This window comes from Saccopteryx leptura, chromosome 1, assembly GCF_036850995.1.
Source record: "Saccopteryx leptura isolate mSacLep1 chromosome 1, mSacLep1_pri_phased_curated, whole genome shotgun sequence".
Classification (NCBI taxonomy): domain Eukaryota; kingdom Metazoa; phylum Chordata; class Mammalia; order Chiroptera; family Emballonuridae; genus Saccopteryx; species Saccopteryx leptura.
In genome coordinates, this window is record NC_089503.1 from 168,774,062 (window position 1) to 168,918,240 (window position 144,179).

Genomic DNA, 144,179 nt, shown 5'->3' on the forward strand with positions numbered 1-144,179 from the left:
TCTCACCTTCCAGAACCAAAGTGGATTACAATTTAATTTAGGAACAATCATCTTGAAAAACAAAGTTTGGACTAAACTAAGAATCACCAAAGAAACCACACTGAGACTGGTAGGAAAGGTGAAGACATAGAAAGGGCTGCCCCACTCCCAGGTGCTAGAGGTAGTCCATAGGGTCTCTCACGGTGGGGTGGGTTGCCCGGAGAGCTGTGAGTCCTCAGCCACAGGACCAGAACCCCAGCCTGGAGCCCCAGAGACTAGAGGAGGCATACAGACAGTACTTAGCTGAAAGAAGAACCAGGTTACTGTTTGTGAGAGGGAGACAGAACTCTTAGACCCAGGCACCATCTTAAAGGGAGCGTGCAGAAAACCTCATTCACAGCCACTCACCCCGGGGCTCTGGGAGTGGGGAGTACTGAGAGGACTGGAGTTGTGAGAGTAGACTGTAGTCTCAAGGGCACAGGGAGAGACTCTGGGTACAGCCACACTGACCCCTGTACTGGGTTACTCCCCAAATCTAAAGTGGCCATTTTTCCTGGGAGAACAAATGCCTTCAAAAGGAAGCAATTATCCCACCCACCAGAGGCTCTCCTGCTCCAGTCAGTGCAAAGAGTTGCTTAGAAGCATGGAGTGCATCAGAGACACAGATATTGAGCGCTGAGGTCTGGGCTACAATGCCCCCCCAACTGCTGAGTACCCTCTGTAGGGAAGGAGGGCCTGGTTGTGGCAGCTGTGGTGGCGCTAGGCTGCATGGTGAGGGGAGTGGAGCCTGGTGAGGCAGCCTGCACAGCAGTGGCAGGGGCAGAACCCAGTGGCCTGCAAGGCAGCAGCAAGGGGTGGAGCCCAGAAAGGCATTGCCTGTGCCTGCAGGGGGAGGAAACTGGCAAGGAGTCCCATGCGCCTGCAGGGGGAGGAGCCACATGGCCTGGGTGGCACAGGTTGGGGCAGAGCCTGGAGAGGCGAGGAGTTCCCTGCACCTATGGGGGTGGAGCCCAGCAAGGCATCCTGCACACCCATGGGGCAGCCCGAGTTGCGGCCTGTGAGCCCATGCACCTGGCAGTGCTGGTGCCCAAGTACTGAAGGAGGTGATGTCAGCGGGGGCCTGGCAGAAAGACCAAACCTTGGGAATAGAGAGGCCACAGACACTGGCCAAGAGTAGATAAAAGCCAGCCTAGAAGTGCAGCTGATATTTACACTGGCATCAGGGCTTAGCAGAGGAAGCCACAAATTCTGGATTGCCTTAGCTCCAAGAAGGTTGCTAAAGGCCAGTCATAAGCAGTAACATCCACTGGTCGGTACCACGTTCCAGCCAGAAAGGTCCAGGGCTGGTACATCCAGCAGACAGATAAGGGTAGCATCAGCTCAGGACCTAACAACCCTAGTTATACTGGTATCTTTTTTTTAATTATTTATTCATTTTAAAGAGGAGAGAGGGGGAGAGACAGAGAGAGAGACAGAGAGAGAGTAGAGAGAGACAGGGGGGAGGAGCTGGAAGCACCAACTCCCATATGTGCCTTGACCAGGCAAGCCCAGGGTTTCGAACTGGTGACCTCAGCATTTCCAGGTCGACGCTTTATCCACTGCGCCACCACAGGTCAGGCTATAGTGGTATCTTAAGGCAGGGCTCCTCACACAGGATCCAGCTAAGGCATAGAAAACACTGACACAAATAGCAAAAAGAGCAGTAGCAGCAGATAAGTAGACCACAGTGGATTACAAAAACTGCTGAAGCCAACCCAAGAAAATCTAGAAACCACACAACTGAAAGCTGGAGACAGACAATACCAACCCTATACTCAGCTAGCTACACAAACAGCACATCCAAAACTACAGTCTATACAGAGACAAAAAGGGAAGACAGAGATATGTAATTCAAATGAATCAACAAGAGAAATCCCCAGAAAAAGAACTGAATGAGATGGAAATATCCAAGACATCAGATGCAGAGTTTAGAATAATGATTGTTAGGATGCTTAAGGATCTTAGAGCAACAATAGATAGACATAATGAGCACCTAAATAAAGAGATAAAAAGCATCAAAAAGTACATTGAAATCATAAAAAAGAATCAGAGAGAAATGACAAACACAATATCAGAAATGAAGACTACAGAAGAAAGAATTAAAAGCAAGTTGGATGAAGCAGAGGATCTAATCAGCAACTTAGAGGACAAGATAAGCCAAAGCACAGAAGCAGAACAGCAAAAAGAAAAGAGGATCAAAAAGTCTGAGGAAATTCTAAGAGAGCTCTGTGACAACATGAAAAGAAACAATACCACATAATAGGGCTTCCTGAAGGAGAAGAAAAAGAACAAGGGATAGAGAACTTGATTGAAGAAATCATAGCTGAAAACTTCCCTAAATTAAAAAGGAAAAAGTCACAAAAGTTCAAGAAGCACAGAGAATCCCATAAAAGAGGAACCCAAAGAGACATACACCAAGATACATCATAATTAAAATACCAAAGCTAACAGATAAAGAAAGAATACTAAAAGCTGCAAGAGAAAAGCAGTCAATCACCTACAAAGGAGCTACCATAAGAATGACATCTAACTTTTCAACAGAAATACTTGAGGCCAGAGGGAATAGCAAAAAATATTCAAAGTAATGCAAAACAAGAGCCTACAACCAAAACTTTTTATCCAGCAAGGCTAACATTTAAAATTGAAGGAGAAATAAAAAGCTTCCAAGACAAAAACAAAAAACTCAAGAAATTTACTACAACAAAACCAATGCTGCAAGAAATGAAGGGGCCTGTTGTAAACAGAACAAAGAAAAAAATCTAGTAAAAGAGGAATGTAGATTTAAAGAATAAAATGGCAATAGAAAACTACATATTAATAATAACTTTAAATGTAAATGAATTAAATGCTACAATCAAAAGACATAGGGTAGCCACATGAATAACAAAACAGGACCCGTACATATGCTGTTTACAAGAGACCCATCTCAAAACAAAAGATACACATAGACTGAAAGTAAAGGGATGAAAAAAATATTTCATGCACATGGAAATGAAAAAAAAAAGCTAGAGTAGAAATACTACTAACTGACAAAATAGGCTTTAAAACAAAGGCATGGATAAATGAAGTTACTGCATAATGATAAAGGAAGCAATACAACAGGAATATATAACCATTATAAATACCTATGCACCTAATATAGGAGGACCTAAATATATAAAGCAGACTTTGATGGACATAAAGGGCAAGATCAACAGCAATAGTATAATAGTAGGGGATTTTAATACCCCACTAACATCAATGGATAGATACTCAAGAAAGAAAGTTAACAAAGAAACAGCAGTCTTAAAGGACAAACTAGATCAACTAGATTTAATAGATATCTTCAGAACCTTTCACCCTAAAACAGCAGGATATACATTCTTTTCAAGTGCTCATGATATATTCTCTAGGATAGACCACATGTTAGGACACAAAACGAGTCTCAATAAATTTAAGAAGATTGAAATCATATCAAGCATCTTCTCTGATCACAATGGCATGAAACTATAAATCAACCACAATAGAAAAACTGAAAAACATTCAAACGCTTGGAAACTAAATAGCAAGTTATTAAATAATGAATGGGTTAACAATGAGATCAAGAAAGAAATTAAAATTTTCTTTGAAAAAAATGAAAATGAACATACAACAACTCAAAATTTATAAGACACAGCAAAAGCACTACTTGGAGGGATGTTCATAGCATTACAGGAATACCTTAAGAAGCAAGAAAAAGCTCAAATAAACAAATTAACCCTGCATCTAAAAGAACTAGAAAAAGAACAACAAGTAAAGCCCAGAGGAAGTAGAAGGAAGAATATAATAAAGATCAGAGCAGAAATAAATGACATAGAGGCAAATATATATATATTTTAAGATCAATGAAACCAAGATCTGGTTCTTTGAAAAGGTAAACAAGATCGATGAACCATTAACCAGACTCACCAAGAAAAAAAGAGAGAGGACACTAATAAATAAAATTAGAAATGAGAGTGGAGAAGTAACAACTGACACAGCAGAAATACAAAAAATGGTAAGAAAATACTATTTAGAAATGTATGCCAAAAATTAGACAACCTAGGTGAAAAGGACAAATTCCTCAAAACATACAATCTTTCAAAAATCAATCTGGAAGATTCAGAAAACCTAAACAGACCAATTACAACAAATGAGATTGAAAGTTATCAAAAAACTCCCAACAAACAAAAGTCCTAGGCCAGATGGCTTCACGGGAGAATTCTAGCAAATATTCAAGGAAGAACTAACTCCCATCCTTCTCAAGTTATTTCAAAAAATTCAAGAGGAGGGAAGACTTCCAAGCTTCTTTTACAAGGCAAGCGTAATCCTCATTCCAAAACCAGGCAAAGACAACACAAAGAAAGAAAACTATAAGCCAATATCCCTGATGAATTTAGATGCTAAAATTCTAAACAAAATCTTAGCTAACTGGACCCAGCAATATATGAAAAAAATCATACATCATGATAAAGTGGGATTTATTCTGGGGAGGCAAGGCTGGTACAATACTTGCAAATCAATCAATGTGATTCATCACCTAAACAAAAGGAAGGAGAAAAATCACATGATAATATCAATACATGCAGAAAAAGCATTTGATAAAATCTAGTTTCCATTTATGATCAAAACTCTCAGCAAAGTGGGAATACAGGAAACATACCTCAACATGATAAAGGCCATCAATGACAAACCCACAGCCAACATCATACTCAATGGGCAAAAATTAAAAGCAATCCTCTTAAGATCATGAACAAGGCAGGGGTGCCCCCTTTCACCACTCTTATTCAACATTGTTCTGGAAGTCCTAGCCACAGCAATCAGACAAGAAGAAGAAATAAAAGGCATCCAAATTGGAAAAGAAGAAGTAAAACTATCATTTTTTGCTGATGATATGATACTGTACATAGAAAAACCCAAAGTTGCAGTAAAAAAACTACTGGGCCTGATAAACGAATTCAGCAAGGTGGCAGGATATAAAATTAATATTTAGAAATCAGAGGCACTTTTATACACTAACAATGAACTGTCAGAAAGAGAAATTAAGGAAACAATCCACTTTACTATTACAAATAATAATAATAAAGTACCTAGGAGTAAATTTAACCAAGGAGGTTAAAGACTTGTACTTGGAAAATTATAAAACATTGATAAAAGAAATCAAGGAAGACACAAACAAGTGGAAGCATATACTGTGTTCATGGATGGGAAGAATAAACATCATTAAAATGTCTATATTACCCAAAGGAATTTATAAATTCAATGCAATTCCTATTAAAATACCTTTAACATACTTCAAAGATATAGAACAAATATTCCAAAAATTTATATGGAACCAATAAAGAACACGAATAGCCTCAGCAGTCTTGAAAAAGAAGAATAAAGTGGGTGGTATCACACTTCCTAATATCAAGTTATACTACAAGGGCATTGTACTCAAAACAACCTGGTATTGGCATAAGAACAGGCATATAGATCAATGGAACAGAACAGAGAACCCAGAAATAAACCCAAACCTTTATGGACAATTGATATTTGACAAAGGAGGTAAGAGCATACAATTGAGTAAAGACAGCCTCTTTAACAAGTGGTGTTGGGAAAACTGGACAACTACCTTCAAAAAAATGAAACTAGACCACCAACTTACACCATTCACAAAAATAAACTCAGAATGGATAAAAGACTTAAATATAAGTCAGGAAACCATAAGCATCTTAGAAGAAAACATAGGCAGTAATCTCTCCAACATCTCTCACAGCAATATATTTACTGATTTATCTCCATGAGCAAGTGAAATAAAGAACAGGATAAACAAATGGGACTATATCAAACTAAAAAGCTTCTGCACAGCTAAAGACAATAAGAACAAAATGAAAAGACAAACCCCACAATGGGAGAACATATTCGACAATATGTCTTATAAGGGGTTAATAACCAAAATTTATAAAGAACTTGTAAAACTCAACACCAGGAAGATAAACAATCCAATCAAAAAATGGGCAAAAGAAATGAATAGACAATTGTCCAAAGAGGACATACAGATGGAGAATAGACAGATGAAAAAATGTTCTACATCACTAATCATTAGAGAAATGCAAATTAATACCACAACGAGATATCACCTCACACCAGTCAGAATGGTGCTCATTAACAAAACAACACATAATAAATACTGGTGAGGATGTGGGGAAAAGGGAACCCTCTTGCACTGCTGGTGGGAATGCAGACTGGTGCAGCCACTCTGGAAACAGTATGGAAATTCCTCAAAAAATTAAAAATTGAACTGCCTTTTGACCCAGCCATCCCACTTTTAGAAATATATTCTAAGAATACCAAACCACTGATTCAAAAGCAGAAATGCATCCCCCAGTTTATTGCAGCATTGTTTACAATAGCCAAGCAAGATCTGGAATCAGACCAAGTGTCCATCAGTGGATGAGTGGATTACAAAACAGTGGTACATAAACACAATGGAATAATACGCAACAGTGAAAAAGAAGGAAATTTTTCCTTTTGTGACTACATGAATGGACCTGGAAACTATTATGTTTTTTGTGTTTTTTTTTTGTTGTTGTTGTTGTTGTTGTTGTTTTTTCTTTTTTTAGGTTTTCAAATATATTGGTTTATTGTTGTTTATAATAGTCTTTTTTTTTTAATAAATTTTTATTAATGGTAATGGGATGACATTAATAAATCAGGGTACATATATTCAAAGAAAACATGTCTAGGTTATTTTGTCATTAAATTATGTTGCATACCCCTCGCCCAAAGTCAGATTGTCCTTCGCCACCCTCTATCTAGTTCTCTGTGCCCCTCCCCCTCCCCCTAACTCTCCCCCTGTCCTCCCTCCCCCCACCCCTGGTAACCACCACACTCTTGTCCATGTCTCTTAGTCTCATTTTTATGTTCCACCAATGTATGGAATCATGTAGTTCTTGTTTTTTTCTGATTTACTTATTTCACTCCTTATAATGTTATCAAGATCCCACCATTTTGCTGTAAATGATCTGATGTCATCATTTCTTATGGCTGAGTAGTATTCCATAGTGTATATGTGCCACATCTTCTTTATCCAGTCTTCTATTGAAGGGCTTTTTGGTTGTTTCCATGTCTTGGCCACTGTGAACAGTGCTGCAATGGACATGGGGCTACATGTGTCTTCACGTATCAATGCGAAACTATTATGTTAAGTGAAATAAGCCAGGCAGAGAACAAAAAATATCATATGACCTCATTCATTTGAGGAATCTAATGAACAATATGAACTGAGGAGCAGAACAGAGGCAGGTGGGATGAAAGGGACAGGAGGAAAAGCAGACAGAGGGAAAGGGGATAGAGGATGGGGTCAGATAAGGGAAAGAGATTGGTAAAATTATATATACAAATAATACAGCGTTATAGAGAAGAGGAAGACAAATCCTGGAGGGAAAGGGGAAAGGCATTGGGAGGAGGGGGGCAAGGGAGATGTTGAGGGGAATACAAGGGTGGGGGGATGTATTCGGTGGGACACTTGAATCTATGTAAACACAATAAATTAAAATCAATGAAAAAAATCAACTGTAACTTTATATTCTGTTATTTTATAGAGTAATTTTTTTCAAACTCAAATATTAATTTCTGAATATGTAAACCCAGAACAGTATTTGTAATTTATAATAATGTCTGGTTTGATTTTGGGTATCCCACTTACTAGAAGTTATTTTGTGATGTTACTTAGTCTTTCTATGTGTAACGAATATGAAAATAATTTCCACATCATAGCATTTAGGCACAAATTTAATAGGTAATATTTTGAAGTACGCAAATGCTATCACAATGACTGATGCATAGTAATTGCTCAATAAATGTTAACAAACATTGCTATAATTTATCTAAATGCATGAAACAGAATATATGTTCTTTCTAGACCCATCTGTTTCTAGTACTCCAGACTCTAAACTGCCTTTGGAACTGTTTTTATATCTCCATTATTTACTCTATTACTATTTAAATTTAATTTTTGGATAGATGATATGTTTATATTTTTGAAAAATCAACAATATCACAGGGCTATAGAATAATACATCTCTCTGTTTTACTAATTGGCTCTATTAAATTCTTATCTTATTGTATAGGTCATCAACCTTTCATATATTTTATCAATATAATTTTAATATATAATATTACAAACATTTTTCACAGCCTTTCACTAACACAGTGGTGACATAAAATACATATAGTATTTCTGCCTTGCTAAAATTTTAATCTGTCTAGTATTTAATTGTATTAGTGCAGAAAACGCTATTTCACAATTACTTTACTAATGGACATTTGCCTTGTTTCCAAAATTTACTTTTGAAATTACAAACAACCCTGTAACAAACAACTACTTCCTATGTCATTTTGAACTCTGTAAACAAATCTGTGAAATAAATTCTTGAAGAGTAGTGGATAAAAAATTGTGTGCAATTGAAACTTTTAAAATTATGTATACACAGCTCTTTATTGACCATTTAATTCACAAACTAATCAAATGAAGGAGTGTGTCCATATTCCATATCATGCCCATACCTGTTTCCACTACCTTTCCACCTAGGCAATGATTGTTCTCCTTGTCATTAGTGTAGACCAGTTTCATTTCTTTGTACCTGAATGGTGTTGCCCAGGATGTATTACTATTTCTGAATTTTTTCATCCACTATATGTGTACAGGATTCCTTCATATGGTTATGTGAATCTGTGGTTTCTGCATATTTGTTGCTGAATAACATTCCAACAAAAAGGCAATGTGTGTGTGTGCCTGTGCACATACACATGTGTGTGTGCTTATACATTTGCACATTCTGCTATTGACAGAATTGTGTTATTTCTAATTTGGGGGTGTTATATATAAAGGCAAGAGTTAGTATTGTACAGACATTTTTAGGGTGAAATGTTTTCATTTCTCTTAGATTAAATCCTAGGAATGGAACTGCTGAGTCATAGGGCATGTATATGTTTCAACTAAATGAGAAACTTGCTAGTTTACTAAAATGAATTCCTGTTGGGTAGTCTCAAAAATGCCCCATCCCTAAAGATATCAAGCCCTAATCCACAGAATTGCCTTACTTGAATAACATGTCTTTGCCAATATATATTAAAATTTTTTGAATTTGGGAGATTATGCTGGATTATTGAAGTGGGCCCTGAGTGCAATGATAAGCATCCTTGTAAGACAGAGGCAAATGGGAACTTGACACATGCTCAGAGGAGTCGGTGATGTGAACCTTGAGCAGAGGGTTGCCACAAGTCAAAGGCGAGCCAGATTGAATTGCTATCTACAAGAACAAAAGCTAGTGTATGCATTGTATTTAGATATAGACCTTTTCTTTATCTCTGACCCACACTTTTCTAGAAATTATTTTAAATGGTGTTACATTTTATAACATGCATATAGATCTTATGAAAAAATACCGTCTATCATTTAGAGATGTGGAAATGGCCTTGAAAGAGTTCAAAGCATTTTCCAAGGTTACTCTATACCAACTCTAAGTATCACTTAAAACCGGTTATGATATTTTACATGGCCTTACCTTGTGCTACATTCTACTAATTTTAAGAAATTGAGTCATCTTTATTTTTCACTGAAATAGAGGTACTGTGAATAGAATTCCTGTTTAATGACAGTTTGTGATAGACACTATTCCTTTGGCATCCACATAAATCTTAAACCAAATAAAGTGGAAAAGAAAAACAAAAAACCCAACACTTCAAATCACAGCAATACATCTGCTATCGGATAATGTTAACTGCTCCATTTGTATTTCTATTTTGAAAATGAATGTCTTTCTAAGACGTTTTGTCTTTTATTTCAGATTTGGAGAAAGACTATTTATTTTCATCTATTTACAGTAGACAATTTATTTTAAGAATCATTTCTGGGAAGATCATTGCAATTCTAATTAAATAGCTTGTCAGGAAAGCGTCTGCCTTAACAGGTCTGTTGTCACCATGCTATCAGCCAGATGGGAGACTGACATGCTAATATGTCCGTCCTACGAGTTAACCACCGCCACATTTCTTACTTTGTTTGCAATTTCAAGAGATTACAAAGCTGTCCTAGGAGCATCTTATCTGGAAAAATAATGACAATATACTTGAATTAACAGAAACCTAAAAAAATAAATAACGGAATTTAAGGATGATTACAAGTTAAACCAAGTTCTGATTAAAAGGTCAAGGCTTTTTAAAGATGGTAATCAACAGTTCTGGTGTTAATATTTTCTAATGTATTCCATCAGCCTCCTTATTATTTTAAGGTAACTTACATAATACTCAATTCTTACTTTCTAAAGAGCTTGACTTATTCTCTAATCATCTTTTCCCTTTATAAGGAACCAATGAACATTGTACAGGTCCAATATAAAACATTCTTGTGTTTTTTTACCTCCATCCCAAACCACTTGTAGGTCATATAAAACAAAGAAACAAAGCCATGTGTACAACAGAAATATCAGTGCTGCTAAATGTGGCTCATAATTTTGCTATAGCTACACCCTCAGATTGCCATAATCAATGTGCAGCATCCTGGAACAGCAGTTTCCTCTCTGAGTGTGCCTGCAAAGTGGAATGTAAATCTACTCTAGCAGCGTGATTGAGATCCCATGAGAAAGAAGAGGGGCTGAACTGAAGATATCCCAAATCTATGCCCCCCAAATGTAACTAGCAGAGTTTTTACCCCATTTTTGTAAAATTTCTTCTAAACCAAAGGAAACATCAGGAATGGGGTGTAACGTGACTCCCAGCATGCACCCACAAGCGATTTCTATGATGCCAAATTCTGAAAGGTGCTGTCTTTCTCTTCTGTGTTCTGCCAACCTCCAGTGACAATGGCTTTCAGGTTTTGTGTTTGAGCTGTCCCAGACATCCCCTCATTCTCCTAATTAGTCCACAAGCACACAGCCAGACACAGATGTGGGAGTGTGGCTTATTCATACAAGGTTAGTGTGATCTAGTTTATAGACCCACCACTATAGTGGAACATCTGCTTATGTCCATCTTTTTTATGGCACCTGTCTGGGACATGACCTCAAGAGGCTAACTTGATAGAAAATGCAATTTTGGTTTTCCAGGTTTGCACTATTGTCTTAGGTCTGAGTCACATACTGTTGGGTCATATTTTTTGTTGGCCAATAGATTTGCCCTGAGTTCTTCCTAGCTATTACTAGATTTCTTCTGCCACATGAACTTTACAGGGATACCTCAGATAGCACTTTAATCCAAGAGTGTTTGATATACCAGTGCATTATCTGGGAACATCTGTATGTCTTTGATCAATGTATATAAAAATATATAAAATTGGGCCTGGCCAGTTGGCTCAGCGGTAGATCATCCACCTGTCATGTGGAAATCCTGAGTTTGATTCCTGGTCAGGGCACACAGGAGAAGTGACCATCTGCTTCTTCATCCCTCCCCCTTCTCTCTCTTTCACTCTCTCTCTTTCTTTCACTCTCTCTCTCCCTCCCTATCCCGCAGCCATGGCTTGAATAGTTTGTGCAAAAAGTTGGCCTTGATGCTGAGGATGGCTCCCAGGTGCTAAAGTAGCTCGGTTGCCGAGCAACAGAACAGCACCTCCAGATGGGCAGAGCATGACTCGGTAGGGGGCTTGCTGGGTGGATCCTGGTCAGGGAGCTTGTGGGAGTCTGTCTCTCTGCCTCCCCGCTCCTCACTTAATAAAATATATATACATATTTATAATTCATATTTACATTACTTTGGACTAGGGTCTTCAGGACAACTGATCGGCATTTCACCAATGATAAAATCTAACAAGTTACTCTTTCACTTTGACAGTGATCACAATGTTTATAGTCATTCTCCTTTGCCTTTAACTGCTCAGAAGTGAAGGCATAATTGTGATGCCAGCACTCAGCAGTTCCCAGGGTGACAGAGTGGTGGCATACAAGTGACCCCAGGATACAAAGCACACATTCTTTTGACTGCCTTCTATCATTACTAAGACTTTAATTCTGGGATAGACTCTGCCAAATGATAATTAGTAAACTAGTACTTGAATTTTTGAAATATTAACTTGATAGGCGTGTTGTTGCTAATGTTGGCAATTTAATATCTTTAATTATTTAAACTACTGCTGTTGATGATGTTTAAGACATTTTTGCATTTCTAAAGATATTGGTTAATGTACTGAATATGTTTTAATTTATTCCATTACTGTCTTTAAGGAAACATTTTTTTAATTTAAATTGATTTCAACAAAAAATGGTTATATTGAATATAGAGATGATTTATGCTTTGCAACTGTATGTATGGATTATAGTCTTCTGCCTTTGACTATATATCAGAATATAAGCACATCCTTCATCTTCAAATAGTCACCAACAAAATTGTACACCATCTAAATCTGAAGTAGCATGTCTAATAATTGATGTTCTTTGAATACTGTTATATACATTTTAAATAAGGAAGGAAAAACTAATAGAAATGCTAAGGATAATTTTTGACATGAGAGAGGAATTTTTCCTACCACTCACGAAGCTATGGAAATACCTTATTTATTTATTTTTAGTTACTTTAGGAAACTATATGCTTAATGAGTGAGATATGTGAATCTGGTAAAACAGTTTGGAAGCGATTGCTTTTCTCTGGCTGGATAGAAAAAAATACATATGAAGAAGCAAAACTGGGAAATGATCATACAACTTTTAGAAACTAAGATTGTGAAAGTTTTATTGTGTGTATAGAGGGTGGACAGAGTAGAATTGTCTAAAAATATGAGGGAAGTTTATCACAAGCACATGCTATTTAGATGGTGAGATGGACAATATTAAGCAAAAAGTATAAATACTGGTCATAAGAAATTAATTTAGTGTATATAAAATGGCATATTCTGCACAGAATTATAAAAAAATCAAAATATTTTTAATGAATTTCCTACAATTTTGACAAGAAACAATTCTTAAATAGAGGATATCAAACAATAAAAACCTAATTGTTTATAAGGGTTATATCATATGAGAATATATATACAATTGAGGTCTGTGGAATATTCCCATCAGAAGTAAAACTGTTCTAGCTGGCAGAGAAAACTCTCCACTATTATATTCAATATTTGTAAGTTGTTGAAATGACAAAAGATAAATCTATATTGTACAACTTGAATTAATAATGGAGAAACTATTTTGGGCACTGATATGAAGACTTAACATGAACAAATACATTCTTATTTACTCAGCTTATGAATTATGACAACCATGCAGTGTGATAATTTTATGAAACTCAAATGATGCCCCATACTGTATGTTTAACTTGCTAGAAAATATTTTTACTAAATTGCATTTAAGGATGAAATAGACCTAGAAACAGTTTAAATTATGGATTTTTAAGGTTATACGAAGCATTAAAATATAGAGTAACCTTTTATACAGATGGAATAAAGTCTCAGTCTGCCTTCTCTGCACCTGTCCTTCAGGTTGTTTATACTTGATAGTTTAAGCAGACAGTAAGTGCAGAACAGAAATTTCATACGGCACAACCAACAAATATGCGTGAACATTCAACTCCATAACTAAAATTCCATTACTTATCTACTTAATTTTATTATAATGAATATGCTCTTTTTTTTCTTTCTGTGGACACAGACATGGATTAAAACTCTAGCTTGTGTAGCATTTTTAGCAGACTGAACAAAATGAAAATGTCACCTTTTCTTTTAGGTGAAAGTATTTTGCCTTTTCCTAGAATAAAATACTGTATACAGTTTAACATTAGCTTTAAATAGAAAAATTCTCTGTTAATCTGAAAGTTCACCAAAATGTTAAGTTGCAAACTATTACTAACTAAACTGCAAATGTACTACACGATATCTAAGGACATATCCTCAGCCAAAGACAATAATTATATTTCCTTTTTTATCTTGAGGATTATTTGGTAAAGAAAAAAAAATATATATTTTTTAATTTTTCTGAAGCCGGAAACAGGGAGGCAGCCAGAACGACTCCCGCATGCGCCCAACAGGGACCCACCCAGCACGCCCACCAGGGGGCGATGCTCTGCCCATCCTGGGCGTCGCTCTGCTGCAATCAGCGCCAACCCAGCGCCTGAGGCAGAGGCCACAGAGCCATCCCCAGCGCCCCGGCCATCCCCGACCCAATGGAGCCTCGGCTGCGGGAGGGGAAGAGAGAGACAGAGAGGAAGGAGAGGGGGAGGGGTGGAGAAACAGATGGGCGCTTCTCCTGTGTGCCCTGGCTGGGAATCGAACCTGGAACTTCCGCACGCCAGGCCGGCGCTCCACCACCGAGCCAACCGGCCAGGGCCAAGAAAATATTTTTTATACAAAACAAAACTAAAAAAAATTATTACATGATATATGACATCTGTTTTCTATCATGGTATGGATAGAAGGCTATTTTAAGCAATAAACTCAATATTTAGCCCATCATAATAAGTCTTTTTTTTTTTTTTTTTAAAAAAAGGAGAATATATGAATGCCATTGTTAGTTAAGAGAAACAATTATGTCATGTTTTTTAAAAGAAACACCATAGCAAATAATTTTCTTGACCAAAAAATAAATATCTATTTTTGGTCAAGAAAAGATACACAACTTAAGATGGACTTACAACAGATACTTGACATGATAAATCATGAAAGAGAGAAATGACACGTGCTAATATTTGTATAACTTACACATATACACTTCTATCATAAACTGAGTAAAAATGACTTTTTAAATGAAGGGACTATAGAAAGATATAATAAATAATGCATCTACTTTTTTCTCTACCATACCCTTGATGAGAAGAAACAGGAGAAAGTTAATTCAGTAGATCAAAAACCACCAATGTAAGATAATCTGAAGTTTATATATATTATTAAAACATAACACTAGAGAGTTCTTATTAATGGTTTACATTTTCAAAACGCATGTTCTCATAACAATGTAAAATAAATTAAATTGGAGAGCTTACATGATTTTAATTTGATTAATTCAGATAAGCTGGATATTTAATTCAAAAGTTCATTTTCAGCCTAGGGAGATGTGAACTATTTTTTTCCCCTTAATAGACCACAGAGAAAGTTTTTCATTCACTGGGAAAGTCTATGAATACAAACAAGTATTAAAACTAATGCTTAGACAAGTGATTGGCAAGAGTTCAGCAAGTTCAGCAACATTCTTTCGCTTTGTATTCCAGATGTACTGCTGGTAGAATAAATTAGTTTCAAACCTTTGAATTTTTGCCCTTGTCCTTTGAATAAGGAGTAATTGTAATATTTGTGTGTTATTTTGTCTGCTAAGTGTGAGCCAGAGCAATTAGGCACATTCTTTGAAAAACTGGCTCAGTCCAGGTTTCTGTTTATTAATTTGGGGATCTTTAAATGAGGATGAGGGAACAGAAGAAATTGGTGTTTGAAATAAGATAATTTCACCTAAATATTTTTATTGAAGAGGGGGGGGAGAGAGAGAGAGAGAGAGAGAGAGAGAGATCTGTTGTTCCACTTATTACTGCATTCATATTCATTGGTTGATTCTTGCATGTGCCCTGACCGGGGATTGAACCCACCACCTTAGTGCATCTGGATGAGGCTCCAACCAACTGAGCTACCCGGCCAGGGCCTGAAATAAGATAATTTTATAAACTAAATGAAAGATTAGTTATTGCATGTTCATTAAAAATTCCAATTGCTTAAGTTTGAGAATATAATAACAACTAACACTGAACTAAAAATTGTGATTTTATCTCTATCATCCTGAAGAAACCATAAAGACATCTATCATTGTACTCATGTTGCTGAAATTGAAATTGTTATCTTGATTGTTGCTCTCCATATAACATGAGCTAATTAAACCCAGGTGGTAGGTCACATTTATATTTTTATTGGCAATATATTCATGGTGTACATAATAATTGTAATTAATAATGTTTGTTGTCCAAATAAGTAAGAAAATAAAGAAGGTATGAAGATTATGAAGATGACAAAGAACTAGGAAAAGGAAAAATACTTTTTATACTTTAAAGTACAGTGAATGTTGTCAGAGCTCTTGTATGCTTTAGTCTAGACTAATCAATCATTTCAGATATGAGTGTCAGAAGTTAATTTTAATTCTTTCGCTAATGTTTACATCTACCTAAAGGAAAACACAATTATATTTTTAGGGAGGAGAAGAGAAAATATACAAAATTCAAAAGGTACCTCAAGGATAACTCATTCGGACAACTTTGCGTGAGAAATCACTTAACGCAGTGGTCTCCAACCTATTTTGGGCCACGGACTGGTTTAAAGTCAGAAAATATTTTCACAGACCGGCCTTTAGGGTGGGACGGATAAATGTATCACGTGACCGAGACAAGCATCAAGAGTGAGTCCTAGATGGACAGAGCGAATCTGGTCATTTTTTTAAAAATAAAACATCGTCCAGACTTAAATATAAATAAAACGGAAATAATGTAAGTTATTTATTCTTTCTCTGCAGACCGGTACCAAATGGCCCACGGACTGGTACCGGTCCACGGCCCGGGGGTTGGGGACCACTGACTTAATGTGTTTATATTCATATATTGCTTTTTCAATCCATCTTATATTGAGAAAGCTAAGCCAAACCCCAGGAAATATGTTAGTAGTTGGATTTATGGGTTTGTTTTCCTGGTTTAACATCAAAGTGATTCCCCAAAGTGAAACTTTCTTATCTTGTATAATAGCTATTTTATATTGAGAATGAATGACTGTGTAACTAAGGCAGAATGATCACAGTTGGAGGAATGCCTGGGTGAAGACAGGTGCCATGATGTTTCTTTGGCAGTGCAGGAAAATTCGCATTTGACATGTTCATGGAAATGACACTAATTGAAGTATTCTCTTCATTTATCCATATTTGCCTGTTGTATAATTTCACGTGTTGATGAATGATCGGCCAATGTCAACAGTGAAGAAAGATTATTAGCATATATATGAATTGAGCTGAAGCTAATTATGTTGAAATACATAACTCAAGATATTTTAATATCAATATATCCAGAGTATCATATAAAATGAAGAAAAATCTCCAGATAAAGGTGCACATTTCTATAGATATTGACTTCAAGTAGGAGTATGACACACCCTTCAGGTCCATCTATCAACATCTTGTATGATCCAACCAAATCTTGAACCCAGGGCAATGCAGGAGTACTCCTTCACCTTCCCACCCTTTTTACAATGGCAACGAGGGCGAGTCTGCAATGACCATGTGGGTTGTCTCCTCAACAAGCATTTTTAACTGCTCTTTCTTTTTGGAAAACTTTTAAAGATTGTGAAATACAGCTACACATATGTACACAAGTCCTAACTGCCGATTGTGAAAACCAGTCAGCTAGTTAAGTCCTGCATCTCCCTATCACGTGTTTAATATTGGGAATTTATTTTGATCTAAACACACCTGAGTTAAAAGACCATGACCACATTGCAAGGTATATAAATATTGAATCACTATACTGTACAACTGAAACTAATAAAATATGTATGCCAACTATACTTAAATTAAAAAAATAATGAGTTCATGGCTAACTTGATAAGACGGTGTTCTTGGTTAGCAGGCTTAATTGTCCAAGATTTTAGTAAAGAAAAACTACACATATCAACACAAAGGAAACAAAGCTCACTAAGTGGATAAAAGAAACAAATAATTAAAGCCAAAACCAACTACTGCAAATGAAGATTGATTTAAATTTCCAAGGAGATACATTGTCAATGTCAGAAACTACCCTGAATTGCCAAAGCAGCCTTTCAGTTAAAATATAAGAGCTTCTTAGAGTGGATTCCTCCTTTATCATGGACACACTCCTTTTCGAAGATTCAGTTAAACACTCAGAGATGTGAGTTTGATGATCATCTGTTCTAATGAACACTGAGTTTTCACCTTGGGCTCCAATCTCTTTCTATTACTTCAAAGGCCATCTGAACTCTTTCCTCTGATAACATAAGACTCTCATTCTCATTTCATTCCTTACATCATCAGGAAGTACTACATCATCATACTACATAAATCAATGGCAATCACACTTTTCTTTTACCCTATTTTATCTTTTCTTCATAGAATATTAGTGACAATATTTCCACACCTAAAGGTAAGCTTTATGAGATCAGAATAATTCTCTCATTAAGAAGTATCACAGTGCTATTTATTTCTCCCCATGGAAATAAAATTTTTAAGCAGAAATACTAATACATGTGAATTGGCTATAATTATAAAATTGTATGTAACTGGTAAAGAATCTGAAGAAATAAAATATTGATCAGAAAGAATTTTAGTTAGATGACTTGCTTAAACAAAACAATCATACCTTGCAGGGCAATAATTGAAGACCTATTTTCTTTACTATTTTTTTTTTATAATGAAGAACAAAATGATAAAAGTACTGTGATGGAGTACTTCAATTTTACAAAAACTAAATAAATAAATAAAAGCAGGTCTACTATTAAAGAAAAAGAAAATGGCTACAAGAAAACAAGTTTGATGCAATTTATCATGAAGACACAGATGAATACTGGGAAGAGTGTGGTAGAATGGACTTCAAAAGAATAAGGTAAGATTTTTTTCTAATGGATTAATCACATTTACTTGATATTCTTGAATAAACTGTTAAGTTCACTTTATGTCACCCAGCAGTTCTTGATTACTTATGTAAGTGTAAGTCTACACCAGCACATAAACTCAAAGTTTAATGTGATCATAGGAACTGTGCTAATAATGGATGCACAGTGTGTGAGGGAAACACATCTCATGATGAATAATGGAGCAGAGATAATCAATCACTCAAGCAGTGAAGAGTGTTTGTTTGGCGAAGACCCTCAGTCCTCAGCCTTCATCGTTTAGGCATGGAGAATCATAAGCTGATTCATTTAGATATTCTAATGAATGTGTACACACAAATATTTGACTATTATTTTGTGCTAGGCACAATGATCAGTGAAGAAAGGGTCTACAATTTTCATTGGCATTCCAGTTGAGTGAGTGAAAAAGAAAACAATTAGGTTATTACTCAAGTATTTCTTAGGGCCTTTCTTAGATGCTAACCACCAATGCTGTACCAATATATTTCTGACAAATTGAGAAGGAGATGTGTTCATTTCAGTAAGCATTTTAAAATCTGCTTCCCACATGCATTATTTAAATTGTGAACCCACTGAAACCACCTTTAAGAGGCCATTCCTGGTGACATTTTTATATTCTTTGGAGAATAAGATGAAAGGAGCAAAAAATTAAAGGTATCTCAAGAAGAGTTAATGAATAAATTTCATAAAAAAAGAATAAAACTGCATTGTTACATGTGCTTTTTTTCCAACTTATTTGTGGAAATGGTGATAGACAAGTTATTTTCACCCTCTTTGTGTTGGATATTAATGTGGGCGTTTACTGGAAGCTTTCAGATAGTTTTTCATTTTTTTTATTATTATTATTAATTTTGAGAGAGGAGAGAGAGAGAGAAGGGGGAGGAAGGAGCAGGAAGCATCAACTCCCATATGTGCCTTGACCAGGCAAGCCCAGGGTTTTGAACCGGCGACCTCAGCGTTTCCAGGTCGACACTTTATCCACTGCGCCACCACAGGTCAGGCATTTTTCATTTTTATTGTTAAGCACAGAGAGTGTCTGACGAGATCTCTGAACACAAACTCAATGCACGCATTTAAAAATTATTTTTGATTATTTCATACTTATTAAGTTCTTGTAATATACAAATTTAATTCAGAATGTATTTACTATGTAAAATAGAATTGCTATACTACAAAATGGTATTGAAAGCGTGTAATTTTCCCTTAATCATGTTATGAATCAGTTATGTTTGTGTTACTTAATTGTTCTTATTAGCATAAAGGCATATTCTAGAGTATTTTATCTGAAAAGTTCTATGCTCTGAAGAAGCAAGCTTAGGAATGAAGTTAGGGAAACCTTCATCTCTAATTATATTAATTAGAAAATAAAATTAAAGGAACAAAAAATTAAAATAATAATATAAAATACAGAATCAATATTAGACATATCTACTATATTAACAAATGAGGGTGGGTGTCAGCTAACTTCATATATTTAGAGAAAAACAACTACCTGATTTAATAACAAGATAAAATATGACTTTAAGGTATATAAAGGAGAGCTCTAAAATAAAGCGATTTATTAAGATTAAGAAAAGGGATTCAGTAAAATTGAAGAAAAGAAGTCAACAAAAATTAGTTATGAGGGTTCCCATTCTTCCCTAGCAGAGAACTCTAAACGCCACTGGAAATTATTAAACAATATACACTAATATAATTCTTTAAAATGCCAAAGGATCAAATTCAGCATGAAGTTCTGCTGTACATAAATTAGCACCAACATTTACCATTAAAACATTCACAGAACATGGAGAAAATAGATATACACAACAAAGTCATTTATTAAATTAACTTCTGAAAAAATAAGAATTTCAGATATTGAAACCTCATAATTCCTACTATTGCAACATGGAGGTAAAAATAAGGTATACTTCTTCTGAGCTTACAGGCATTGGCTAAAGTTGGTTTGCAGTTGTTCGTATGGAAAAAGACAGGCAGGTTATAATTACTACAGCAGTTTTATTAACTGTTTTTGCATATTCACAACTGTAAACCTACTTTTGCTTACTCTATAGTTATTTCATATGGCAGGAAACAGACCACTACGTTGCTAAACATTATTTAATGGGATTTAATCACAAGTAATCAAATCTGTCTCACCTCCTAGCCCCACCGCAAAATCCCTTTTATTCCTCAATAAAAAATGCATTCTAAATAATAACCTTTTTCATTCCTAAATCATAATTCCCAGGGTTATTGTGACAAAAGTTTGCATTTAAGAAGATTACATTTTAATTGCCAAAAAGAAAAAAAAAAGTAGGCTACAAACTAGAAAATATCATATATAACATAAAATCAATCATAAGTCTTTGGTTTCCTGTTTTGGGGTCTCAGAAACATGATGAAGGCAACATTTCTTAAATGAAAGTTTGGAAAAATGCACTTTAGAAAGTTTGGATACTGCCCTGGCCGGTTGGCTCAGCGGTAGAGCGTCGGCCTAGCGTGCGGAGGACCCGGGTTCGATTCCCGGCCAGGGCACACAGGAGAAGCGCCCATTTGCTTCTCCACCCCTCCACCGCGCTTTCCTCTCTGTCTCTCTCTTCCCCTCCCGCAGCCAAGGCTTCATTGGAGCAAAGATGGCCCGGGCGCTGGGGATGGCTCTGTGGCCTCTGCCTCAGGCACTAGAGTGGCTCTGGTCGCAACATGGCGACGCCCAGGATGGGCAGAGCATCGCCCCCTGGTGGGCGTGCCGGGTGGATCCCGGTCGGGCACATGCGGGAGTCTGTCTGACTGTCTCTCCCTGTTTCCAGCTTCAGAAAAATGAAAAAAAAACACAAAACAAAAAAAAAAAAAAAAGAAAGTTTGGATACTTATCACAAAGTAATCATGGAATGCAAAAGATTATATGGTTCGTGTTAGATAAATGAATGCTGGGCAAACCATGGGATTAAAATACAATTATACTTTGGTATGTGATTCATAATGAAAGTTTACCAAACTATACAGTGTTATGTTAATATAAGGTTATAGTCAAGGCCATTAAGTTCCTTAACAAATATCTCTCAAAGGATAATCAAAAGAATTCCTATATATTTACATAAACATTTGTATTTCAGGAAACAATTTGTAGCTTAATCCATTATTATTTATCTCTACCTCATTTATAATTAATATTTGTTAACTTTGCAACAACAAAGATTTAATCTCTTCTTTTTCTCACATATTATGCTTATATCATCTCTATGACTGTTAACAATAACCAATGCATACTAGAAGGGAAAGAGAGGGAAGGGGAGGGAAGGGGAGGGGAGAGAAGGGGAGGGAAGGGAAGGGAAGGGAAGGGAAGGGAAGGGAAGGGAAGGGAAGGGAAGGGAAGGGAAGGGAAGAGAAGGGAAGGGAAGGGAAGGGAAGGGAAAGGAAGGGAAGGGAAGGGAAGGGAGTTAGGATAACCCAGTATTTAGTTTTCACACCTTGTCTTGAACTTTGTCTTGCTAAGCACGTAGTTATTTTGAATAATGTCTGTGTGACATGGATTTCTTACTGCTTACTATTCACATTATTAATTTCTGAATGCTATTTTAGACTGAAGCTCACCATTTTTGTGACATATTTAGTATGATTGCTGGCCTATGTCAAAGTCAGTTCTTTCAAGATAAATGGCATGTTTTCTATTAATGAGAAAATTCTTCCTGGGGTTATGTTATGCACTATGGATTGCTGTTAGGTGATTATTTTCTGTGGTGGTGTTTATATTACATCAATGCAAACAAGATTATGTCTTCTATTTTAGCACCTGCTTTAAATGATTGACTCATTAAACTTTCCAACAACAAGTACCACCAGATCTTTTTTTTGTTGTTGATCTTGATAACATTTTCAAATATTTTGTTGTTAATGAAATCATCTATTACTTATGCAATCTTATTTCAAAACATATTTAAGGTTACAAAGTAGAAAATAAATTCAACATAACATATATAATTTTATAAATTTTAAAGATTGTTATTTTATTCACTATATTTTAAAATTTTTTAAACAAATAAACTATTAAATCAAATTCTACAAACCAGATAACATAATGATGTTATTTACCATTTTTAGTTTTATTTTATAAAAAATTAAGATGTATTAAATGCCTTAATCCAAAGCATCAGTAAAAGTTTCAAAATCGGTAGAAATATAAGGCTTTGATATTTCATTAAGTATTTACATGTATTTTCAGCTATGTATCAACATACCTGGAGGGTAATATTAATGACTGAATAATTTATAATGGTTGTAATAATAATGTACAAGCATAAATTTTACTATATTTATAAAATTAGACTTGTTAAATAATTTTAAAAGCATACATTAAGGCTTTGCCGAATTAATGATCATTAAAAGATCTTTAATTTTAAATAGCGTATTTTTTGCTCTGTAAGACACACCTAGGATTTTAAGGAGTAAAATAAGAAAAAAAAAATGTTGAACCAAGTGGTGTGTTAAAATATTTAATAAAATACGGTATTTTTCACTCCACTTTTTGGGGAAAAAAAGCGTGTCTTATGGAGCAAAAAATACGGTAATTTTTGTATTCATCGCAGTTTGCTTTTTTTTAATTTCCCAAAGGGCAAAGATTTTTCTTCTTTGCTAATAATGTTTTTGATAATCATTCCTACATTTCTTTAGTAATTGATAAATTTGCTGATTGTTTTTGAGGAGTAGCATCTCTTCCATATCTAGTTTTTTATACTCCATCCATCCGTTGCCAAAATGTCTTCAGAAGTGACACTGCCACCAAATCTTCATTCCCTCAATGATATTTATTTCCCCATCTGCACAATTTTACAGATTAAAATACTTGGGGACTAATCTGCATCTGATAACTTGATTATATAAAAGGGTAAAGGCCCCCAAGTGGGAGAAATGTTCATAATGATAATAATAAGAAATAAAAAGGTGGACAACTGTGGCTGTTTGCCTTTAAGACCAACTAAAAGAGTTTAAGTAATTAGAGAGTTCTCTGAACGCTATGTAATTTTACTATGGAATGTGTGGTACTAGTTGTCTCACTATAATGCTTATCTCACTATCTTTGTATTAGCAATTCCGTCTTGTTCAGGTCAGTTCTGTACCAATATTCTCATCAGAATTTATCATTGGTCAGTTGGATTTCCTTTCTGTAATGTTTAGATTTTCTGTTCTGTTTTCTTTACTTGTTTTCTCAAAACTTCAGTCTGCATATTTTTCTTAGTTTTCCTCCAGTTTACAAATTCTCTCTTTAGCTTTGTCTAAAACGTGTTTAACACCATCCCTTGACTCCCTCCATTGTTACTGTGTCAGTTTCAGAATGTTTATTTGGATCTTCTGTAAAGACCCAAATTATCTACTAGAATTTTTTATATTCTTTTGTTGTTCTAAATATAGTAAATGCAGTTATTTTCAAGTCTATTCTCCTCCTGGTTTATTATTATCATCTATTTCTTTGCTTGAATTTATTTCATCTTGCCTATATCTGCATATGCTTGTTTTTATGTTTGTTTTTCTATTTAATTGATGACATTGTATAAAAAAAAGAAACTTGAGATAACTTAAGCCTAGTAGGATTATGTCCCATTTCTTCAAAGATGCTGTTGAGGAGGGAGAAAGCTTGCAGGAATGACTGAGTCAGTCAGTTTAAGAAAATGACTAACCACAGTTTTACAGCCCGCTTATTAGCTTCCTGAAATAACTTGCAACACCAGCAAGAAAAACAGGATTTGTAAATAGTTAAGACAAATGGTCTGAAACTCCCCTCATGCTCCCTCCTATCCTGAACACGAGGGTTATATATGCTTACAGACAAAGGAAAGACGCACCCTGTGCATGAACACTGTAAAGGTGTATAAGATGTAAGAAAACTGACTATGGGGAGCTCATGATTTGATGCCTATCAGGTCACATTGCACCACTGGCAAATAAACCCCTTCCTTCAGCAAGTTGTCTGAGCATCTGCTGTCCTCCCAGAGTCACTTCCTTAGTTCCTGCAACAATGTAAGATTGTTCCAACATTTCCTCAATTTGATTAGGAATTTATATATTTTGAATTTAGTTTTCAGTCCATGTAAGAGCTGGTCTTTTTATTTATTATTTTCTTTGATCTAGGTATTTAATTTTTTTCTACACCATTTTAAAAATATCTAAATCTAAGCAGACAATTTCAACCAAAGTCTGATCATGGCCCACTACTCTTTCTTTGATGCTCTGTTGTAACTCAGTGGTCATGAAAAATGGTAGGATGTTTTTTTTACTATTTCTTTCATTATCTAGAAGAGGTGCACAACTCTTCTCCTTTTATGTATGAGGAACACTAAGGGATTAATAAACTTGTCAAAGGTCCTAAAGATAGTCAAGTAAATGAATGGCGAATCCAGGTTTTAACTGGAAGAACTCTACCCAACCTCAAGAGCATACACGTTGGACAACTCTGCTCTATAACCTCACATAGGTAGTACATTATATATGTTACAGAACTTTACACCCACAGGTTCTATGTGAGCAGAAAAAAAGTAATGCAGCAAAGGAAGATATATGTACAGAGAGAGGAGACAAAGCAAGATAACTAGAGTATTTATCAACTTTGTGCTGCATGTTTAATGAAAATAAGGAAGCCTGAAAATAGTAGGTGTTAAAATTACAAGGCCATACACTAAACTGATACATCCTGGCATGTTAATAAACTCATGGAGGAAAAATTGTGTGATATTTCTAGGATTAACGAGGATTAGTGTAGCAGTTAAGAAAAACGAGATAGCATACAGAAATGTTTGCATAACTAGATGAAATTAAATGCAAAAAATAATCAGTAAAAATAGCATTTATGCATTAAAAACACATTCAAGGACATGTATTATGCTTCATCAAACAAAAACAAGGCATTTTCATAAATCACAGAAGCAATTATTTCATCTATTAGTTAACACTAACTAGAGACATTTATACTTTCAATTTTTAAATTTGTTTAACTTAAATTATTTTCTAATGTGTGAAAAAAATATAACATTCAAATATTTGTGCAGTGCATTTGCATTACCAAATTTTATGGACTAAAATATCCCAGAAATCAGATAAATTTCCTTTTTGTTTTTAGTATTATCACAAAGAAAAGGGTAATTTATACTAGTCAGTGTTTGAGGCAGATAAGGATATCAGTATGCTTTAGTTTTTAAGTGATTAAATAAAGTAATATATAAAAAAAAATCAGAGAATTTCTCACTGATATTTTATATAGTAGATCAGTCTTCAAAATTTATTATGAAACTCAGATCCTGCTTTAAAAATCCTTGTCCAAAAAAAATACAACATCTGATTCATCTTGATGTTGGTGTTGGTTAACTGTCTTTTCTGATTCAAGTTATGATTTCCTTATTTCTTTTTGTGACAGGTTAAAAGGCTTTTGTTTTTTTGTGTTGTTTTTAGTTGTACCCTAGGCCTCTGGTCTATTATGTTAGAACATACTGAGTTCTATTTAAACATTCTATATTAGTAGATAATCACTCTGTTTAGTTCAGCATGTTAAGTCTTTGCCTAATTTTTTAGTATATATACAAAGCAAAGGAGTGTATATATGTAAAAAAAATTTTTTTTTAAGAAAACAACAAAAATACATACATTCACTTTTGAAAAAAGCTAGAATGAGGCCCTGGCCAGTTGGCTCAGTGGTAGAGCGTCAGCCTGGTGTGCAGGGGTCCCGGGTTCGATTCCCGGCCAGGGCACACAGGAGAAGCGTCCATCTGCTTCTCCACCCCTTCCCCTCTCCTTCCTCTCTGTCTCTTTCTTCCCCTCCTGCAGCGAGGCTCCATTGGAACAAAGATGGCCCGGGCGCTAGGGATGGCTCCTTGGCCTCTGCCCCAGGCGCTAGAGTGGCTCTGGTCGTGACAGAGCGACGCCCCGGAGGGGCAGAGCGTTGCCCCTGGTGGGCATGCCGGGGGGATCCCGGTTGGGCGCATGCAGGAGTCTGTCTGACTGTCTCTCCCCGTTTCCAGCTTCGGAAAAATACCAAAAAAAAAAAAAAAAAAGAAAGAAAAAAGCTAGAATGAACCCAAATTTTCATGTGCAGTAAATAGAATAAATTAATTATGATATAGTAAACTAATAAAATGCTTTCTAGCAATAAAAATAAACACTGATATATGTAAGAGGATAGATGAATTCAAAGACAAAGAAATGACAAAGGAAGTCACATACAAAAATACATGTGATTCAATTTATATAAAATATAAAAAATAAATAAATATATTCTATGCTGATAGAAGACAGAAGAGTAGTTAATTCTGGGTAGTGGCTAAGAGATGTGAAGAACAATGGAGTATTTTTGTGTCCTGAATATATTTAATGTTCTATATTTTTATCTGGCAGACTTTTTTCAGATTATATTTATATTAATTCACACCAAGTAAATATTCTAAATTAATTAGTTAATTTTAATTTAATTAATCAAATTAAATTAATTATAAGATCAAATAATTAATGGAAATAGCATTTCTGTTTATAGTTATAATGAATGACTACATTTTTTTATTTTTTGATAAGTATGAGGTAACATTAGCATAGATGACGAACAAAAGTTTTAAGTTCAATTATTACTACAAAGTAGTGAAAAAAAATGCTTAAACTTGCCTGACCTGTGGTGGTGCAGTGGATACAGAGTCGACCTGGAACGCTGAGGTCACCGGTTCAAAACCCTGGGCTTGCCTGGTCAAGGCACATATGGGAGTTGATGCTTCCTGCTCCTCCCTCCTCTCTCTCTCTCTCCTCTCTAAAAATTAGTAAAAATAAAAATAAAAAAAAATGCTTAAACTTGTTGTAAAGTAGGCTCACCAACAAATGTTTTTTTTAATTATTTATATTTCAAAATAGTTGTATTATATATGTTTGTTATAATTATTAAAATAAACTTGTTCTACCTGACCAGGCGGTGGTGCAGTGGATAGAGTGTTGGACTGGGACGTGGAGGACCCAGGTTCGAGACCCAAGGTTGCCAGCTTGAGTGCAGGCTCATCTGGCTTGAGCAAAAAGCTCACCAGCTTGGGCCCAAGGTCGCTGGCTCAAGCAAGGAGTTACTCGGTCTGCTAAAGGCCCGCGGTCAAGGCACATATGAGAAAGCAATCAATGAACAACTAAGGTGTCACAACGGCAATGAAGAACTGATGATTAATGCTTCTCATCTCTTTCCATTCCTGTCTGTCTATCCCTATCTATCCCTCTCTCTGATTCTCTCTCTGTCCCTGTAAAAAAAAAACCCACTGTTTTAAAATAAATAAATAAACTTATTCTTAGTAAATATTTTCTGAACTTTCAAACAAGGATGTCCTAGCAATTTAAATTTAATTAAATAAATACCATTGAATTTAATTAAATAAATAACTATTGTGTTAACGGCACATTTGATTCTCTTTGAGTTTATGCACTTTGCTGCTCTTGCATTTCTATCTGTTATTAAATGTTTTTCAGACCTTTCTTCCATTAACACATGAAATACTTTATGGCAATTAATTGTATTTTCTTTGACAGGCTAGCTCAATGATGCATGACCAATATATTAATTACCGTCATGATGAGGTTTGTGATGAAGGTTGAACACAGTTATTCTTCAATGGAAAACTGTAATCAACTCAAATAACTGATTAATCTATTACTCTTTGGATGAAAATATATATGGAAGATTAAGAAATCTAAACTTTTTTACCTTATTATCTATCCATATTCTAAAGCATTCCACCCAAACCTCCTACACTACTTTTAGTAACTCCCCAAAATATATAAACATTAGCAGGATTTTATCAGAAAATCTACTCATATATATGAAAGTAAAATAAAACAAATTATATTTATAATAATTATTTGAACAATAAAAATAACCGAAGGCAAATAAATGTCAATTAGAATTTATTTTAAAATGTAACTACCTGAAAGTTGTGAAAATATTATTTTACTTTAGTTTTGGCAACACTTCTACTTTTCTTCAAATGTTTACAGCATCAGTCCTACTGGAATTGGTTTTTATCTGTGGTTACGATAAGAAGACAAGAATCCAACTTTTAATAAGGCTACTCGTTTGATTTAGTAACATTTATTGAGAACACAATCAATTTCCTACTTTGTAAAATACTGCAGTGTTTTATTGTACCATAAAATACACAATAGGCTATAAGGTATCCAATTCCCAATTTAAGAGACGGTATATAATCATTGATTTGAAATCTCTTTAGATCTATCCTTGATTTCAACATTTTCTTCCTTTGCCCTTTTATAAGTAACTCCTATGTTGAATTTTGCATTTACTGTTTACTTTATTTTCATTAAGGTTTATCATATATGTTTCTTTTCTTAAGCTTTATGATTCTTGTTAGGACATGTAAGCTGATAAATGCTGAGAAAAGAATCTTATGAATATTTAAAAATCAAACATTTTTCAATTAAAAGTTTTATAAAGTGCATGCATATTTAAATGTTTCATCAATTAAATATTGGTAAAATGAAAATATGGTATTCACCTATTTTTATAAAGCTTTAACTAGATTTAAAATAATATATTAATTTTTCAAAATTACTGAGGGACTAAAAATGACTATTTTAATATTGAAAAGGGTAACATAAATGTCCCATAAAAAGGAAAATTACAGTCAGTCAATAATAAGAAAATTCTCTTTTTGTGATAGATAGCAAATAAAGCCATGAATCTTTCCCTCTGTTTGCTGGTACCTTTTCGATGACTCTGAAGCTCTTCCAAAAGGGTAGAGTCTTTTAAACTTACTGTTGATCTGCACTTGACCACATGACTTGCTTTGGTTAATTTAGTTAATATGATGGAATAAATACCTTGAAAATTTCTTGTTCATTTGCAGCTCTTGGGATTAACTGATAAATCTTAAGAACCATTTCGAGTGGCCCAGTTGAGCCCGACCCAAACTAGTGACCCACAGAATCCTGGAGTATATAAATGATCACATTTTTAAGTCATTAAATTAACCATGGTGTTTTACTCTATGCAATAAAGCTGACCAAATTTCCTCCAAACATACAGACTATGTATTCTGCAAATCTACCTCCTACAAACTACCTAAATACTTGATAAAATAGAGCAATGCATATATTTTAAAATATGTACGTGAGCTTGCAAGAAAGGAAGGAAGATCATGAGACCAAAAAGTAGGATAAAGACAAATGCAGAATGCAAGTAAGCCAAGCCAGGGCTACAATGAGGGGATTTGAAGAGCTCAAGGAACTCAGGGGTGTCTTCTTTTTGTTTGTTTTAATTTTCCACAAGGGACGCTATATAAGAACTTGAGCTTGTAATATGGGGAATATCCATGCTGCAGGGTGACTGCATAAAAATGAATTCCCAAAGATCTACACCCTCAGTGAGCAGATAAATTAGATTACAGCTTCCCTTTGGAAGACATGACATCTCTGAGTATTCATAATTCCAAATGGCTTTCACCTAGGATTTGAGTTATATTCCAGATCACGGTCCAAGTAATTATAAGCTTAGAGCTGAATTTAAAGTAGTGCCAAGTGGCTTAGAGCCCTCATGTGTTCTTCTAGAAGCAAACAGAGCTCTCTATCAATGAATTCATACTAAAACCAGATCCAACGGTATTCAACACACAAAACCTTACTGAATATGAATTCACCAACAAAGTCCATGAAAAGTCAGAAGGAAGGAACTGTGACAGAAGAGTCAAACAACAAAATCAGGCTCATGGAGAATTTGTAGGTTGGCATTTATATATCAGCTAAAGAATATATTTGTTTATTATAATTAAAAATAAAGGAAGGAATCAATAATAGAGGCAAGACATTAAAAGACTATGAAATCCTGGCATGGATATTTCAAAAGAATGTAAAATTTAGAAATAAAATATTAAAGTTGAAATCATTAAATAGAAAAATAACAAAAATTAAAATCTCTTATGAGACATTAACATACTAGACACAGATAAAGGAAGATTTGATGACTAAAGAAAAAGCTTAACAAATTATCTAAATTCAGTTCAGACACACACAAACAGACACACACACAACATTATTTAGTTCAGCTTTGCATTGCTACAGCCCCTGACTCTTGGCCATTTATTTCAGGGACCCAGGTGGCCACCTGGGTGCACCCAAAGGTCTACTTGGTGATTCCATTATAGGTCCTACTTTACTGTGCCCCTTAAATTCCTATAATGATTTCCACATAGCCATGCTCCAAATGTGCATCCTTCAATAGGCTAAGTTTCCTATGCCCTCCTGATGGACAATACAGCCAGGCAATTGTCCATCACCCATGACTTGGTAAAAATGAAAGCAAAGAGGTTTTTATCATTGTTCAATTCCTTCATCACTGCTAGGAAAATAGCATGCAGTTGGACCAGCTGGACTTATCTGTTTTCACCTTCTTTGATCAGAGTGCCAGCCTATCCATTCACTTTGGAACTGCCACAAATCAAGCCCTTTGTTGGTCAGCCAAGAACTGTTTATACGGTGTTGTCCAAGGGAAGATGGAATATGGCGTCCCCTTACACAGTTCCAACATCAGTCCTAATGGCAAAGAGGTTTCTCTATTATATGTACTCTTAACATTTCCTGGCTAGTGAGAATAGATACATGTCTTATTAAAGAGGAAATATAAAAAATTGCTTTCTTTCATAGACATAGTGATTAATAAATTGATTTTTGGCTTTCTGGAGTTTACTTTGGAAACTATTGGTATAAGTATCAAATTCAAAATCCAAGAATCCACATATAAAAATAAATAGAAAAGTGCTAATAACTTCAGGGATATTGATCTGGGGATCAATTTCCCAAATATCTTCTCAAAATGCATAAAAGATGCATGATTGGTAATGCCCTTGAGTCAAGGAAATGAGAACTCGAATAAAACTAAGGTCAATTTACAGAAAAGAAAATCAGTTTTCAAAATGTCACTAGCCACAACTAAAAACATAGGTTAATTTGTTAAATAGCATTAGAAAAAAACAAAATAGGTAAAATTTGCTGGCAAACAAGAGACACACATATACTACACACATGCATACACATGTACACAAACACAGGATGACACATTTAGAAAGTAAGCAAATAGGGATGAAAGATGCACACTCATGTATATATATATATATAATTATATACCAGATTATTGTGGAAATAAAATAGATCTTCAAAGGTATTTTAATAAATATCTGACTCATGTGTAACAAATTGTGACAAGTTGTTGAAAAAATAGAATCAATTCTGTTTTCTACCTTTCAAAACATTTGAGCACTCAAGTCTTTTTTTGTTGTTGTTCTATGTTTAATTTTCATTCTTGTACCTCCTAAAAATCAAGCAAAGTCATACAGATTTGTGTTAACACCTAAGTACCTTCATAAGTCATTATGGTTCTTGACAAGATTATTTAGCAATGTAGCTGTCTCAACTCTGAGGATATGGGTTCAAGTTCTCCAAATTCTATTAACTATATGTGTTTGGAGGACTTACACACACACAACACATGGGCAGCTCTGGCAATATGCCAGCAATGCCCTAAATGGGTAGCTCAATGTGTTGAAGTACTGTCCAGAATGCCAAGGTTGTGGGTTCAATACCCAGTCAAGAAACATGCAAGAGTCAACCAATAAGTACACAGATAGGTAGAAAAACAAATCAATGTTACTCTCTCTTTCTCTCTTCCTCCCTCACCTCCTCCTTCTTCTACCCCTAAAATTAATCAATATATAATTTTTTTTAAATTTATGCCAGGTGGATTTACACCAGAAGGTTCCTAACTTTCACTTGCTACTTACTCCAGATCTGTGAATTTTTTTTCTTATTACAAGTGTTCCTCAGCGCTAATGTTCATGATCATCTCAGTGTATCAGAGTTACTAAGGAAGGAGACTTACACCAATTTTACCCTGTAAGAAGCCTACAGTTTTGCTTCACTTAAATGCAAATTAAAATGGGTGCTTTCATGTGTGATTTTTGAAACCTGTAGTTTTTGAAAAGGAAGAAATTGGTCCATTTTCTTTTCACTCTTTAATGTAAAAGATCTGACAAATTCTGTTACCCAAATCTCCAGAGAGCAAACTTTGCAAATTGTAAAAAATTTAATGCAAATCTTTTACTGTCTTCCAAGTTTCACATGCAAAACACAGAAGCCAATTTTTCACTGCCCAAAGGGTATTTTTGAATTGATAGCAATAAACCCCCATGGAACTAAATAAATAATTTTAGATAGTTAGATCTTTATATCTATATCTACAGATGTGTGTGTGTGTGTGTGTGTGTGTGTGTGTGTGTGTATGATTATTTTAAACTTTAGAGACTTTCCATCTTGTTCTTTAAGGAATAGAAATGGTAATAGATTTTCCCTGGATTTACTTTTGTTTCAGAATTATGGTTTAGAGGGCCTCCAACAACTAAAACAGCTACGTGGTTTCTTAAAAATTTAGCATTTTCTTTAGTTTCTGAAACAAGACAGTATTTGTAAGAGTTTTTCCAGAATGCTGGATATGACTTAGTCTCAAAATCCTTTATAAATAATAGTATTCGTGACCCTTCCTTCTTCACCGGTAATGCAGCAGCCTCCAGAAGTTCAAAAGGAGCAGTTATTTTAGATCACATTGCAAAAAGTGTAAGTGTAATTTAATTAATCATGTATGATTATGGTAAACTCATTCAAATGCATGTACTTTCATCCCTGAAAATGTCTGGAATCAAGATATCCCCAAAACATTTGATTTAAAAAATTATGTGAAATGAAGTTTATTTTAGTTTGTTTATGTATTAAAACTTGATTTAAAGTTTAATTTGGGGTCTCATAAATAAAGTCTAGTTTTGTACAATCAGGAGACCCTTTAACATTTTCCCTAGTGTTACCATACACATACAGCTGTAAACACACATAACAGGATGAAAAGTATCCTGTATTTTAGTTTTTGCAAATTCTACACCAGGAGGCAGGAGAGTAGAAGGATGTATGTAGTTGTAGTTATAAATGTGATGCCTTGCTCTGTTCAAAAGTGATGCCAAGATATTGTAAATGTCTCCAGAGGCTGTTTTATAACAAGCAACTCTTGTATTTACCTGTAAAAACCCAGTGTCAGGTATGTAATCTCTTAGACTGAACATCAGAGAAACAGGATGGGTTGTCAGACAGAGGCTGTGGTGCTGAGGATGAATGGATAAAAGTCTCCTGGGCCTCCTTTTTTGTCAGTAATTTCCAAGTTTTCCTTAGCTGCACCTGACAGTACTGTTCCTCCATTCATCTCCTTAAAGCTTTATTGGAAACTAACTTGTTAAAACTACCCCTAAGCTTCGATAAGGAAAATAGTACTTTTATTAATAATGCTTTCTAATACCCTACCATTTCAAAACATGATGCATTTTATCAATGTTTAAATAGTAATGGCTTTGTGCTCTTGGATTTATGACTAATTCATCATGTTCATTGACAAGTTATTGTATTTTCGAGGTCATAAATGCCCATGAAATTCAGAGTCATGGTAATTGATCAAACCTTGTTAAAGGGAAAAATATATTCTTTTAATAAATATAGCATTATAAAGCATAGCCACCCTGTGGTGACAGGCCCCTACTCTTGATCCCTGCTCATGATGTTCTTTTCATCCCTGGGTCACAGAGATATGGACAACAGCATCACAGAACCGGTCCTCTGTCTCTGCCCCATTGGCCCATGCAGAGGAACTAAGAATCTATAGCCAGTAGTTTGGTTCAAGCAAGGAGGTCAAGGGCATGTTTCCAATGTGGTGATCATGGCTACCACAAACATCACAACAGATAAAAAAAATATTTAAGGGGGAAAATAAAGCTGGAAAAAGTAGCCCTGGGTGGTGAATACACAAAATAATATAATGTAAGTACTATAAGCTTTTCAAGCATCAGTTATACAAAGGTATAGAGTTTTATAATGTGTTTCATCTACTGGTCTATCTCGTCACATAAAATATAGGCTAGGTAGCATCAAGGTATTACATAATATTCATGAGCACAGTATTTATGCTTTAGCACAGCATTTTTTAAAAAAAATTCAAATCAGTCTCTTAAATTTTTCTCACTATTCTTATCACAAGAAATTATAAATTACTGCAAAATCTGCAACACAGTGGTGACCCTTGATTGTCTGAAGAACAGACCATGCTCAAAGTAGAAATGAAGAAATTTTTAAAAATTATCCAAATATCTAAAAATATCAATAAAATATTTATAAAGATTTCTATTGAATTTTTCATAGAAAGACTACCAACTTTAATAGTATGTGCTTAGATAAAATTAGAACTATGACTTTGTAAAGTAAAATTATTTTTACCATTAAGTTTTAAGAAAAATGAGAAAAAATGTTACACTGAAAAATATTTTCTTATTATGTTCTCTAATAAAAACTCTATAGTCATCACATATAACCTTTTGCCTTATAAAAGTTATTCTTTAAGAAATAATCAGTAGTGTTTATGTTTTTAGGTATATTGCAAATAATTTAGTTCCATTTTTCTCTTTTTATATCTATCCAAATTATATCCTAAATTATAATAACACCGTGAGAGTTATATTTGTTTTTCTAAATATTATTGTGGTTTTTTGTCATTAGCAAAATCTCATTATTCATATAATTCTAATAACCTCACAATCTTAATGCAAAAATATTAATTCAATAATAATTATAACACAATTACTCAGTCTACACATTTCTTGGCAATTTCCTTTTAAATAGATCTTTATTTCTATTCATCACATATTTGAATATATAATGCTCAAATTATATTCCTAAACTTTTGCTATTTATACTTTTACCTTTGAAAAATAATGAAAATGAATAAATTGTATTAAAGCAGTGCTATATGCATATGTACTGTCTCGATCAACAAAGTGCTGGCAAATTAATATTGTTATATGTTAGTTTTTTAGCCACTTATTTACAGGACATCAAAAACAAAATTAACTATTCTCTAAACACACAGTGGAAAATAAAGCAATTTCACTAGTTTCCAATTTTACTAGACTATTTTTTAAGAAGGTGCTAATGTAAAGGTATTATGTCAGATATTCAAGTATTCTTGAAGCACTTGAGATGCTAGTTTGTCAGGTAGAATCTCATTTTTCTAGAGCCAAGGATATTAATAATTAAATCCTTAGAAACTTAAGCAAAAACTATAAGACACAGAGTTATAGAAGGTAATTCTCTAACTACACATGGTATAAATAACCCTGAAGGATGGAAATTATGTTCACTATATTCTAGCTGAATTACAAATGGAATTGAGTGTCATACTATTTACAGTAGCATCAGGCAGACTCATGGCCTTTTTGTTTCCACGCCGTGAGCATTCTGTGTCCACGCTGTGTATTTAAAGCTGCCCTGTTGGTGTGGATGACAGAACCCAATTATGGTTTTGGTTCCTCGGCTGTGCTTCTGCACAGTAATTACAAATAAGGTTTAATATTTAGCAAATTGGCTTAATAAATATAAAAGCAAAAACTCTGTAAGACCACATTACTCTACAGCAATTAAATTTCCAAATAGTAACATCTGTTTCAAAAATTTCTTAAAAGAAGCATTTAAAAAATGTAATTTACTGGCTTATTTGATACCTAGCATCCTTATTTAGCAAAAGCTTTACATTGGTAACAGAAATATGTAAACATGATTCTACAGTTGTATATGGGACGAATTCATCTGGTCTATTCATGGTGGTTTGTATACTGTTTTATTGGTAATGTGTGTGAAGGTAAGATTATATGTCTGTATGAAAAATGTCAACTATACAACACTAATTCTACATGATTATTAGCAATTAATTATTATAGAAAAGTTAAAAGACAAAGTTTAATACCACAGATACTGCAAAAGGATAGATTATAACCAAAAACTGGGCAATATATTATATTGTATGCATGATATTAGGCAATATTTTATATTTTACATTTGCTCTTTATTCAGTTTGGCGCATGCCCACCTAGAGTTAATATAAAGGCAAACTAAGAACACAAGGCAAAAAAAAATTACATCTAACCCTAAAGATATCAATCTTATATTAATTTGTAAGTTAAGTTAAAATAGATCATCAATGCATTCTATAATACAGGTGTGGTGAATACCTACCCATTCCTAACTTTGAGAACTACCAGTAGATTCCTGTGAGAAATTATTACCCCACAGTGATGGGGACAAGTACCAATGAGGGTCACAAAGAGATTGCAAATGAACAAAAATAAAAACGTAGCATATATATTTTATTGAATTGCATGTAGCTAGGACATGTCAATAAGTAGACTTTCAGCTTTGAATGCTGATTGCAATGTACCACAGATTCAAGAACAATATTTCTTTTGATTTTAAAACCAAACCGACTTTCTCAATCAAACCCTCCATTCTGCCACTCTCATAAGTCCCATTCTCAAGATTTACTTCTCTAAAGGTCTTCAAACAAAATGACAAAAGTATTCACAGAGTAATGTTTTGGAACACTGCCCCTAGAAAAAGAACACAAAATACTACCCTGAGATATGTGTAATTTAATGGAGAGAGATCATCTTTAGAAATACACTTTTAAAAGATGGAAGACATGATTTTTCTAAAATGTCATATTATAGTTAGTACTTTATTACAATATAGTTATATCAAACCATGGACATGACTCCTGGGACACCAGAGCAAGAGATCTGAGTAATCATTATCCTCATTATCCTAAGCTTTTCTATAGGTCCTACAACTTATTGTTTAAACATATTACAGAATAAAAGCATATCTGTTCAAAAGAAAAAAGATGAAAGTAAGAATTGTTCACCAGTTTTTTGAATAACTTATTTTAATTCACCCTCATTATTAATCATTTATTTTGTTTTATTTTTTCCATTTCCTGGCCTAGCTAGCTAGCTATAGAACCTAACCTGGATCCAACCAAATAACTAAACTAAGGATATAAAAATATAAAAGTATTAGACTTTATAAAATAAGTCAAAAGTGTAATAGACATATGTTTCTCAAGGAACCTTACATAAATGCTAATGTGACAGTTTTTTCTTACTGTGGAAACTTATTTTTAAAGACTTTTTATGAACTTTATTTTTTTACAGTGATTTTTAGATTCGCAGCAAAACTGAGAAGAAGGTATTGCGAGCCCCCATCTACCCCCTGCCTGCAAGGACACATAGCCTCGCCCAGTGACAGCATCTGTGCCCAGAGTGGTGTATTTGCTACACCTGATGGACCTACATCATTATCACCCAAAGTCCACAGTGTACTGTAGGGTCCATTCTCATTGTTGTACCTTCTGTGATACTCCCTGCAGACTTAGGAGGGGGGAAACCTTGACAATTTTAATGAAGGGTAAAATTGAAAACCAAAACTAGCCGTGTGCTGACTGTTTTACTTGTTGACTTCCCAGATAAATCAGGCGTCGATGGCAACAAACCCCAAGAGCAGGATGAGAGCAATGCGGTACTTTCTTCTGTTAAAGCAGTAAGTTTTGACTTGTCAATAATGAAGGGAATAGTTATCTTGCAAGCTGGCCAGTCAATCATTGAAGAAAAATGACTCTACACATTTAAAAAATTGGCACTGTTTCTCTCCACTTATTTTGTAATGCGCCTTTTGACAAATCGTCAGGAGTGAAAGTTAGATTTTTCCTTTTATGACCATTATATTTTGCATCCTGTCAAGTGATGAGCAGCACAGCTCTGGATAGGATAGGTGCAGTGAGGAAAGAGTTTTGCTGGGGAGAATTTATGGCGACAGAGCATGTTTTTCTGACAGAAAGCAAATGTGAAAGGGGGTGTGAAACAGAAGTAAAAAGTCTTCCTAGTGCATATGAGCAACATGAACTACGGCTGGAAATAGAATTTGAATAAAAGGAAAATGCAGTCATTAGAATATTTAGAAACTTGAGCATCTAAAAGCCTGTTGATTTTCAGAGCAATTTCATTTTGCCTTGTGTAGATAGATCTTTGTACTTAATCTTAAAAGATATAGCTCTATTTACATAACTACCTACCTACCTACCTATATACTATATCTTACATCAGAAACCAGTGAAGATAATGCATCAAGGTTTCGATGACTAATGGAAGTCTTAAGATATACAAGTAGATAAAGTACTTAAATATTCTGGATATTTGTCTCGTACTTGGGGCCCTATCATATATTCCACAAAATATAAGGTTTATCCATTCTTAAAAGAAGGGGGGGAGAATTATATCAGATTTTAATCTTATAATTTTCTGTTTAGTTGGTTTAATATATGTTCTAAAAAGTTGTATATATTAAACTAAAATTACCTCTAAACCTTTATATTGAGGTTAATTTTATTTCCTTTTTTATGTAACAGTTTTACTTTTAAATAGTTTTGAGACAGAAAGCAAATTATAGATTTTACTGAGCTATTTTAGTGCCTGAGGTGAGGCCTTGGTGTCACCTTCAGTGCCCAGGGCCAACTTGTTCAAATCATTTGAGCCATGACTTTGGGAAAAGTGAGAAAGAGAGAGAAAGAGAGAGAGAGAGAGAGAGAGAGAGAGAAAGGGTGCAAGAGGGGTGGAGAAGCAGAAGGTTGCTTTCCTGTGTACCCTAACTGGGCATCGAACCCTGGACTTCCACACGTGGGGCAAATGCTCTAACACTGAGACAACCGGCCAGGGCCTCATTTCACTTTTTTGAAAAACAGAATAAATCAATTTTAAAACTGAATTATTATTATACACAGTTTTGTAGAACAAAGGCATTGATAAATATATACATGTACTGTATATACTTTAATCTGTATACTGCCCAAAGTCATATGATTATTAAGTTCAGAGAAAAAAAATTTATTTTATAGAATTCTGTCTAACATCAAATATGTATCTGATTTTACCAGCTTAGAAGGAAAAACAACAGTGCTTTCATAACCTAAGGGAACATATGTGTAGCAAGAAAAATTAGCTATTGATATTTCAGACAAAAAACAAAATTATTTATTTATGAGACAAGTCTGTTCCCATAAGAATCAGGATATGCAAATACCTCTTCTCAGTTTTTAAAAAAATAAAGTCAAGTTTATTTGCTTATACATGGTTTGGAAACAACAATATTGATGATAATTTTAAAGCTGTATAGACTGGGCTTTAAATATAAGTTCTGTCTAACTCAGTGGCTTTTGTTTTAACTGCTACACATACATTATAACATATAGTAAAGGACTTAAAGTAATGGTAAGTCATTAGATTTGGCCAGGAAATATTACTCTTTTCAAACAATAAGACATAAGGATCCCAATGCCATGGCAGAAGAGAAACTGTCATTTATGTATGTATGTATGTATGTATGTATGTATGTATGTAAGTATGTATGTAAGTATGTGCAAGAGAGAGTAAGTTATGTTACTAATTACTGTTAGATTAATGGACCATGCTACTAATTAATATGTTAGATTATTGATTTCACTATAAGGCATCTGCCATGGACACTATCATTAGTGGTTTACATTTGAAAGATAAGCATTCCAGGTCTTCAAGAAACACACTGTAATAATTTATTCTGGTCAGTTGCATAGGTTTGGCTGTGAATCTTGATTGTACACTTGTACCCTTTAGATACAAAAGCCTATAATGTGTATTCTCCTTTGGATCATACTCTGACCTTCTCTTGATTTTATGAGTGCAGCCTACAGACTCAATTAATTTCATTAAATATCTAGGAGGGAGAAAAAAGAAAAAAATATTCATGGTGACTGCTTAAATTTTATTTTCTTTTATTAGTACAGTGATACCATCCCCTCCTAATGACAGTGTTTTTTTGGTTGGATTGATTTATTTTTTCCTAAGTAAGGAGGGAGAGGCTTGAATATATGGTTCCACCTCTCAATGGTGTAGGGAGGGGCAGCAACACATATGCTTGCAATTAAATTTCCCATAGCTTAACACAAACATGTTTTTGTTTGGAAGAAAATTATAATTATTTGTAAAACACTGTCAAAGTTCATGATGTGAAAAATCTACTTTTTTTCTCTTATTTGATTTGACAACAATGAGATACAAATTATGAGAATGGTTTTCCAAATGAAGAATAAGAATATTATTTTCCTCAGTATTATTGATTTATCATAATATGCATATCTACACACCTAAATTTGCTGAAGAAAATCTATTTAGAAAATAAATTTCAGTCTAGGTAAATTGTATGCCTCCAGTTCTTTAAAGTGTAAATATTAATATTTACTTCAACTTACTTGTTTTAATATTAAATTCTGTGTGTTTTTTTTTAATGGGGAAATAGGAACCATTGCTGGAGTCCATATATACTGCTCACAAAAATTAGAGATATTTTATCACTTTCTATTCATTTTTGAACTATCTCCCCTAATTTTTGTGAGCAGTATATTTCACTGATAATGTTACATTTCCTCTAAAACCATTGGAACTCCTCATTTATTTATAAGGTTGATATTGAGTAATAAGCTAAAAGTAATACATTTTTCCTTTTAGAACAGGACATAAACCATGGTTTACCTGTGTGAGAGGGAAAGGCAGAGTTTTAAGGATACTCTCTTATCGTGTATCCATGTTACTTTGGACATAGTAGAGTGAGAACTAGACACTTCCTGGGGCAGGAAAGTGAGGGCAGCACTGGAATTTGGGTGTACTGTCAACAATGTACTACATTAAATGCTGCTTTCCCTTCAGAACGATCTGAAGAAAAGCTGGTACCAAAGCCACTAAAATTTGTCTAGGACAGATATAGGCCTATGCCCCAAAGATGGACCCTAGGGCCCTTTTCAGTACTCAGACTCTATATACCGTATATTTTTTACTAAGTGCACAGAGGTGTAGCTCTGTGAGAGGTGGCTTCATTAAGAGCCTCCTAATTATGAAAAATGGGCTGCTATTTGAAGCTGATGTATCTAGATTTATTTTAATCAATATCAATTTTGCAAGTGGCATTTAAAATCTGTAAAGAGACACTACATACTCTATGTGATATATATATATATATATATATATTTTTTTTTTTTAAAAAGCTCTATTTTACTTTCTGTTAAATGTATCCATATTTTATGAGAACCTGAACAGGTGTAGATTTCTGTGGAATTTATTTTCCCCTAGCAGACTGGAAAAAAGGAAAAGTGAGTCTACTTCACAAGCGTCACGGTGAAATGAAAAATGAAACTAGAGACTGTTATGTCACCATAACGGTTACAGAAGCATGGTGACTGATTTCCTGTGCCATTCATGAAGCAGCCTCGGTTCCATGGGGCACGGCTGTCACCATGTCAGAACAGGAAACAACAGAAGATTGCAAAAGGGGCTGAAAACTGTAAGAAGTCTGGCACACAGGTAGAATTTCCAAATGAAAACTTAACCAGAACTCTGTATGGCCTGCATGGGGGGGGGGGGGAGAGGAGCAGAGCTGAGGGAATGAGCCCCTTGTGATGTTGTCACGAAATCCTCCAAGTATTGATCATTTCCGAAAGCAGGCTGAGCCAAAACCCACCAACAGGAAACAGCCTTTACCCCAGCCTCAGGACAATGTTTTTCATTAAAACAGCCTTAAGGAGCATGATTTTCCACAAAGCAATGCTTTTAACCTAAGAAAACCCACAGAAACAATAAATATAGGTCCTTAATGAATATGGAGATGCTTTTGTATTTGTAATACAGCTTGCTCTTTAATAATAAGCACACTGTGTTTGTTCCTTCATAGGCAAGGAAAGGAGCAATTGTGATGCCTTCCCCGCCATCCGGTCTTCATGGCAATAATCCTCTCATACCACACTGAGACCAGGCAAAAATGCACTCATTAGTTGTTGTAGCCCTGAGCGATAAGAATATAAAATTATGTCGTTTTAAATAGGAACTGCATTGAATGCAAATCAGTGTTGCCGCTAGGAGGACATAGAGAGAAAAGTGATGTATGGCTGGATCACCAAAATTATAAGCTGAATCTCAGTCAAGTTAGAGCTGAAAGTCAACTGGTCAATGAGTAGGGCTTTGGAATGATAACACCATGGTTAGGTTCAGGATAATCTAGGTGCCACATAAACTCTATCAGTGTTAACTTTCCTGAAAATACACACACGTGCATTTGCCTTCACACATTCTACATGTGAATAACAGGACTACATGGGTGGACAGGCACACACATACACACACATACACACACACACACACACACACACACACACACACATGGTTACACATACATTGTAAGCAGGTAGCTGAAATTCAGCCAACTGAAAATAACTGTATGGCTTATAATTTCCAAGAAAAAAAGGGAGCACAGTGACCTTTTCTGCCTGAGATCCGTAGTTTTCAAGGTATTGATTATGACTCGTTTAGGAGGTACATCAATTCCATTCACTGTCACCTAAATTTTCTGTATATGCACACACACACACTCCCACACACACACATCAAATACATGTTAATGTGCAAGCACTGAACAAAAAAATTCTTCTGTGATAGGTATATAGTTTACAGTTGAACTTACAACTTAACATCACCATACATGACTTAATATTTCACTATTTTAAATGTTCAAAGACAAATTATTGTTCCTAAAAAATAGCCATTATTTCACATTTAGACAATATACAGCAAGTGAAATTAAAAACAATTAAATTGTTAATTGGCATATTAATATCAACAAAAAAATGACAATGATTTGTGGTTTTGATGCCCACATGTTCAAAGCTTGGAAGTGACCACGCCCATCCTCACAACAAAAAAAACCTGATCTGAAAAGCAGTAATGTTGCTGAGCCCTTTAAAGAACTGAGCTCACATGACAAGCAGTCACCCCAAATTCTAGAAAGACAGATGAATCTAGAGAATAATAGCCAAAATTTGCATGAATGGAAAAGAAACTGCTGGAGTCAGACACTGGTAGAAAAAGACAAAACAAAATAAAACAAAACAAAAACTTCAATGATAATTTTGATGAGTATAGTATATGGAGTAGAGAGAGAATCAGCAGAAACGAGGTCTATGGTTTTAGGTAGACCCTCAGTCATTGGACCCTCAGATCCCCTACAAGGTTCCCAGAATAAAGAGGTAAGAAAGATTCCCTAGTGGTTCTGTTTGTGGAAAGTGATATATGAAGACTGACTTGATTTTTTGTAAATGCATATTATACATGAATATCATCATATATATGATGTGTTGAAAGTGGAGAGAAAATGGAATTTATAAAATGTTCAATTAAAACAAGAAGGAAGAGATAAAAATGGGGAAAGAAGCGAAGAATAATAAGTACAAGGAGCGAACTGTTGTAAACGTGGCCGACATTAATTGAACTATATCAACAACCAATTTAAATGTAAATTCTCAAAACACAGGAATTAAATGACAGAGATTGTTAGAGCAGTTTTTAAAAAGTGAATGTTATCTAAAAAAGATCCAGTTTAAATATAAAGACACAGATAGGTTACAGCATAATGACATTAATCAAAGAAATCTGGATTAGCTAAATTAATATCAGACAAAGCAGACTTTGGAACAGGAAAAATCATTGGAGATAGAGAGAAGCATTACTTAATGTTATAAAGGGTCTGTTCTCTAACAAGATTTAATCCTTAGGATGTATGCACCTAACAACAGAGTCAAAATACCTCTAGCAAAACCTGATACAACTGCAAAAAAAAATAGACAAAACCACTATTAAAAGTTGGGATTTCAACATTCCATTTCTACTTTCAGTAACAGGTCAAGAATGATAAAACTCTGAAGATGACATACAGGAAAATCCAAATGACCTTGGGTATGGTGATGCTTTTTTAGATGCAACGCCAAAGATACACATCATGATAGAAATAATTGATAAGCTGAACTTCATGACAGTTAAAATGTTTTGCTCTGTGAAAGCTTTATCTAGAGAATGAGAAGACAAGCCACTGACCAGGGAAGGATGTTTCCCAGAGACACATCTAACAAAGGAGAGTTACTCAAAATATACGAAGAGCACTTAAATTTCCACAATACAAAAACAAAGAATATGATTAAAAAACGAGTCAAGGACCTTAAAAACTACCTCACAAGCCTGACTGGGCAGTGGCGCAGTGGATGGAGCGTCGGACTGGGATGCGGAAGACCCAGGTTCGAGACCCCGAGGTCGCCAGCTTGAGCGAGGGGTTACTCGGTCTGCTGAAGGCCAGCGGTCAAGGCACATATGGGAGGGCAATCAATGAACAATTAAGGTGTCACAACACGCAATGAGGAACTAATGATTGATGCTTCTCATCTCTCTGTTCCTGTCTGTCTGTCCCTGTCTATCCCTCTCTCTGACTCTCTCTCTGTCTCTGTAAAATAAAATAAAGTAAAATAAATTTTAAAACTACCTCACAAACTGACAAGAAAATATTCAATAAAATTACCACCCGAAATGGCTTTAAATGGTAGCATTTTTGTGCACAGTTTGGGGAAGTTCATTGTCTTCCTTGTTTATTAAGAATTTTTATCATGAAAATATTTTAAATATTACCACATGCCTTTTTTCACATCAATGAATATGATGATATATTTTTCTTTAGTTTGTTGCTTTAGCAAATTAAATTAACTGAAACTAGAACATACAACTAGACATATTATTTCTGAAATTAACACCACTGGAGCATGGTAGATTTGGGTAGATATAATTTGCTAATATTTGCGTCTTTCCGTGATAAAAATATCATTTGGTATAGACATTGTATTTGATACTATTCTAAAATTTGCCTTAAATATATAAGAAAATGATACAGGCATTCAGTATAGAAAAAATATTTGCTGCAAAAAAGAAGTTTGCCAAAATGCTACACAAATATTAAAATATGGAGTATTATATTTACCTTTTGTTTTAAAGAAATTTTGACTTACATAGCTTAACCGTTAGCTCTTTAATGTCAAAATTATCACCTCTATTCCGGTAGAAAATGCCAAAGAAGCAGCATTCCTAATTTCTGGAAACAGTAAGAGTATTAATTTAAATGTGTGTGTATGTGTGTGTGTGTGTGTGTTAAGTTATTTTTTTCACTTGGTAGGATTTTAGTAGAAATGTATGTGAAGTTTGTAAGACATTCAAATAAAAACCTTAGGAGTGATATCATCAATTGTTTTTGTTAAATATTTTATTACTTTTTAAACGTAAGTTTTTTGAACAATAACAGTAGTACACCAATAACAACTCTTTTGGCAATTTGTGCTAATAAGGACGGTGAGGGTAAGACTCATAGGTGTTGTCACCGAAGAGTATCATGAAAATTGTCAAACTTGGAAATTTATAATAAAAGTCTTTCTAAAGACACATTTTCTACATATTTTTTGTTGTTGTGAGCACATGGCATATGCTTAAAAATATTTATTTTAAAAATACAAGATATAAGAAGAATACTTAGCCAATTCAAATAAATTAGAAATTACATGATACCACAAACTCAAAGTCCTGTGCTAATTTTACAATATTTCAAGATGTCTTAATAAAAGTGTTATTCCATTTGGCTTAGAAAAAATTCCTCTAAATAAGGAATGTTTTTTTCTCTCTTATGTCCTCACTTTGGTATTTCCTCCTTTTATCTACGCCTACTTACTTATTGCACCCAACCATGTAGTCAGGGTTAATGCTATTTTCTGGGAGGTTATGGTATCCATTTCTGATAGAGATGAAATGGGAAAAGAAAAACTGACCGTCAGGAAGAAAATGTGAGAGTCCATAGAAGGAGAGAAGGTCATAAAAACAAAGACCAAATATGCTGAAACAAATCTTAGACAGCTATATAATTTCCCTGAAGAGCTGACACGGTATATGTACAACCTACTTAAAAATGGTAGCCATGTCACTTCTCTCTGGGTTTTAGGAAAAGACGGCTATGCATAGCTATAATATAATACAATCAAATCTAATGTTTAGATTAGCAATCTAAATCAGGAATTTTACCAACCATTACATATGCTGGGTCATAGAGATTCAGAACCGCTAATAAAAGATCCCTATAAACCTAATTGGAAACATAGCGAGTAAAATTAACTCTAATTTTTAGAGTTCATTAGTTTTCTATTAAATCCTACAATATTTTAAGCCCTATAAAATGGAATGTACAACAAATGGTATTTAAATGATTACAAAGATTACAGAGAAAGAAGAATCTCCAATTATTTTTATTATTCTATTAGGAGGAATAGAAACATATCAGCTATTAAAAAGCAGTTATACGCATTTCATTTCATTTCATTTCGAGTGTTAAAAATTAGGTTTTTATGCGGTTTTCACCAGTGGATATAAATGTTAATAATTTATCATTACTAATTATACAAATATCTATAACTGATATTTCTATGTAATTATTTTAATCAACATATTGACTCTTGTAGATACATACACACACACACACACATATACCTGCTTAGAGGATTAAAAATGCAATGGGCATTTGCATTTTTATTTATCTTTCTGTAAGAGTACAGTATGTAGTAAAAATAACCTTTTATCTAACAGTGTTAAAATATTTGAAAGTATTTGTTTTCTTGTGTTAGATTTCATTGTAATAGTATTGCAATTTTATAATGGGTGTGAAAGAACTATGCATGAATCAAAGCTGCTAAGCTGAGGGGTGGTCTGTACAATGAAAGGAGACAGGACTCCTGTAGGAAAACAGATAGTGTCTTCTCACTGTCTTCTTAGTAGTCTTAGCATAGCTGAAGGTCAGAGCGTCTGGATCTAAGTGTCTTGGTGTCTATTGTGCACAGATAATGAATAGCTCTATACATTTTTCTGATGGGTTATCATTGTGTTGTAGTTCCCTAAAGGCTTGTATATTTCACTGCAAGTTATAAATCAAGAATACACACAAGAAAATCTCCTATAATGTGGTTTAGTATTTGCAGTGTGAAATAATCGTCCTGTCTAATACTGTATCACTATCTATACAGATTTATGCACTCTCAAGATGTGTTCAAATGATGAAGGTACATTGAAATAAAAAAAAATGAATATTTAATTGGTTCTTTGCCCATTATTTTAGTGTGGTATCAGAATCAAATTTGGAAAAAGAAAAAGTAAACTCAAAGAGAGTTGGATGAATTGTTTTCGTTCATTTTTGTTTAAGAAATGTAAGGCCTGATCGGGGGGTGGTGCAGTGGATAGAGCCTTGGACTGGGAAGTGGAGGACCCAGGTTCGAGACCCCGAGGTTGCCAGCTTGAGCTCAGGTTCATATGGTTTGAGCAAAGCTCACCAGCTTGGACCCAAGGTCCCTGGCTCGAGCAAGGCGTCACTCACTGTGCTGTAGCCCCACGGTCAAGGCACATATGAGAAAGCAATCAATGAACAACTAAGGTGCCAAATGAAAAATTGATGCTTCTTATCTCTCCCTTCTTGTCTGTCTGTCCCTATCTATCCCTCTCTGATTCTGAAAAAAGAGAGAGAAAGAAAGAAAAGAAAAGAAAAGAAAAGAAAAGAAAAGAAAAGAAAAGAAAAGAAAAGAAAAGAAAAGAAAAGAAATTTAAGAATTTACATACTCCCAAGGTAGGAAAAATTTTATGTACCAACTTTCCTTCTCCAAAATGTATCTTCCCATTTTTAAAACAATTCCTAAATTTTCTTCATCCGTACACATAAAATCTTTCAAAATGCAAATGGAAGATGCTTTTACAACTCAACAGGATATTAAAAGATATAAAATATTAAATGTGATTACTAACACATCATTTTAAATGCATAATTTTTAAAAATATGATTTAAGAATGAATCAGGAATATCTTCAAGCCAAGATGAAATATCAGGAGCTGGATTTCCTTCTCCCACTAGAAGTAACAAAAAAATCTGTGAAACGGTAACAAGAGAACCGTTTTCAGACTTTGGACATCAGGCAACCCAGGACAGTGATCCTCAGACAGAGGCTACAGATGCAGCGAGTCCTAAAATTGTTCCAGTTTTACTCACTTGAGTTTCCAGACTTCAACACAGGGTGGGGAAAGCTGGGTGGAACCCTGAGCTCTTCCTGTGTTAGGAAGATGGAGGTGGGAGTCTGCTGAGGCCAAGGGAGCTGGAGCTTGCAAGAATGCTAGAGAGGAGAGGGATGCACAGAGAAAGCGAGGGATTCTGCCCTAAAGATCCGCAGATCCCCTTCCTGTCTTCAACGAAGTGCTGATGAGTGTGAGCAAGAGGAGGAAATTACCTGAAGCTGGGACAAGAACCACACAAAAGAGCAAACAGGACAACCTCTAGAGTACAGTTAGGAGCAGGATTCGAGCATATTCCCATGAGCCAGAGTGGAAAACCCCAAGAATTACTGAGCATTTAGTAGGGTAATTATAAGGTGATTAGCTCAGAAGTGGGGTCAAATTAGCTTTAAACTACAGCTGCTTCAGTGCCATATGCAAAGCTTACAGCTAGCCTTGAAAACATCAGTCTGTTTCAGATTCGTTTAACTGCAACACATGAAAGAAGCTTAAAAATATTTATAGGGTTGTAAAGCTATGCTGCACCACACAAGGTAAATTCACAGTCTCTGACTTTACCTTAAATTAACGGATATGGAACGAACCAGGAAAACAATGAAAAGGAATCAATCAATTGGAATACATCCGAAAATGGAATAGATAACAACATTAGTAGACAGGGACATTAACCCTTTTGCTAAGCCTGCATTCCATAGAGTCAAGAAGATAGAGGAAAGATTGGACATAATAAGTGAAGTCATTGAAAATACAATAAAAACCCAAATCAAATTTCTTGAGGTGAAGCTATGTCTGAAATGAAAATCTATTGCATTGGATTGATGTTAGATTAGACGTTTCTGAGTATAAAATCATCAAACTTAAATATGTTACACTAAAATCTATTCAAAATACAGAGAGAAAACTCCAGACCAAAACAATAGAGCATTTGTGTGCAGTGAAAAAAATATTCAATGGCCAAATATATGAGTGCATATCATCCCCCTAAAAAGAGGAGAGACAGCTTGGAAAGAAAAAGATTTTGACTACATGATTGCCAAATACTTTTAGATTTGAGTAGAAGTGTAAATTCACAGATATAATTATCTTATCAAAATTAAAAAGAAAACCTCCAGTATGATAAACATTGAGCAGACCACACAAAACACACCAGAATCAAATTATTTAGATGCATATCAGTTATGCTGAGAAAAAGTAACCAAACAAAATGAATATATAATGTCTGATTTCATTTATATAAAAGTATAACAAATGCAAATGAACGTGAAATGATGAAAACCAATTCAGTTATTGCCTGGGGCGGCGGGGGAGGATGAAAGAATGACCAAGGGACATGAAGGCTGTGCAAACACCATTACCTTGATTGTGTAAAAGTTTCACAGGTGTAAATACATGGTTAGACTTATCAATGTTCACACCTTGTTGAATTTATCAGGATGACATTGATTAATAAAATTATATGGAATTCAGGTGTACAATTTTGTAATACATCATCTGTATATTGTATTCTGTGTTCTCCACCCCAAGTCAGGTTGTAACTATTGACTGAAGCTGATGATATACAACTTGAATTGGTTTAGAAAAACATGGCTTATTGGATGGATATGTGTGATATTGTCTGTTGAGATTATTTAAATCCTCTAATTAGCCTGTAATCAATTTAAAACATTGAAGGGTATCCACTGTAGAATGAAAACACAAGGAAATTGAAAAGACTGCACCTTTCACTGCTGTGTTCTAATGTCCTTGTTGAATATAAAAAATAATTTAACATAACATTAGGTTTTATAGTAGTATAAAAGATTATATGAGAGGCTTGTTCCAGTTTTATAAAAATTAGCCCATGTTGTGTGTTTCTACAAGGGGCACTGATTATTCACTCCTTAGATCCAGAAAACAAACTGTGGTCCCTTCAGCCTGCTGCTGCTTTTAGCATTTGAACCTAGCTGAGTTTCTAATTAGAAAAATAAATAAATCATGAAGCACAAATAAGGAGGGTTAATGAAAACTACATACTGGGACCAATCTAAAAGACTATTTTCAAGAATAGTGTCCACAAAGTTAAAAAAGAAAGCCCTGTTATTTGAGGATAAGAGGAAAATTTCTCTTATATCAAGAACCAGCTTATTTATAACACAGGAACAAAAATCCTGGATTGAATTATATATTCTATTCTATTTCATGTAAAACTATTTATTTCCTCTTAGAACATAGGCAATAAAAGGTTCAGTGAATCATAGCTAGATTTCTATTTAAAAGTTAAACTATGTGCTATGAGATATAACATTACATAACAATTTTAAGTAATCACCTATGCACCATCAGGTCCTTTTATGATGAACACAATGCTAGATTCAGGTCTTGGATTCAAAAGCATGAAAGGTAGTAGTAGTATTTAGAATACATAGTTATTTGTTTTGTTTTTTTAACTAATGGTTTGTTTGTTTTTTAAAGACTTTATTCATTTTAGAGAGGAGAGTGAGAGAGAGAGAGAGAGAGAGAGAGAAGGGAGGAGCAAGAAGCTTCAACTCCCATATATGCCTTGACCAGGCAAACCCAGGGTTTTGAACCGGTGACTTCAGCAATCCAGGTTGATGCTTTATCCACTGTGCCACCACAGGTCAGGCTAGAATACACAGTTATAAGCAACAAAGACAAGTCCAACAGTGCTTTTCTGAAATTCAGAAATCTGCAAATTCATGGCTAAATTGTATTTTGGGAATCACTTACTTGAGATAAAGTCCTGGTGTACTCTGAAAGATCTCTGGTTATTCCTGGAAATATCTCTGGTTCAGCATGGTACTCCTATTTCTTGTTGGTAATTATGTTTAACAATTTAGAGTAAGCTTGTTTTTGCAGGAATAGAAAAAGGTTTATTTTTTTAAGATTTATGCTAATATCAAAACCGAAACAAAAAAAAATATGTGTTAAAAAGAAAAAAGAGACAAAAACAAAAGGAAAAGGAAAAAAAAAGCAGTGAACAGAAAGTAAAATTTCATGCCTACTTGGAACATTGTATTCGGTCACCTGAATGCCACTTTGATTTCATAATGTGTATCAAACAAGATTTTTTGCAATAACTAAATTAATTTAAAATATATCAAAACTAATCATATAGTGTAGGATATTACCATTAATGTGAGAGATATATTTATAAAAAACTCACATGCTTGTAACCCCAAGTCATTCAAAATTCACTTACATATTCTTCTCCTAGTCGTGACAGCTTGAAAAACTTAAAGTGACACATTTAAATTTATAAATATTTAGCATGGTTCTTTTTATGTCAGCTTTATCTGTACTATTTTACAGACTTTATCTCTAAATGATTCATATAATTCAGAATCTCAGTCATTCTGCCTTCTTCATGGCATTTTTCACTTCTAAATTCTGTCTCAAATGTACTAAGTTTTAGCACATTCTCAGCGTGAGAACCAACGCCCCTTCTTAGTAGCATAGCTCAGGATATAAAAAAGTTAATCGATGATCGTAAGGGCAAATATTAAAATAACACATTTGTCATCGATGATGCTCAGAGACGTTCTGAGACACATAAACACAGTAAGGTTTAAAGAAATTCAGAAAATGATAGCAGCTGTTTCTTCCTCCAGTTGCATGTTCAACACCGTGTAAAAATGGTGTTAACACACTGCCCATCTCACGTGTCCTCCCATCTTTGAAAATGCACAGTATTTTATAATTCTCAAGCACTTCACTTTATTTCTCAGTTGCAAATAACATGAGCGCTAGTACTCATTTTTACACGATTTAAGTTTTGCAGCAGTCTAATTTGCATAAAATGGAGCTCATTTTGCACAGGCTGCATGCCCCTGGTGTGGAGGTCTTTAGAACACATCAGACAAATCCTAGGAAGAACTTGAAAAACACGGCCTTACTGTAAAATCATTTAACTAGAGCGTGCAGACAGAAATAAAAAAAGCTCCAAACTTTGAACCACATCATTCCATTACATACATAAAACTCCTTGTCCCTTAGCTAACATAATCCTTAATGTGAGTATATTCTATAAATCAGAACTAAGAAAAAGACAAGGAATAGAAAAGGAAACACACAAGGGGAAACGGCAAAGGTCACCGTAGTTTGCAAAGTTCTCAGCACTTTTACCCCTGGACCATAATTTCTACTTTTCTTTTAGGTCTGTGCTGGGAAATCCTGTGATCCTTGTACCTTTTATATTTATTGCTCATGGTAGAGCTTACCAAAATGTACCCCTCAAATGCCTTTTACTTCGGGGAAAAAAAATCCTGCTCTTCTGTGGTATCTCATGGGAGAAGAGAGGAGTAATGGAGTCAATAAATATTAACAAGGTAAAAGTGACAGAACTTGGTTCCTGATCTGAAATGTTTAGCGGTAAAACACGGGCTAATACTACACACTAGAAATCTGGTTTGGGGGATAAGGTGGAGGCAGGTTCATTGCAGGAGGAGCAGGACTGGGTTCCCAGGCATAAATCCAATTAATGTCACTTAGGTTATAAATACGAGGATACCTCCACCGGTGGATAACCATTTTTTGGAATTTGACTCACGGATGAAGCCTGAGAAATGCAGTCTGAGCTCTGTTTCAAGTGGGTAAGATATGATATTGGCCGAGATGTGGCTGCTGGACTGGGTGAGGCAAAGAGAAGACCACCAAGATAGAGGTTAGCTGGAGGGGTCAAGGTTGGGCTCAGTAAGCTCAAGCGTACAGACTGGACCTGGAGATCCTTCCACTTATTTATGTAAGAAACTGGGGCATCTGAAGCCCCTTGAACTGACCCAGCATTGCAAATTATTAAATAGATTTAAGCCACGGGGAGGGACCTATTATGACTCAAACTCTTCCCCTCTGATATTCTAAACGTCACCCATTTCACACATGACCCCTTTATTTTGGGATGGCAGAGACAAATGTCCCAGGGCTCCAATGACAAATACACCATTTACTAATGCTTTTTAAAAGTTCCTTCATCTCACCGAGCCTCCATTATTTTTCTACAAACTAGAGATAATAACCCCACGTGAAAGGATTATTGCAGCTTAAAGATAATGCAAGCAAGGAGCACCTGGCATGGAGCCTGGTCTGTAGGAGGCAGGCAGTGACTACATGCTGCCTAACCATTGCCCTTTTACTATTATCACCCCAATGTGGTGAGCCTCTTATTGTTTCAGCATGATAAGCATAGGAAGTGACAGATGAAGGCTCTTGAGTGTATGACTACTATTTTTCTTATTCTGGAAAACAGCTGATCTTTAGCATCTGCCCCGACTGGGAGCAGCTCGTTTCAGAAAGATATAATGATGCATCCTCAATGAAACTAGCTCCACGAATACCAATCTGCATAATCAGAGATCCAAGACATTTCTACAAGGTAAACAGCTTTCTTTCAGTCAATGAGTCTGTTCTCTAATGTTTCCATTTTAATGCATGCCTGATTAAGTGTAGACGTATTCCAGTAGTCTCATATATTTATTATGTTTCTCATGGGTAGGTAATATAAAGGTAGCAAGAGATGCTGGAACATCACAAACAACCGCTCATCCATGAGATCTTCTCTAGACCCAGAGACGGAACCTGAGGTGGAGCTAACACATTCAGCCCAGAATTATAGGAACACAACAGCTGAGATAAAATATTTAGCTAACTCTGAGATATTGCCTGCTTGTGAAGAGTTAATTTAGTGAAGTGATTAAAAGTCATCTATGGAGTACCATCAAACCTGATTTTGAATGTCAACCATGTTACTTATAAGGCATGTTAAATAAAACTCTCCAACACTCAGCATCCGCATCTGTGAAATAGAAACAGTAGCACTTAGATTGAGAGGTTAGTGGGAAAACTTAAAACTTGCCTGGCCCTGATTTATAAAAGTTACTTCATAAGGAGTTCTTAAATTTCTTAAAGGGACTTCTTTGCTGGGCAAACTGGCATCTCTTTGTGAATTGCTTATAAAGAATTCTGCTGGAAACCACTGAAGAAAGTGGAGGGCTGGAACACTTAATGGGGAAAAAACCAAAACGGGGAAAGGAAAGGAGCTATTTCGGACACCAATGTTCTGTACAAAACTTATTGTGCTAATCATTGCTATATTTTTTATATAATTTAAAATAAAATATGCTAGTTCTACTACTTACAGTAAATTGTTTCTCATTAAATATATTGCATATGATCTTTAAAGATATCGCTATAAAAATGCATTATGTCTTCCAATAGGCAAATTGTTTTAGGGTTAGTTGTATAGAAAAAGGTATATGTATAATATCAGTATTTCAAAATATCTGAAACAGAGCCTTTTACTATTTAAATGAAAATGAAAAACATGCAAGAGCAATTATCATTTTTAATAAAGAAAAACTTGAATTCATAATTTTAATACCAAGCAGTTTTCTCGTGAGGTCAAACTAGTGTGTTAAAATTGTATTTGTTTTCAAATGATAACAAGGAGTAATATTAATTTGAACATTGATTTGTAAAAGAAGAAAGGAAGATTCTTAAACTACTTTAATTATACTTTTGGACAGATAATTACATGGCTTAGTTATTTCATTCTCGTTACAAGGTTTAGCCCTGATACCATGGTGAGATACGTAATTATTTTTATGCTGGAATTTATAGGAATAATGAGAAGGACTCAAGGGAGAAAAAGTGGAAGAATTATAATTCTATTTCTGAACCTTCCTGTGGACATTTTTCAGAGCTTTTACTAAAAGGGTACTTTTCAAGGTAGGTTAACGTCACTTTCAAACATCTAAATTAATTTCCACATGCAATTAAAAGAAAGACTATGCACTAGGCATAGGCACTTACCCTCTATAGCCCAGATCTGATCTGGTCAAAATGGAGGTCAAGTATCAGAGAAGAAACTCTAGAATGAACAATGAAAGATATTGTACCGAGTAGAAAATGTATTTTAAAAGTTATTATTTTTTCTAATATGAATTTAGGTGTCTGAGTTTGCATATGTAAAACATTCCTAAACAATATAATAAATAAAATATTCTTAAACAATATAAAAAACAATATAATAATAAACATACTATTAACAGGCTCCATAATTGTATTTCTTCCACCACTGGTATACAGGAGATCTAGTGTGCGAATAATGATGTTTTTCTACTATTCAACAACAATGAAAACTTCTTAGGCCTAATCTGGTTAATAAATATCTATTTTAATACATGGCTCATTAGAATGTATAACATACAGTTGTTTAAAAGATAACACATTTGGATGACATCAGAGTAATGGCGGGGTAGGAAGCGATACCGATAAATCCCCCCCAAAACTCAACAAGATCTTCAACAAGAAACAGAAAAACCTATACTTGGAGCCTCCAGATGCTTCGCAATACACCCAAAGGTATGGTCGAGTGAAAAATTGGCTAAATATATAACCAAACCCCGAAGGAAATAGGGAGTAAGAAATGCTCCGCCTTCCTCACTAACCTAAACAGGGCGGCTTTCTCTGGTAACTGTGAATATAGAAACTGAGGCGGGCAAAGGGGGTGAATAGATCCAGGCCGCAGCACAAACGGCCGAACCAGGCTGTGGCAAGGAGATCCAAGCCAAGGAAAAACTGATCCTGTGGCAACTCGAGCAATACAAGCTAACATTCGCGCCAAACCCAAACAAAGAAAGACAAGCGGGGCAGCCATTTTACCCTGGTCGGTGCACAGTTAGTGGGCGAGAGATTTCTTCCTAGGCCCCGAGAGTGGGTGCCCGTGTTACCCCACGGAGAGGCAGGGTCAGAGGCCTTTCTGTGGGCCGAGGGCAGAGTCTCTGGGCAGCCCCAGCGCCCTGGGAAAGCCACACACAGGAGGGAGTGAGAACTAATTCTAACGGTGGAGATTTTCCGTGCTGGAGGGGCTTTCACTCAGAGGGAAATGCGGCCGGCCTCATATCCTGGTTTGCGCGTGCAGATAGTGAATGAGAGATTCCTCCGAGTGCCTCGGCAGTGCGCGCCCGTGTTATCGCACAGAGGGGCAGAGTCAGGGGCCTTTGTGTGGGCCAAAGCGGAATCTCGGGCCACGCCAGCGCCTTGCAAAAGCCGCGCACGGGGACGGAGCGAGACTCAATTCCAACGCTGCAACTTTTCCCTGCGGTTGGGGGTTTCACTCAGAGCGTGAGACTGCTGGCCGGATATCCTGGTCTGTGCGCGCAGCCAGTGAGTGAGAGTTTCCTCCAAGCGCCCCGGAAGTGGGCGCCCGCCTGTGTTACTGGACAGAGTGGCAGACAGAGCCAGAGGCCTTTGAGTGGGCGGAAACCCCGCCTGATTATGCTAGCAGCTCTGACTGACTGAGCCTTACCGAGAGCCCTGTGCTGAGTGGAAATAGAGTGGGGAGTTGCCAGGTCTTTGAGCCTCTTACTATCCAGGCAGAGGCAGCAGCAACCCCATAGCTGGATTATCAGGCTACTAATTGAGGAAGGAAAGACTAGGAGAAAGGCTCCAGGAACACGGACTCTCTCACTGTCGGAGCCTATAAATGCTAATGAGCCTCGACTGCCAACGAGACTAAAGCACAATACATGACATTGCCATAGAGACTTATCAACTGCAAACCTCTACCTGAGCGTGCCAAAGGGGCAGAACCCGGGGTACAGAGTCACCGACCAGGAAGAGGGAGAGAAAAGAAAAAGCAAGAAGATAACCTCTCAAAATCAAGAATAATCTGCAGACTTTATAACCTATCCCATTTTATTATATTTGTTCGTTTGTTTCTCTTATCTTCATTCTTGATACTTTTTTTCCTCCTCCAATTTGGCCGATTAACTCTCTGCCGGTCTTACTCTCCCCTCTCCTTGAACTACACTACCCATAAGTGTTACATCTCCCATTATCTTTTCTCTTCTCTTCCTTTCTCTCTATGAGGGTTGCACTCCAAAACCCTTAACTCTCTCTCTCTCTCTCTCTCTCTTTCTTTTTTTCTTCTTTTAGTGGTTCCCTCTTTTTTTCTCTCTCTCTCTTTCTTTTCTCCCTCTATATTAGTTTCTTCCTTTCTCCTTTACATCTCCTCTCACTCAAACCTCAATAACAAACAAATTATCTTATCTGGGACTCAAACTTATGTTTGTGGCATTTTGGGGGGTTTTTACTTCACGTTTTTAACTCACTAGCAGTGCTCCCATCCCTGGCTTTCCATTTTATCTAGTTCTTGTTCCACTAAATACAATAGTAATTTTTAAATTTGTACCCCCATTTTTCCGTTTTCCTCTTATTCCTCTCATCATAACTCTTAGACAACCAACACCTAAAAGCAAATCATTTTACTCTTGCCCCAAATTTTTTCCTTATTTGCTTTTTGTGGGTCCATATGCTCTCTTTTTTTCTTTTTTTTCTTTTTTTTTTTTTTTCGTTTTTCTTTTTTTTTCCTTTTTTTTTTTTTTTTTTTTTTTTTTTTTGCCCCTTTATTACTATCCCCCAATTCAGGCCCTCCATCACAAGCATTGTTTGTTATAATTCACAGTTCACCACAAGATTTTCTCAAGAAAGAGGGGAGAGGAGAGGAGAGGAAAAAAGGAGGGGGGAAATAATTTCCTTTTTTAAAAATTTTTATTTTATTTTATTTTTCTTTATTTCATTATTAATTTTTTTTAAAAAAAAACAACTTCGATTTTTTACTTTTTTTATTATTTTTTTAAACTTTTTATTCTTTATTAAATCTCATTAATACTATCAACAAAACCACCCTCAGATGCCATTAAGGAAGAGAAAATCGAATATCATGGATACAAAAGAAAGAGAGGTAACACAGCTAGATGAGGAAAAATCTATGGAGAAAAAATTTAATATATTGGAAACCTTGGAGCTAAATGACAGAGAATTCAAGATAGAAATCCTAAAAATCCTCCGAGATATACAAGAAAACACAGAAAGGCAATTTAGGGAGCTCAGAAAACAACTCAATGAACACAAAGAATATATGTCCAAGGAAATTGAAACTATAAAAACAAATCAAACAGAGATGAAAAACTCAATTCACGAGCTGAAAAACGAAGGAACAAGCTTAGCTAATAGAACAGGTCAGATAGAAGAGAGGATTAGTGAAATAGAAGACAAGCAACTTGAGGCACAACAGAGAGAAGAAGAAAGAGAGTCAAAAATTAAAAAAAATGAGATAGCCCTACAAGAATTATCTGACTCCATCAAAAAGAATAACATAAGAATAATAGGTATATCAGAGGGAGAAGAGAGAGAAAATGGAATGGAGAACATACTCAAACAAATAATAGATGAGAACTTCCCAAGCCTGTGGAAAGAACTAAAGCCTCAAGTTCAAGAAGCAAACAGAACTCCGAGTTTTCTTAACCCCAACAAACCTACTCCAAGGCATATCATAATGAAATTGACACAAACCAACAGCAAAGAAAAAATTCTCAAGGCAGCCAGGGAAAAGAAGAATACAACATATAAAGGAAGGCCCATTAGATTATCAACAGATTTCTCAGCAGAAACTCTACAAGCTAGAAGAGAATGGACCCCAATATTTAAAGTCCTGAAAGAGAGGAACTTTCAGCCACGAATACTATACCCATCAAAGCTATCCTTCAAATATGAAGGAGAAATAAAAACATTCACAGATACAGAAAAGATGAGGGAATTTATCATCAGAAAACCCCCACTCCAGGAATTACTAAAGGGAGTTCTCCAATCAGATACAAAGAACAAAAAAAAAACAGAGCCACAAGCAAAAGCTCCAAGAAGAACACAATAAAACCAAATTTAAACTGTGACAACAACAAAAAGAAAGAGGGGGAGAAGATGGAGATTAACAGTAGCAAAGGACGATGGAGTGCAAAAGTACTCACAAAATAGTTCGCTACAATGAACAGGGTAGGGACCCTTTTCATTATTCAAAGGTAACCACCATTGAAAAAACCACCACAGAAGCACATGAGATAAAAAAGATAGCAACAGAGGAAAGATGTATGGAATACAACCAAATAAAAACAAAAGATACAAAAACGAAAGAGAAGGATCAAACAAGACACAAAACTAACAGAAAGCAAGATATAAAATGGCAATGGGGAACTCACAAGTATCAATAATTACACTAAATGTAAACGGATTAAACTCACCAATAAAAAGGCACAGAGTAGCAGAATGGATTAAAAAAGAAAATCCAACTGTATGCTGCCTACAGGAAACTCATCTAAGTAACAAGGATAAAAACAAATTCAAAGTGAAAGGCTGGAAAACAATACTCCAAGCAAATAACATCCAAAAAAAAGCAGGTGTAGCAATACTCATATCGGATAATGCTGACTACAAGACAGGAAAAGTACTCAGAGACAAAAATGGCCATTTCATAATGGCTAAGGGAACACTGAATCAAGAAGACATAACAATTCTTAATATATATGCACCAAACCAAGGAGCACCAAAATATATAAGACAGCTACTTATTGATCTTAAAACAAAAACTGACAAAAACACAATCATACTTGGAGACCTCAATACACCGCTGACGACTCTAGATCGGTCATCCAAACAGAGAATCAACAAAGACATAGTGGTCTTAAACAAAACACTAGAGCACCTGGATATGATAGACATCTACAGGACATTTCATCCCAAAGTGACTGAGTATACATTTTTCTCCAGTGTACATGGATCATTCTCAAAAATTGACCATATGTTGGGCCACAAAAACAACATCAGCAAATTCAGAAAAATTGAAGTTGTACCAAGCATTTTTCTGATCATAAAGCCTTGAAACTAGAATTCAACTGCAAAAAAGAGGAAAAAAATCCCACAAAAATGTGGAAACTAAACAACATACTTTTAAAAAATGAATGGGTCAAAGAAGAAATAAGTGCAGAGATCAAAAGATATATACAGACTAATGAAAATGACAATACAACATATCAGAATCTATGGGATGCAGCAAAAGCAGTAATAAGAGGAAAGTTCATATCACTTCAGGCATATATGAACAAACAAGAGAGAGCCCAAGTGAACCACTTAACTTCCCACCTTAAGGAACTAGAAAAAGAAGAACAAAGACAACCCAAAACCAGCCGAAAAAGGAGATAATAAAAATCAGAGCAGAAATAAATGAATTAGAGAACAGAAAAACTATAGAAAAAATTAATAGAACAAGGAGCTGATTCTTTGAAAAGATCAACAAAATTGACAAACCCTTGGCAAGACTTACCAAGGAAAAAAGAGAAAGAACTCATATAAACAAAATCCAAAATGAAAGAGGAGAAATCACCACGAACACCGTAGATATACAAAGAATTATTGTAGAATACTATGAAAAACTTTATGCCACTAAATTCAACAACCTAGAAGAAATGGATAAATTCCTAGAACAATACAACCTTCCTAGACTGAGTCAAGAAGAAGCAGAAAGCCTAAACAGACCTATCAGTAGAGAAGAAATAGAAAAAACCATTAAAAACCTCCCCAAAAATAAAAGTCCAGGCCCTGAAAGCTATACAAGTGAATTTTATCAAACATTCAAAGAAGACTTGGTTCCTATTCTACTCAAAGTCTTCCAAAAAATTGAAGAAGAAGCAATACTTCCAAACACATTTTATGAGGCCAACATAACCCTCATACCAAAACCAGGCAAGGATGGCACAAAAAAAGAAAACTACAGACCAATATCTCTAATGAATACAGATGCTAAAATACTAAACAAAATACTAGCAAATCGAATACAACAACATATTAAAAAATAATACATCATGATCAAGTGGGATTCATCCCAGAATCTCAAGGATGGTTCAACATACTTAAAACGGTTAACGTAATACACCATATCAACAAAACAAAGAATAAAAACCACATGATCTTATCAATAGACGCAGAAAAGGCTTTCGATAAAATACAACACAATTTTATGTTTAAGACTCTCAACAAAATAGGTATAGAAGGAAAATACCTCAACATGATAAAGGCCATATATGATAAACCATCAGCTAACATCATATTAAATGGCACAAAACTGAAGGCTTTCCCCCTTAAATCAGGAACAAGACAGGGTTGTCCACTCTCTCCACTCTTATTTAATGTGGTACTAGAGGTTCTAGCCAGAGCAATCAGACAAGACAAAGAAATAAAAGGCATCCATATCGGAAAAGAAGAAGTAAAGGTATCACTTTTTGCAGATGATATGATCCTATACATCGAAAACCCCAAAGAATCCACAAAAAGACTACTAGAAACAATAAGCCAATACAGTAAGGTCGCAGGATACAAAATTAACATACAGAAGTCAATAGCCTTTCTATATGCCAACAATGAAACAACTGAGAAGGAACTCAAAAGAACAATCCCCTTCACGATTGCAACAAAAAAAATAAAATACTTAGGAATAAACATAACAAAGAATGTAAAGGACTTATATAATGAAAACTATAAACCATTGTTAAGGGAAATCGAAAAAGATATAATGAGATGGAAGAATATACCTTGTTCTTGGCTAGGAAGAATAAATATAATCAAGATGGCTATACTACCCAAAGCAATATACAAATTTAATGCAATTCACATCAAACTTCCAATGACGTTTTATAAAGAAATAGAGCAAAAAATCATCAGATTTATATGGAACTATAAAAAACTGCGAATAGCCAAAGCAATCCTAAAGAAAAAGAATGAAGCTGGGGGCATTACAATACCTGACTTCAAACTATATTATAGGGCCACGGCAATCAAAACAGCATGGTATTGGCAGAAAAATAGACACTCAGACCAATGGAACAGAATAGAAAGTCCAGAAATAAAACCACATATATATAGTCAAATAATTTTTGATAAAGGGGCCAACAACACACAATGGAGAAAAGAAAGCCTCTTCAATAAATGGTGCTGGGAAAACTGGAAAGCCACATGCAAAAGAATGAAACTGGACTACAGTCTCTCCCCCTGTACAAAAATTAACTCAAAATGGATCAAAGATCTAAACATAAGACCTGAAACAATTAAGTACATAGAAGAAGACATAGGTACTCAACTCAGGGACCTGGGTTTTAAAGAGCATTTTATGAATTTGACTCCAATGGCAAGAGAAGTGAAGGCAAAAATTAATGAATGGGACTACATCAGACTAAGAAGTTTTTGCTCAGCAAGAGAAACTGATAACAAAATAAACAGAAAGCCAACTAAATGGGAAATGATATTTTCAAACAACAGCTCAGATAAGGACCTAATATCCAAAATATACAAAGAACTCATAAAACTCAACAACAAACAAACAAACAATCCAATAAAAAAATGGGAAGAGGATATGAATAGACACTTCTCCCAGGAAGAAATACAAATGGCCAACAGATATATGAAAAGATGCTCATCTTCTTTAGCTATTAGAGAAATGCAAATCAAAACGGCAATGAGATACCACCTCACACCTGTTCGATTAGCCATTATTAGCAAGACAGGTAATAGCAAATGTTGGAGAGGCTGTGGAGAAAAAGAAACCCTCATACACTGTTGGTGGGAATGTAAAGTAGTACAACCATTATGGAAGAAAGTATGGTGGTTCCTCAAAAAACTGAAAATAGAACTACCTTATGACCCAGCAATCCCTCTACTGGGTATATATCCGAAAAACTCAGAAACATTGATACGTGAAGACACATGCAGCCCCATGTTTATTGCAGCATTGTTCACAGTGGCCAGGACATGGAAACAACCAAAAAGCCCATCAATAGATGACTGGATAAAGAAGATGTGGCACATATACACTATGGAATACTACTCAGCCATAAGAAATGATGACATCGGAACATTTACAGCAAAATGGTGGGATCTTGATAACATGATACGAAGCGAAATAAGTAAATCAGAAAAAACCAGGAACTGTATTATTCCATACGTAGGTGGGACATAATAGTGAAACTAAGAGACATTGATAAGAGTGTGGTGGTTACGGGGGGGGAGGGGGGAATGGGAGAGGGAAAGGGGGTGGGGAGGGGCACAAAGAAAACTAGATAGAAGGTGACAGAGGACAATCTGACTTTGGGTGGTGGGTATGCAACATAATTGAACTACAAGATAACCTGGACTTGTTATCTTTGAATATATGTATCCTGATTTATTGATGTCATCCCATTAAAAAAATAAAATTATTAAAAAAAAAAAAAAAAGATAACACATTTGGAAAAATGTTTTCTAACTACAGGGAAAACACATTAAACACTTTGCTTAAGAAGAAACATTATTGTAAAGAGGATACATACCCAAAGGGCAACCTATGCTTTATGAGTTCAACCGTCTGACATTCTGGGAAGGGCCAAACCATGGAGGACCATGGAGGCAACAGAAAGATCAGAACATCAGTGGTTGCAGAGCTGTGGGTCTGGGGCAAAGTAAAAACAGCAGGACCCAGAGGTTGTTCAGGCCAGGAAAACGACTTTGTATGATAGTCTAATGAGGGATATATATTATTAATTATATATATTTATATGTCTAAATACATAGACTATACAACATCAAGAGTGAACTCTAATGTTAATGATGAACTCTGGATGATAATATGTCCACGTAACTTCAGTGGTTGTAACAAACAGACCACTGGTGGGGATGTTGATACCATCTTACAGTGAGACACATGTGTGGGGCAGGGGGTATATGGATTTTCTACCTTCCTCTCAATTTTGTTGAACCTAAAACCACTATAAAAGAGAGAGAGAGAGAGAGAGAGAGAAATACCTAGTGGGTGGAGGAGAAGTATGTGAAACTTGTTGTGAACCTCAAAATTTGCTAAAAAAAACCCGCTAACTTTAAAAATATAAATTTTGGTTTAGACCTTTTTTTTCAAAATGTTAGCTGAATTGTCTTAAATTTGCTTATTTTTTTTTTACTAAAACATTGCTCAGAATGATGGCAAAAACAAAAGCGCTTATATAGTAAAAACAAATAATAACAATTAACAAACATGTTTGTGTAACAGGCCATCTCTTTTTATTTATTTCTTTTGTGACAGAGACAGAGGGAGAGACAGAGAGAGGGACAGATAGGGACATACAGGCAGGAAGGGCGAGAGATGAGAGGCATCAATTCTTTGTTGCATGCCTTAGTTGTTCATTGATTGCTTTCTCATATGTGCCTTGACCTGGTGGCTACAGCAGATCGAGTGACCCCCCTCCCCTTGCTCAAGCTGGCGACCTTGGGCTAAGCTGGTGAGCCTTGCTCTAACCAGATGAGCCCACACTGAAACCGGTGACCTCGGGGTTTCAAAACTGGGTCCTCTGTGTCCCAGTCCAATGCTCTATCCATTGCACCACTGCCTAGTCTGGCATAACAGGCCATCTCTTAAACAACATATATATGGTTGTTGTTTTTATTAATGCTAAAGCATCCCAGAACTTTCTATGACTTTAATCATATTATCGCCAATAACAGATGAACCCACAAAATGCCACAAGGAAAAACTTTGGATCAAGAATAAAATAATTTGTTTGTAAATGATGGTAAAGTGAAAGAAATAGTGTAAGAGAAACAGAAAAAGAGAAAAAAGAAAAAAATACAGTAAAAAATGAAAATTCTATTGTATTAAGTGGCACAAAAACTATAGAATGGAGAGCTGGAGTTGGGGGAAATGCTAAAGAGAAAAAAAGCAAAGTAAAAAGCACACAAAATGCCACAATGGAAAATTTGAATCCAGAATAAAATAATTTGTTTGTGGGTGAAATTCAAATGAGAGAAAAAGTGAAAGAGAAAAGAAGAAACAAGAGGATGACGTCAGAGTAATGGCGGGGTAGGAAGCGATACCGATAAATCTCCCCCAAAACTCAACAAGATCTTCAACGAGAAACAGAAAAACCTATACTTGCAGCTTCCAGATGCTTCGCAATACACCCAAAGGTATGATTGAGTGAAAAATTGGCTAAATATATAACCAAACCCCGAAGGAAATAGGGAGTAAGAAATGCTCCGCCTTTCTCACTAACCTAAACAGGGCGGCTTTCTCTGGTAACTGTGAATATAAAAACTGAGGCGAGCAAAGGGGGTGAATACATCCAGGCCGCGACATAAACGGCCGAACCAGGCTGTGGCACGGAGATCCAAGCCAAGGAAAATCTGATCCTGTGGCAACCCGGGCAATACAAGCTAACACTCGCGCCAAACCCAAACAAAGAAAGACAAGCGGCACGGACATTTTACCCGGTCTCCTGGTTGGTGCGCAGTTAGTGGGCGAGAGATTTCTTCCTAAGCCCCGGAAGTGGGTGCCCGTGTTGCCCCACGGAGAGGCAGGGTCAGAGGCCTTTCTGTGGGCCGAGGGCAGAGTCTCTGGGCAGCCCCAGCGCCCTGGGAAAGCCACGCACGGGAGGGAGTGAGAACTAATTCCAACGGTGGAAATTTTCCGTACTGGAGGGTGTTTCACTCAGAGGGAAACGCGGCCGGCCTCATATCCTGGTTTGTGCGTGCAGATAAGGAGTGAGCGATTCCTCCGAGTGCCTCGGCAGTGCGCGCCCATGTTATCGCACAGAGGGGCAGAGTCAGGGGCCTTTGTGTGGGCCAAAGCGGAATCTCGGGCCGCCCCAGCGCCTTGCAAAAGCCGCGCACGGGGACGGAGCGAGACTCAATTCCAACGCTGCAACTTTTCCCTGCGGTTGGGGGTTTCACTCAGAGCGTGAGACTGCTGGCCGGATATCCTGGTCTGCGCGCGCAGCCAGTGAGTGAGAGTTTCCTCCAAGCACCCCGGAAGTGGGCACCCCTTGTGTTACCGGACAGAGTGGCAGAGCCAGAGGTCTTTGAATGGCCGGAAAGCCCGCCTGATTATGCTAGCAGCTCTGACTGACTGAGCCTTACCCAGAGCCCTGTGCTGAGTGGAAATAGAGTGGGGAGTTGCCAGCTCTTTGAGCCTCTTACTATCCAGGCAGAGGCAGCAGCAACCCCATAGCTGGATTATCAGGCTACTAATTGAGGAAGGAAAGACTAGGAGAAAGGCTCTAGGAACACGGACTCTCTCACTGTCGGAGCCTATAAATGCTAATAGCCTCGACTGCCAACGAGACTAAAGCACAATACATGACATTGCCATAGAGACTTATCAACTGCAAACCTCCACCTGAGCGTGGCAAAGGGGCAAAACCCGGGGTACAGAGTCACCGACCAGGAAGAGGGAGAGAAAAGAAAAAGCAAGAAGATAACCTCTCAAAATCAAGAATAATCTGCAGACTTTATAACCTATCCCATTTTATTATATTTGTTCGTTTGTTTCTCTTATCTTCATTCTTGATACTTTTTTTTTCCTCCTCCAATTTGGCCGATTAACTCTCTACCGGTCTTACTCTCTCCTCTCCTTGAACTACACTACCCATAAGTGTTACATCTCCCATTATCTTTTCTCTTCTCTTCCTTTCTCTCTATGAGGGTTGCACTTCAAAACCCTTAACTCTCTCTCTCTCTCTCTCCTTTCTTTTTTCTTCTTTTATTGGTTCCCTCTTTTTTTTTCTCTCTCTCTCTTTCTTTTCTCCCTCTATATTAGTTTCTTCCTTTCTCCTTTACATCTCCTCTCACTCAAACCTCAATAACAAACAAATTATCTTATCTGGGACTCAAACTTATGTTTGTGGCATTCTGGGGGGTTTTTACTTCACCTTTTTAACTCACTAGCAGTGCTCCCATCCCTGGCTCTCCATATTATCTAGTTCTTGTTCCACTAAATACAATAGTAATTTTTTAATTTGTCCCCCCATTTTTCCGTTTTCCTCTTAATCCTCTCATCATAACTCTTAGACAACCAACAGCTAAAAGCAAATCATTTTATTCTTGACCCAAATTTTTTCCTTATTTGCTTTTTGTGGGTCCATACGCTCTTTTTTTTTTTTCTTCTTTTTTCTTTTTTTTTTTTTTGTTTGCCCCTTTATTACTTTTCCCCAATTCAGGCCCTCCATCACAGGCATTGTTTGTTATAATTCACAGTCCACCACAAGATTTTATTAAGAAAGAGGGGAGAGGAGAGGAGAGGAAAAAAGGAGGGGGGGAATAATTTCCTTTTTTTTTTTTTTTTTAATTTTTATTTTATTTTATTTTTCTTTATTTCATTATTAATTTTTTTTAAAAAAAACTTTTTTCGATTTTTTTTTATTATTTTTTAAACTTTTTATTCTTTATTAAATCTCATTAATACTATCAACAAAACCACCCTCAGATGCCATTAAGGAAGAGAAAATCGAATATCATGGATACAAAAGAAAGAGAGGTAACACAGCTAGATGAGGAAAAATCTATGGAGAAAAAATTTAATATATTGGAAACCTTGGAGCTAAATGACAGAGAATTCAAGATAGAAATCCTAAAAATCCTCCGAGATATACAAGAAAACACAGAAAGGCAATTTAGGGAGCTCAGAAAACAACTCAATGAACACAAAGAATATATGTCCAAGGAAATTGAAACTATAAAAACAAATCAAACAGAGATGAAAAACTCAATTCACGAGCTGAAAAACGAAGGAACAAGCTTAGCTAATAGAACAGGTCAGATAGAAGAGAGGATTAGTGAAATAGAAGACAAGCAACTTGAGGCACAACAGAGAGAAGAAGAAAGAGAGTCAAAAATTAAAAAAAATGAGATAGCCCTACAAGAATTATCTGACTCCATCAAAAAGAATAACATAAGAATAATAGGTATATCAGAGGGAGAAGAGAGAGAAAATGGAATGGAGAACATACTCAAACAAATAATAGATGAGAACTTCCCAAGCCTGTGGAAAGAACTAAAGCCTCAAGTTCAAGAAGCAAACAGAACTCCGAGTTTTCTTAACCCCAACAAACCTACTCCAAGGCATATCATAATGAAATTGACACAAACCAACAGCAAAGAAAAAATTCTCAAGGCAGCCAGGGAAAAGAAGAATACAACATATAAAGGAAGGCCCATTAGATTATCAACAGATTTCTCAGCAGAAACTCTACAAGCTAGAAGAGAATGGACCCCAATATTTAAAGTCCTGAAAGAGAGGAACTTTCAGCCACGAATACTATACCCATCAAAGCTATCCTTCAAATATGAAGGAGAAATAAAAACATTCACAGATACAGAAAAGATGAGGGAATTTATCATCAGAAAACCCCCACTCCAGGAATTACTAAAGGGAGTTCTCCAATCAGATACAAAGAACAAAAAAAAAACAGAGCCACAAGCAAAAGCTCCAAGAAGAACACAATAAAACCAAATTTAAACTGTGACAACAACAAAAAGAAAGAGGGGGAGAAGATGGAGATTAACAGTAGCAAAGGACGATGGAGTGCAAAAGTACTCACAAAATAGTTCGCTACAATGAACAGGGTAGGGACCCTTTTCATTATTCAAAGGTAACCACCATTGAAAAAACCACCACAGAAGCACATGAGATAAAAAAGATAGCAACAGTGGAAAGATGTATGGAATACAACCAAATAAAAACAAAAGATAGAAAAACAAAAGAGAAGGATCAAACAAGACACAAAACTAACAGAAAGCAAGATATAAAATGGCAATAGGGAACCCACAAGTATCAATAATTACACTAAATGTAAACGGATTAAACTCACCAATAAAAAGGCACAGAGTAGCAGAATGGATTAAAAAAGAAAATCCAACTGTATGCTGCCTACAGGAAACTCATCTAAGTAACAAGGATAAAAACAAATTCAAAGTGAAAGGCTGGAAAACAATACTCCAAGCAAATAACATCCAAAAAAAAGCAGGTGTAGCAATACTCATATCGGATAATGCTGACTACAAGACAGGAAAAGTACTCAGAGACAAAAATGGTCATTTCATAATGGCTAAGGGGACACTGAATCAAGAAGACATAACAATTCTTAATATATATGCACCAAACCAAGGAGCACCAAAATATATAAGACAGCTACTTATTGATCTTAAAACAAAAACTGACAAAAACACAATCATACTTGGAGACCTCAATACACCGCTGACGGCTCTAGATCGGTCATCCAAACAGAGAATCAACAAAGACATAGTGGCCTTAAACAAAACACTAGAGCACCTGGATATGATAGACATCTACAGGACATTTCATCCCAAAGTGACTGAGTATACATTTTTCTCCAGTGTACATGGATCATTCTCAAAAATTGACCATATGTTGGGCCACAAAAACAACATCAGCAAATTCAGAAAAATTGAAGTTGTACCAAGCATATTTTCTGATCATAAAGCCTTGAAACTAGAATTCAACTGCAAAAAAGAGGAAAAAAATCCCACAAAAATGTGGAAACTAAACAACATACTTTTAAAAAATGAATGGGTCAAAGAAGAAATAAGTGCAGAGATCAAAAGATATATACAGACTAATGAAAATGACAATACGACATATCAGAATCTATGGGATGCAGCAAAAGCAGTGATAAGAGGGAAGTTCATATCACTTCAGGCATATATGAACAAACAAGAGAGAGCCCAAGTGAACCACTTAACTTCCCACCTTAAGGAACTAGAAAAAGAAGAACAAAGACAACCCAAAACCAGCCGAAAAAGGAGATAATAAAAATCAGAGCAGAAATAAATGAATTAGAGAACAGAAAAACTATAGAAAAAATTAATAGAACAAGGAGCTGGTTCTTTGAAAAGATCAACAAAATTGACAAACCCTTGGCAAGACTTACCAAGGAAAAAAGAGAAAGAACTCATATAAACAAAATCCAAAATGAAAGAGGAGAAATCACCACGGACACCGTAGATATACAAAGAATTATTGTAGAATACTATGAAAAACTTTATGCCACTAAATTCAACAACCTAGAAGAAATGGATAAATTCCTAGAACAATACAACCTTCCTAGACTGAGTCAAGAAGAAGCAGAAAGCCTAAAGAGACCTATCAGTAGAGAAGAAATAGAAAAAACCATTAAAAACCTCCCCAAAAATAAAAGTCCAGGCCCTGACGGCTATACCAGCGAATTTTATCAAACATTCAAAGAAGACTTGGTTCCTATTCTACTCAAAGTCTTCCAAAAAATTGAAGAAGAAGCAATACTTCCAAACACATTTTACGAAGCCAACATAACCCTCATACCAAAACCAGGCAAGGATGGCACAAAAAAAGAAAACTACAGACCAATATCTCTAATGAATACAGATGCTAAAATACTAAACAAAATACTAGCAAATCGAATACAACAACATATTAAAAAAATAATACATCATGATCAAGTGGGATTCATCCCAGAATCTCAAGGATGGTTCAACATACTTAAAACGGTTAACGTAATACACCATATCAACAAAACAAAGAACAAAAACCACATGATCTTATCAATAGACGCAGAAAAGGCTTTCGATAAAATACAACACAATTTTATGTTTAAGACTCTCAACAAAATGGGTATAGAAGGAAAATATCTCAACATGATAAAGGCCATATATGATAAACCATCAGCTAACATCATATTAAATGGCACAAAACTGAAGGCTTTCCCCCTTAAATCAGGAACAAGACAGGGTTGTCCACTCTCTCCACTCTTATTTAATGTGGTACTAGAGGTTCTAGCCAGAGCAATCAGACAAGACAAAGAAATAAAAGGCATCCATATCGGAAAAGAAGAAGTAAAGGTATCACTTTTTGCAGATGATATGATACTATACATCGAAAACCCCAAAGAATCCACAAAAAGACTACTAGAAACAATAAGCCAATACAGTAAGGTCGCAGGATACAAAATTAACATACAGAAGTCAATAGCCTTTCTATATGCCAACAATGAAACAACTGAGAAGGAACTCAAAAGAATAATCCCCTTCACGATTGCAACAAAAAAAATAAAATACTTAGGAATAAACATAACAAAGAATGTAAAGGACTTATATAATGAAAACTATAAACCATTGTTAAGGGAAATCGAAAAAGATATAATGAGATGGAAGAATATACCTTGTTCTTGGCTAGGAAGAATAAATATAATCAAGATGGCTATATTACCCAAAGCAATATACAAATTTAATGCAATTCCCATCAAACTTCCAATGACATTTTTTAAAGAAATAGAGCAAAAAATCATCAGATTTATATGGAAGTATAAAAAACCCCGAATAGCCAAAGCAATCCTAAAGAAAAAGAATGAAGCTGGGGGCATTTCAATACCTGACTTCAAACTCTATTATAGGGCCACGACAAAAAAAACAGCATGGTATTGGCAGAAAAATAGACACTCAGACCAATGGAACAGAATAGAAAGTCCAGAAATAAAACCACATATATATAGTCAAATAATTTTTGATAAAGGGGCCAACAACACACAATGGAGAAAAGAAAGCCTCTTCAATAAATGGTGCTGGGAAAACTGGAAAGCCACATGCAAAAGAATGAAACTGGACTACAGTCTCTCCCCCTGTACAAAAATTAACTCAAAATGGATCAAAGATCTAAACATAAGACCTGAAACAATTAAGTACATAGAAGAAGACATAGGTACTCAACTCAGGGACCTGGGTTTTAAAGAGCATTTTATGAATTTGACTCCAATGGCAAGAGAAGTGAAGGCAAAAATTAATGAATGGGACTACATCAGACTAAGAAGTTTTTGCTCAGCAAGAGAAACTGATAACAAAATAAACAGAAAGCCAACTAAATGGGAAATGATTTTTTCAAACGACAGCTCAGATAAGGGCCTAATATCCAAAATATACAAAGAACTCATAAAACTCAACAACAAACAAACAAACAATCCAATAAAAAAAATGGGAAGAGGATATGAATAGACACTTCTCCCAGGAAGAAATACAAATGGCCAACAGATATATGAAAAGATGCTCATCTTCTTTAGCTATTAGAGAAATGCAAATCAAAACGGCAATGAGATACCACCTCACACCTGTTCAATTAGCTGTTATTAGCAAGTCAGGTAACAGCAAATGTTGGAGAGGCTGTGGAGAAAAAGGAACCCTCATACACTGTTGGTGGGAATGTAAAGTAGTACAACCATTATGGAAGAAAGTATGGTGGTTCCTCAAAAAACTGAAAATAGAACTACCTTATGACCCAGCAATCCCTCTACTGGGTATATATCCGAAAAACTCAGAAACATTGATACGTGAAGACACATGCAGCCCCATGTTTATTGCAGCATTGTTCACAGTGGCCAGGACATGGAAACAACCAAAAAGCCCATCAATAGATGACTGGATAAAGAAGATGTGGCACATATACACTATGGAATACTACTCAGCCATAAGAAATGATGACATCGGAACATTTACAGCAAAATGGTGGGATCTTGATAACATGATACGAAGCGAAATAAGTAAATCAGAAAAAACCAGGAACTGTATTATTCCATACGTAGGTGGGACATAATAGTGAAACTAAGAGACATTTATAAGAGTGTGGTGGTTACGGGGGTGAGGGGGGAATGGGAGAGGGAAAGGGGGTGGGGAGGGGCACAAAGAAAACAAGATAGAAGGTGACAGAGGACAATCTGACTTTGGGTGGTGGGTATGCAACATAATTGAACGACAAGATAACCTGGACTTGTTATCTTTGAATATATGTATCCTGATTTATTGATGTCACCCCATTAAAAAAATAAAATTATATAAAAAAAAAAGAAAAGAAGAAACAAAAATCAAGAGAGAAAAAATATTGAGTTTTTTTTTTAGAATGTAACACTCATAGAAAAAAAAAAGAATGGAAAATGTAACACCTATGGCTAATAAAGTTCAAAATGAAAAGAAAAGATTAAAATGGAAAGAGAATAAAATAACTAAGGTGGAAGGAAAAAAAAGATAAGAAATATAAGACAAAAAATGGAAAAAATGAATCTTTCCTGGTTTTGAGAACTTATCCTCTTCCTTTTTCTTTCTTCTCTCTCTCTTTGGCCGGTGACACTGTACCCCAGGTTCTGCCCCTGTGGCACTCTTAGGCAGAGATTTACAGTTGATGTGCTGCTATGGTGATGACATAAACTAGGCCTCAGTCCCATTGGTAGGCGGGGCTTGTTAGCATTTGCAGGCTCTGACAATGGGATAGTCCGTTTTCTCTGAGCCTCTTTCTAAATCTCTCCTTCCTGACCAGCAGCCTGGGAACCCAGCTGTGTAGTTGCCCTAGCCACTACCTGCCGAGCAAGAGGCTCTAAGAGCTGCCAAGTGCCCCTTCTATCCCCACTCAATGCAGGGTTCCAGGTAAGGCTTTGCCAGCCAGAGCTGCCAGCGTAATCAGGCAGGGCTGGGAGCCGATTGCCTTTCAGGTGTCTTTCTATGAGCCTCCGGGCATCTCTAGTATGCCTCAGCACTCCATAGGTCTGCTCTCCAGAGGGTGTCTGTAAGCTGCCTGTGTACCCTTGCCCCCCCACTTTCGCAGTTCTTTTCCCCAGGAATGTGCTTTGTTACCTTGTATGGCTGGTGGAGGTGCTGTGCCCAGACAGATCCGGATGTAGGGAAGCCAGCTTTCGTGCACTTCCTGTGCACTGTTGTTTGGAAAGCCAGGATTATTCAGAAACTCTGGTCACAGTCCACACAGAGGGTTACCACTGACAGTCTCTGACCTAGCCCCTCCGTCTGGGAACACGGGCACCCACACCCAAAGTGCCAGGTGGATCCACTTGCACACTGACCATGCTCACCAACTGGGATACCAGGAGAAAATAAGGCAACTGCTTGCCCACCTCTGCTGGGGTGTGCCGCTGGCGTTAGCTCTGCGTGGGCTGAGCCACGGGCACACTCTCTCCGCAGCTTAAATGTCTCTGCCCTAGCCCAGCTTCTTCCATGCCCCCAGCCCTCGCTTTCTCTCAGTTCCAAGTGAAAGCAGCCCTTGCTTAAGTCAGTGAAGAAAGTGGAATACTCCATTCTCTGTCTTATTTCCTTCAGAATGGATTATATATTCAGCCACCTTTTTGCCCAATCTTACCTTTGTTTGATGTATGTGTATTTCAGATGCTCCTGAGATTGTTTTTCTGTCTCTAGTTGTTGAATTTGTTGAAGTTTCAGGAAGAGGTATTGGGAGCACTTCTCACGGTGCCATTTCTCTGCCATCACTCAAGTATGATTCTTGATGGAAATAATCTAAGCCAATAGAATGCATTTTATAGTCAACTAGAAGTTCTTGAATGAAAATTTTGATAACCCTACTTTGGCTACAAAGTTACTTTTCTCCTGTACTTTTGGATCTTGAAACATTATACTTATAAATATTTTTAAGTGAAATTAGAAAATAACAAAATCATGTTAAATGTGCTGTAAGACAGTGATAAATGAAAATTAAAATGGCTCTTAAATATGAACTTCCTGTCTTTACACAGTTGGGTTGATTCTAAGTTCTTATAATGTGGTTTTCATATACAAAAAAAGAAAACAGGAAATTATAGTAGCATCTGAGATATCTGAAATTCTAATTTCAGACATTTTAATTTATTACACAGAGAGTTTTAATTTTGTGTGTTGATGTTTTATTTGCTATTTACTGTCAGACTATTTTATTAGTTGTCATAACTAAATGTTTTATATACATTAAAAAGCAAGACTTTTGATTTACAAAATATAATATTTTAGAGAAATTTTTCTGAATGCATACTTTTTACAGTTAATATTTTTTCTCCCCAAAATCTTACTTTTCTGATAAAATCCTATAAGAATCTTTATGAAGACAATAAATATATTCTCCTGTTGAGACAAGATTTGGGTGCATTCCAAATAATTATGTTTATGATTTAAAAAAGTGACTAATTCAGGTTGGTATGTCAAACCCTTTAAAACAAGGCAAATAAAGGTTATAAAGTAGGATTTGATTTTAAAGCATAACCTCAAGATGATTGATTTTAATGACTTGGAAGAACATTATCAGTCACCTAAATGTACTGCTTCAAATGTATTAAGTTAAGGAGAAATACATTTTTCTAAAAACATAAAGATGTTATAAGGTCCCATCAAATCAATAATATGTCAGTTTTTTGCACTCACCAAACATAGGTTATATGCAACACTTCTTTCTATGATGTCTTTGTATATATGGCATGAAAACATAGAAAACACTTACATGTGGAATATACAGTTAACCCCTTTGCCTAATTTTTCCATTACAGAATGCTCCTTGTTACACAATACTTTCATAACCCAAGGTCAGGAAAAGTTCTTTCTTTTGATGTAGAGCTGGTCTTCCATCATTAGCTATAGAGAAACCTAGGTGAGAGTCTATGTCTAAATATGTGCCATTCTGAAAAATTCTGAATCCATTTCATTGACTTTGTTAGGGAACAATTCTCCATGGGGTCACTGTATTTTATGACAGCTTTTTTCTCAAACAATCTTTTTTAAAAGTGTCTGTGCAGCATTGGAAGAAGAGACACCATCTTCTTCTTGGGCAAAGGACAGATTTCTTTTTTTCCTGACCAGGATAGCAAAACTAATGTCTTTATCCTGAGCAAAGGTTGTAAAGTTTTTCCAGAACCTTTTGTATAACATGGGTGAAGGTGGTTGTGGTGGTGGGGATAGGTTTGAATTCTGCACCTAAGATATGATCCATTATAGAGAAAGCATTCACCATTCCCATGGAACATTGGGGACAAGGAATATTAAAGGGACATGACATTCTTATTGTTTGAAGTACTGAAATACTTTGTCTCTCACTCAAGGGTCTTAACAATTCTACCAGCATTTATGAAACTTGGCAAGCAAAGCAATCTCACAGTTTTCACAGTTTTTGACAAACTTCTGTCTTGAAGACCTCTTCTTGTCTTGAAAACATTTTTTGTTTTTACTACTTCCTAAGTCTGTTTTGGAATTAGGTCACTTGTAAATATGTGATCTCAGTGCCAACTCTAATACAATTTCCAGAAATCTTCTCAGAGTTTACCTGCCAGAATCCTCTGGGCATATTATCTGATAAACTTTAAATTTCTACACCTTAGGAAAATAAAAAAGAAAGAAAGAAAGAAAGAAAGGAGGGAGGGAGGGAGGGAGGGAGGGAGGGAGGGAGGAAAGAAAGAAAAGAAAAAGAAAAACATGGTCTGATCTCTATACTCCCTGCAAATATATGTTGATATAGTAAGTTAAAGAAGCAATATAACAACCATTAAATTAATTAATACTATAGTGCTTTTAACCAGTGTTTTCCAATAGGTATTCCTATGGTGATGATAATGTTCATATCCTAGGTTCTTCTATACAATAACCTATAGCTGGTAGCTACTAACTACCAGAAACCGAGTTTTTCACTGTATATACTATCCATTAATTTGCATTTTAACAGCAACATTTGCCTAGTGACTCAGATGGAAAAGTCCAGCTTCACAGTCTGCTCTACATTATTCACATTCTTCTGTATTGCGATTCATTTTTAATAGAGGTGTTAAAATATGCATAACAAATAAAGCAACTTTTGAATAAAATAGAACAAGATGTGATCAACTGATATACTGGATGCTGAATTTAGGACTTCTCTTTATTACTTTCTATATTTTCCTGTAATTTTAAAGAAATAGTTATTCTATATTCTTCAATGTTCTGAGGTTTTTGACATAATTCATGTACCTGTTAAAATAAAACCCATACAACTGTCTTTCCCTTACAGTAATCTATGAGGGGAAAGTATTAAAATATGGTCAGGAAAATTTTCACATTTATTGTATAAGACAATAATGCATCTTTCATTATATAAAGAGAGCCATTACATTGCTTTTATTGGCTCAGAGAGTTCTGCTTCAGGGCAAGGATGAGTATTGCGGGGGTGATATAGTTTTCATTGCTGTTTTTAAGGATTGTTGGGGGTGGAGGGATAGAAAGATGAAAAAAAGGAGGCTAAAGAGATAGGGAGGAGTGACAAGCAGAGGCAGGAAACCATTTGGGGTCTTGTTTCTAGGAAGATGAGTATCGCACATCAGTTTTGAGGTAAAGCCTTTCCTGAGTGACTGTATACAATGACTCGTCACCGCTACTCTCACATCTTTAGTGAAAATCCACATTGCCCACAATGCACGACTATGAGGAGAGAAGTTTGGGCAGAGACATACTGAGCGCATTTTTTTTAATTTTTATTTATTCATTTTAGAAGAGAGAGAGAGAGAGAGAGAGAGAGAGAGAGAGAGAGAAAGGGGGGGAGGAGCAGGAAGCATCAACTCCCGTATGTGCCTTGACCAGGCAGGCTCAGGGTTTTGAACCGGCGACCTCAGCATTCCAGGTCGACGCTTTATCCATTGCACCACCACAGGTCAGGCTAGCCCATTAAAATGCCATTATGTCAGCAAAATGAAAACTAGCCAAATAAAATGAAATAATTTAAAGAAACAGATTCATTTGGTGATTTAGTTGTTTAGTCAAATGTTTTAAAAGTCATGTTGCTGCAAATTGATCTTTAGTGAATTCATACCTGTCAGTTGAAAAGGGAAAAGAACAGAATACCAGTAGCTGACTTTTTAGAAAAATAAAGCATAGAACACAAGATTTTTTTTAACCTACAACAGATATTATTCCTAATATAACTATCTGTTCTATTTAATATAAATACACTACCATGTCTTTAGGAAGGAGATTAGAATACTAATTTATACAGTAGCATATGACTCAACAGTGAGCTAACTAACAAAAATCAATGGTAGTATAATCCAAAAGGTCCCAGGAAGGGGCACTGGCCACCACAGAAAATAGTTTACTATAAAAGAGAAGAATATTTAACATGAGTGTTTATATATGTGAGTCAAAATTTCTTTTTCTTTTTTACTTCTATTCATAAAATACCCTACGAGGTGGTATCATTCTTTCTGTGCTTTTAAAATACACAGGGCTAAGTGGTGGCGGCCAGGAAATAAACACAAGTGGCATGTGATGTGTTATCAAGAGTGACTTCCAGCTGAGTTATTCAGGGAAGACTAGGTTTAAGTGGTCATTTGGGGGCTGGGAATTAAAGCCCAGGTAGTGTTTTGGCACAAATAATTCATAGCACACATAGAAAAATAAAGTGAACACTAAGAATTTCAAGTCATAGATTATTGCATAGCAAATTTCTCCATACACAGGTAGAGCTAGTCTTTTCCACACTTTACTTCAATGATCTGAGTTAATAATCAAAGTACAGCAAAATATTTAAACAAGAAAGGCACACCAGATAAAGCTTACTTTTAATCAAGAGTGAAGGGCTACATGAGGAGGGCACTGATTTCCATTTGAATAAACCACCTTGTATGGGAAAGTCTTCCCTACCAAGTGCTTCACAGCACAAAGAACGTTAGAGTTGCAATTTTTTTGTAAAATTGTGAACATGCAAATAAGCCATATCCACAAACCTCACTGAAATATGCTAAATAAGTGTTAATTAGTAATACCTTGGGGCAATGGTTATGAACTCTAAGATTCAGTGGTACCATTTCCTATTAGGGTTGCTGTGTGACTGTTTAGGAAACAAATGATACAGTAAATGAATAATTTTCATATTAAGTGCTTCTTAGATGGTCAGGCTGTTCAAAAACTCACACATATTTTCCCTTAAGAGTATAATAAAAATTAGCAGAAATATGGGAAACTCTAGGTTCTGATATATGGTGATTTTGCTTAAAATACTAAGAGCCCATACATGTAATTAATAAACAGTATTTGCAATAATTATCTCAAGCAAGGAAATACATTTGTAAAACTTTCAAATATTTATAAGAATCCATGTAGACTATAGAAATATGCATAATTTTTACTGCAAAAATAGAGCAAGAGAGAATGAGAGCTATATAAGAAAAAAATGCCCCAATAAATAAACAATTAATGTCATTTTGGAAAGTTTTCCCATCATGTTAATCTACGTATATTTTTTTAAAACAATAAAACAAAATTTCTGATTAATATTTAAGACTGAGCTGGGAAAATGTAGGGTCTCTTACGACAAAGAGAAGCAAAATTCAGAGGATATTTAATCTCTTTCCCTATCTATAAAAAAAATTATACCCACTGAAGAATCTGAACTTTGCTACCTTGTCAGAAGGAAATGCCTTTATACTTGGAATCCTGTATATGCCCCTTGTTGGGTAAATAAGTTTGTAAAATTTGTGCTATTTGGTTTTGCTCACTTTTATTGTTGAAAATGGTGCTGCCCATGTGAGGAGGCTGATTACCTTCCTGCTTGAGAAAGGGCTTGGTTATGCTAATGTGTGCTGGAGGAGGGGTTGTTCCGCCAAAAGGTTATTTATTTTTAAAAAATTTTTATCAACTTTTTTTTTAAGATTTTATTTATTCATTTTAGAGAGAGAGAGAGACAGAGAGAGAAAAAGGGGGAGGAGCAGAAAGCATCAACTACCATATGTGCCTTGACTAAACAAGCCTGGGGTTTTGAACCAGCGACCTCAGCATTCCAAGTGGACACTTTACCTATTGCGCTACCACAGGTCAGGCCAAAAGATTTTAAAAGGAGGAGCTAGGAGGCCATTTTGGAGGAGAGGAGACCATGTTGTTGTAGGAGAGAGAGGCCACATTGATGCAGGAGAGAGGCCACATGGTTGGAGAAGAGGTAGGGAGCAAGATGAAGGCGTGCAGAGAGAGGGAGATGGGGAACAGAGGTGAATAAGGCTGGTGAGGCCTTTGATTCTAGGAAAAACCAGAGAAAGTCAGTGGCTTTGGGAGCCCTGAATGGAAAGGGAAGTGTTTTCACACTGTGTGTATTTTCTCGCCCGCCGGTTGCGAGCTGGAATAAAGGATGGCCCACTAGTTCATGGCTCTGTTGTTTGATTACGATCTGCCCAAATTAAATGGGAACCTGCATGGGCCAGGCAGCTGTGATGGTGGCCGCACCTACTGGCTTTATACCTCCAAACTGATCCAAATCCATATAAAAATAAACCATGAAAAATGATATTTAAATATCAGAAAATAAAATGCAATATACAAGGAATAAAATATTCTCCTTAAATAAATCAAAAGACAACTGTAAGGCAGCATTCAAAAAATTAATGATATTTAGCAGATCTACATATAATAATATATATATATTTAAGGATAAAAAAAATCACCTTGAGTAAGTAAAAAAAGGTGTACAAAATTTGGAAGAAATGAGAGCTGATTAAACTCAAGAAAGAAATGAGGGGAGAATGGTATTTTTCTTTTCCGAACTTTTCTACCTGTCAGGGCACTCCGGAAAGGAAATATGAGATTCTCAGTAATAAAGCTTGAATTGCAAGAGAGAATAGGTTAATTAAAATTTAATAAAGGGCACTGAAGAAAAGCAAGACAACTAAGAGAATAAAAAGGAGATAAAGACATAAGTACAACTATCTAGACTGAATCCTATAGCTACACATGGAACACAATTTTTTTTTCTTCAAAAAGACATCCCAATGTATCACCTGTTTAGTTCAGGATTTTGCAGCCTCAGTAATACTGCCATTTTGTACTTGGTAATTTGTGTTAGGAGAGGTGTGGTATTCCTGAGCAAAGAAGGAAGATTAGCAGGGTTGGTGATATCTAATCCTCACCAGCCTCTAGCACCCCCTGCTTAGAAATATCATCCATGTTTCCAAATATCCTGAGAGGCAGGAGAGAGGCAATCGTTCATAGCTGACAACCATGGGTTTAGTGTACACACGATAAAATAACTTGCCCTATTAGATGCCAAAGATTAGAAATTACATGATGTTGTATAGTCAATAAAGCAATAAATGATATAAATGAAATAGAAACAGAACTAAACACATATGGAAAGAACAGATTAATTCTTATACGTCCTTAGGAGATTAATAATGACAAAATGCTGGAAAAACCTTTTAAAGCACTGTCATCACTTTGTGTCTTTTTCCAATTTCAGCATTTATTTCCTAAACTTCATCTTATTCTTCAAAGGGCAATTGATGGTCAAGACCCATATTCCCTGGGATGCCTTTATTCTTAAAAAAGAAAAAGAAAAAGAAGAGAGAAGAAGAAAAAGTCTTACAAAACTGTCTTTGATCTCTCTTTTTAATGTCTTCTATTATACGATGGACTTGCTCCATGTTAATTAGTTTTTGCACTCAATATTGTTAAAGATATTTCATTATATGGAGAATACTACTTATATGCAACATTGCTTTTCTTAGGAGCACTTCAATTAATAGAGATTTATTTATGACTATTCAAAATGAAAAAAATAATTCTGTTTTCAGGCATTGAAGGCTCTTACATTTTAATATGACACACAATTAAATAGCTGCTCGCTAAGAATGGAGTGAAATTTTCTGAGTAAACGTATTGTCCAAAGGCCATACTGCTATGTTAAATGCTACATTTTGCCATTACCATACAGTAGGATGAGAAGCATGAAATCTTTCTTTATTATAAGCAATAAAAGCAATTTTCCTAGACTTATTACAATACGTCTAAGTTATTAGCCATACCTTGAAGTACAATATGCTTAATAATTTATACGTTTGAACTATTTCTATGTATCTTTTTTTAAGAAGAAACTTAACTGCCAGCATACAGAAAAATTATTCTAATTAGAAAAATACTGAAGGCTCAGACTTCATTTAACAAATCAATATTTAATTAGCAATATGTCAAACTGTGGATACCTGTTTCTGTATTATATGTTACTAAAATAAGCTATTCGTTTATCACTGAGGTAGCTGTGAAGAATAGGTCGCAAAGATCCAAATAAAAATGGAATTAAGTACCCATGTGACACTGGAAGACAGCCAAAACCCATTTTCTACTAAGACCTCAATAAGGGAAGTGTGTCATCAGATTCCTAAACAGAATATTTCAGCTTTTGTCATTTTTATCATTGGCTTGTGGGTGCGACTAGAAGGAGCTTACCCTTCGTAAACCGTAGAGTAGATCCACTGACTTCTCTTAATTCAGATATTGACTTTTTCAATATGCTTAGCTTTTTTTCCTTTTCGATTTAAAAAAAATATTGAATTTATTGGGGTAACATTTGTTAATAAAACTACACAGGTTTCAGGTGTACCATTCTAGGGTGTATCATCTGTATACTGTGTGCTTGCCACCCCAAGTCAAGTCTCCTTCCATCACCATCTAAACCCCCTCACCTTCTTCCACCTTCCCCCCTCTGTGCCCTCCTGCAATCCACGCACCATCTTCTGTATCTATAGGATTGTTCCATCTGATTAAAATGTTCAGTCTTGAATAAGAAAAGACACTCATTAGGAATTTTAGTTTTTGTGTCCTTTATGTGTTTTAATGCATTTATGAGTGCCACAGAAAATGATAGCTGCTTTTTCTTTTATTCTTAAAAAATGATTCAACATTAAGGTCAAGTGAATTTCTCAGCATAAAGGAAGTTAGTTGTAAAAAGTAAAGAATAGAAAGAAAATAAAAAGAAAGATTTGTTCTTAATTTGTGAACTATACAGAAATACTAATTATATAAATATTATTTTGATGGTCTCATTTTATGGTAAACACATCTCTTTAGAAATATGATAAGCTAGTGTGGGCATACAAAAATAAATAGTATACTTAAATATTATTGCTCACAAAAATTAGGGAATATTTTATAGCTTCATATTTATTTTGAAATATCCCCTAATTTTTGTGAGCAGTATATACATCATTAGCAATGAATGAATGCATTTATTGAACACTAGTATGACATTGATTTATGGCATACTACATTTGCATATAAACTATTTTCTAACTTGTATTATGTTCATATGATAGACTACAGTACAAAAATTTTGAGTAATAATGAATATCCTAAATAGGAATAAGATATTAAGATATATACTTGAGGTACTGGAATCTAAAGTTGAGCGAAGTATTTTTATTTGAGATATAGATAATCAAAGTAACTGATGATAAGAATATTAAGCTCTTGAGGTTAACTTAAAGTACCTTCATATTTGAGAAACAAGATACAAATAAGATAAACAGTTGTACATAATTCCATGAAGGGGATGATATTTAGCATAGCAATAAAGGAGAGCTGGACTCAGATATGCAAAGGGCATTCTGTGACATGGGGTTAAACAAATTAAGCTATTTTATGTGAGAAGCGATCCTTAGCCTAATGAATATTAATTGTGTAATGTTCTAAAATTTAAGTAACAGAAACAAATTAAATAATACAATAATGCAATAGAAGCCTTGGTATTGAGGAATGAGAGAACTTCTGTGTGTTGATAGAATGAAAATAAATAATTTAATTATAAAAGCCCTAAACTTTAAAAACCTTAAAGTATCTTTAAAAATTATGAATGTGCCTTATATTAGCTATAGCTTTACATTTAATAAGCTTATGCTAGTTTATCTCCTTTTTAATTAATGCAGACCCATGTTCCTCAATAAACTTAACACTAACTTAAATGTCTTTTTATTTTTTTCACAAGTGATGCTTATTTTAAGAGAGGAGCATCAAAGTGCACAGAATCGAAGAACAAAGGCAGGAAAATAAAAAATGAGAAACATCTTTTAGAAGAGTAAATAGTATGGTCTCTGGGGCCAGATTTGAATCTCTGTCACCACCACCCTCCCTTTCCTGGTTGTGTGTGTGATGGTTGACTTAACTGTCAAAATTTTCCATTTATTTATTGTATAAGATAGATGGTTAAATGGAATATATGAGCATCTAAGTCTCAAGAAAAAAAACCTTTGAGAATAAGGGTGATATTTAGGACTAAACCTACCATAACTTCTGTGTCATGCTTGATATCTGGTGAAGTAACATAAATTAGACTTTTATTTTTAACAGCACTTCATATATTTTTTTTTTACTGTATTTCCATACATTTTCAAGGCACTTAATTTTGGAGATGCCAACAACCAATATTTCTTGAGAATGAACTTTACAGACTGCAGCCTAACATTTATTATGTGATCCTGGCAAGTCACTCAAGAAGTATCTGATCCTCTGGGCTACTACATCCCAAAACAAAACAAACAAACAAACAAAAACACCCAAAACCCTGATTATCTCTTTCTTTGCAGGGTGTTTGAGAAGAAAGAATGAGATAATTTATTAAGAGTTCTTCTTCCACTTTCTGGCACAAGCCACGTGATAGAAAAATGAGAAACATTATTGTTTGCTACCACATGCTAATTTATATACCTCTACCCATTTTTAAATTTATAATTAAGGATGTATTATAAAAACTTATTCTAAAAAACAAACAAAAAACTTATTCTAAGCACAAAAAGAATGTTGAAAAACAGACACTATTTTTAGGAAGAAGAAAGCCACTATCCTTCATGAACCAAATTCAGTTTCAAAGAAGAGAGCTAAGTTCTTTTTCACCTCAAAACAATGCAATTTGCCTACTGTTCTTTTGGTTCTGAAAGGCAGATTTGCCCAACGTGACTGGGAATTTTCAAAATATATTCTGCAGGACAGTAAAATACATGATTCCTTTTATTGTCTTCTGAAACACAGACATAAGGGTAGAGAACTGCAGTGTGAAATATTGATAACAAACTTTGGTAACATGCAAAACAATGTACAGGTAATAATGTAAGACATTCCATTTAAAATACTTTATTTAAAAAAAGTAAAGAGTTTCTAAGGCATATATGCAGGCGCCAATTATATCCATTTATCTTTTATTTGATGCTCTTAGAAACTTGCTGTTTTTCACTAGAAAATTCCCTCACATTGTTCTTTTTAAAAGAATCCTTTAAATTAACATACAATCCCTTGACTTATGTAATTGAAATGGAATTCTGACATATCAAATTCATTGTAAGATGAATCTCTGCCTCACAGAACAGCCTCAGTGCCAGCTGTATCAGTATTTACTGTCAGCAATAGTAAAAGACATTCTTTTTAAAATTTTATGATCAGAGATTTCTGGTTGAAAATGACAGCTGGCTTGCGGGCCCCAAGGGGGCCTCCCACAACTATTCATTAGATGTGGATGGAGATGCATTGAAATATTTTTAAAACCCTTAGCAACCTTCTCCATAGTGGAGTAACTATGACAGATAGGCCAATATTGGTATCTTGTAGGAATTGATACTGATAAGAGACAGTTTGAGTTAGACGGAGGAAAAATGAACAGGTACAGACCAGGTGTCCACTCATAGATTGAATTCCTGACCCTTTAAAAGCCTACTGGAGAAATGATAAGATGTCTCATAATTTCACCACCAACTCTATCCACTAACGACAAGACACAGAACTTTTGACAAGCAGAGACCCTCTCTCAAACACTGTTTGGGAGCTGTTCTCTGAGCCAGAAGTTTCAAATCACTGTTAATGACAGTAGGAAGAGAAGAGAAGACAGGTGATGGCAAAGTGCGCTGTGCGGAGAGTGGACCTCCCACAGGTAAACTGCTGTAAGCGAGGGCAGAGAAAACATAACTTGGCAGCGAGGCCGGCTGACAAGTGTAATCCTCTGTGTGTACCGCACTGGCTCAGTTCTCTGGTTCACTACCAGGAAACCTGGAAACATTGTTCGGAAAAACACTTAATCAAAGTAGAGCAGGGCCGGGAGATGAAGACCTGCCAGGAATTGGAAACTGGACTGGGAATGGTGCACATCAACCTTCCTTCTGTTACAGATTTGAAAATAGAATCTGGAAACGGTGCCAGTCAACCGGAAGGGGAATTCAAGGTCAAGTCCCTCAACCTACCTATTAAGAGTTAGATAGATCTTCCCATGTTGGGAATAAATGTGGAGAGAAACAAACAAACATGGTACTATAAAAAAAACAAAACACAACTACAAAGCAATGGAAAGTCAAGAATGACATAATGACAAATTTAATGCTGGTTCTAGATAAAAATATTGGAAATGTACATACATGTGAAGAGACTCAAGAAGGTACATACACGTCTGGTAATTTTTTAAATATTAGGGTGTGCAAAAGATATTCAATAGAACATATAGTATAGAGATAATTTAAGCAATTAAAGAACCAAAATTGTTTTCAACTATTCTGAGAACAAAAAATATTTTAAAAGATAGTGTTCAATGTTGATGAAAATGTGGAAAATTAGATAATTCCATGCACTATTAGTGTGACTGTCAAATTTAACAACCATTTTGATTTACAAAGTCACATATGATTTTAAAGGCACAAGCATCTAAACATGAAGTTGTAGCTCTCGAAATCTTTCCAATAATAGCACCTTCCCATAATAACACTGCTGAATATAAAATCAGTACTGGCGAATAGTACTTTGAGATCGCTGGAAATGGTCTATGTCTTTTCTGTATAATATAGTAGCCTTTAGCAAAAGTGGTTATACCTGCCTATATATAGAAATCTAAGAGAGCCAAGTTCTTTGAAAAGTCAATTATGATGCAGTTAATGAATTAATCAGCCAGCTAAATCTTCCCTCCTTTTGTGAACCAGGAAACGGTGTCTATATTACAAGGATTGTTATGGCCGTCTACCAATTTAAGTGATAGGTGGTATTATTAATGACAAAGACTTTTTTTTTTCTGACAAAGGTGGTTGAGCATCTGAAATGTAGCTACTGTAGTGAAAAACTGAATTCATAGTTTTATTTTTTTGAATAAATCATATTTAAATTTTAAAAACATGCATATACTTGTGGCTACCGTATTTCACAGTGCTGTTATAAAACATTAAGTTTGAGGAAATTTATTAAAACATTTTAGTAATTATGAAATAATTCATACAACCTAAGCACTCACAAATATGCCATATACTAATATGCATGCAAGCAAATTAATGAGGTCATTTTTAAGGATCCACATTGAACAGAAGTTCAAAATAAATTAAATTTAAAAAGCCCTCAGCACTACATGCCTGAATTGTGGTGGTGCAGTGGATAAAGTGTTGACCTGGAACACTGAGGTCACCTGTTCAAAACCCTGGCTTTGACCCTTTGTCAAGGCTTATGAGGGAGTTGATGCTTCTTGCTCTTCCCCTAACCTTCTCTCTCTCTCTCTCTCTCTCTCTCTCTCTCTCTCTCTCTCTCTCTCCCCCTCTGCCTCTCTAAATTAAATTAAAAATTTCAAAAAAAACACAGCACTACAAAATACCAGTCACTATTATATCACAGGGGAGTTGCTACCCCCATTGCCGCCGGCATTGAGCCTACAAATCAAATGATGACTGTTATTTGGGTGTTTCACTTTTTTCATGAAAGAGAAAATCCTCTTTGAATTTCTTTCCATTGGTGTAAACAGATACTAATGTAGGTCTTCCTTAAAAGTAAAGTGGTGTAAAGCAAACTTTTGAAAAGCACAAGGGATGCCTGTATGAAAATGTTCAGTTTGTCCTTACATCTAGCCTGGAGAATTTCTCCATATAATCTTAGGTGCTCTGACGAGCTAGAACTCAGTTCTCAAATATAAAAACAGCTTGTCCAGCTCTAAGTATATAGAAGCATAGAATTATAGCGATATCTCACAGCAGAGTACCTGCCTATAGAAATCTAGGAGAGCCAAGTTCTTTGAAAAGTCAATTATGATGCAGTTAATGAATTAATCAGCCAGCTAAATGTTCCCTCCTTTCACAAACCAGGAAATGGTGTCTATATTACAAGGATTGTTATGGCCGTCTACCAATTTAAGTGATATGTGGTATTATTAATGCCAAAGACTTTTTTTTTCCTGATTGGACAAATTTATACATGGCACAGGGAAGAACCAGAGAGTGATGATGTCTCTCCTTAGTACTTCTGAGCAATACAATACTTACTCATCGAACTTTTCAAGTAAGAAAGGGTCATTTACAACTCTCCACAAGTATCCTGTTGAGTCATTCAGATGCTATTCAATACCACAGGGTTCAAGAGGAACTACACACCTATACTCTGACTAAGTGTACACTTAAGAGCCCAGAAAGTCTCCACTGAAAGATGGCCACACTAACTGACTCTGAGCACCTTCGAGTGGATTCCGGATCTCTGCACTATTTCTTCCCTGCTCAGGTTAGGGACCCCGGAACCTGGCAGTCAGAAAAAAGTCTCTATCTTCTGTTCAGGCAACCTAGTCAGGCAACTGACAGGTGATGAAGTAGTGAGACGACTCTCACTGAATTAAGAGGCATCACTTCCTCGCCTGGTAAACTCAGGAAGGAACTCAAATCGTTGCGAGTGACAGCCGGGAAAAGCAAAATTAAATTGCCAGGCCACTAGAAGTGGCATTAGTCAAATCCCGGCAGGTGCCAGCTGGGTGAGCAGCCAGACGCTGTAGGTCACGCGGGGACCAACCTTTTATCAGTGCCAGCAGATAATATTCCCAGGTCATTAGCAAAGAATTCTGTCATTTCGAGTGAAGGCCAGCAAAGGATAAACTGTGGAACATGAAGCATTTGAAACAGTCCAAGTTTAACTGTAAAAATGTCTGTCCTTGGGTGTACCAGTCCTACAAACAAACACAAATGTTATAAATAAAAGTAAATAAATATTAGTGAAATATATATATATCACTAAGGAATCGAATAATTTCTCCATAAAAAGTAAATATATCAATATGCATTAAAAGCACGTAAGAATCAGAAGAGAACACTTATTAGATAAACAGTAAATATTTACTCTTATCCGGGAGCAGTTATAGACAATTTATCCCAAGATTTCCAGGAACAGATATACACACAAACTTTGCACTGAAGTTTAAAACAATTGAAAACAGAACAACAAAAAGTCCCATTCATAATACTGATATACTCTATCAAAAGCATAGCAATAAAATGAGAACAAATGGTACAAATTATGCAACTTAGTTGAATAATATAAATAAGACTTGTGAAAATGGAGAAATTACATAAAAATCTTTGTTTGTTCCTAACATTAATGTAAAGATTCATTAAAATCTTTAATGATTCCAGAGTTTCTCATATAATTTAATAAATTATTTCTACATTTTCTGGAAGTGAAAGTGAATGCGGTACTTATTTAAAAATCTTAGAAAAAATGAAGTGGATCTTAACATATATGCTATGAAAATATTTATAGAAATACTGATTTCAGGATAATCTTGCAATGGAATCATTGTAGTTGAAAGAAGTGTTTAACATTGTGCATTGTTTTTGGGATACATAATATTTCTAGAGCAGTATTATAGGAAATATTTAGTTGCATCTGTTATTTGAACTGCTTTGAGAAATATCCTTTCAAATGAGTAAACCATACTTATATTTTATAAATTCTGAGAAAGAATAGAGTGAGAGTGATAAGGCAATTTTTAAATATCTAAGCTCATATCAAATATAAAAGAGAATAAGACTGATTGAAAAATAAAGAGGAGAGGATGACCGATAGAATGTCTGTCAAAGGATTTCTGACCTCCATCTAACAGACCTAACTTGTTGAACTTTAGTTACTTAAACAAACCTCCAGGAAAAATTAAAAGGGCTACATTTAACCTCTTCATTTTGTGACTCATGCCAAACATTAGAAAGAAAAGCACTATTATCAAATATACAAAAATATATGTAATGTGCTTTGTGCCACAAATTAGGAAATCATCCTGGGGTGACATGCACAGTGTCCCCTTTTATATACAGACCCCCAATGGATGCCTAGAACTACTGATAGTACCAAACCCTTATATATTATATGTTTTTTCCTATACATGCATAACTTTGATAAAATTTAATTTGTAAATTAGGCACAAAAAGAGATTTAACAACAATACCAATAAAATAGAACAATTATAATAATTTGCTAGACTAAAAGTGATGTGAAAGTAGCCAAAATACCTTATTATACTGTACTCACCCTTCTTCCTGTGATGAAATTAGATGATAAAATATCTTGAGAACTTTGACGCTTTCTTTTAAGGGAAGCACTGCGCAGACACTGGACTAAGGAATGAATGACGTCCCAGGTAGAAAAAGAGCAAAACAACGCGAGATTTCATCACGCCACCAAGTACTTCCTGCAAGTTAAAAGCTATGAATTGTTTATTTCTGGAATTTTCTATTCAATATTTTTAAACTCAGGTTGGCTCGGGGGAACTGAAACCAAAGAAAACAAAAATGAAGATAAGGTGGAGGACGGTATGACATTTGCTCTTGTTCTTTAGATGTCTTATGCTAATATAAGAACCATCCCATTCTTAGAGGAACATTTGTAAAAATGTCCTGATTAAACAGATAGATATCTGAGCATCTAGATATACTGACCTAGAGTAAGCAGAAATTTATGATACAGTGATTGCACAAATCAGTTCAAATTCAAATGAAATTTCAATGTCTGGTTTCCAGTGATAGTTGTATCAACTTTGTTTCTATTAGTAATCTTACTTCTTTATTATTTGTTCATTCATGTATGCATGCCTGCATTTGATTGTTGTATTCTTTTATTTTTATTTAGTAAGGTGAACACCTAAAGGCATACGTGATTCCATTAAGATATGTTTAATAATGGCTACCCTCCAAAATTATATGATTTCTTTCACATTTCCTAATCTCTTTTTGAAAGACTTAATACTAATCCTTCATTTCATTAAATATAGCAATTTGATTTCATTCAGATATTTGAAGATAGCCATCTGCATGTTTTCTAATTTGTGTGGATCTTATATGGTTGCATTTGTATTGTCATTTTTAATGACAGCTTTTGCTCTCCACTATATGCCTAATTATTGCATATAAAAATGCATGGAAATGACTTGAAATCAAAAGTGATATGATTTTACCCTCAGAGATGCTTTTCTTTTCATCTATTACTTATTTAGCACTCTGATGTCTTTAAATACAACTTTTATATTTTTCCAGCTTTTCTAGTTGGTGTCAGTGGGATAATTAGTACAAATGCCTAGTCTACAGTTAACAGAACGTAAACACTCCTATACCAGTAATATAATCATCCGTTTACCTTCTTGTGTTACACAACAAATTGTGGTTTCTCGAAGGGTAGTGGCCTTTTCTTGTCCTTCTTAGATACTCCCATCCTGCATAATACGACCACATTTTAGCCACGCCATACACAGAATTATTAAGTTGTCAATGGCAATCAGTGCACCAGGGTGATTGAGAATAAAACAGTAGGGTAGCTGAGAAATTTGACCAGCATTCCAGGTAGATCCAGGAATTAGGAGAGGCATCATGGTTATTGCAGCCGGGAAGATGTGGTATTAAACCCTGTGATTGCACGTTTGCCAGCTCTCAGACTGTGTGCAAATAGGAAAGCTCTTCTGACTCATTTTTTTTTGCATGTCACATAAACTAAAGCTGCTCCAATAATAAAGTGAGTTAATGCACATAGAGTTCTTAGCAATGTAAATGATCCTTGAGTGCTCTAACATTGAAATTCTTTCTTACTGTAATTATTATCCCTTGGATATATGTACTACACTAAAACTCAACCTGTGGGTCAAGGAATTTGGGATGGAAGACACCAGATTAACAGGGCTGCCAGAGCTCATACTTTGATTACTTAACATTACCAAGTCCGCCCTAATATTTATCTTATATAGATTACATTGCTTCTAATGCTTTCTCATAGGTCTTATTCTCTAATCGTAGAGCATTTTTGTCGCGCTGTTTTCTGGAAATGTCTCAAGAGTGCCTCATCTCTTTTTTTATTATATTCTAGAAAGAGAAGAGAAATCCAGTGAAGTTAAGAATACCTCCAAATTCCTGAATGACCTTGTCTATTTATATGCCCTCAAAATTATTAGCAGCCACGGCTTCATCTGTCAATTGACAATGAGGAAAGACACAGAAGCCCAAAGAAAACTGGGCCTGTTCAGGAGGCAGATCCTCTTCCTGTCCGGCTATCTTCCTACACCCTCCCGCCAGGCTGACTGCACCTTGGAGACATACCCTGGGGAAACTCTCCTCCATTGTTTGAAACAAAGCTTTTTCAGTGGCCTTCATTCCAATTTCAGATTCAATGACAAGGTCTCAATTAAACACATGTGGCCTCAGGGACTGTCATGTAACCCAATTGAGCCATGGCTAATTTGGGAGATGTTTAACAGGAATCTGGGGATCAAAATTCTTCACTATCCTCACTTGTTGCTTCAGGAGTGGAATTTTTTTTCCCCACTGGACCTGAGTAAGCCTGTTTTAGCCCAGAGACATTTCCTGCAGCGAATGGCTGAAATCATTTATGAAAGGCAGTCAGGAAAGCTAAAAGAAACTATTGCTCTTATAATATTTTCAACCAGATCAATTCTTACCTGACTTAGTTTTTGGTTTTCTACTCATGTAAGCCAATTGATTCATTGGACGTTTAGCTGGTAGAATGTTTTTCTGTTTGTTTGTTTGTGTTGTTCTGTAGTTTTTGGGGGGTAACTGTATTTGCAAGAATTTGGTAAGTTGCAAAGAAAATGATTTTGAATGGCACACAATTTAGGTTTCTTTGATCTATGAATATATGTCTTCCTTTCAATAGCAGGTGCAGGGCTTTGATTTAGTGAGCGACCAAAAGTAGTGGTTTAAGAATGATTGGAACACATACAAATTTCTTTATAATGGTGCCCATTCACTGAAGGTAATTTAAAGCCTTTTATTATGTTCATTTTTCTAATTTAGTAACTTTAACTTATTTTTTAATAGCATGTGTTAACAGCAGTTATTGGTTCACACACATTTTTTAATGTTTTGTCCTTAGCCCCAGGGATGAAATAGTGGACAAAGATGAAACTCGTGACCTCCTACCTTGTCAGCCTGGGCATTAGGAGAGGAGACAATAAGAACAAAAAAAAATGAAACATAGTAGGACAGATGGTGATGTGTGTTTGAAAAAATCACGTAGGGAAGGCAGAGGGAGAACTGGGCACAAGGAGGATTTATTTTAATTAGTGTGGGCAAGAAGGCAACACTAGTTCACTGCTGTGTGAGTAAATCATGGCATGGTATATATGAGCCACATCCCGGTATTCATAGATTTTTTCCTGAAAAAATACCATACTCTTGCTAAGAAGGATATAATATGTAACACTATAAGCTCTATTTACTTGAATTGTACAAAACATGCTGGGTTTTGACAAGAAATAAATTATGGATGTATCACTTCAAAGAACATTGATAATCTATGAGTTTCCATTAAATGCATTTCACTCCATTTTATTAAACTTGAGAGCTGTGACCTATCTAGAGATTCTAGTTAAATTAAGCTAATTAAAGCATGGAGATAGCTAGGGTGAAAATGGCATACATGTAAATTGCTTAATGCAAATTTAAATTAATGAGTAAAGCAAATTTAGAAGTGCCCTGTTTTTATGCAATTAATAGAGTGGTCTCTTTGCCAGTACAGTCAGTCCCAATTATCATATCCATAAAAAGTAAATGTTTTTCTAAACCTGACTTTGATGGATTTTTATATTTAGAGATTCAGGATAATTGAAATGAAAAAACAACAACTTTCTTTGAAATTTTCCTGATGTACTGGTGGTTTACCTTGAGGTTAACATTATAGAATTCATTTTGTTAAATAACTATGTTTTATTTGCAGTAAAACCACTTGGCAGTATTGTTCCCTTTATCTGTAGCACACACACATACACACATATATATGCTTAAGATACTAGTTTTACTGTATAAACACATAATTAGTGATATGAGTTCATGCAGAAATGAGAGCTTTATAAAAAATAAACAAATTAAAGCTAATTAAAAAGGATATGTAGAAAAATGAGAAGAAAGTGTAAGTTGAGAATTAAAGATATATTGAAAATGAGTCTTAAATATTTGTGTGTGAGTACACACACACACATATGCACAGAAACAAACATATATGTGCTCACAATTTAAATACATTTTCATAGCCTGATTTTTCATTGTTGAGGTTTATATATATTTTAAATATAATTTTGTATATATTTAAGGTGCATAATGATTTAATAAACATAAAATTTGTAAAATAATTGTTACAATAACAATTAACACATCCATATCGTCATATAGCTACTGTTGTTGGCGTGTGGTGAGAACCCTACGGGTATCATTCTCAGCAGGTGTCAAGCATGCAACACAGTATGATGAACTACAGTCACCAGTCTGTCCATTAGCGCTCATGAACTAACTCATCTTATTTTTTTTATTTAATTTATTGTGTTTACAGAGAGTCTAGTGTTGCCCCGATTGCATCCCCCCTCCCCTGTATTCCCCTCAACATCTCCCTTTCCCCCCTCCCAACAGCTCCCTCCTTTCTTCTCTTCAGATTTAATTCCATTCCTCAGTTCACATTATTCCTTGGATTTCTCAAATGAGTGAGGTCATACGATATTTTTCTTTCACTGCCTGGCTTATTTCACTTAACATAATAGTTTCTAGGTCTACCCATGTTGTCGCAAAAGGTAATATTTCCTTTTTCATGGCCCCATAGTATTCCATTGTATATATGTACCACAACTCTTTAATCCACTTGTCCTCTGACGGACACTTGGGCTGTTTCCAGATCTTGGCTATTGTGGACAATACTGCCATAAACATGGGGGTTCATTTCTTCTTTTGAATCAGTGATATGGTGTTCTTGGAATATATTCCTAAAAGTGGGATGGCTGGGTCAAAAGGCAGTTCAATTTTTAATTTTTTGAGGAATCTCCATACTGTTTTCCACAGTGGCTGTACCAAATGGGAAAAAAAATAGATACTTCTCCAAAGAGGACTGACTCATACCTGAAAATATATACCTTTTGACCAACATCTCCACATTTCCCTCCCCTGCCAGTTCCTGGCCACTATCATTCTATGAATTCTTTTTTTCCATTAGTGTTCAATCTATATCCTTATATATCTTTGAGTTTTCATCATTAGAAAAAAAAGGCATTTCAAGTCTATATGACTCCCATGTTCTTTGTTATGAGCCTGTTGAAAAATAACATAGTCTCAATCCACTTCAAAATCTCAATCACTTTCAAAACCTTTCCTTCCCTAACCATCAACTGAACTCCATGTTTAAGGTTGTACACCGTACTTGCCACCCACTTCTTAACTGATCATGTATTTGGTACATTTTAGCTTTCACCTTTTATTTTAAAGAACATTGCAATAATATTTCAGATGCCAAGAATACTTTCTAGTTTTGATTACTTCAACTCATAGGTATCTGTCTGTTAATTATGATTGTCACTTCATCATTTTAAATTTCATAGCAATTTCTAAGTAAAAATTGTCATATCATTTTTCTCTGTGCCATAATTGTCTGCTTCCTCTGGTGTCCGTTGTCTTCTTTATTCACCTGGTCTGATGTGAGACTATGTCATAGAACATTGCACATAATTTCCCAGTACTTCTAAAATATATTTTATATTCAGATCTTAAAATGCATACATATTTATGGCACCAATATTGATAATTACATACAAAATAAATATTTTTAAATCTCCTATCATAGCACCGAGGAAAAAATAGAATTAACATATAAACATATATTATTTTTAGTAATTATATTTTTACTTATTGCAATACATATATATAATTAACTTTGAGATAGATAATATATCCACTTATTACCAAGTTTTTCTTTTACTTATTTTAATATTTTCTCTTATTTTAAATAATTTTTAAAAACTATTTTTTTACTATATAATATTATCTATCCTTACCTTATATTTGCCTATGTAATACCTAGTTAAATATTTGAGTTTGTGGGATATTCAGTTTTCTTTCCAATTTTGCTAAAATTATTTCTATGTTAGACAATAAACTTGTATATAAATCATTTTTGTAACTCACAAAGATGGAGAAGAGCAATACAACCCTAATTGTAATTCCTGATCCCAGAATAATTAGAGAATTTATCAAACACGGGAAAATGTATATTTGAATAATAAAAGGTATACAGAAAAGAAAGCAGGATCAATACACAGGCAAAAGCCTTAAATAATTGTCAGGTGAGTGCTGAAGTTCAAGTACTTTGCCAGGTGATTAAAATCTCACTTGGCAAGGGGCAAAGCACATGGTAAAAAGAAGCTAGAAACGGAAACCAGACACACTTCACACTTTCTATCTCATTTTGGAAAAATGCCATTTGAGTAAGATGCAGAAGTGAAGAAATCTCTCATACCTGCTTGCTATGCAGAGAGGAAGTAAAAATATCCAGAACAGAACTCCTAGAGCTGCAATGCATTTCAAATTAAATGCAGGTCTTCGTGTGTGGAAATGTAGAGACCTGGCCCAGGATTCCTCAAAGCTCACCTCGTATCTCAGAAAAGTTCAAAAATTTTATCTCAAGGAAAAAGAACTTCCTTTTTTCATAGCATTCCATCCAAACACCCATCATCAATTTACCTCCCCTTAAACCTGTTTGCAGACTTATTTACTAGACCAGCAATTGCAGCAATATCTATAAGTGAATATTTCATTTACTTAAAAAAAAAAGACTTCAGTCCTCGGATGGGGTAGAAATTTTCTTACTTGTGTCCAACAGCTCCACTTCATCGTAATTATACTTTTTTACCTAATATATATCATGTGTGTCTAGAAAAATATATTTAAATTAATTTTGTATGCAGTTTGGTATTGAGGTTTCACATTTTGGATACAATGGATTGGTTTTAGAGAAAGAAATACTTTATCTCACATAATTTCTTACAATAAGCAGTTATTGTATCCCCTTAAAGCAGTTAAAATAATTGTCATAAAAAAAACTTTTATATGACTGAACTGAAGGAACACAATTGTAAACAGTGGGACACCGCATAAAAGTGGCTTTCAGACTACTACTCTTATGCTATTCTTCTCCAACACTGGAGTCAAGAAAAAGTAAGTTCTTTCAAAAAAAAAAAAAAAAAAAGGGTTAGAAAAAGAAAGCCATGGCAAGCATGACTGAATTTCTTTAACCATCATTTTCTATACTTAGCAAATCCTTTTTTTTTAATCCAATGAGAGGAGTGGAGGCAGAGAGACAGACTACTGTATGTGCCCCTACTGGAATCCACCCCAACAAGCCCACTAGGAGGCAATGCTCTGCCCCTCTGGGGCATTGTTCCATTGCTTAGCAACTGAGCTCTTCTCAGCACCTGAGATGGAGGCCATCCTCAGCATCTGGGGCCAACTTGGTCCAATAGAGCCATGGCTTTAGGAGGAGGAGAGAGAGAGAGAGAAGGGGGTTGGAGAAGCAGATGGTTACTTCCACTGTGTACCCTACCAGGAATCAAACTCAGGACATCCAGATGCCAGCCTGACATTCTACCACTGAACTAACTGGCTAGGGCTACTTAGCAAATCATATATGAATGCCTGGCAGGCAAAAACACAGAGGTTACAGCTTTATTAAATTACTCAAAAATATAGTTGTATATTTTAAAAGCTGAACATTAAAGAAATTGAGATAATTACTTTCAAAACCAAGCACCTACATCTGTGACATATCGATTTATGGCAATAAACTAACTACATAAACTAATTACAAAAATAATTCATACTGTTGTAAAGTACTGCAATCCATGGGTTACAGAGACACCAGGCAGGTTACAGAAGAAATTTGAGGAGTTTATTAATTAACCGGCTAGCTACATGGGGCACAATCCCAAATCATGTAGGCCCTCTTACCATTCTAGACCTTCTTTTATACAAAATCAAGTACTGGTTGGGGTGTGTAAGGAGGGAGCATGATACAATAGTCAATTACAAACAAGCTTACAACATCTATCCATAGGATCTATTAAAAGGAAAAAAAAAAGCATTCCTACACCATGAGATAACACAGTTGAGACAATTGGTGTACATACCCGGCAAAGACATTCCCAAATCTTCTAATGTCTACCCCCCATCCCTGTTGCCAGAGCGAAATGGTTAGCTTAGGATAAGGAGAGAGGCTAAATGAAAACACCTTTACTAAAAGTGTTGGGGCTAGCTTATTAGGAAACCTAATAAGATAGTCCCTGCTTGTTTAGTTTACAAGTTTTTATACATATAAAAAATTTCAAGAGGGATGATTATTAGAAAGTATATAAAATGTTACAAAATACAGGTTTTTCAAGCAAGGGGAGTGGTCTCATGATCCCTTTGTCTAGAGGTATATGTCACTCTCAGGACTCCAGGAGGGGAGGAAGAGTTAGAATCAGTGTAGGAATTTTAATTAAGATATGTAAACATTGTCTCCTAAAGGATCTTAAGGATGGGGAAGAGGAAGTTTCCAGATAAGTTTTATCCTTCCAGAGAACTATGATTATGTGTGGCCAGTATCCATGGCCACCATCACAGCCGCCTGGCCCATGCAGGTTCACATTGGATTCGAACAGACAGTAATGAAACAATAAAGCCAAGAACTGGTGGGCCATCATCTTTAATCCTAGCTTGCACCCAGTGGGCAAGTAAAAGTACACACTGGGCTCCAAACACACTCATTCCGTGCTCACAAAGCTACTGTCTTATCCGAGTTTCCTAGAATCAAAGGTTTCTAGCTCACCAGACTTATTCACCTCTGTTCCCCATGTCCTTCCTTCTCTCTGCACAAACTCTGCACAAACTGGCTTCTCACTCAGCACTCCACCATCTCAGCTGCTTCTCCTGGCCTTCTCCACATGGCCTTCTCTGCTCTCCTCTCTAATGCTAATCTCAGGAACCAAGAGAGAGCAAGCTCCCTGACTGCCCCACTTTATAGCGCAGAAATCAAAACCTTTAATCCAATATACAAAATAGGGAAGTCTCTAATACAAAGTCACTTATCTGAGGCATGATGGGATTGTACCACCCCACATCAAAAAGGGTGGGAAAGGTTTAGTCCTAAAACCAAGCCCCAGGCTACAAGGATCCTGCCTGCCCACAGCTTGCCCTCAACACACAATATCACCTGGGCGATGGCTTCCATGTGGGCAGTGCCATCTTTAACAAAGTGAGCATAATATATTTTATCTGCCCAGCAGATTAGTTACTAACTTTTGCCCCTGTAATCTCTTTCTCTGGGTTTTTTCTCTTTCCAGAGAGGAAGGGAAAGGGGGCCTGACTCTTCCTTTTAAAATACCAATGTTAACAATTTTTGCAATTCCTTGACACCTTATCACAATACATTTTATTTCAATGTTTTGGATTTAACTCAGGACTCTCAAAAGATGTCATGTAATTTTCAAAGCACCTAGTATTCACGTGGCACACTTAATATTTGTCATGCACATTCAAAAATTGGTAAAGCCAGTAGGTAGAGTTACTGACACATTCAGCAGGTAAGGGTCCTTTATAAATAAACATGGTAAACTTTCTGAGTGTAGGGGGGAAATTCACAGGCATCAGCAGGTAAAGCAGCTTGCACAGGGACTCTCCATGAAGGGCTCTGGCCTCAGCATTTCTCCTGTCTGTGGACAGAGACCAATTCTTGAATTAAAGCTGGCTAAACAGATAAAGGTTGAACTTTTCAACTGCAAAGGAGGTATAGGAATTTTTCTCTTTTTTTTCACTGAGACAAGCAGTAAAATTTTACTACACATCACCAATTGGGCTTTTCAGCATTAAATACCAGAGAGTCTATTGTGTGGCTGTCTGCAAGATAAATTAGAGCCAGAGAGGTAAACAGTAATCTAAAATGGTTCCCATGATGACAGAGAGGCAGAAAGTAGTCAAGCACCTATTTTTATGTCATGGTGTGCCTGACTTTTTGCTATTTCAACATTCGCCTGACAAAAGGACTCTAAATTAAAGGAGCGAAAAAAGAAAAGGTGGATGAAAATTAGAAAAGTAAAAATTAAAATTTGTAAGGCTGGACCAGATGTGTAAAATCATTAGTTTAATCCTGGTGACAGAATTTTATGGGAAACAATAAAAGCTACATAAAAGAATGCTGATAGCATCACTTTGCTCGCCATTAGCATTAGTTAGATGTGTGTGAGAGCCAGTATGCGCCAGGGAGAGGCAAGGAGGAAGGAATTCTTTTCTTTTGACCATTAAGTTAATGGAGCTGATAAATGGAATTGTAACATTGACACTAAGTGACAGTCTTGTTCCCTTAAAATCTGCTGTTTCATTCCAGTTCCTTCAACCTTGAATTTCTAATGTGTGCAGCTATTACATTTAATAGTTGTGTTTGGTGATTTTATGTGATTCCAAAGAATAATAAAAGAAATGCCACTTCTCTCTGGGTAAAGAAAGTTAAAATGCATTAGTGAAATTTAAACTCTCTAACTACATATAACTGGTAAAATTATTTTCAATAAAAATCCATTTCGTTTTTGAGAGTGAAGTTCAGGGAAAAAAAACAAACAAACAAACATAGCACCATGTAGCCAACAAAAGCATTTTTCTCCTTCGTACATTTAAAGAACAGATGATGGCCCTGGCCAGTTGGCTCAGCGGTAGAGCATCGGTCTGGCGTGTGGGGGACCCGGGTTCGATTCCCGGCCAGGGCACATAGGAGAAGCGCCCATTTGCTTCTCCACCCCCCACCCCCTCCTTCCTCTCTGTCTCTCTCTTCCCCTCCCACAGCCAAGGCTCCATTGGAGCAAAGATGGCCCGGGCGCTGGGGATGGCTCCTTGGCCTCTGCCCCAGGCGCTAGAGTGGCTCTGGTCGCAGCAGAGCGACACCCCGGAGGGGCAGAGCATCGCCCCCTGGTGGGCAGAGCGTCGCCCCTGGTGGGCGTGCCGGGTGGATCCCGGTCGGGCGCATGCGGGAGTCTGTCTTACTGTCTCTCCCCGTTTCCAGCTTCAGAAAAATACAAAAAAATAAAAAATAAAAATAAAGAACAGGAATTTATGTAAGTTTTTTTCTGAGATGATCATTTGAGCAGCATCATGGATGAACTAAGGGAATAAGCCAGTTGAAGATTTGGGGGAAGGTTCAGACAGAGGAAGCAGTGAGAACAAAGGCCCATAGGTAAGCAAGATCCAGTAGCAATTTCAAGAACGTAGGCAGCAAATTTTCAATCATTTGAGTTTGGCCCAAAAATTGTCCTTTTTTCTGGCTGTTTTCTTTCCTGCCAAAAACCACACCAGCTCAGCTGAGGCTGCGATACAAATCCTTGTCAATTAGCTCACCATTTAAGAGTATCTTGCCAAGGCACTAGACTTTATTGATGGCTTTTGAATCTTTGCTGAAAAAAAAAAAGATATATTTTTTAAAGATTTCCTAGCAAGAACTGATGGATTACTTTCATGAAGTTAGCCTCACAAGTCGTAATGCACTGAGTCTCCCGTTCCTCCCAATTCCATAGGTAGCATCCCAACTAAAGGTCCCTAGAACTTTTTGGAAGCTCTCCAATAACTGACCTGTTAACACTATCCTAAAGGTTGGGATGAAAATTCTAGTTCAAGACCATTTAAGCACTGGTGTGTCTTCTCTATGTCATGCCCTCACCAACTAGAACTACATCTCAAAGAGGTACGTAGTATGCCAAAAGAAAAAGGATTTATTCACACCAGGCATTAATAAACTCATTGTGCCACTATTAAAATAGTTATGAGAAAAACACCCAACAATGAAACATGCATTGTCTTCAACAATTACTTTACTTTCTATTGTGCAGCAGTCACCATTCCAAGAGCTTTAATGTTTTGTTTCCTCAGTTGATTAGTCTCCACGTGGCCCCTTCACCGTTGCCCTGACTTTATTAGTGCGTCCTGACCACTCAAATTATCTTGGCTAACTCTGGCTACCATCTTGGAAAATCACCCGATATGCAGATGCAGAAGCTCCTATGACCAGATATGAGCCACCAAGAGTGATCTTTTGCAATGAAATTATTACTTTTCCGAGTTTAAACTAAGGACAAATTGATGTACTTGTAAAATTATTATTATCATGTCTGCTTTTTAATGGGAGTGTTTAGGTAATTTATACTTTGTACAACTTTGATGTTTTGGTTTAAATATAAATTTTGACATAGGTAGTCTATTTGTTTCATGCCTTCTTTGTTCTCTTTCTTTATCTCCTTTCGAATAAGATAACAAACATTTTGTGATTTTGTTTTCATCTCCTTTGCTATCCCTTACTTATAACTTTGTGTTATTTTAGGGGTTGCATCAGGGTTACGTTAGAGCACTTTAATTTATCATAATCTATCTTCAAGTGATAGACTATGTCCCATAAATTATAAGAATCTTCCAAGAATATATTGTCATTTTTCCATTTCCTGGTCTTAGTGCTTATGTTGTAAGACAACTTATTGCCACATATATTATAGATCCCATGATATACTGCTTTACTTTTGCTTTAAACAGTCTATTATAGTATATAGAAATTTATGACTTAAAAAAGTATTTTTTTTATTTTCCCACAGTTACTTTTTAGTGCTTTTCATCCCAGTTGGTATCACTTTCACTCTGCTTAAGGGTTTTCAGTTGACGTCTTCTTCTGGTAGAGGTCAGTAGGTTGTTATTTCTTTCAGCTTTTGTATGTCTGAAACAGAGTCCTTATTTTTTCTTCATTTTTGAAAGTTATTACTACTGGAGACAGAACTCTGAAGTCGGTTTTGTTTCTCGTTTCAGTTTTCTTTTTAGCAACTTGAAGAGCTTGCTCCTCTGTCTTCTGACTTTGTTGGTTTCAGTAACAATAAGACTTCTGATCATTGTCACTCTGTGTGTGATGCATGTCTGTGTGATGTTGGGTCCAGTGTCCTATCCCCTCAGCCATCCCTGATGTTCAGTGAATCCCAGCCCCTCCACCTGGACCCTGTGCTTTGTCAGAAACAGCTACATACTATCTTATTTCAACTATATAAAATTCTGGAAAAGGCAAAATTATACAGAGAAAGATTGGGGTTGGGGGAGGGGGAGGGTGCATGGGAGAAGTACAGAGAATGTTTATGACTATGAAACTACTCTGTATAATGAAGTAATAATAAACATGTCATCATGCATTCGTCCACATTCATAGAAGGTACGGCATCAAGAGTAAGCCCTAATGGAAACTAAGACTTTGGGTTATAATGATGTCTCCACATAGGGTCACCAACTGTAGCAAATATACCACTCTGGTGGGGGACACTGAGAAGCATATGTGTTGGCAAAGGCATATGGGAAAACCTTATCTTCCTCTGAATTTTGCTATGAACCTAAATCTGCTCTAAAAAATAGTCTTAAAAATAAATTAAAAAATATATTGATAGACATATCCTTAATATTTCCCTAAGCTTGACTACACTTCAGACAGACTTCTTCCAGCCCAGGACCCCCTCCCACCCTGGCCCTTTGGTAATCCACACAACACAGACTAAGCACAGAAGGCTCTCCCCTCTCTCTTTTCTGGGACAATTTAGGTTAGAAAACTTGGACCTGCAAAGTCTTCCTTTGCCTCCTTTGAGATGTACATCTTTGTAATTCTTTTTCTAAAGTTTCTTACCAGTTTTATAGCTTAGGACTGTCTTTCTCTAGAACCTCTAGGGTCTCCTAGTCACGGTGGAAGGACAGGAGCCTGAGTTCAGTGTGCATCTTGCTCAGAGTGTAAAGCTACCTCCTTTCATGAGGATATAAGAAACAGTCGCTTTTCCTCTTGGTGAGGCTTTATTAGCAAATGCAGAGAGCCTAAGATTCTCCCAACTCTGCTCTTACACACACCCCTCCATCCTCTATCCTCCTTCTTTTTATTTAGACAATTAATTTTAACAGGGTAACAGATCAATTAGAGTACATAGATTCAGAGAACTTCTCCAGATCATTTTGACCTTTGATTATGTTGTATACCCATCACCCAAAATCAAATTTTCCTCTGTCACCTTCTATTTGGTTTTCTTTATACCCCTCCCCTCCCCTCAACCCCTCCCTCTCCTCTCTTCCCCTCCCCCTGGTAACCACCACACTCTTGTCCATGTCCCTGAGTCTCATTTTTATGTACCACCTATGTATGGAATCATACAGTTTTTAGTTTTTTCTGATTTACTTATTTCACTCAGTATAATGTTATCAAGGTCCATCCATGTTGTCGTAAATGATCCTATGTCATCATTTCTTATGACTGAGTAGTATTCCACAGTATATATGTATCACATCTTCTTTATCCAATCACCTATTGAAAGGCTTTTTTATTATTTCCATGTCTTGGACCTTGGCTATAAAGAGCATTTTATGAATTTGACTCCAAAGGCAAAAGAACTGAAGGCTAAGATAAATGAATGGGACTACATCAGACTAAGAAGGTTTTGCACAGCAAGAGAAACTGACAACAAAACAAACAGCCAACTAAATGGGAGATGATATTTTCAAACAACAGCTCAGATAAAGGCCTAATATCCAAATATACAGAGAACTCATAAAACCCCACCCTCCTTTGAAGGTGTTGGGTTCAGGCTGCATTATGTTCTCTCTTGTCTGTTGCAAGAGCCTCCAATAGAATTCTCTTTACCTGTTTAACTCAGGTGCAATTTTTGTGTGACAATACTTTGTGTCATTTTACTTTAAGGAACAGTAGTTTTAAGAAAGAACTGCAGGATGGTAAATACTGAGGAATACTATTGATTAGGACTAAAAGGTATTAGAATAGTTGTCGCTTTCTTTGTCTTCCTTTAAAGCCGATCCTTACTTGTTTCCATTCTAAAACTAGATATAACAGCTTAAAAAGGCCGAATGAACACCCTCTCTACCTCAAGGTGACTGGAGTATGACAATGGCATTCATTTTAATATTTCTGATTTAATGTGTAATCATTAGGATTTGCCCTGCATGTAAAGAAAATATCTGGACTAAAAAATAAAATCAATCAGAGCGATTTTTTTTTAATCAGAGCGATTTTGAAAATCATTTTCTATTGATAAAATTTTGTTTCCAGAATAAGACTTAGCCTACAATTTGAAACTTTATGGTAACATGAAAACAGTGCACAATTACTGTAATTTAGAATTTAACTCACATTCAAATCGAAAGGGGTGGAAAAATGCATCCCAGTGTGAAACTGTTCTCACTGTATGTGTTTTGAAGCATCGTTCAAAATGTAAAATCAACATTGCTATTCTAGTCATAGCAAAGCACTTTCCCAAATGTCGCATTAAACTCGTTACCAGGAGAATGACAACGCTTTCCAACGTGATTGTTCTTGCCTTGGAAGAAAGGCAAAAATTGCCTGTGCTTCTGAACTTAAAATGAGATCTGATTGGAGTTAGGACAATTAGTTCTGATGAATATGAATCCCAAATGGCTAGGTTTAAAAACATACATCTTTCTTTCCATTTTAACCTGTATTTAGCGGGCTAAATTTTTACTTTGAATATCTAGTATTTACTTTCTTGCTACCCAAGTAGCTGCAGAGTTACATTTCAAAATAAAAACTGACATTGTATTTGTTACAAATTAAAAATGTCTGGGCTGTCTTTTTCTAGTCGTTGCTATTTGTGTGTGTTATAGTTATATACCATTCCTCGCTCTAGTTCAAATTTGTTGGGCTTACTTTACAAATACAATAATGTATTTCTCTCTCTTTTGTTTCTAAATAAAATGGTTGGTAGAAAACAAAATTGATGGATATTTCATAAAACATTTCAGCTTTGTATAAAAAGGAACTCCAATTTTTTTCTGCTGTGAGAATTATAATACACTATTTACAATATTGTTTTAATGTGTTATGTTGGCCAAGTTTTTTTCTGATTTATATGTTGCATGTTTGATAAGCACAATAAGAGGAGAAAAGTTTATTAATAATTGTAAAGCCAGTAGCCGCAGCACCATCACAGCTGCCTGGATTTTGCAGGTTCGCATTTAATTCAGGCAGACAGTAATGAAACTGCAGAGCCAAGAACTGGTGGGCCATTACCTTTATTCCTAGCTCATACTTGGCAAGCGAGTAAACACAAACACACTGGGCTCCAAAACCCACTCATTCAGTACTCACAAAGCTACTGACATATCCAATTTTACCTAGAATCAAAGGCCCCACCAGTCTTATCCCCTCTGGTTCCCCATCTCCCTTCTCTTCTCTGCACAAACTGGCTTTTCCTTCAGCACCCGGTCATCTTGAATGCTTGCCTCTTCTGCAACCATGTGGCCTCCCTCTAAAATGGCCTCCTAGCTTCTCATTTTAAAACTTCTAGGTGCAACAACCCCCTCCTCCAGAACACATTAGCATAACCAAGATCCTTTCCAAGCAGAAAGGCAATTAGCTATAACATGTAAGAGCAGTGGCCGTTTTTAACAAAAGAGTAAGCAAAACTAGAAAATACAGATTATACAAACTCATTTGCTAAACAATAATAATATTTATTTTAATATTGTCTCAATAGGCTATATACTTTGAGATAATATAAGCCTTCAAGAGACTTTTGGCGGAAGAAGAAAGAAAAAATATGAAACAAAAAGATGAATGCAAGTAAGAGAAACAAAGTAGAATGACTGAATAGAGAGTAGAAGGTCCTGTTTTATAAATGATTTGCATGAAAAAGTTGAGTATTTGCACAGATGCCCAAGTGACATGAGAGGACAGGCTCGTGGATATCAGAGATGGGAGTCCAGACACAGAGACCAGCGCTATGAAGGAAGGGCCAGAGGACCCATGGTGGGTTGAGAAATTATGAAGAAGAGGGTAAACGTTGGAGCCAATGGAGCGAAGGAGGTGAAGACAAGATGGCATCAGAGGCAGTTGGAAAACAGTGTGTATGGGGGGAAGACCTTTCTTAGGGAGAGTGACATTTGGAGGGATTTGAGTCAGGAGGGATTTGAGCAAGCATAAAAGCAGTAAACCATTTTCATGTAGAGTGTGTAGAAACGGTCCAAATCAGCAATGAGGGCTTTGGGGTCAGGTTGTAAGTGTTCAGAGTCTGCACGTTAGCAAACATGGAGACAAAGGTTCTGCAGAGTTTGGATGAGATAATACAAGGAGATGATTAAAGACTGACTCCACAATTCAAGGCTGAGCAAATTGAATTTTAAGCCAATCTTCACTGAAAATTTGCATTTCTGATTAAGAAAGAAAAACCTCCAAGCTTCTTTGCTTCCCTAGAAGGATCGTCTTTAATTACTACTTTTATTCAAATTTCCAACTTTCTCTATAGTACAACTGTCTGAATAAGCAAACTTAAACTTCTATTTAGCTATAAGAATTTTAGTCCTCCTTTATTAATGAACATGCATTTATGTAAAAATCCTTCCTATCCTATGACCTTTTCTCCTGGGTGAAATACTTAAAACCTCAAAGGCGTCCTTTGGAAGCACACTCATCAGACTAATGGGGAGTGAATTTTCAGAGTCATTATTGTATCATAAAAGGAGATATCGGAAAAAGGTTTAAACAAGCTAGAATCCTGTCTCTGGCCAAGGTTTGAAATATAACATACTTCTTCCCTGTAGTAAGAATTATAAAAAGGAGCTTTACATTTGGGGGAGCTTGCTGTCACCCTTGCAGTTTTAGAACTGCTGATCATAATATAACTAAGCACCTTTATTTTCACACACATATGTGAGTATTGTATGTTCCAGGAAAGACAGTTCTGACCCTAGAAATCCACTGTCTATTCCTCTTCCCAGGCTCACATGAGGATAAGATATTAACAATGACACACAGGAGTATTTCATCACCACAGACATTTGTGTAACCATCTGTTAACAGCTAGTTTGTTTCAATTTTTTAATTTGTTTTAGTAAAGACAACAAAAAATTATTGTAGTATATTTGCTATTATCAATAGAATTCAAATAAAAAAATGCGCACTTTAAAAACATGGTAATTCCAATGGAAAAAAAAAATCTTGGACTAAAAACACAAACAATTGCAGCCCAGAGAAGGCAATATAGAGGCATTTAATGTCTAAATCAATCAGAGATTGCACCTGCTCATAAAAGCAAAGCAAGGAGGGCAGGGGGATCATTGCTCGTTTTAGGTATATTTTAGTTTAATTTACTTTTTATTACATTTAACACCTTGATCTTTTTGGTATAATCTATAGTGCTTTTCCTTAACTTAGTATTGAATATCTTTTTCATATGCTATTTTCTTCATCTTAACATATTCTTTGACTAAGCCAGTCACGGGAAAGCAAATGCCATACGATTCCATGGATATTTGGAATTGCAACAACAATAGAAACAAATAAAGGAAAAGCAGACTCAAACGTAGAGAGAAACAGAGCGAGAGTTGGCAGAGAGGAGGACAGTTGAAGGGGTGGGGGACAGCGGTGAAGGAACTGAGAAGTGCAAATGGGCAGATACAGAACAGTCATGGGCTGCAAAGCGCAACACAGGGAATACAGTTGATAATATTGTAGTAACTGCATCTGGTGCCAGGTGGGTGCAGCACATATCAGGGGGAACACTTTATAAAATATGTGATTGTCTAACCACAATGGTATACACCTGAAACTAATACAAAATAATTTTGATCATCAACTGTCATTGAAAAAGTATTCTTTACCTATTGTTTACTGAACAGAAATCACAATAATCATTGTTCTTAAATACAGTCAAGCTAAGAGTTCAAGGTGACTTGACACTCCTTTCTCTAAATAAGATCTAAGCCATTTGAAAACCATAAGGTTTCATGGATATCTGCTATATAATAATAAAATTAGCTTTTTCTACAATTCTAATCATGGAAAAAAATGAAATGGTAGAAAAAAAATTGAAAAAAATATTCATACTCTCAGTTCCTGAGTTTAGCATTAGAGAGGAGAACAGAGAAAGGCCATGTGAAGGAAGCCAGGAGAAGCAGACAAGATGGTGGAGTGCTGAGTGAGAGCCAGTTTGTGAAGAGTTTGTGCAGAGAGGAGATGGGGAACAGAGAAATAACACAACTGAAAATTGGAGGCAGACAACACCAAGCCTAGACTCAACCAGCTCTACAAACAATACACCCAAACACACAGACATAATGAGAAGACAGAGAAGTGCAATCCAAATAAAACCAAAAGAGAAACCTCCAGGAAATGAACTGAGTAACATGGAAATAACCAAACTTCTGGATGCAGAGTTTAAAATAATGATTATTAAGATGCTTAAGGACCTTAGAACAACAATGGATGGTCATTATGAACACCCAAATAAAGAAATACCAAGTATAAAAAAGGACATTGAAATATTAAAAAAGAATCAGTCGGAAGTGACAAATACAATATCAGAAATGAAGACCACAATGGAAGAAATTAAAAACAAGATGGAGCCTGACCTGTGGTGGCGCTGGGATAAAGCGTCGACCTGGAAATGCTGAGGTTGCCGGTTCGAAACCCTGGGCTTGCCTGGTCAAGGCACATATGAGAGTTGATGCTTCCTGCTCCTCTCCCCTTCTCTCTCTCTGTCTCTCTCTCCTCTCTCTCCCTCTCTGCCTCTCTCTCTCTCTCTCTCTCTCCTCTCTAAAAATGAATAAATAAAATAAAAAATTAAAAAAAAACAAAACAAAACAAAAAAAACAGGATGGATGAAGCTGAGGATTGAATCAGCAATTTGGAGGACAAGTTGAATGAAGGCATAGAAGCAGAACAGAAAAAGAAAAGAAACTCAAAAAGTCAGAGGAAACTCTAAGAGAGCTCTGTGACAACATGAAGAGAAATAACATCTGCATCATAGGGGTTCCTGAAGAAGAGAAAGGACAAGGAATAGAGACTTTGTTCAATCATATCATAGCTGAAAACTTCCCTAAATTAATGAAGAAAAGATTCTCACAAGTTCAAGAAGCACAGAAAACTCCATTAAAGAGAAACCCAAAGAAATCTACCCCAAGACACATCATAATTAAAATACCAAAGCTAAGTGATAAAGAGAAAATATTAAAAGCTGCTAGAGAAAAGAAAACTATCACCTACAAAGGAGCCCCCATAAGGATGACATCCGACTTCTCAACAGAAACACTTGAGGCCAGAAGGGAATGGCAAGAAATATTCAAAGTAATGCAGAACAAGAGCCTACAACCAATACTTTTTTATCCAGCAAGGCTATCATTTAAAATTGAAGGAGACATAAAAAGCTTCTCAGACAAAAAAAAATTCAAGAAATTCATTACAACCAAAACAATGCAAGAAATGTTAAGGGGCCTGTTGTAAACAGATCAAAGTGGGAAAAGAATATAGCAAAAGAGAAATACAGCTTTAATGAATAAAATGGCAATAAAGCTACATATCAATAACCTTAAGTGTAAATGGATTAAATAATCCAATCAAAGACATAGGGTAGCTGTGTGGATAAGAAAACAGGACCCGTACATATGCTGTCTACAAGAGACATACCTTAAAACAAAAGATGCACATAGACTGAAGGTAAAAAAATGAAAAAAAATATTTTATGAAAATGGAAATGAAAAAAAAAAGCTGAGATAGCAATACTTATATCAGACAAAATGGACTTTAAAACAAAGGCTAAGAGATAAAAAAGGCCACTACATAATGATAAAGGGAGCAATCCAACAGGAAGATATAACCATTGTAAATATCTACACACCTACCATTGGAGCACCAAAATATATAAAGCAGACTTTGATGGATATAAAGGGTGAGATCAACAGCAATACTATAATAGTAGGGGATTTCAATACCCCATTAACATCACTAGATAGATCCTCAAGAAAGAAAATTAACAAAGAAACAGCAGCCTTAAAGGTCACACTAGATCAACTGGATTTAATAGATATCTTCAGAACCTATCAGCCTAAAGCAGCAGAATATACATTCTTTTCAAGTGCTCATGGTACATATTCTGGGATAGATCACATGTTAGGGCACAAAAGTGGTCTCAACAAATTTAAGAAGATTGAAATCATATCAAGCATTTTCTCTGATCACAATGGCATGAAACTAGAAATCAACCACAACAGAAAAACTCAAAAATTCTCAAACACATAAAAACTAAATAGCAGGTTTTTAAATAACAATGGATTAACAATGAGATCAAAGAAGAAATAAAAAAAATTCTTAGAAACGAATGATAATTAGCATACAACAACTAAAAATTTATGGGACACAGCAAAAGCAGTAATGAGAGGGAAGTTGATAGCACTACAGGCATACTTTAAGAAGCTAGAAAAACCTCAAATAAACAACTTAGAAAAAGAGCAGCAAGTAAAGCCCAGATATAGTAGAATAAAGGAAATAATAAAGATCAGAGTGCAAATAAATGGCATACAAGCTAAAGAAACAATACAGAAGATCAGTGAAACCAGAAGCTGGTTCTTTGAAAAGGTAAACAAGATCAATGAACCTTTAACCAGAATCACCAAGAAAAAAAGAGAGAGGACTCAGATAAATAAAATTAGAAATGAGAGTGGAGAAATAACAACTGACACAACAGAAATACAAAATATTGTAAGAAAATATTATGAAGAACTGTATGTCAATAAACTAGACAACCTAGATGAAATGGACAAATTCCTTGAAACATACAATCTTCAAAAATCAATCTGGAAGAATCAGAAAACCTAAACAGACCGATTATAACAAATGAGGTCGAAACAGTTATCAAAAAACTCCCAATAAAGAAAATCCTAGGCCTGATGGCTTCACAGTGAATTCTACCAAATCTTCAAAGAAGAACTAACTCCTATCCTTCTCAAGCTATTTCAAAAAATTCAAGAGGATGGAAGACTTCCAAGATCCTTTTCTGAGGGGAGCATAATTTTGATTCCAAAACCAGGCAAAGACAACACAAAGAAAGAAAATCATAAGCCAATATCTCTGATGAATATAGATGCTAAAATCCTCAACAAAATATTAGCAAACAGGATCCAGCAATATATGAAAATAATCATACACCACGATCAAGTGGGATTTATTCTTGGAAGGCAAGGCTGGTACAATATTTGCAAATCAATCAATGTGATTCATCACATAAACAAAAGGAAGGAGAAAAACCACATGATAATTTAAATAGATGTAGAAAAAGCATTTGGTAAAATCCAGCACCTATTCATGATCAAAACTCTCAGCAAAGTGGGAATACAGGGAACATACCTCAACATGATAAAGGCCATCTATGACAAACCCAGAGCCAACATCACCACTCTTATTCAACATAGTTCTGGAAGTACTAACCACAGCAACCAGACAAGAAGAAGAAATAAAAGGCATCCAAATTGGAAAAGAAGAAGTAAAACTATCATTATTTGCAAATGATGTAATATTGTATATAGAAAACTCTAATGTTTCAGTCAAAAAACTACTGGACGTGATAAATGAATTCAGCAAGGTGGCAGGATATAACATTAATACTCAGAAATCAGAGGCATTTTTATACACCAACAATGAACTGTCAGAAAGAGAAATTAAGGAAACAATCCCCTTCACTATTGCAACCAAAAAATAAAGTACCTAGGAATAAATTTAACCAAAATGACTAAAGATTTGTACTTGGAAAATTCTAAAACATTGATAAAAGAAATCAAGGAAGATACAAACAAGTGGAAGCATATACCATGCTCATGGTTAAGAAGAAGAAACATCATTAAAATGTCTATATTACCCAAAGCAATTTATAAAGTCAATGCAACCAATTAAAATACCAATGACTTACTTCAAAGATATGGAACACATATTCCAAAAATTTATATGGAACCAAAACAGAACACGAATAGCCTCAGCAATCTTGAAAAGGAAGTATAAAGCGGTAGGTAACACACTTCTGGATATCAAGTTGTACTACAATTTTATTGTTTTCAAAACAGCCTGGTACTGGCATAAGAGCAGGCATATAGATCAATAGAACAGAACAGAGAACCCAGAAATAAACCCACAGCTTTATGGACAACTGATATTTGACAAAGAAGGTAAGAGCATACAATGGAGTAAAGACAGCCTCTTTAATAAATGATGTTGGGAAAATTGGACATCTACCTGCAAAAAAATGAAACTAGACCATCAACTTACACCATTCACAAAAATAAACTTAAAATGGATAAAAGACTTAAATGTAAGCCGTGAAACCATAAGCATCTTAGAGGAAAGCATAGGCAGTAATATATTTGCCATTTTATCTCCACGGGCAAGTGAAATAAAAGACAGGATAAACAAATGGGACTATATCAAATTAAAAAGTTTTTGCATGGCTAAAGACAATAAAAACAGAATAAAAAAAAACAAACTACACAATGGGAGAACATATTTGACAATACATCTGATAAGGGATTAATAACCAAAATTTATAAAGAACTTGTAAAACTCAATACCAGGAAGACAAACAATCCAATCAAAAAATGGGCGAAAGAAAGAATAGACACTTCTCTAAAGATGACATACAGATGGCCAATAGGCATATGGGAAAATGCTCAACATCACTAATCATTAGAGAAATGCTAATTAAAACCACAATGAGATAGTACCTTACACCAGTGAGAATGGCGCTCATCAACATAACAACAAGTGCTGGTGAGGATGTGGAGAAAAGGGAACCCTCCTGCACTGCTGGTGGGAATGCAGACTGGTGCAGCCACTGTGGAAAACAGTATGAAGATTCCTCAAATAATTAAAATTCGAAATGTCTTTTGACCCAGCTATATCACTTTTAGGAATATACCCCAAGAACACTATAGCACTGTTCCAAAAGGAGAAATGCACCCCCATGTTTATGGCAGTATTGTTCACAATAGCGAAGATCTGGAAACAGCCCAAGTGTCCATCAGAGGACAAGTGGATTAAAAAGCTTTGGTACATATATACTATGGAATATTACTCAGCCATAAGAAATAATGACATTGGATCATTTACAACAACATAGATGGACCTTGATAACATTTTACTGAGTGAAATAAGTAAATCAGAAAAACCTAAGAACTATATGATTTAATACATCGATGGGGCATAAAAATGAGACTCAGAGACATGGACAAGAGTGTGATGGTATTGGAAGGGGGGGAGGAGAGGGATGGGGTGGGGGGAGGGGAGGGGCACAAAGAAAACCAGATAGAAGGTGACAGAAGACAATTTGACTTTGGGTGAGGGGTATGCAACATAATCAAATGTCAAAATAACCTGGAGATGTTTTCTCTGAACATATGTACCCTGATTTAGCAATCTCACCCCATTAAAATTAATAAAACATAAATAAAAATTAAAAAAATATTCACCATAATTGAACTCCTTTCTTTTGGGAAAAGCAGTTCGAGTGCTCTGGTCTGTAAATACGTGGGACAAAGAATTACATACCACCCCACCAAAGATGGGAGACATATAAACAGACAATTTCAGTTTAATTCAAATTTCAATGCTTTTACTTCTAACAATTAACATAAAGAGCCCCCCCCAAAAAAACCCAAAAAACTTCTTTTATGTTTTCAGGATCTCTGAAAAAGCTAATGTGAATTGTCAGGCCTAAATCTATGGCTTCCTGTCTTTCAATTTTAACCCAGTTGTCTCTCTTACACAATGTGGTTTATAGCTGGTAGAATGTTACAATAAATATAATGAATAAACATTAAGTGTCTGTCATGTGCGGGCTCTTTACATGACCAATATGATTCAATCAGTACATCTACCCAATTTGATTAGGATAGCACAGTCAGGAAGTTGAAAAGCCATTATGCCATCCTGTGGTCTCTTATTTCACCAGTAACTCTGCACCAGGGTGACCCTGTTGGGATGAGCAGGGTCAGAACAAGAACAGCGAGCAGCGGCACACACCTGGTAGGAAGGGCCCTGATGCAAATCGTGCCCATTTCTCATTTCATAAGGTTACCCTACTTTATAAACTTCCTATGTTTCAAAGTAGGTTGAGTCATTTGACCACAATGTTTTGTGAACTATTTTAGTGACATAAACATGTTAGAATGCATCAAAGGAAAGCCATTTAACGTGAGCCTGTCCAAGGTTGGTTTTTGAAATCATGCTGGGTGGGTTTGAGAGCTGATAAATGGCTGACCTCATCTGACACCTGACACTGGTTGAAATACACATCTCAAATTTTCTTCAATTCCGGAGTCAAGTTTAATGTATGTTTACTAGTGTCTAAAAATACCCTTCGTAATTTAAAAATCACAGAAGGTTTTATACCCCGCAACACTCTCAATCAAAGTCAACTCACTGGTGATGTGTTTTTTACAGAACATGGAGGTGCCCCAGTGGACACGAAGGATACCAGTCTGAGAGATTCCTGCGACAGGTGCGGCAGGGGGCACAGCAGGGCAGTCACTTTCGAAGTGGAACCCAGTAGAAATGAACTGAGGGGAAGCCCAGGTGCATACATTCCAGCTTAGCCTCTTCCTCTCTGCACTGCCAGGTATCAGTTTATGAAGTGAAATAACGAATGCGAGTTTGATATAACTCCTTGGTAAAGCTTCTGGTCTCAAGAGGATATAGATTGATGATATTTGGTGCTATGTTCCGAGCTCAGCACTTACAAGACATTGCTTAAATCTTTTTTACACTTTCTGTTGAGTCTATTGCCAAAAAAAAATCTGTCCTTAGAGTAATTGAAAAGTGCTCTCAACTGTCATTGAATGATACACAGCAATACACTTTAATTATATAGTAAAGGACATTTTTATTTATTTATTTATTTTTACTGACTATCACATTGAACCATGAAAATAAATGATTTTTCCACTTTGGACAAGCAGATAATTGGTATAGTTTGTGCAGTTAAAATTATGTATGGGGTTTTTAATTTTTTTAGGTTTTTTGCAAGGTTAAAAATATTAATGCCATAAGTCATATTTCAATGGGAAGCCTTGCAAAGTTTTCTAGAGTCAAGTAAGGTATTTCTTTTGCTTCCCTGCTATTTAATGTCCATTAAAAGCAAAAGTTTGCAGTTACTAGCAGTATTGCTAGAATAACATGTAACTTCTCAGACAATGGCATAGGAATAATTCCATAAGAACATTATGTGTTTCATTATTTTGATGTCAAACATTCAGCTAGTAGTCTATGAGTATAATTTAAATAAAACCTACTGCAAAATCTAAATGCTCATGCCCATAAAGCTTTCACTATTTCAAGTACACCCACCATGTTTGGGTTTTTCAAAACATTGGTAGAGAAGACACTAGTGAAACCAGGCTCGAAGACTAATCTAATGTTGCTACCAAAGTAGTATAAAATATAATTGAGGGAATGCTGATAGTGTTGTGTGTCAGGAACATTGGGTATTGCACAAAAACTTATCTATGAGAATGTGTGAGCAGGAAAGCAATACCTGACTGTAAAAACAATCTTATTTTAGTTGTTATTCTTGTTAAAACATTAAAATCTCTTTAAAAACTGGTCAAATATGTATAGAGAAATAATAATTAAAAACCATGGCATAATTATTGGATATGGAGGTCACAATACTATTAAACATTAGAAACATTGAGAATTATAGTGTTATTTCTCCCAGTTGAGAAAAAAATAATTTATCAAGCTTGAACAATGCCCTCCTTTGTCACCATATGATTTATGATACACAGTATGCATCTCCCTATGCTGTAATGAATTTTAACTCCTAAGTTTGGATGAGCTTCCAACATTTTATCCTTTGCAATTTTAATGTCATGACATAGCTGTCACTTCCTTTAATGGAAAGTTTTGCCAGTGTCACTTTCTTGGGTACATATTCATCTGTTTGGTCACAATCGCTTTTTTCATTTATGTTGAGAAAGTTGCCTAGACTAGGTTTCTCTGGCAGTTTAATTTTTTGTGTCAATTTTTCCAGGTCATGGTACTAAATACTGAGCCTAAAAAAAGCAACCTAGATGTGCAGTGAGGGCATTTTTTAGAAGAGATTACCGTTTACTATTTAGTTCGGCAGACATTGCATAAAGCAGATTACACCCCATAATGTGGGTGGGTCCCATCTAATCAGTTGAAGATCTCAAAAGAAATAAGACTATCTCTGAGAAAAGGGGGGTTCTTCATCTAAACTTCTTTCACACTACAAAACCAGTTTTTCCTGGGTCTTCACTCTGCCAGCCCTCACTGCAGATGTTAGACTTCCATCCCCCACAGTTATGTGAGCATAAAATCTCTCTCTCTTTCTCTCTTTTCTCTGTATATATAGATGGAAAGATAGATATAGATATGTGTACATATCTTATTTGTTTAGTTTTTTGTAGAAACCTAACTAATGTTAAAATAAGGAAATTATTCTAAATCATTGAGGTGTGTAAAATATAATCACAAGGGTCTTTAGAAGAAGAATGAATGACAATCAAAGGGAGACCCCAGTGGCTCATTTTGAGAAACAACCCAATCTCGCTGGCTTTGAAGATCGGGGTAGGAGACCAAAAGTCAAGGAATAGAAACATTGTCTAGAAGCTGGAGATTCTTAATTTCTTGTATGCATGTATTTATTTATTTATTTATTTATTTATTTATTTATTTATTGTATTTTTCTGAAGCTGGAAATGGGGAGAGACAGTCAGACAGACTTCCGCATGCGCCCCACCGGGATCCACCGGCACGCCCACCAGGGGCGATGCTCTGCCCACCAGGGGGCGATGTTCTGCCCCTCCGGGGCGTCGCTCTGCCATGACCAGAGCCACTCTAGCGTCTGGGGCAGAGGCCAAGGAGCCATCCCCAGCGCCTGGGCCATCTTTGCTCCAATGGAGCCTTGGCTGTGGGAGGGGAAGAGAGAGACAGAGAGGAAGGAGGGGGGGTGGAGAAGCAAATGGGCGCTTCTCCTATGTGTCCTGGCTGGGAATCGAACCCGAGTCCCCCGCATGCCAGGCTGACGCTCTACCGCTTATTTATTTTTTTATATGTCAAGGTATTATGAGAAAATAATCCCCCAAAGGGCCTTCAGGCAAGAAAAAATCTGGCCCCTTGAGTTTTGACTGATGAGACTCATGTTGGCCTTTTAACATAGAAAATTGTGAGATGACACATTTTTGTTGTTTTAAGCCAGTGAGTCTGTGGTTAAAATATTTACTCTCCTACTAAACAAAACTAGAGATATGCAGCCATACTGGAAATATGCTCAGTTATAAAGTAACCTTCCTGCTACAGGTCTTGAAAGCATTTCAGTAGCGTCATTTATTTTGTTAGAAGGAAAGCAGTCCTCTACGTTACAATCACCTCAAGGATGAAGGATCATATGGGATGATGTTGGCAGAATATTCTGTTACTAAAACTAAATAAAACAGCCAGATAATTGTGATGCAGTAATTGACAGAATTTATACATGTATGAAATCTTTTTATTTAATTTAATTTTACTTAAAGTGTCAGATAATAGTTCCCGTCTTGTTCGAAGCTGCCAAATGCATAGCTACCCAATGGATTGCAAATTGGAAATGCAGTAAAATGTGAAATTTCTGCAAGATAATATTTGCATTAAACACGTTATACATTTTTTCATCGTCAAGAGGGAGAACTAGAATGAGATATGAATTGTTTTTCATCATGTTTTTCCTGTCTCTTTCCTGCTCAAAATCTGACTATGCATGGTGGGAGAGAAAATGATTTAAAGGTCCAGCCTGTCAAGAGGCATGGCCATCCTAACACCTCTTGTATTGTAATAGGTCCCAGTAATTATATTAATGGCTATTTATCCCTGTACATGGTGATATTAAATTGCTGAACTGATCTATTTACATTGTGCTCATGTAATTACAAAACCCTTAGTCAGTGACAATGGGTAGGGAGGAAAGGACATAAAGAAGCCATTATCTACTTTAAGTATCCATAGAAACCATCCCAGGTATATTAATTTCAAGGACTACTTAATTTTCAGAGGACTCTTATCCCTCAAAGGTGGTATGTTAGGAAGAAAAGGTTGACACACAGTCAGAAATTTAAAGCTATCAAGTAATTTCTTCATCTCACACACTATAAAGCATGTCACACAGCAGAACTTTCAGATTTTTAAGTGGATTTATTTTTTGTTATGTATTTACTGAAAGCATCTTTAGCCTCTAGTGTAAGATAATAAAATAAGAAATAAAAGCTAAACATCTTGGGAATGAACTTTTTATGGAGTTATTAACATCGACATAATTTTCATTAAGTAACATTTATAATTTTTGTAACTGATATTAGTAAAACACACATATTTACTAATTTTTCACAGCAAGCATTGAGAACTAGAATTAGACCTAATTCCTGCCCTCTAAACAAGTCAGAGAGAAAAACAATTTTTTTTTTTTACCCTCTTAGGTTTTGGAAATAGGCAACTGCAAATTAAAGTAGCAAAGGACGGATTAAAAGGCGAAAGAAAACCTGCAACTTTATTAATATTTTACAGCACACAAGTTCCCAGAAAATAAGCAAGACTCAAAAAAGCAGGTAGACTTGAGGGCTTACGTACCATTTCATTAGAGGAAAGGGTTTGGGGCTTCTAAGGACAATAAACGCTGTGGAAGTGATCTATTGATGGGGGAACTAATGAAGGTCAGGATTCTTTTTATCTATGTGTTACTAAGATCTGCTTATGCAAACTCATCTCTGAGTTGACTCTGACTTTCCAGGAATAAGAATATTCTTCTCTTCCACATACACAAAGAAGACACCTGGTGAAAGAAATTATGTCCCGATTTTAGGCAGAAAAGAGGATGGCAGCAAACTGCCTGCATTTGTTGATTTTAAATCGCCTAAAGCCCAAAATAATCCTTATGCCAACGTGTCATATTTTGGGGTGACATATTCTGTAGCCCTTCACAAGACACTGCAGATCTTGACATAATATATAAAACAATATTTTCTGCAACTCAGTAAAATAATAAGTGTACTTTTACCCTTATTTTAAAGACTTAGCTGAGATGGAGAAACTTTTCCTGCTTGTACTGCTGGACAAATGACAGAATTAGTATTTGAATTCAAATTTATCTGGCATGAAATTCTGCACTCTTTAGCCATACACTTCATTAAGTAGAAATTAGATTCGCAGAAGGAGTCAGTAGATGTACCCCCAAAAAAGAGGAAAGAGCCTGTCAAAAGACTCCGATGTAAGAGAGAGCACGGGAAAATGTACCTCTGGATGTTAGAGCATAAATCAGAGAAGCCAGAGAAATAATCAAGGGTCAGCTAATAAACTGTTTTTAATGAACCTGGACAATATCCAAGGAAGTGAGGCAGAGAGATGATGAAAGAGAGTTTTACGTTGAAAAGTCACCCTTCTGGGTTGCAGAAAGGATGAGAGAGACAACCTAGGGGTAGAGAAGCTGTTTTTAAAAAGCTACAGATCCAAATGATATGATCCAGTTGAGTGATACTGGTAGTGTGAGATGGTATCATGGGAATGGCAGGAAGTATTTGTATTATAGGAGCACTAAAAAAAAAGAAGAAGAAGAAGGGGGGGAGGAAGAGGAGGAGGAGAAGGAGGAGGAGGAGGAAAAGAAGGAAAAGAAGGAGGAGAAGAAAAGCAAGAAAGGTAGTGTTCAGTGAATTCCGAGAAGGAATGAATCTGCGGAAAGGATAATGTGTGACTTATGTCATGACATTGGGTAGAACTTAAAAAGAGATTTTGGAGGACAAGATGAGATGAGTTTTGAATATACTAAATAAGAGATGCTTTGTAAAGGGCAAATGCAGAAGACCTCTTGGTTGAGAATATAAATCTCTGGCCTTTGGGAGAGGGATATAAACATATAACTCTGGAATGATAGGTTGTAAGAAAGCCATGAAGGAAGATGAGATCACTCTTGATGTGCATATAGAGTGGGGAGAAGATAGGCTCTGCCCATAAAATGCCAAGAATGCATGCATGGCAGGTGGAAAACCAGAGAAAGAAGGAACTGAGATAGAACATGAATCAGTGATTTGTTTAGGAAAAGCCAGGAATGCTAAAGAAAAGTTAGAATTTCAAGGGAATTGGTGACATTTATCAGGATAATGGAGCAAGTATCATTCTTTTGGATTTAGTAATACAAAATTGTCTACAACCTGGAGCTGTGGTCCAGAGGTATGAGGGAAAAAGCTAAACATTATATACCACAGCTTTTTATACAATGGAATACTATAGGGCCATGAAAAAGAAGGAAATATTAACTAAATAGGCTGCAGCACCAGGAACACCCTGTGGGCATTTATATGTACCTTCTACAACATTCCTAAGAGCAGGCCACCCTGATGTGGTATGTCCATGAAAAGTAGGGAGCGTTGAATTTGGCAAGTCCCCAGATAACCTTGACAGAGACCTTGTGTGGCAAAAAAAATTCTTCTAGGAATAGTAAGAACTTGCTATTTATTATTAGCAGTAACAACATGGTAAGATGCTTGGTAGTAGGTAGCCCAGAAAATGCTGAATCAAAGTCAGAAGAGAGGGAATACTAGCAACTTTCGTGATGTTGCATAAAGTAATTTGTGCAGTGTTCTTAGCATATAGCCCATGGCACAAGGCCCAAAGTATGTTAATTATTTTCGGCACTACTAGGCTGTTGTTAAGAGGTCCAAAGTCTTCTTTGCCTATGCTTTGTTCCTGACAGCTAAATAGCACGAATAAATAAAGCCTGGGCTAGTCTCTGGTGGAAATTTATTAAGCACTAAGTGAATGTGAACAAGCATGCATAATTAAAGTGGTTGATGGGTCAATCCTGAATTTGCATTTTGAAGTTCAAAGGACAGCAGATAAATAATTTTTCTTAAAAGAAAACCTCAGCAAACTAAATGGTCCTGAGTAGGAAGATCAGTTTAGGTGACTCAGGGTATTGACTATATCGCTGAGATGTAAACTGAAAGAAATTACTTTACAATTGCTTTTTGGGAAAGTTACCATTTATGAACAATTGGAACTGTGATGCAGTATGACATTAATAAAGTGAAAACTTGACAAGCAGAAATAATAGCATGTTAAAAAGGTGATAAAATGATAAGCTGAGATGAACTGTATTGTTAACATATACGAATGAAGACAAAATGGTCTTGCTTATAGCATCTACGTCATCTCTAGATCTCTGGTGACTTCTATAAAAGAAACTTAAGGAGTGGAAGTATCAACTATGCATGTGTTTCAGACTTATTAAATGAGAACACAATGTTTTAGTTCCATTTTTTTTTTTTTACTATGGCCTTTACAAATAATCTAACCACAAGACCAATAAGTGGTCTGTGGACTCTATTTATTAAACAGTGTTTATTGAACACATTTTACAAATCCGTAGTAATTTCAGTGAGGCAAGATCTCTTCTTGTTTAAACATACTGGAAGGAACAAAATCATAAATGCCAATGATTTAATCCTTAATATAACTCGATTCAATCTTAAAAAGATAGAGAACAAGTTATTTCTATTTGAGACAGTGGCTGTGTCTATGATTAGACCTAATTGAATAATCAGCGGGTGTGTCTGCTTTAACAAAGTTAGTTTCCTTTCTTTGTCTTATGTGTACACTTTTTACCAACAGTGCAGTGCTTTTTTTATTATTTCTTTGTTGGATTATTTTAAATCATAAATTCGGTTCTATTACAATACCTGATGACCTGAAGAAACAATGAATGAAATGGATGAAAATGATGGCAGAAGTATTCTAAATAGAGCAACTGGATTAACAATAACATCAAAAAATCATTTTAATTCAATTTTTCTTACCCTATGATTATTTTCATTAAATATGTATTAATTTATATGTCAAAAACATTTTAATAACTAAGAAATAAATCTAGCTTGTTCATCAACATTCATTTCAAGAGCCTTTTCAAACTCTGTTCAGTCTTAACAATATGATAAGTAACATCACTAATTTTACCAAATACCAAGAAATTTCCCACCTTGAAACACCCATCTTAACTTGAGCATAGACCGTGAAGTCCTCCCATGTTCTGCCTTTCACTTGCCCTTCTAAGACAAAGCTAAGAATGTTTCAGGCTGGATTTCTCCTCAACAGCAATATATTTAGTTGTGTTCTATTAACAGCTTATTTAGTGTTAGTTGGGGCAGTTTAAGAGTATTACATAAGTATTTATTAATAAATCAATCAATAAATGCATTTTAAAATGCATTTGACATATTTCTACCAAGAAATTTTTTAATAATGAGCTTCTCCATACTCTTACTAACTTTGAAAAACTGTTAAAATCTCTCAATAAATTTATTCTCCTGTCACTGTTTAAATTAATTATAATTAAAAGTGATTAATGTATATTGATAACAGGATTTTGCTTTCTTCTTATATTGAAAGTTTTCCCCTATTCTGATTATTTTAAGGAATCATATCTATATTTCTTCCCTTATGATATGGTAAACCATGCCCTAAATTCGATAATGTTCATTTAAAAAGTCATAATATATTCTTTCTGACCTCGAGTCTTATAATCTGAAACTTTCCTTCCTTTTTTCTTTAACTTGCTGTCCTTTCAAAATTACATATTTAGAAGAAAACTTATTTGCTTATTTTTTAATCAAAATAAATGGTCAGATTGGGTTGCTTTTCTCTGGATGCACTATGATTTCCAAATCTTTTGATACAAAGTTAAATTTAAAATCAAAGTAATCAGTGAATTTACATGGTTTACAGTAATTGGAAATACCCCTCCATTTCCCTTAGGCTTAATTAGGAAAACTATGGAGAAGTTTAGTGACTTTAATTAGCCAGTTATTCAGCATGTATTTTTTTCATAATTAAACAGTTATGTAGCTACTACGCTCATCACAAGTATAATGAAGAAATAAATTACCTCTTAGAAATTGACCAGATTTAATAAGCAATTTCAAAGAAAACTAGATTTATTTTGACTCCAATGGTCAATGGGTATGACCAACTCATCATTTCAAATTTATGAAAATCATTGCTTCCCTAAATCGAACATCAAGTACTTAGTCTGTAATAGAATAATGAAGTTCTAATCTGGTAATATGAGTCTCAACTGAAGTTTAGTAAAAATCTCTTGAATTAGTTAATATATAACAAAGAATATTTTTATATAAGTAATATATTGTCATGTTTCTACAAACTTTTTTTTTATTAAATTTAATGCAGTGACATTGATAAATCAGGGTACATATGTTGAGAGAAAACATCTCCAGATTATTCTGACATTTGATTGTGCTGTATACCCCTCCCCCAAAGTCAAATTGTCTTCTGTCATCTTCTATCTGGTTTTCTTTGTGCCCCTCCCCTCCCCCATCCCCTCTCTCCTTCCTCGCCCTACCCCCCTCCCCCTACCCCTCCACCCCCATTGCCATCACATTCTTGTTCATGTCTCTGAGTCTCATTTTTATGTCCCATCTATGTATGGATTCATATAGTTCTTAGTTTTTTCTGATTTACTTATTTCACTCCGTATAATGTTATCAAGGTTCAAACTTTTGATTATCTAAATCTCAAATGAAGAGGTTATTGGTAATTAAATACTACACACAATTTCAGAGAAAAAATAGTAGTATAGATGAAAGAAAACCAGCAAAATGGAGCTGAGAATATCATGAAAGCAATTGAAAATGGAGCTAGAAGGCCCCCAGGAAACTGGGCTAAGACCCCTATTCGATATGAAACTGAACTTCAGAAGCAGGCTACACTATAAATGGCTACCTCCTGATGCAGTTCCTTGAATAGGCTCATTTCTACTAAGAAATAAATTTTTCACCTAGCAATTGACATAGCAACCAATCGTGAATAGCACAAAATAAGTTGCTTGCCAGCACCAATCACAGATCTTTCAAAACAACTTGTGTTATCCCTGGGGAAGCCACCTTTTTCTGTTTTTATAAACTCTGTCTCTTTCTTTCTTCCCTTGGAGCACAGTGTCTACCCAACTCTGTGATCCCAAATTCCCATTCCTAAAGACCCCAAACAAAGTTTTTGTTCTTGGTCAAAATTGATTGACAAGTCCGATCTAATTCATATATTCAATGACCTAATCAGTGAGAAATAACCAAAAACAAATTTCTGTCAATGCTTTAAAATGGCTATCAATTTATTTTAGGAAACAATTTTTCCATTTTATATGACAAAAAATTTCTTAAAAATTAAAAAAATAAAAGCAAACCCCTGGCTTCTCTCATGGAGTGGGAAGCTGAGTGCTTCATAATGTTCAAGCAAAGCCAACAACAGAGGCACAGATAGAACTGCCCACACCCTGTCTCTCCAGCAGTGCCCTAAGTCGCCTGCTTTCTGTGTAGTTAGTTCTGTAGTAGGTATTTCATATGGAAGGGCAAAAGAGGTTCCAAACTCTCCATTCTCAGAAATTGCAACTCTAGGGGAAAAAAAATCAAAACACTTCCTTTTTAACAGTTACATAAAAAAATAAAAAAGACAGAGGTAGAGCGATGATTGATATAATTCTGCCATGTTCTTGTTTCTCAAGAAATATCTCCATGCCTTTCAGGTGAGCCCAAATGCTTTCCTTTCTCAAAAAAAAAAAAAAAAAAGTTACTACTGTATTTTTAACAAGTTTATTGCTTGAAGTAGTATATCCAGGGTAAGCCCCCAAATCCTATAATTAGAAACCCTCTGGGAAACAGTCATCCACCCACTTACAGCATTGCATTTGAGGAGGATTAGTAACTGTAACACCAGCATAAGGTGGAGGATAACAGATGGTAAAAGAACCGGTAACACTAAAAGCAAATAAAGGACAGAAAAGGATCTCAAGCAAGATGTGAGTGCAGTCTTCACATGTCCATCTAACTGTTATTACCAATAAGTGAAAAACTTTGTGTTATATTTCTCTAGTTTACAAGTACTTCAAATATTATATAGATGCTCCACTAATTTCTCATAAACTAATGAAAGTCATTCAACTGCTGTCAGATAGGAATTTAAAATGATCCAATTAAATCTTAGGATGAAATTTATAGAAACTTGGAAACTACCAAGAAAAATCTACTCGTAAGATTGATGTTTTAATCCCATTAAAAAGTTATTGCATGAATGACATCTAAATTGATATATCTCAACTCTACTATCTAAACTTCAGATTGGTATAACTTTTCAAAATAAACAAAATATGAGCAAATATGTAAACATTAATATAGTCTGTTTCAAATTACAAAACAATGAATTATGAGTTTTTTCCATATTCTGTTGATGTAGTGTACTGTAAGTATCCACCATCCATTACACTTTATCCTCCAACTGCCTTAATGTAGTAATTAGAAGTCAATTAGAAATGTCCAGGAACAATAATACTTAAAGATCAATTAGGAACCCATGCTGCCAGGAAGATTAAATATTTACTAAAGTAACACCAGCCTGAAAACTAATGTTTCAAACTTCATTACTTGAATACATTTTTTTGAACTGCTATTTTCTGCCTCACTTCACTGTAATTGCAAAATGTAATAGTAGCAGTAAATGTGTCAGACTAAAGTACATAAAAGGCACAAAGCTTTTAGGTCATAATGACACTTGTTTAGATACTATACACACAGACTCACAAGCACTGTTTGGTACAAGTGGATAAAGGTCTGATTAAAAAGAAAGCTTTGTAACTGTATTATTTAAGACTAATTATATTTAATGCTATTGATGGACAATAAAAATACAAAGTTTATTTCTTTTGGGGGCAAAAAACAAAATTGAAATGTGTTGTATTACACATTATGGCTTAGTAATTTACAGGGTAACAATAAATTCACCATTACATAACAATTAAATCTCAAGTTTCCAAGAAGATTGTTTCCAATTTTATGCCACTGTAAATGTTGCTGCTATAAAAAAAAAAGAAAAAAAAAAGTCGGATCTATAAAGTTGGTGCATTTATTGTATAGGATTAAAAAAATCTATTGAATGGATTTTAAAAGTGACTTATAAATAGCTTTTAGTTATACCTCTAAGGATGAATTTTATCCACACACAGCAGAACTATTCCATCAATACTCTATGAATAAGGAAACAAAGACCACTATGTATATAGTCAGTGAAATGACTTCAAAGATACCAAGGTGGACTTGTAAATAAATACATAAATATAGATGAATGGTGTAACATCCTAGGAGACAGGCCACAGCAAACCCAAAGTAAATTTTATAAGTTTTATTGCAGACCTGCACAGAGACTGCAGGCAACCCATGCAAGGGAGCACTGCAGCCCCCCCAAACCTGCGCAGGGATGCAGGTAACCCACACAGGGGAACACTGCAGCCCCCCAAACCTGCGCAGGGACTGCAGGCAACCCACGCCTCCGAAGAGACTGGGGCACTGCAGCCAACCAAACCTGCGCAGCCAACAAACTGCGCAGGGACTGCAGCCCCCCAAACCTGCACAGGGACTGCAGCTCCGAGCTTCTAAAATGGCTCCTTTTTATAGGGTGGCTATCTAGGATGAGCAAGCATCATACAGAAGCTGATGTGGCTGTTAGTCATTGGCTAGGGAGGTCATGCGCAGTTACGGGGGGGGGGGTATTACTCAGTGGAGAATTTCAAACATAAACTTCTGATAAGGGTCTCTAACTCAATGCAGGATGTTGCTGAACTCTTTGTTCTCAGTGTCACAGGGACCTTGTACACTCTTGGCAGCCCCAGCATGTCAGTACTCCCTGAATCTAACATTCCCCCATCTCTTTGGGGCATAAATCAAATCCTTGATTCTTCATCAGTGGGGAGAATGGTATAAGGCTGGGGCTCATGAGAATTTTCTACTTTAGCTGTAGCTATAAGCTAATTAGGTCAGGGGTCCTCCCTAGTATGTGCTGGCACGCTGATAGTGTGCCCTTAGTACTACAAGCTTTACGGACTAATTTCTTTCTGCCTTGTATTTTTCTTCTCTGTACTAACTTCTTACAACTTGCACAAACCTTCTGCAACTTACACAAACCTTCTGCAACTTACACAAACCTTCTGCAACTTACACTAACCTTCTGCAACTTACACAAAAAACCTTCAACTTTTATGCACTTTCTTATCCAGGAATAACTGGCTTTCATAACAACTTGCTTTTTCCTTTCCTTTTCAAAAGTACCTCTACACCTTACACCTTCTATTATCAAAACCATACAATTCCTTTCTAATTTATCAGAATTCTTAATTCCTAAAAACCTTAACCTTCAGCAAAGACTAAGTTAGTACTAAGTAATCCTCTTTTAAAGATTGCTTTTGGAGGTGTCCTTTTTATAAGTAGCCTATTGGACACATGACCAATATTCACAGGTTATTCTATAGTGGTAACTATGAGCACATACATAACTTTCATTTACCTTATAGCTTCTCTCTCAGCCAAGGGACTTACACCCCCTTTCTGTATGACTCATAGCAGTGCATGCATCAAACCTTAAGATGACTTACTTGGCTTTCCTTTACCTTAGTTTCCCTCCCTCCCCAAAGTCTCCATGCGTGGACCAGTTAACTTCTGGTTTGTGGCTGAAGCAGGGCTTCGCTGTCCACAAAGGTGTCTCTGCTGGGACTGCAAGCTTCAGCCAGCTGCGGTGGACCCAGGCGGGTATGATCATGGTGTCTGGACCCGTCTAGGTGGGAGTCAGTCCTTGGGTGGTGTACTGCTAGAAGTGCCTCTGGAAGTCTTTGAACAGTTTGCTTAGTAACCTATAAAACCTGTAAGTACTTAGGGAAAGGGTGTTACATTTCTACACTTTGCAGTTAGAGTTTAAGTCCTAGTGACTACTGCTTCTAGCTGGAATTAGCAGCAGGTCCCAGCCTATAATAGGCATGGGGCATTGAGATAAGAGAAATAAAGGATACACTAAACATTAAATAAAGCAATAAAATCAGACTGTCAATACCCACAGTAGAGATCTTTGAGGGATAAATAAAACTTAAATATTCAAGCAAGGCATAGTAGATGGCCTTGTGTTATTAGCTTATCTGCTACTTGGAAGAAATACCTTAGGCTCGTGAACAATGTCCTTAGGCCTTCAGTGGCAAATCCCAGCACGCTGGGCAAGGTCAGGTCACAGGTAGCTGGAGCAGGGCTAGAAGAGACTGAACCCTCCCTCCATGGAGCAAGAGGGCAGCTTACCTTCTTATGTCCCTCTTTCCACAGCAGAGGTGTGTCAACCGGTGGGACCGGGAAGCCTGGCAGGCTTCAGTTCAATGACCTTTCTTTCCACTCTGGAGCAGGGCCTTGATAAAGCCCCTTAGGGCGCTGGAGCCAAAAGTTGGTATTTCCTGACTTCTTTTGGGCCTTATTTTCCTTTTCTGTTACTTCCTTGGTCATTATAGACCTTAAAAGCCATGCTCAGAAGATCTCACTGAGGGGCTTGACTAAGAGAGCAAAATTGGGAATACAACAACAGATAACCTCTAGCTTACTGCACTGTTATCTTTTGCCTCACTAAGCAGTGTCTCAGCCCTTGAGCCGGTGCCCAAGGGGGAGGGGCAAGTGCCTGAAACTGTGAGGGGAGCCTGCCGCTTCTCCTGCAGCCAGCTGCAGCCTGGCTGCCTTTTCTTTCTCTACCTCTGCTGCTATACTGGGCTGCATACTGACCGTGCCACCTGCCTGCAGGTGGGTGCTGGTGATAGTACGCTAAACTCTCTATGTTTTCTATGGATCTAGCAATCCTTGGTTTGGCCAGTCTGCTCTTAAGTTGGCCATTCTAGTAGCAGACAAACAAACCAAATATGCACACAAAACAAACAAAACTTCTAAACCAAAACCAAAGGGAGAAGGCAGCGTCCTGCGTTCCCCGACTGACCAGGTGGGGAGAAATCAGGTGGCGTCCCGCCTGCTCCACTACACCCTTTTCTAACCAGAGCTCTGTTTCCAAATATTCAAAGAGGAAGCTTATTTACCAAACAGTCTCAAGACTCCAAATGTTTCAAATCAGCCAAATTCCGTTTCAAACGGCAACTGCCGGAGGCTGGCCAGCTACCAATGTCTGCTGCAGCCCACTCCGTGAGGAGGGGTCTTACACGGCCAATCTCACTGGGGCCTCCATCTGTAACATCCTAGGAGACAGGCCACAGCAGACCCAAAGTAAATTTTATAAGTTTTATTGCAGACCTGCACAGGGACTGCAGGCAACCCATGCAAGGGAGCACTGCAGCCCCCCAAACCTGCGCAGGGATGCAGGTAACCCACACAGGGGAACACTGCAGCCCCCCAAACCTGCGCAGGGACTGCAGGCAACCCACGCCTCCGAAGAGACTGGGGCACTGCAGCCAACCAAACCTGCGCAGCCAACAAACTGCGCAGGGACTGCAGCCCCCCAAACCTGCACAGGGACTGCAGCTCCGAGCTTCTAAAATGGCTCCTTTTTATAGGGTGGCTATCTAGGATGAGCAAGCATCATACAGAAGTTGATGTGGCTGTTAGTCATTGGCTAGGGAGGTCATGCGCAGTTACGGGGGGGGGTATTACTCAGTGGAGAATTTCAAACATAAACTTCTGATAAGGGTCTCTAACTCAATGCAGGATGTTGCTGAACTCTTTGTTCTCAGTGTCACAGGGACCTTGTACACTCTTGGCAGCCCCAGCATGTCAGTACTCCCTGAATCTAACAAATGGAAGGAAGGAAGGAAGGAAGGAAGGAAGGGAGGGAGGGAGGGAGGGAGGAAGGAAGGAAGGAAGGAAGGAAGGAAGGAAGGAAGGAAGGAAGGAAGGAAGGAAGGAAGAAAACAAAAGAAGGGATCTAGTCCTGATTATATTTTAGGCAGAACCACATCTTGGAAGAAGAGTATAGACCTGTTTGCTATAGTGAAGTCTGTGGGGTACTCAGAAGGAGTCCAAATAAAGTAGGCATTATGTTTATCTCATTCCTTGAAGGATTCTTCCAGAAAGGAGAAAAAAATAACGGTCATGTGAAATTGCCCATAGAGTCTATTCATTTTAAAAGAGTGGTTATGTCTTTATTAGTAATATAGTGTGATGGTATATAAAATTTTAGTGTCATCCAAATTATGGAATATAATGTTCAGCCAAAAAAGTTATTTATATAGAACAAACATGTTTAGTAGGGATGCTCTAGGATTTATTTATAGCTATATATGCATATATGTATCCTATTTATAAGTGTATTTTAGCAAGCAAACTTGACTTGAAGAAACCACTGAGCTGAAGCCAGCTCTATAAGTGTATATTAAATATAGCATTTTCCTAGTACAATTGATAAAAATTCATATTCAAAAAATGGCATGCAGTTAAAGATTATCTGTGAACAATGAAGAAAATAATATTACAGGACACTTTTTTTCTCCTATTGTTCAAACAATAAAAAATATGAGAAGCAAGACATAACTAATTCATTCTTTCACATTTTCCAACATGTATTTATGTTGTACATATATCTAAACATTAAATTTTTTAAAAATTACTAATCTGTAATAGTGTACTAACACACATATCAAAGATGCCTGCCCATGAAATGAAAGTAATAGAATATACATGTGACTACTTAAACTAGGGTTGATAAAACCCATGAGGTCTCATCTCAAGAAAATCATCTGGATGATACCTGATATAACCTGTAAATTTCCTGACACTATTTATAAGAAAATGATCTATTAAGTTGATATCATTAATTAAAAAAACAATTCTCACACAAATGCCAACCATTTTAAAGACAAAATTGATGAGTATCTTTTCACATATGATGTAAAATTAATGTAAGCTGAATTAAAATTCAAAATAAGAAATAAAACTATTAAAATGGTAAAGGAAAACATCTATAATATTTTATAATCTCTAATCAAAAATATTTTTCTCAAGAGAACAAATGTAAAAGCTATGAACAAACATGTAATATATAGACAGTTACAAAACTTATTTATTACTATTTACAGAAGATGTATAGAGAAATACACAAAAATTAAAAAACAATTCATGAAAAATCTGTTTAAAGCCTATTTTTAATTATTTTTCCTCAAATGGCCTTTCCATGTGTCCTCTGAAAATGGGAAATGCCAACCAAATGAGTGACGAATTCCACTTTGTGAAGATTCATTAAATTTAATGTGTCTACTACAAAGGTTTCTCCCATCCATCCGGTTTCTAAGATTCAAAAATCGAGAACTCATCCTCAATTCTTTCGTGTCTTTCCCCCACACGCCCAAGGGACCAACTGTGCTGAATCTCTCCACATCTGCACTGTCATTGGTACCTTGAACCATTATCTGATTTTTACCTCTCAACTGCTCCAACAGCTTCAAGTAGGAGTCCAGGCATTCACTCTGGGGACCTCAATCTCGTCTTCAGAGACAACTGCCAGAATGATCTCCTTAAAATGTAAATCAGAGATAGAAAGGAATGAAATTTGAGCAGGAAATACATAACTATGCTAAATACAGTACAGGGAAAGTTTTAACTAGAGAGACATCTGTGTTTAAACAGCGTGAATGAGCCTTTATAAGAGAAATAGTTTGAAATAGAAAAATAAAAATGTCTTGCTGTGTCTTCGGATCTCAGATATGCTGGAAGGTGTTTCTTTCTTTGCAATCATCTGGATATTAAACTACTCTTGGCAAGGGATGTAAATAAGATGACAAGGCAACAGTTTTAAATTCCATTATCTCTTTGTTCTTCCCAAGCAGTAAAGTAATTTGAATTTCTATGGTAAAATTGTGTTCTATTTCTTGTTACTCTAGTTATTGTAGAAGACTGTATGAGAAAAATGCGAAGCAATGATTGAATAATGATTTTTGCAACTTTATGCTGATATTTAGTTTTCACAAGACCTTAAATTATTACAAAAGACATTCTTGGTTTTGGATTTCCCCCACATCCTGTGTCTAAAATTCCTCATCTTAGTAAACAGCAGCACCTCACATATGGCTGCTCAGACCAAAAATCTACAATTAGCTCTTGATTTATCCCTAAGCCAACAACACCCTGTGAAGTTCTTCTATAATAACCTATTTCGTGTGCGGAAGAAGTTAAATAGCTTACCCCAAGTAACATTTTTAATATATATCATAGTAATACCAGTCTTTGAATGCAGTTTAGGATGGACGGAAATGATGTCTGTTTGTGCTTTATATAAACAGTTGGTGAATTATGATTCATTGGCCAGCCACATGTGTTTATAAAATTTTATGTGATACAGACATAACTTCAAAAATTTGCATGGGGCCCCTGGCCGGAGAGCTCGATAGGTCAGAGTCATCTCAACACAGAGACTACTGGTTTGACCCTTGGTCAGGGCACATACAGAAATTGATGTGTAAGCAAAGGAAGGTACACAATAAAAACGATTTAATCCTATTCACATTTTCATTTTCAGACATGTTTATTTTATGGGCCTAAAGGTGGTTTTTAAAAATTATCCTGCTTAATATGTGACTTGACATCTATTACCCATTTTGAAATTTTCCTTCCATTTTTTCTTCAACGATTGAATCTGTCTGATTCTAACTTCTCTTGTGCAACAGTAATTATACTTTTATTAGTCTTTTCATTTTGTTTTATATTTCTGATATCTCTTCTGTATTTTTCATACAGTTGCCTCTCTTAATTTTAAATCTATTTTTCAGTTATCCCTTATCTGCTCTTAAATCTACTATACTAGTAATTTAAGTTATTAGATTTTTTTACAATTCCTATTTGTTTCTCCTTTATAGTTTCTGCTCATATTTTTTCTTATCTCTTATATTCTTAAATTCATGTGTCATAGTTATTTTAAACTCTGTCTGAAAACACTTTTAAAAAATACCTCCCATATTTTAATATTTTGCATATTTCTCCTTTTATAAAAGTTTTATATTCTAAGACTGGTGTTATTTTGCTGAATATGTAGTATAGACTTCATTTGTGTAAAAAAATATATAAATAAGTTGAGGTCCTGGCTATCTTCTTTTTGAAGAGAAGATTAATTCATGGTTGCTTCAGTTGGACAGCTACTCACTGCAAAGTTACAGTCCAATATCCGTCTTCCCAATTGGAGACTAAGCTGGTGTGAAGTCGTGCTTTAGTCTTTCAGGACTGAGTGATCTAGTCATGCTTCACCTTCCATTCTAATGAGGATCTTTCCGAGCCCCAGGCAATAGCTTGGCTAATTGGTGGACTCTTCATTTGAAGTGGGCCCTCAAAACCCCATGAGACTAAAGAAATCCCTTCTCAGCTTCTCAGCCTATTACACTGTTTTCACTTTCTGAATCAGCCATCACCCAAACTCCTAGCTTATCACTCTCCCCTCCCCTCCAAACCAAGATGGCAGCCCTCAAAATGTTCACTGTCTTTGGAGCTTCCCATTAACTTGATGTACAACATTTATAATTTGTCATGATTTTAAAGAGAAAGAGTTGGTCTGAAATATAGTTAACAATGCCAGAAACAGAAAACCATCAAAGATAAGATCAGTGACCTCATTCGATTTTTAGTTACCTTCCCTATTGTCTTGCTTTCTCAATTTGTTAAGGTTCCTTAATTCCCAGAGGGGATTTGTTTTTAGCTACCAGAATATTAGATTTTTAAACTCATGGGTTATGATTAAAATAGAAAAAAACAAGTAGTTTTTCAGAGCTATATTTTAGAACAGGTTTTGAAGTATATTATCTATAAAATGTCTAATAGACTAGAACATTCAATGGAACAAATAGACATTCACAGAGTATAATATAATAATGAAGCTATACTAAAATTGAAGAACATTCTCTGCAAAAATTAAAGAAAAAATCATGGAAAGAAATCGATAATTATAACATTAGCATTCATCCAAAAGGCTGAGATTCATAACTAATTCATTCCACCATCTCATCTATATTTCACTGGTGTGAACAAATAGAATGTATAGTTTGTAATAAATAAGTTATAAATATGTTTTATGTTTAATATATGTAATCTTGATTTAATACAATTTTTTGGATATCTAATAATGCTGACTTTTATAATTTATAACTTTTCCCTCACTATTTTTTGTGGTCAAAGGTAAGTTTGATTGTTCTTAAGAGAGTTTTTCTACAGATTAAGCCAGAAACTATAAAATCTATTATTAAATTTTGTGAAACCTTGTAGTCAGGATAGGTGATAAGGATTTTTTCCCAGATAGAATATAGTCCTTATTGCTACCTTAAGAATATATTTCTCATTGCTCCATTCATAGCAGAATATCTGTTTCCTAATGATTTTTTTTGCCCAAACACAAAAATAAATAATGCTAACCACTTAAAAAAACTAATAACAGTCTCATGTAGACTTGTCATAGACTAAAACCATACGGGCAAATTTTGAAGTACATAGTTTCTTATTGTTTTATTATTTATGTAAAGCATGAAGATAAAAGAGAAGAAGATTCAGAGGGGGAGAGGCAGAGAAAGACAGATATAGAAACAACCAAAGCTGGGGGACAGTTAAAGTAGGGGTAAGATGTGGAGGCAGGGGACACGTTCTATAGTCCTATGATCTAGTTAAGTCTCACTCTCCTTATGTATTAGAGATATAGTCAAAAGTGTGTTGTGAAAAGAAGTTAAAAATTCACACTCGGTAATTTCTTGGTAGAAAAGGCCACAGGATCAATGGAAACATGACCAAGTGTCAGAAACTCTCTCTCTGTGTACTCTTTCTATTGAATATCAGGTTGTGTCCACTTGGTCAAACCAATATTTTAATCAGTCCTCTGCTTTTTCCATGAAGAAGAAATTACACTACTTGTTCATTCAGTTTATTCAACTGTGAGAATTACATAAAATGTATTCAGAAAGTTAAGTTGTCTAAATAGGAAACTGTCTGCATTGGTCAAGTACAGCCTCCTTGCAGTGCTGCCAAACTCACCAGTAGTTGATACATTAATATTGTTGATGTGATTAAGATACATACAAAATTATAAAATTATGTAAAATAATAGATGCTTATCTAAATCATGTCTTGTGCTACTCTGGTCTACTCTATGCATCTGTCCTCTTTTGACTTTGAATCAATTTTATATTAACTACAAAATAATTCTCTAGGTCTAAAAAATAAATAAATAAATAAAAATTTTAAAAACCCCAATTCTCTAGTTCTAACTCTATATCCTGATGAAATACTATCTAAACCCCAGGGGCATGTCTTCTTCCAACTTAATAATTAGAGGATCAACAATGTCTCCAAATAGCAGTTCTACTTGCTATATTAGAAATCAGCGGTGAGCATTATATAGTCCTTATTCCTAGCACATTAAACCAAAATAGATTATTTTAGAACTAATTTTTTTTTCACACTATATAAATCGGATTTTAATTTACATTTGTTCTAAGCCCATCTATAACTTTTAGATCACTGCTTCTGGGGAGTACTGAAGCAGAAAATGGCATAATTTAAGGGAAATGTTTTCAGATGACTTTAATTTTACAACTCCAAACCATATATCTTAACAGTAGCTCCTGGACGGGAAGCTTATCTCTGTACTCTGAAAGCTATACATTTGTCTCACCTTCTTTTAAGTCAGAGCACTTATCCATTTAACTAGTCAATCAATGGAACACGTCGTGAAATTCCTGGCTACCGTTTATTCCCAACCATTTGATGAAGAATGGTTGATGGATTGATGTATTCTAAAATTGTGTACTGAGCCAGAAGAAAGCAAATGTGTTAAATATATAAACCTTTTTGCCAGGCATTACAAGGTCAAAAACCAATTGAAGCTTTCTACACCTTTTCTGATGTTTAAATACCTGTGCCATGACATATTGAGGTTAGAGTTCTCAAAGAGGCAGTGTTGTGTACTGGATTGGAAAACACTCCAATTGATTGTATCACTAGATAGCAGCTATGTGGCAACTGACGGGTGGTAGAGACCACAGTCCATTAACTCTCTATTCCTATTGGTTGTCAATAGCTTTTTAAAGTAATTTTATTTATTTATTTTTTACCTGCATATTTGATATTTAGTGAAATAGCATGGCTTTATTTGCCCAATACATTTTATGCTCAAGAAATCAATGATATCAATTACCCAATGTAGCCTTAAATAAATTAGTATTCCATTGATTGGTGTGTCTTAGTCCTTTATTTTAACCAGTGACCTAAAATATATGTTGATGCCATAAAGAGACAGATGTGTGGATCTTCAGGTGTGTTTGAATTCTTAGTTCTTAATCAATCATCAGTTTATTGGTAGTATTGTTACACACGAGGAAATTGTTGGTTGATATATGATGAGTAAGTCTCAAAAGGCTGAATCTTGTCTGCTTTATAATAGGTAAAAATAGAACCATCTTGAAGAAACCCCGGTGTAACTCCTGCCCATGTAGCTGCCATGGCCCCAACAAGAGGGACCCTGGGAGGAGTCATAGTCAGGGAAGAACATGATGAGATACTGATGTAGGGGTCAGAGATATAATTGTAGGAAGGGACACAGGTCAATGAGTGCAGGAAGCAAAAAACAAAAAACAAAAGATATAAAGCAAGACAACAGATACTTCTTTTAGAGCCTTCAGAAGAAGCTATCTCTGACAACAGCATGGTTTTAGCCCCGTAAGACATAGGCCTCAAAATTGTAAGAGAACACATTTGTGATGTCATAAGCCCTTCAATCTGGGGCTTGTTGCAGCGACTCCAGGGAACTAGTCCACCAGCTGACTCACAGGTGCTACCCTTTTCTCATGCCAGATTCCAGAGCAAAGCACTCCTCAGCTTAGAGGGATAATAGTAATTATTGCTAAACTGACTTCAGAGTTCAGAGTTATGGCTTTGGATAGTCTAATTAGAGAATTTTCTGCTTAAAGTGAATCACAGTGTATTCTTTACTAAGTGGAACCAGGAAAGTCATTGGTTTTGCAAGTATTTTCCCAGATTCCTAAATCTGAATTTACTAATCAGGGACAGTCCCTTTTAAAGAAACTTGATTCCCATTTGTCTTAAATTCTGCCAGCACACCTGTTAAATTAATTCATACTTAATCATTCCACTGTATTAATCTGAGTTCATTTTTACATTTTCAGTGGGGAGAGTAGTTTCAACCCTCAACCTGGTTTTTTGTAAGTGTGATTAAATGTTTTGGAATCTCTTAAGAAAAAAGCTAAGCAATATGCAAGGAACATTTTTTTAGCCCCTGCCATAGTCTTGTTGACTATAGAGAAGCACTTTTAAGCATTACTTGAACACTACTTCGTTTCAGAAATCAAGCCTATAACAAAATACATCTGATAGTCACTCCAGTCTGTTGCTAAGAGACAACAAATTATGTAGTTTTAGAATTGGAGAACAAAGAGAATTATTATGTACGAATCGTGTTTCAAAAAGATAAAAGAAAAACCATTGGGTTTTTTTTTGTTTTTTTTTTTTAAATTAATTTTAATGGGGTGACATTGATAAATCAGGGTACATATGTTCAGAGAAAACATCTCTAGGTTATTTTGACATTTGATTATACTGCATTCCCATCACCCAAAGTCCAATTGTCTTCTGTCACCTTCTAACTGGCTTCTTTGTGCCCCTCCCCTCCCCTCCCCCAACACCCTCCCTCTCCTCCCCTCCCACCCCGTAACCCCCACACTCTTGTCCATGTCTCTGAGTCTCATTTGTATGTTCCACCTATTTATGGAATCATATAGTTCTCAGTTTTTTCTGATTTACTTATTTCGCTCAGTATAATGTTATCAAGGTCCATCCATGTTGTTGTAAATGATCCGATGTCATCATTTCTTATGGCTGAGTAATATTCCATAGTATATATAAACCAATGCTTTTTAATCCACTCATCCACTGACGGACACTGGGCTGTTTCCAGATCTTCGCTATAGTGAACAATGCTGCCATAAACATGGGGATGCATTTCTTCTTTTCAAACAGTGCTATAGTGTTCTTGGGGTATATTCCCAAAAGTGGTATAGCTGGGTCAAAAGGCATTTTGAATTTTAATTTTTTGAGGAATCTCCATACTGTTTTTCACAGTGGCTGCACCAGTCTGCATTCCCACCAGCAGTGCAAGAGGGTTCCCTTTTCTACACATCCTTGCCAGCACTTATTCTGTATTGTTTTGTTGATGAGCACCATTCTGACTGGTGTGAGATATCTCATTGTAGTTTTAATTTGCATTTCTCTAATGATTAGTGATGTTGAGCATTTTTTCATATGCCTATTGGCTATCTGAATGTCCTCTTTGGAGAAGTGTCTATTCAGTTCTTTCACCCATTTTTTTATTGGATTGTCTGTCTTCCTGGTATTAAGTTTTACAAGTTCTTTATAAATTTTGGTTATTAACCCCTTCTCAGACGTATTGTCAAATATGTTCTCCCATTGTGTAGTTTGTCTTTTTATTCTGTTCTTATTGTCTTTAGCTGTGCAAAAGCTTTTTAGTTTGATAAAGTCTCATTTGTTTATCCGGTCTTTTATTTCACTTGCCCATGGAGATAAATCGGCAAAAATATTGCTGCTAGAGATGTCAGAGAGCTTACTGCTTATGTTTTCTTCTAAGATGCTTATGGTTTCATGGCTTACATTTAAGTCTTTTATCCATTTTGAGTTTATTTTTGTGAATGGTGTAAGTTGGTGGTCTAGTTTCATTTTTTTGCAAGTAGCTGTCCAATTTCCTCAACACCATTTGTTGAAGAGGCTGTCTTTACTCCAATGTATGCTCTTACCTCCTTTGTCAAATATCAGTTGTCTATAAAAGTGTGGGTTTATTTCTGGGTTCTCAGTTCTGTTCCATTGATCTATATGCCTGTTCTTATGCCAGTACCAGGCTGTTTTGAGTACAATGGCCTTGTAGTATAACTTAATATCTGGAAGTGTGATACCTCCCACTTTATTCTTTTTTCTCAAGATTCCTGAGGCTATTTGTGTTCTCTTTTGGTTCCATATAAATTTTTGGAATATGTGTTTTATATCTTTGAAGTAAGTCATTGGTATTTTAATTGGTATTGCATTGAATTTATAAATTGCTTTGGGTAATATAGACATTTTAATGATGTTTCTTCTTCCTAACTATGAGCACGGTATATGCTTCCACTTGTTTGTATCTTCCTTGATTTCTTTTATCAATGTTTTATAATTTTACAAGTACAAGTCTTTAATCTCCCTGGTTAAATTTATTCCTAGGTACTTTATTTTTTTGGTTGCAATGGTGAAGGGGATTACTTCTCTTTTTGACAGTTCATTGTTAGTGTATAAAAATGCCTCTGATTTCTGAGTATTAATGTTATATCCTGCCACCTTGCTGAATTCATTTATCACGTCCAGTAGTTTTTTGACTGAAACATTAGGGTTTTCTATGTACAATATTATATCATCTGCAAATAATGATAGTTTTACTTCTTCTTTTCCAATTCGGATGCCTTTTATTTCTTTTTCTTGTCTGATTGCTGTGGTTAGTACTTCCAGAACTATGTTGAATAAGAGTGGTGAAAGGGGGCACCCCTGCCTTGTTCCTGATCTTAAGGGGATTACTTTAATTTTTGCCCATTGAGTATGATGTTGGCTGTGGGTTTGTCATAGATGGCCTTTATCATGTTGAGGTATGTTCCCTGTATTCCCACTTTCCTGAGAGTTTTGATCATGAATGGGTGCTGGATTTTATCAAATGCTTTCTTTGCATCTATTCAAATTATCATGTGGTTTTTCTCCTTCCTTTTGTTTAGGTGATGAATCACATTGATTGATTTGCAAATATTGTACCAGCCTTGCCTCCCCAGAATAAATCCCACTTGATCATGGTGTATGATTTTTTTCATATATTGCTGGATCCAATTTGCTAATATTTTGTTGAGGATTTTAGCATCTAAATTGATCAGGGATATTGATCTATAATTTTCTTTCTTTGTGTTGTCTTTGCCTGGTTTTGGAATCAGAATTATACTCACCTCATAAAAGGAGCTTGGAAGTCTTCCATCCTCTTGCATATTTTGAAATAGCTTGAGAAGGATAGGAGTTAGTTCTTCTTTGAATATTTGGTAGAATTTACTTGTGAAGCCATCAGGCCCGGGACTTCTATTTTTTGGGAGTTTTTTGATAACTGTTTCAATCTCATTTGTTGTAATTGGTCTGTTTAGGTTTTCTGATTCTTCCAAATTAATTTTTGGAAGACTATATGTTTCAAGGAATTTGTCCATTTCATCTAGGTCAGCGGTTCTCAACCTGTGGGTCGCGACCCCGGTGGGAGTCGAACGACCAAAACACAGGGGTCGCCTAAAGCATTGGAAACACATATTTTATTTAAAAATGTATTGTATAATAAATATGTATTTTGTGATGGCTTTAGGCGACCCCTTTTTCTGGTCGTTTGACCCCTGCCGGGGTCGCGACCCACAGGTTGAGAACCGCTGATCTAGGTTGTTTAGTTTTTTGGCATACAGTTCTTCATAGTATTTTCTTACAATATTTTGTATTTCTGTTGTGTCGGTTGTTATTTCTCCACTCTCGTTTCTAATTTTATTTATTTGAGTCCTCTCTCTTTTTTCTTGGTGAATCTGGTTAATAGTTCATCGATTTTGTTTACCTTTTCAAAGAACCAGATCCTGGTTTTATTTATCCTCTGTATTGTTTCTTTAGCCTCTATGTCATTTATTTCTGCTCTGATCTTTATTATTTTCCTCCTTCTACTAGCTCTGGGCTTTACTTGCTGTTCTTTTTCTATTCTTTTAGATGCAGGCTCAAGTTGTTTATTTGAGCTTTTTCTAGCTTCTTGACGTATGCCTGTAATGCTATGAACTTCCCTCTCAGGACTGCTTTTGCTATGTCCCATAAATTCTGAGTTGATGTATGCTCGTTATCATTTGTTTTTAGAAAATTTTTTATTTCTTATTTGATCTCATTGTGAACCCATCATTATTTAATAACATGCTATTTAGTTTTCAAGTGTTTGAGTATTTTTCAGTTTTTCTGTTGTGGTTGATTTCTAGTTTCATGCCATTGAGATCAGAGAAAGTCCTCAATATGATTTCAATCTTCTTTAATTTGTTGAGGCTTCTTTTGTGCCCTAACATGTGGTCTATCCTAGAGAATGTACCATGAGCACTTGAAAAGAATGTATATTCTGCTGCTTTAGGGTGAAAGGTTCTGAAGATATCTACTAAATCGAGTTGATCTAGTATGTCCTTTAAGTCTGCTGTTTCTTTGTTAATTTTCTTTCTTGAGGATCTATTTAGTGATGGTAGTGGGGTATTGAAATCCCCTACTATTATAGTATTGCTGTTGATCTCGCCCTTTAAATTCATCAAAGTCTGCTTTATATATTTATGTGCTCCTATATTAGGTGCGTAGATATTTATAATGGTTATATCTTCCTTTTGGATTGTTCTCTTTATCATTATGTAGTGATCTTCTTTATCTCTTACCATAGCCTTTGTTTTAAAGTCTATTTTGTCTGATATAAGTATTGCTACCCCAGCTTTTTTTTTCATTTTTATTTGTGTGAAATATTTTTTTCCATCTTTTATCTTCAGTCTATGTGCATTCTATGTTTTAAGGTTTGTCTCTTGTAGACAGCATATGTATGGGTTCTGTTTTCTTATCCATGTAGCTGCCCTATGTCTTTTGTTTGGATCATGTAATCCATTTACATTTAAGGTTATTATTGATATGTAGTTGTTTATTGCCATTTTATTTTTAAAAACTGTATTCCTCTTTTGCTATAATTTTTCCCCTTTGATCTGTTTACAACAAGCCCCTTAGCATTTCTTGCAGCAATGGTTTGATTGTACTGAATTTATTGAGTCTTTTTTTGTCTGGAAAGCTTTTTATTTCTCCTTCAATTTTAAATGATAGCCTTGCAGGATAAAGTAGTCTTGGTTGTAGGCTCTTGTTCTGCATTACTTTGAATATTTTTTGCTATTCCCTTCTGGTCTCAAATGTTTCTGTTGAGAAGTTGGAAGTCATCCTTATGGGGGCTCCTTTGTAGGTGATAGTCTTTTTATCTCTAGCAGCTTTTAGTATTTTCTCTTTATCACTTAGCTTTGGTATTTTATTATTTTTTTTACAGAGACAGAGAGAGAGAGAGTCAGAGAGAGGGATAGATAGGGACAGACAGGAACAGAGAGAGATGAGAAGCATCAATTATCAGTTTCTCAATTGATTGCTTTCTCATATGTGTCTTGACCGTGGGCCCTTCAGCAGACCGAGTGACCCCTTGCTTGAGCCAGCAACCTTGGGTCCATGCTGGTGAGCTTTTTGCTTAAACCAGATGAGCCCATGCTCAAGCTGGCAACCTCAGGGTCTCGAACCTGGGTTCTCCACATCCCAGTCTGACACTCTATCCACTGCACCACCACCTGGTCAGGCAGCTTTGGTATATTAATTATGATGTGTCTTGGTGTTGATTTCTTTGTGTTTCTCTTTAATGGAGTTCTCTGTGTTTCTTTAACTTGTGAGACATTTTCTTGCCTTAATTGAGGGAAGTTTTCAGCTATGATATGTTTGTACAAAGTCTCTATCCCTTGTTCTTTCTATTCTTCTTCAGGAACCCCTATTATATGGATGTTATTTCTCTTCATGTTGTCACAGAGCTCTCTTAGAGTTTCCTCAGACTTTTGAGTCTCTTTTCTTTTTTCTGCTCTGCTTCTGTGCCTTCATTTATCTTGTCCTCTAACTCGCTGATTCGATTCTCAGCTTCATCCATCCTGCTTTTAATTTCTTCCATTGTGTTCTTCATTTCTGATATTTTATTTGTCATTTCTGACTGATTCTCTTTTATTATTTCAATGTCCTTTTTTATATTTGCTATCTCTTTATTTAGATGTTCATAATGACCATCTATTGTTGTTCTAATATCTTTGAGCATCCTAACAATTGTTATTTTAAAATCTGCATCTGGCAATTTGGTTATATCTGACTCATTCAGGTCCTTTTCTGGGGATTTCTCTTGATTCATTTGTGTTGCATTTCTCTGCCTTCTCATTTTGTCTGTGTAAAAGAAATTTTTGGCCACTGGAGTCCACTGGGTGTGGCCTCTGTGTTTCCTAGGTGTGGTCTGTCTGCAGGCCCGCCACCACCTCTGCTGTTGCTGCCTAGGGCATTTGGGTATGGGCGTTGCCAGTGCCTGCCCACTGGGGCTGTTGCTGTGGTTTCTGCCTCTTCTTTATGGGAGTGGCTGTGATCACATGCTCAGTGTACAAGCCTCCGTGGCCTTTACTCTGCCCCTGCGGGTGGCGTTTTGCTTGGCCTTGAGTGCAGGGTTGAGCACCTTTGCTCATCTGCAGGTCTCTGCTTGATTCTGGGCTTTTGCTCTGCCCTGGCAGGAGGAGCCCACTTGTGAGATGGCTGCTAGCCTTGGCTCCACAGGTGGGTGGGACTGAGTGCCCACACTCAGTAGTGGGACTCCGCCTGTTCTTGGCTTTTGGTTCCACCCCCACGGGAGGAGCCAGCTCCAGCTTCAGGCCACAAGCCTCAGTTCTGGGGGTTGGGCTAGGCTGTGCTCCTGTGCCCTTGCTTAAAGGCGGGTCTCCGCCCCTTCCGGGGCTCCTGCCCTTTCCCCACAGGCTGGATTGCAGGTGACCCACAGCTGGGCTTGACTACTTTCATGCGTCCCCTCCTCCCCAACCGGGCAAGACTGAGCTCACACCTGGGCCTAGTGGTGGCCAGCCAGCTCCGCCCTTGCTGACAGAACTTCACTTCCATGTCCCACTGCCACTCACCCTCCGGCGA

At 35.9% G+C, this 144,179-nt stretch overlaps 1 long non-coding RNA gene across 1 annotated transcript; it reads right to left on the reverse strand.

Annotated features, from left to right (window-relative positions):
• Window positions 1-127,271: 127,271 nt before the first annotated feature.
• Window positions 127,272-127,787, reverse strand: LOC136389097 (uncharacterized). Its single transcript, XR_010748263.1, has 2 exons — window positions 127,617-127,787; window positions 127,272-127,573 (listed from the first exon to the last, which is right to left on the reverse strand). It is a non-coding gene; the product is annotated as an uncharacterized lncRNA (long non-coding RNA).
• Window positions 127,788-144,179: the final 16,392 nt, after the last annotated feature.